Source organism: Acomys minous (genome assembly GCF_964271855.1).
Source record: "Acomys minous genome assembly, chromosome: 4".
Classification (NCBI taxonomy): domain Eukaryota; kingdom Metazoa; phylum Chordata; class Mammalia; order Rodentia; family Muridae; genus Acomys; species Acomys minous.
The window spans coordinates 99424852-99546747 of NC_140486.1; the positions used below are offsets into that span (position 1 = coordinate 99424852).

At 52.3% G+C, this 121896-nt stretch overlaps 7 protein-coding genes across 17 annotated transcripts in view; 2 read left to right on the plus strand and 5 right to left on the minus strand.

Moving 5' to 3' along the window:
- Nucleotides 1-12283, minus strand: part of SLC4A3 (solute carrier family 4 member 3) — a 13155-nt gene extending 872 nt beyond the window's left edge. Inside the window, exons 1-22 of one of the 4 annotated variants that reach the window (XM_084779672.1) lie at nucleotides 12267-12283; nucleotides 11519-11662; nucleotides 11039-11204; nucleotides 10178-10464; nucleotides 9972-10087; nucleotides 9307-9503; nucleotides 7657-7805; nucleotides 7360-7540; nucleotides 6877-7012; nucleotides 6445-6628; nucleotides 5991-6090; nucleotides 5441-5625; nucleotides 4763-4988; nucleotides 4240-4458; nucleotides 3748-3896; nucleotides 3388-3582; nucleotides 2958-3176; nucleotides 2603-2692; nucleotides 2003-2169; nucleotides 1177-1430; nucleotides 717-886; nucleotides 356-529 (exon numbers count right to left, since the gene is read on the minus strand). In XM_084779672.1, the coding sequence (XP_084635798.1) occupies nucleotides 356-529; nucleotides 717-886; nucleotides 1177-1430; nucleotides 2003-2169; nucleotides 2603-2692; nucleotides 2958-3176; nucleotides 3388-3582; nucleotides 3748-3896; nucleotides 4240-4458; nucleotides 4763-4988; nucleotides 5441-5625; nucleotides 5991-6090; nucleotides 6445-6628; nucleotides 6877-7012; nucleotides 7360-7540; nucleotides 7657-7805; nucleotides 9307-9503; nucleotides 9972-10087; nucleotides 10178-10464; nucleotides 11039-11204; nucleotides 11519-11569 (3615 nt within the window). In that variant the 5' untranslated portion in view covers nucleotides 11570-11662; nucleotides 12267-12283. Of the gene's footprint in view, nucleotides 1-355; nucleotides 530-716; nucleotides 887-1176; nucleotides 1431-2002; nucleotides 2170-2602; nucleotides 2693-2957; nucleotides 3177-3387; nucleotides 3583-3747; nucleotides 3897-4239; nucleotides 4459-4762; nucleotides 4989-5440; nucleotides 5626-5990; nucleotides 6091-6444; nucleotides 6629-6876; nucleotides 7013-7359; nucleotides 7541-7656; nucleotides 7806-8281; nucleotides 9267-9306; nucleotides 9504-9971; nucleotides 10088-10177; nucleotides 10465-11038; nucleotides 11205-11518; nucleotides 11663-11818; nucleotides 11950-12045; nucleotides 12192-12266 lie in introns of those variants that run through there. The other 3 variants (XM_084779671.1, XM_084779670.1, XM_084779673.1) reach the window with 3 other exon arrangements.
- Nucleotides 12284-21166: 8883 nt separating this feature from the next.
- STK11IP (serine/threonine kinase 11 interacting protein) lies at nucleotides 21167-39405 on the minus strand. Of its 3 annotated transcripts, none has more exons than XM_084780936.1 (24): nucleotides 38849-39405; nucleotides 36092-36297; nucleotides 35815-35889; nucleotides 35467-35562; nucleotides 35003-35110; nucleotides 34803-34874; nucleotides 33603-33729; nucleotides 33264-33367; nucleotides 33055-33150; nucleotides 32884-32925; nucleotides 32647-32793; nucleotides 32367-32451; nucleotides 31005-31355; nucleotides 30661-30866; nucleotides 30237-30353; nucleotides 29931-30114; nucleotides 27456-27686; nucleotides 27242-27345; nucleotides 26357-26454; nucleotides 26080-26258; nucleotides 25765-25846; nucleotides 25538-25608; nucleotides 24787-25034; nucleotides 21167-24091 (listed from the first exon to the last, which is right to left on the minus strand). In XM_084780936.1, the coding sequence occupies exons 1-24, from the start codon at nucleotides 38907-38909 to the stop codon at nucleotides 23942-23944; spliced, it is 3240 nt and encodes a 1079-aa protein (XP_084637062.1). In that variant the 5' UTR covers nucleotides 38910-39405; the 3' UTR covers nucleotides 21167-23941. The 3 variants fall into 3 exon arrangements, with proteins under 3 accessions (XP_084637062.1, XP_084637063.1, XP_084637064.1); XM_084780937.1 differs by having other exon boundaries at nucleotides 35756-35889; XM_084780938.1 differs by lacking the exons at nucleotides 35467-35562; nucleotides 35815-35889; nucleotides 36092-36297; nucleotides 38849-39405 and adding an exon at nucleotides 35215-35449.
- A 23168-nt stretch (nucleotides 39406-62573) lies between these two features.
- On the minus strand, nucleotides 62574-66278 carry INHA (inhibin subunit alpha; the record flags this gene model as incomplete). Of its 2 annotated transcripts, none has more annotated exons than XM_084778978.1 (3): nucleotides 62574-63593; nucleotides 65396-65615; nucleotides 66180-66278. In XM_084778978.1, 3 exons carry the CDS (start codon nucleotides 66276-66278, stop codon nucleotides 62764-62766), a joined length of 1149 nt encoding a protein of 382 aa, XP_084635104.1. In that variant the 3' UTR covers nucleotides 62574-62763. The 2 variants fall into 2 exon arrangements, with proteins under 2 accessions (XP_084635104.1, XP_084635105.1); XM_084778979.1 differs by having other exon boundaries at nucleotides 66115-66249.
- Nucleotides 66279-66680: 402 nt separating this feature from the next.
- Nucleotides 66681-93501, plus strand: OBSL1 (obscurin like cytoskeletal adaptor 1; the record flags this gene model as incomplete). Of its 5 annotated transcripts, XM_084778974.1 has the most annotated exons (21): nucleotides 66681-67692; nucleotides 69083-69352; nucleotides 69442-69693; nucleotides 69833-70135; nucleotides 70311-70607; nucleotides 72489-72761; nucleotides 74388-74660; nucleotides 75405-75677; nucleotides 78421-78693; nucleotides 79218-79493; nucleotides 79571-79858; nucleotides 80015-80290; nucleotides 80891-81160; nucleotides 81274-81546; nucleotides 82845-83111; nucleotides 83946-84058; nucleotides 84570-84726; nucleotides 84838-84999; nucleotides 85305-85409; nucleotides 85723-85992; nucleotides 93391-93501. In XM_084778974.1, 21 exons carry the CDS (start codon nucleotides 66681-66683, stop codon nucleotides 93399-93401), a joined length of 5694 nt encoding a protein of 1897 aa, XP_084635100.1. In that variant the 3' UTR covers nucleotides 93402-93501. The 5 variants fall into 5 exon arrangements, with proteins under 5 accessions (XP_084635100.1, XP_084635098.1, XP_084635101.1 ...); XM_084778972.1 differs by having other exon boundaries at nucleotides 84570-84999; XM_084778975.1 differs by lacking the exon at nucleotides 80015-80290.
- TMEM198 (transmembrane protein 198) lies at nucleotides 87170-93210 on the minus strand. The gene is made up of 5 exons (XM_084778980.1): nucleotides 92847-93210; nucleotides 92335-92539; nucleotides 89555-90130; nucleotides 88108-88310; nucleotides 87170-87810 (listed from the first exon to the last, which is right to left on the minus strand). Exons 2-5 carry the CDS (start codon nucleotides 92498-92500, stop codon nucleotides 87673-87675), a joined length of 1083 nt encoding a protein of 360 aa, XP_084635106.1. The 5' UTR covers nucleotides 92501-92539; nucleotides 92847-93210; the 3' UTR covers nucleotides 87170-87672.
- On the plus strand, nucleotides 93346-98499 carry CHPF (chondroitin polymerizing factor). Its single transcript, XM_084778977.1, has 4 exons — nucleotides 93346-93971; nucleotides 94941-95514; nucleotides 96162-96341; nucleotides 96839-98499. The coding sequence occupies exons 1-4, from the start codon at nucleotides 93658-93660 to the stop codon at nucleotides 98093-98095; spliced, it is 2325 nt and encodes a 774-aa protein (XP_084635103.1). The 5' UTR covers nucleotides 93346-93657; the 3' UTR covers nucleotides 98096-98499.
- A 592-nt stretch (nucleotides 98500-99091) lies between these two features.
- Nucleotides 99092-121141, minus strand: ASIC4 (acid sensing ion channel subunit family member 4). Its single transcript, XM_084780939.1, has 11 exons — nucleotides 120828-121141; nucleotides 119541-120435; nucleotides 103931-104075; nucleotides 103700-103827; nucleotides 103352-103514; nucleotides 102855-102911; nucleotides 100768-100921; nucleotides 100138-100229; nucleotides 99979-100058; nucleotides 99684-99788; nucleotides 99092-99523 (listed from the first exon to the last, which is right to left on the minus strand). Exons 2-11 carry the CDS (start codon nucleotides 120120-120122, stop codon nucleotides 99410-99412), a joined length of 1620 nt encoding a protein of 539 aa, XP_084637065.1. The 5' UTR covers nucleotides 120123-120435; nucleotides 120828-121141; the 3' UTR covers nucleotides 99092-99409.
- Nucleotides 121142-121896: the final 755 nt, after the last annotated feature.

A 121896-nucleotide genomic window follows, 5' to 3' on the forward strand; every position in this document is an offset into this window, starting at 1 on the left:
TCCAAGTTGGTGCTGGAGAGATGGCTCAGTGGTTAAGAGTGCTGCCTGCTATCCCAAAGGTCCTGAGTTCAATTCCCAGCAACCACATGGTGGCTCATAACCATCTGTAATGTGATAGAGCGCCCTCTTCTGGCTTGCAGTAGTACATGCAAGCACAGCAGTGTATACATAATAATAAATAAATACATCTTTAGAAGAATCTCCAAGTAAAAACAGCGCCTCAGAGCATTCATAACACTCCCCCAGTTCCCACAAGCCAACCACAGGTAGTCTAGACTTCACAAACTGGAACCCAGGTATTTCATTCCGGTGCCTACCTGCCCTCATCCTACCACCCCAAGCCATGAGCCCTTACCGCCTGCAGCTCTCTGTCCTGGAAGAGCCGGGGCAAAAGGCAACGCCTCAGAGGCACCGTGAGCAACAGCAGGAAAGGGAAGGCCAGCGAGGCCGCCGTTGACTTGACCACCCAGAGCAGCGCGATGCAGCCCAGCTGGATGCAGGTGAACAGGTGCATCCGCCAGGTCTTCACCTGGGGAACAGGCTCGGTCTCGTTACACAGTGGCCATTCTGCCCACACCCACACCTTTGGGAACACGGCTCTCCAAATCCCAGTTAGCCTTGTCTTATGCGTCCCACTCATCCCTAGTTGAGGAGCCCCTCCAGACTCCCTCCATCAACTCCCGCGTGTCCCCCAACTCCTTGCGCTCGGGCCTGACCTTGGTCACGTAGGGTTGCTCAGGATGGTGCTTTGCTGGCATGAATATGAGCAGTAGACGCTGGGACAGTTGGATACCAGACAATGATGTGACCCCCATGTACAGGAAAATCCCAAAGAGCACAGCCAGTGGGATCCGGCGCAGCACAGCTCCCATGACAATAGACAGACCTGGAGGAGGTGACACAGATCTGCCTATTGCTGCCTGCTTGTCCCATCCAGACAAAAGGGCCTGGTAATGGACCGAGATTCATCTGACCAATCTGGGCCTCCCAAATAGAGATGGAGTGGGACAAAGGGAAAACAGGGAAGAGTTTCTAGAGTGTGGACTGACAAGTTGGAGACCTAAGAGAGGGCCACACATGGTGCACCTGCAGACTCAGGAGGGTCGAGCCCAGGACGATGAGGATTTCAAGCCACTGGGCCCAAGAAAGCAGGTTATGGGGAGACTGGGTGCTCACCCACAAGGCTGGCAATGAGCACCCCGGTGACCCGCTGCTCCCGCACCTCCTGGATCTGGGGCTTGTCACCAGGTGCAATGGCAGTACGCATTACGGTCAACGCGTTGACATGAGTGACAGAGCGGACGGTGGCAGCTGTGAGCCAGGGCAATCCGAATAACCCACAGAGGCCACCCAAAGAGCCAATCAAGAGCAGGTCAAGATGGAAGCCGGAACCCTTGAGAAGCCTCCGTGCCTTCTGGCTGACAATGAGCCTGTGGTGTGGAGAAGAAGGATGTAGCTAGCAGGCAGACCTGCAATGCACACAGCATTCACTCCAGGCTTGAGGGGAGGTGGGGGGAGCACTGTAGGCAACAGCTCTCCCTGGACCTGTCAGCTTCCTCTTTCACATTCCCAAATTAAAGCTCTCACCCTGCAGTGAATCTGAGCCAGATTCTCACACTGCGAACGTTTAAAGCACCACAAAGCGCAGATGCCAGATCATACCACGTTATTTTGGTTTAACCAAAATGAGAAACATGTGAACATCGCTGCATGAGAGAACACCCTGATGGAGCTCTGAGAACTGCCAAGTGCCGCCCTGCCAGGGGTGGTAGCGAGAGGCACCAGGTCAAACCATCACTTGCCTCTTCCGGCCTGTTGCTCTAGCTCCTGCACCGCCCCCCACGCCCCCCCCACCGCCTCCCCACCTCCTCACTCCTATCAGATCCCAATAATCCCCTCACAGCCTACCCACCAGGCCATCCCTTGACAGATAAGATATCCCTGCCTTAACCCTAAGGCCAAGCCGTTCCGCCACCTCCCCTCCCGTCTCCAGCCCTCTCACGCCGTGATCTGTGTCTCCATGAATATCAGGATGAGAACCAAGAGTGCAGGGACGGCAGCAGCCACCATCATCCACGGTGGGAAGGGGCGGGCGCTGCCCAAGGGTGGGATGAACCACGTGCGCTTATGCGGTGAAGTCACCGAGAGCCCTGTCGGCACCGTTAGCTTCTGTGTGGCAAGAGAGAAGACATGGGTCGGAGCCCGAGGCCACCCACGCGAGAGGTCTGTGTTGCTGCTCTTCCTATTACAGAGTGACCACAACTCTAGGGAGCTGCTGGGAATTCATTTTCATTCTCCAAAAAACACTACGCCAGGGGCCGGCAAGGGGGCCCAGGAATACCGTCCCCTCTAGTCCACAGCTATCGAGGGGGGGGACCTGCCATTCAGGAGACCTGGCACTCTGCGCGAGCTCACATCTTCCAAATTCCTCCCACTTGAGATCATAAAGAGTTGGGTAGACCCTGGGCTGAACCTCACAGCCACCCCTGGTGCAGCCCAAACCTCTTGCCGCTTGACCAGAAGAGCTGGGCTGCAACCCTGCTCCAGACCCTGGAGCGAGTTGGGGATTTGCACTGACCACAGGGGGGTGGGGCAAGCTCACCTGTGTGTAGGTATCTGTGATAGAGTAGTCCACCAGGACCATCACCAAGATGGAGATGGGAATGCCAAAATCCCCGATGATGCGTCGGGCCTGTCAAGGGCAGCCAGGTTGGAAGCAAGAGGCTGGGGTTAGGAGACATCCTCAACCCTTTCTGGGACCAAGCTGAGGTTAGGAGTACCCTAGAATGTCCCTCTAGGCGACTCCCCTGTGTGCCAGCCACAGATGGGAGGCACTCTTGTCCTGTTGGGGTGGGGGTGGGGCTTCTGGGCCAATAGATTGGGGGGGGCGGGGGGAAGGGAGATGTCTGAGGAGGTGAGTCTGGGAGGGACAACAGGAACCAAGAGAGATAGAGTACCTTGCCCCCCAGGAAGCGGCTATTCCTGAACTTGCGCAAGAAGAAGGCAATGAGGAAAGTCCCCAGCATGAGGATGAGGGATAGCAGAGCTGTGTTGGGCTGGTTCCTTGGGCCTGGTGGTCCCTCTGTGGCGGGCAGGGCACTACTATTTAGTTCTAAGCCAGTCTCCAGGGTCCCCTCGGGTGGGTAGAATGGCAGCAAAGGATGTTCTGTGAACACCTATGGTGTGTAGAGGAGAAGATGCCTCACTCTCCACAGGCACATGACAAACCCAGCCCTGATGTTCTTTAACCTCCACCTCCTGACACTGACACGCATGCACGCATGCACTAATGAAGCCCCTCTCCCCATACCTTGCTCTCAGCACGCCCCAGACCTCCTTAGGGCACCATCTCCACCCTATCCCTACCCACTCTGGACGCTACCACACCTTATAGAGCTTGTGAAAAGTCTCATAAATGAAAATTAGCGAGATGAGGAAAGCGAAGATCTCCTGGGTAAACGGCGAGATGTAGCGGACCAGGAAGCTGCCCTCTGCAGCCACGAGGGCCAGGACGAAGACCACCAGCCAGAGGCCCACCCACACTCGACCGGTGAGGTATTCCAGGTCCTGAGCTCGGCAGAACTAGAGAGAGTACATGTGGTTACCTACAGGTGGGCCATCGGCCCTGGAAGTAGTATCCTGTGGGATGAACAGGAGCAGATTCCAAGGAAATGGAGGGTGACAGAACAGGGGCTGACAAAGGACAGGAAGAAGGGACAATGCTTGGGGTAGCGGGGCAGGCTTCACCTTGAAGAAGGCTTCTTCGAAGACCAGCAGAGGCCCAGAGAAGCCCACCACGAGGAGCGGCTGGGCCCCCAGCAGCGAGAAGAGGACCCCAAGCACAGCCGTAGACACAATCAGCTCTGACACGCCCATTAGCCCTTCGGTCTTCTCTCCTGGGATGCAAAGGGCTCAGCAGGATGGTCATAGCCTTGCTTTCCCTGTCCTCTGTCCCCTTCCTCATCTACCTCCCCAGCAAGAGCATACAACACCTCCCAAATGACAGACAGGACCCCACCTACATTCTCAAGGGGACCACAGGGATCCTGCCCTTGTACCCCTGTATAATCCTGCCACGTTATAGCCCCCCTCAAAAGAGATCACTGGGGTCCTTTGACCCCTAAGGGAGTTGCAGCTTTCTTATTCCATTTGCCCCCTGCCCATCAGCCCCTTAAGTGACGCGAACTATGGAACCCTCCAGGTGGCATCTGACCCCCACAGTGACCCCGAGAGCCTCACCTAGCAGCCCCCCAAAGGTGATAGCAGGGCTGAGGGCTGCGAAGTAGATGAAGAGTACGGCGGCCACGCACTGGGAGTGCAGTGCGTCCCGCAGGTCACTGGGGTAGTGTGGGTACCGGCGTTTCACGTCTCGCACTAGCCCCCCAAACACTGAGCCTGTTCGTTGCAGGGGATCATCTTCAGAGGGTGCCTCGGAGCCCCCCATCTCCAGAGACAGTTCTGGGGAAGGGGGCAAGATGCTGATGGAACACAGGCCACTCCGTCCCGTCTGGAAGCCCCGGCCGCATCCCCCACAGCATCGGGGACAGGTATGGTAAGAGCACATAGGGCAAGCCGGGCGTGGTGGCGCACGCCTTTAATCCCAGCACTGGGGAGGCAGGGGCAGGCGGATCGCTGTGAGTTCGAGGCCAGCCTGGTCTACAAAGCGAGTCCAGGACAGCCAAGGCTACACAGAGAAACCCTGTCTCAAAAAAAAAAAGAGCACATAGGACTCAAGCGTAGCAGCAGTGGGCTGTGGGCTGACCTTTGCCAGGGGCCGCGTAGCCCCCCCGGGTGGTCATCTCCACTTTGGTCTGTTCCCGCTCCCGTCGCTTCCTCAGCAGCTCGCGCTGGAAGGCGGCCACAGAGCGTAGTAGGTCACGGCCCTCCACCTCCGATGGGGGGATCACGATGCTCCCATCCAAGAACTCACTGATGGCACCCAAAAGGTCCTGCCGGTCATCTGCCTGGTAGGCAGCCTCGTGAAACAGCTAAGGAGGAAGGAATGGATCTCAAGAGTGGGCCAAGAGAGAGCAGGAAGGAGACTTCAGAGAGGCGGTATTGGGTAGGGTGTAGAACATAGACAGCCATGTGCCCCAGGCCAGTCTAGGAGAGGATTCCAGAACATCTCTGACTTGAGCAGTGCCCAGATCCTAGAGGCTAATGAGAATCCCAAACATCACCCAACTAGGAGACCCTCCTATCTGAGGCCAGCCATGGTCTATACCATCAACCCTTCAGTCTACATCTCCAACTACACCCAAGACATTGAGCCTGAACCTCTACTTCTATATGCTTCCGCCTGTTCCATGCACAGCCCAGGTTTCCGTTTTCTAGCCTGGGCTAACAGCTCACTAACTCCACTCCAGAGACAAACAGGTAGGGAACAAGCAGGTCCCAGTTGGACAGGCCTAAAGAACCCATCCCAGGTTATAGGACCAACCTTGTCAGACATGAGGGTGGCGATGGAGCGGCCTAGCTCATGGTAGTCCGTGCTGGTCTGGCTGGGTCCCAGCATCACAAAGAGGAAGCGAACAGGCACAGGGACCTCAAGCACAGACTCCAAGAGGACAGCCTCACTGAGCCGCACAAAAGCTGCTGCCGGCTGCTCCAAGAAAGGCACACAGCCTGGAAGAAGACAAAAGCAGCGATGGATACACGGCAACAGTTGAGGCAGGTCCCGGGGCGGGAGGGAGCAGGGGGCTGGGATCTGGGTCCTTCTGTACAGTGGAGCAGCTGGGCACTGCCAAAGCAATCTCAGATCTAAAAGTACCCTGTTCACGTACATGTTTATATTCATATAGCAATTACCAAGGGGCGGGAATTAAGGGTATCGCACAAGGATTCTTTTCCTAATTCTTACGATGGTGCTACATTAAACCAGCAGCAGCCCAAGACGGCAGGAAACTGGGAATGAGGAAGAAAGGACTCAGAGGTCCAGGGGAACTGAGCTCGGTCAGCAAGCCCCGTCTCCTGCACCCAGCCCGTCTCACCCACAAGCACAACAGTGGCCTCAGCATCTTCAGGGATCTTCTCCAGCAGTTTCAGGCTTTTCCCCCGGTGACCGTCTCCCCCAGGCATGTGGAGGGGCTTCTGAGGATGCAAAACTGGAATAGGGCTGGGACCCAGCCTGGAGACCATGGCAGGCCCTCCCACCCCCTGCCCTAGGTCTGGCCCCTATTTCCTCTCTCTCTAGCCTCTTAGGAGGGTGCTGCACTCTCCTCTATGCCCTCCTCCACCTCAGCCTTATCAGCTGAATGGCTCCCATGGGTCAGGCACATCGCCACCCCAAAACTCTATATTGCCAGCATAGGGAGCCCTCATGTGCAACCACCCCCACAGACCCACAGCATGCTCAGCACGGTGCCAGGCATCCAACCTTCCCAATTTCAACTAATCTGGGCATCTTCTAAGTTTCCAAGGCCCAGGTCAGGCAAGGTCACTGACCTCCTTGGCATCAGGGTCATGTGGCCACAACGGGGCTGGCTCCCCTAGGTCGTCAGCCATGGTGGGTACCGCACCGTCAGGGCCATGACTAGGGGTTGGGTGGTGATTCCCCAAGACGGAGTTCACACTGGAGCTTGACGGGTTTCGAGGGAAAAAGCCACTATCCTTGTCGTCATTGGGATGGCTAAAGAGGATGAGTTAAATCGTAGAGGCTAATGAGACTGAGGTCACAGGCGGTAAGAAGTGAAGGACCACAGCCTCCAGCCCTTTTCCTTAATATGAGAGCTTTCTATTGGTTAAGGCTATAGGAAGATGGAAGGGTTGGATAACCAAGGGGTCACATTCGGTTCAAGCTGGAATCCCTCAGAGGAAACAAGGCTCCTGGGCTAGTTGAAGCAGGCAGAGGCCTTTTAAAACCCCAGCCCCTCACACCTGTGCTTCAGGAGCAGAGTCCTCAGAACACTAGCCCTGTCCTCAGGCCGGATCTGGTCAGATACAATCATAGTCTCCACCACAAGGTGAGCGATGCCTGGCAGGGTGGTCTGCTCCAGGTCCAGGAGAGCCGCTCCTAGGACACAGTAAGGGGAAAAGCCGTCCTGCCAGAGGGGAGAACCACCCCCAAAGAAAGCCTCACTCCCCAAGGGCAGGCAAATGTGCCAGGTGAGCTGGGTATCAATACACTACAGAAGATGCATATTTCACGGGCAGCCGGGGCAGCACAAGAGAGGTTGAGCGAGGGGAGTCATGGCTCAAGAGCGTAGACAGCTAGAACGTCTGTCCGTCATGCTCAGGTACAGTCCATAGCCTTGCCCCTCTAAATTCCCAGGATGGTCCCAGAACACTGGGTAGCCTGACACAGCTGGAGCTAGAGTGGGGAGAAGAGCCATTGGCTCGGGCCAGCCTGAGGAGTCCTACCCTGGGCAATGGTTCTCCTGAGCTCCAGCAGGCTACGGAAAGAGAGTGAGGCGACATGGGGCTTCCCCCAGCGCTCTGTCTCCTCCTCCACATCCTCCTCAAACTTGATCCAGCGCGCTGTCTCGCGCCAGTGCGGCTCCTGGCTCCGGTCCAGCATCAGTTCATTCAGCTCCACGAACACCTGCAGTAGGTATCAAGGTGAGGAGGGCCCAGAGGCTTGCCGGGGTTGGGGCCGTGCCAAGAAAGAAAACCTGGACACCCCCACCCCAAGAAGCCAGTACCCTCAGGGTACTATACCTCATGAGGCCTTCGGTCCAGCTTCTTTTTCTTCTTCTTCCTGCGCAGGATGGGAGCCAGGCCGCTGGGGCTGCCTCTCCCACCCTGGGTCCGGGATGGTTTCTTCACCAAGTGCCGCCGCACACCAGGGTTGTCCTCCAGCCGATGACCTGTGGACAAGGTGGACTTGGGCCCCAGGGGCTCATCTCTGGGAGGGGGGGGGTGAGAGCATGGCCCACATGCTCCAGGCCCCTGTTGTACCCACCAAGTCCACCTGGTTGTTGTCAAAAACCACATAACCCAGGTGGCTATTTCACAGATGTGGAGACAGGAGTCTCAGGAAGTCGAAAGACGGGTACAGAGCTACAGTGTACAACTGGCCGAGTCACAACAAAAGGCAGATCCCAATTTAAGTCTTCATCCCAACCCATACTCCCAAGTCCCTGCCACAACCACTGGTCCTCCCTGTGGGACCATGGATACAATGCCTATCTCTAGACACCTAACTCTCAACATTGCCATATCCACAACGCTTGACTCCCGGTCCCCACTGGTGTCCCATCCGGCTTATGAAGGGCTCCATCATCCTCCCTCCTGCCCTGCCCAGATGACCAGCTGGAGAAGGGCTGGCTGCCCAGTTACTCACAAGCAGCTACCCCTGCCAGGGGGCTCGGGTGGCCCCTCATGGGCTCCCACAGGCCATAGTCTTCAAAGTCCAGTACAAACATTTCCAAATCCTCTGAAGCCAGTAAGTCACCAGTGCTAGGGGCTGGATTCCTCCCAGGGCCCTGGTCTTCAGTGTCCCTGGGCTCAGGACTCAGAGTCCCATTGGGCTCCATGACCTTGTCCAGCAGGCTTGTCATTCCTCTGGTGACCAAGGCCTCGGCCCTCGCTTTTCCCCAGAGCCGTGGCTATCCCACGAGCTGGGAGCTCCTGCAGGAGCCGCTTTTGCTCACACAGAGCTGGACGTGGGAAGGTTTCCTGCTCCCACTTCTCCTTGTCCCCCAAGTCTGCTCCTGTTGTAATCAGCTCCCACCCTGGATCTGTAAACACACCCTCTCTTTGACGGCCCCCCCCCAATCCTGCTGCCACCGTTGCCATCGGATTGTTCCTGTCCCTGTCCTCAGGCCCTGGCAACTTTCCATGACGTATTGAGCTCAAAGCCCTAACTCCCCCCACCTCTGCCCCCGCCCACACCCTGTGAATCTTAGGAGGAGGAAGGCAGGGGGGGCAGGTGGGGGACCAGTGATGCCCCTAGCCTGGGCACAGAGCCCCGTGGGTGATGACAGGTGGCACCAAAGCCAGGCACTGATAAGATAGAAGGAATGTGCCGAGATCACAGCCAGGCCAGGCCAAGGGTGGTAGAAAGGAGTGAGGGCAGCTGAGGGCCTGCTTTGGGGAGAAGTGCGGCCTGGCAGTTCAGCTCAACCCTTAGCGTCCAGGCAGGTGGGTTACAGAGCATGGAAGTCTCAGGAAGGCTTTCCTCAAAGAACACGCGTGGCAGAGGGCAGCTTTATACAATAGGTGACAAGCAGAGCCCTCATGAGTGACACAAAGGGAAACAGCTCTGGCAGAGAGGTGCCTTAGTGGCTCTCTCTGCCACAGGGACACTCCAGAAAGGACTAGGTGGGGACACCCACTTCAGGGTCCCTACCATAGGGTCTCACTCACTTTTCATGTCATCCAGGTCGGCAGAACCCAGCATTTGGGCCTCCGCCTCATCAGTGGGTACCCGCTGCTCTGGCCCAGGGTTGCCCAGAGCACTGCCTGGGCACAATCGCTCCCGCAGGTCATAGCTGGCTGATGGACTCCAGGGCCGGCTCTTCTCTGTAGAGATACGGGAAGCCCGGGTCCTGGGACTGGGAGAGCTAAGGAAGCAACGTGACCCTTAAGGTTTGATGGAGGGAGGCCAAGGAGCTGGCTAAACTACTGGGCTCCTATGGCTTCCCTAGCCTCAAGAGCTAGTCTGAATACACAGGCCCAGCTTGCCCACTTGCTGGCTCATCTCTTCTGCTTGTGTCCCACCCTCTTCACCAACACCCCAGGCCTAGAGGACTCTTGACCTTTTGGCTCTACTCTCTCTTTTCTCCCCTCTTTGCTTCCCCACTCACCCACCCCCACCCCCCACCGTGCCACTCCCACTTGTAAACCACGGAGACAGACGGGGGGGGGGGGGGGGGGGGTTCTCCTCACTTTCTTTGCTGTCCGGGTCACACCTAGGGACACTATGCAGGGTTAGGGATGAGGTCAGTGTCAGGGATTTGGACCAACTGCTGCTCTGGTCTGCTCTGGGTTCTGCTCAGTGAGGGCTGGGTCCAGGGAGCTGGGACTAGTACCTGCCAGGGCGCTGGGGGCTCTGGTCAGAGTGCAGGCCCACGGCAGGCAGGGCCTTCGTACAGGCAGCCTTGTTAGAAAGGCCTGGGCTGTCATCCTCATCGCTTCCAATGGAGAACTGTGGGCACACACGGACAGTCATCGTTTCCTGAACCTTCTCTGTGCCACCCCTTGGCCAGCCAACCTTCCTTCAGTGAGCAGGCCCTACCTTTGCTTTCTGTGGGGGCCCTGAAGATGGAGGCTCCGCGTGCTCTGCCTCAGATTCTCCTTCTTCTTCTTCCTCTTCCTCCTCCTCCTCCTCCTCCTCTTCTGCTCCAGCTCCCCCCTCCTCCTGTATGGGGGGTGTCCCTTCTGAGGGGGGAGCAGAGGTTTTCTCCTTCTTCCTCTTCCTCCTGGTGTGCCGAGAAGAGGTGGGGGGCAGTCGCCGCAGCTTGTGGGGTGGAGGCAGGCGGGCTGAGAGCGGGTGATGGGTGTGGTGGGATGTGTGCCGGTGAACTGGGGGTGCAGGAGAGTCGGTTGAGACCCCCGAAGCAGAGTGGGGCTCCCCACCCCCACGGAGTGCACACCTGATTCTAGCTCAAGGTCTGAAACAAAGGCACCCTAGTCTTTGCTCTAGGACAAGGGCACCCCTCCCAACTACCGCGTCCATGCTCCTGTCATTGGTGAGGCCAGGTAGCGTGGGGACAAGAGTGACAGAGAGGGGATAGTCGAAAAGGGGACTAGGGAGATGTGCTACAGGAGTGAAAGAGAAGCTGAGGAAAGACACAACAGGGAACGTGGAAGAGCAGAACGTGAGGGAGGGGGGCACAGCGGATGATGAAGGTCAGTGTGGGAGGCCTCAGGCCCATCTTCCCCTACATCTCCCCTGGTCTGTAGCACAGCTCCCCTGACAGGTGAAGAGGTGATGATGGTAAGGGAGGCAGGATGACTTAACACGGCATGGTGGCTCAGCACAACGTCCAGCACAGGATGGTACTGAGTGATGAAGCCGGAGGTGAGCGCAGTAATGCTGGCGATGAAGGTGATGGTGGTGAAGGCTGTCGAACTAAGGGGTCCCCAGGCTACCCACACTCAAAGTCCCGCTCGCTGTAGCTGCGGCTAGGCTTCTCGGGGTCCCAGGCTGGGGTCTTGCTGATGAGGTCCCCAAACCTGCTCACAGCCAAGGTCTTGCCCAAGTCATCATCGTCCTCTTCTACATCTGGACCCAGAGGGGGTTCCTCCAAGGGCACCCGGACCTGCAGGCCAGATAGCCTCTCCTAAGGACCCTAGTTTATGAACACTCCCCATCCACCCCCAACTCCATTACTTCAACGGCCTTCCCAACACCTTCACCTTTGCCAGCATCAACAGCCCCAAAACACCCTCTGAGGGCTTCCCCCAGGCCTTGGAAGCACCAGCCACTAACGCGTGAAATACCAAAGACCCCCTGTTCCTCCACACCACCAGTACAGACAGGTACATGTCTGGATCTGGTGGTCCCAGGGTCATCCAGAGGACACCCCACCCATCCTGCTCCTCCTCCCACACCCCACCCCCACGCATCAGTCACCTGGGGTAGGGGGGAGGCGCCCCCGGGCGGAGGGATCACCCCATTAGCCATGGTAGAGCAGAAGACTTAGAAGTCTCTCAATCACTGTGGGACCCAAACCCCGGGTGAGAAGAAGGGGGCGCTGCGGAGACCTCTTGGGGAGCCCTGGCGGATGAGAGAGGGGTCAGGAATAGCGCTGGTGGGCCCCCTCCGGGGACCTTCATCCCCGTGCCCAGCCCGGGCTCCCTTCCGAGGCCCAACACAGTCCAGGTCAGCCCGATATCCCCACCCGGCCCCGGGCCCACGCTTTGCCTTAAGTACCTCCGGGCTCCGGAACCTGCGAGACCTGGGAGAGCCGCCGCGCCCCATGTCCCTCCCCGCTTGCTCCGGGGCGCGGCTGCCGGCTCCCGTCCGGCCTCTCGCCGCGCAGAGCCCGGCCCGGCGGACGCAGGCGCTGGAGCCCGCAGCCCACGGCTCCACCTCCTAGCGCTCCGCTCTGTGGGCCCGCCGCCCGGCCGCACAATAGGAGCGGACAAGCCCTGACTTACCCCGCCCGGGCCAGCGCGGACCCCACGCTCGGATCCCCGCAGGATCCCACCTGCCCGCAAGACCCCTTTCCAGGCGCCCCACGCATTGCGGGGGGGGGGGGAGGAGGGGCGGGTGCACGGCCCTAAATTCCCACAATCCCTCAAACACACTCCTCCACCTTGCTTTTAGCCACCCCTCCCTTTTTCTCAGGAGCCCTGGAGGAGACCCCCTTCGCACATACAAGCCTCTCCAGCCTAAACACGACATCACAGACCCCTGGAAGCCACTGCCATCAACACCTCAAGTCTCAGTTCAGCTGATGCCCTTCAAAGGCCTGGTTTCTGCTGGGCACCACCCAACATTTGACCTTGGCACATTATCTACCCATCTGTAGCCAGAGGCAGCTGAAACAGGGGCATTCCAATTGTGCCAACCACTCTAAAATCCTGTGGCTAAGCTTCCACGGTTCCTCTTCCCCCGCCCCCGCCGTCCCCGTCCGCCCATCCCTCCCTTCCTCAACCACCAAGGACCTATCTCACTTTCCAAGGTCAGAGAGATCTTTGGAAGGAGCACCTGGCCCCCAGAGTGTTCTCTGAGTCTCTGAAACTGGGCACCTAGCACAACCCATGCCCATAAAAGCCCTGAATAACAGCCAGCTTAAGCCATGCCCATACACCTTAGAGCAAACAGAAGGGGAAGAAACGGGGGAGGGGGGCCACGGAGGCGGGGGGGGCGGCGGGGGGGGGGGGGCGGGCGGGCGGCAGAGGCAGTGGTCGGAGGGTCAGTAGCAGGTGGGCTGTGCACGCTCCAGCAAGAGAAACAAATATCTCCTGGCTCAGCCAGGCAAGTGCAAAGGAGGGGAGAGGTGCGAGCGTGCACTTTACCCCTCCACCCCCAGCCCTACAGGATCCCATCCCCACCCAAGGAAAGCGTTTATACACACAGAGCCTTGGGAGTTGCAGAGGAAAAGCATGTGTCTGTTGGCTTCCCTCTACGTGCTTAGAGCCCCAAGCTGGGTAGACCCCTCTATGCTCCCTCCCTCAAATCAAGGGTCCTCTCTGTTTCTTTCCTATCATTGTGATAAAATACTCCAGCACGAGCAACTTAAAAGAGAAAGGGTTTGTTTCAGCTTGCTGTTCCAGGGCGCAGTCCTTCCTGCTTGGGAAGTCAAGGAGCTTGAAGCGGAGCTGCATCTGTATCTACTGGTCTACAGTTGGAAACCGAAATGGAAATGGATGGTTCACCTTTTCCCGTTTACACAGGTCAGAATGCCCTGGCCAGAGAAATGGTCCTGCCACGATTTAGATAAGTCTTCCAAGAGCCAGGCATGGTGGTGCAGGGCTTTAATCCCAGCACTTCAGAGGCTGAGGGAGGTAAGTGAATCTCTCCATGGGTTCAAGGCCAGCCTGCTCTACACACTTGAGTTCCAGGCCAGCCAGGGATACGTAATGAAACCCTGCCTCAAGAAAACCAAACAAACAAACAAAAAGCCTGGTTTTTTCATATCAATTAAGATAACGAAGAGAATCCCCCACAGGCATGGCCGGAGGTCCACCTCTGAGGCGATTATAGATGCCGTTAAGTTGGCAATTAACATTAACCATGATGGGGAACTATTATTCTCGCCCCGCCCCCACCCTGCTCCAGACAGGGTTTCTCTGTGTAGCTCTTGTCTGTCCTGGACTCACTTTGTAGACCAGGCAAGCCTGGTACCCCATAGAGGAAGAAGATTACCCACAAATTTGGGCATCCTTGGCAGACTGAAGGTGACAGTCTGCAACCCAACCATTTACTCCAGACTTCTATCATCCAGGTTTTTTGTTGTTGGTTTTTTTTTTTTTTGAGGGGGAGGTGAGAAAGTGAAACAAGATGTCAGCTGGATTTGCCTTCCAAAAGTCAAGCAGATGAGGCCCATGTGTTGGCCTCACAAACTTATATACAAAATCCCAACTCCCATGACCTCAGGATGAGCCCTTATTTGGAAATGAAGGCATTGCCATTGTCAAGGCCGTACCTGAGTGGCATGCACTCCTCTCTTGTCCGATATGGCATGTCCATAAAAAGGGAAGACTTGGAGACAGGCACACATAGAAAGAACACTGTGTGAAGACTGTCAGTATGCTGTCACCAGCCAAGGAAATTCCAGAAACCGGGAGGCCTGGAACAGGTCCTTCCTGAGCATCTTCAGAGAGAACTTGGCTCCGTGGACACTTGCTTTCAGACTTCTGTCCTCCAACTGAGGAACAAATGCGCTGTGGAGCAGTTCGCAGTCGTGCTTCTTCACTGCAGCCCCAGTGAGGCAACCCACTGTCCCCATCCCTCGTCGTGCTGAGCCAGCTAACTTGGCTTTAAGTCTTAATAGAGCCATCCCTAGTCGGGAACATTCTAGGAGGATCCCTTTCGTCTTCATTCTATCCTCTATCGTGGTGTTGGACCCTCCCCCACAGCCTGGAAAATCATCGGTGGCTTTTCTGTCAGGATAGCCTGAGAAGTCTTTTTGTCAACCTAGGAGCCCTAGGGTGCTGGGCTCTGTAACATACAACTTGTCTCTTAGAGATCCCACTCCAGAGTGGATGTTGAACATAAGATTATTCTCTCACCAGGAGGGAACACCCAACTGGTCCCTTGGAGACCCTTACCCCAGCCAGGGTCAGGAGAGGCAGTCTCAACTCCACAAGCATCCCCGTTTATCATCTACATCTCTGGGGTGATTAAGTAAAATCTCCCCCTTAGAAGGGTCTGTACCAACTCATGCTCACCTCTCATCCTGAGGCAGGGGGCGCAGGAGATACTGACATGCCTACCCCTTGTTTCCTACCATGACATTCTATTTGACATAATGTATTCTTTCATTATGCTTGCAGCCCTGCTAGCATCCTGCCTCCAGCATACCAGTACTTGTCAGTCCCCCACTGCGAGTTCTGATGGGGTCTTCATTACTGTGACAAGAACAGCCCATGCATGCACCACGGACGGCCACTTTGGTGTGTGCCGCCTACCAGCTCAGAGCCTGTAGATGCTTAAATGTTGACAGGAAAGGTGACAGCAAAGTCAGACAAAGCCAGTGACAGGCAGGTTCAAAACAACAGCTACCCCACACACCCTCCCTCATAATGCAGTCTGATTTGAACTTCTAACCTGCGTGCTGATGGCCCAGAATGGTTTCCTTGTACACGTAACACCACCAAAACCCATGCCCTCTGTCCAGGAAAGCAAGATCCATTTTGGCATTCAGACGTGAAAATACAAGTACACTCTTTTCACAGTTCCCCACAATTGAGCCAAGAGCTCATTCAGGTACATTTCTCTTACAGCCATTCTCTGGAATGGCTTGGTCTTGGCATCCAACATGTTAGAATCTAGAACAGTATAAAACATATTTATCAGGCCCAGCACTCAGGAGGTAGAGGCAGGCAGATCACTGTGAGTTCGAGGCCAGCCTGGTCTACAAAGAGAGTAGTCCAGGACAGCCAAGGCGACACAGAGAAACCCTGTCTCAAAAAACACCAACAAAAAGTGAAACATAACAAAAAACAAGCAAACAAACAAAAAGTCATGTTTGTCATCTATGGAAACCTAACTCTTTGAAACCTCTTCTCATGTTTTGTCATTTAAGTCCTCTCTTGTCAAGGTAGAAGTTAGAAAATGCATGTGTCTTGACTCCCTTGCAGCTAGGTTAAGACACTAACCTGTGTTCCAACAGTCAAACTCACTGGTACAAGTTCTGAATTCAAAAGTGAGAGATATGATCAGAGGACACCACCTCTAAGTAAGAGATGGAATGGAGTTAAGTGGTTCTTCTCAGGGTAGCAGTGCAGAGGCTTTGGTACCCAATGATGTCATTGTTTCTGCTTCAGAAACTGTCATGGTACCTGGTCATGATTCTTAGCTCTCTATTCCTCCCCAAAATACTATAAAATATTCACCCTTTTCTTTCTCCAGCTGAAAGTCACTGTTAACTGCAACTAGGCAAGCTGGCTGATACAATCAGAAAAAGGCTCTGAAACCAAGTCAAGGGCAGAGAGAGCATCGGGCTGCAGTGGCACCGACATCAGGGAACTGGCAGAAAATGTGAAGCTGTGGCCCTCAGTGCTTTCTCCTCTCTTGTGATAATTGCCTGCCTCATCATCCCCTACCTGTACCTTTGCCCTTTTTATTATACTGTATTTATTTATTTGGAGGGTGGGGAGCAGGACATGGTGCTTGAATAGTGATGAGAAAGCAAGCTGTAGGAGTTGGCTCGCTCTGTCTCTCTGTCTCTGTCTCTCTCTGTCTCTCTCTCTCCATCTCTCTGGATCTCTTGGCTTTTCTTTTTTTCTTTTTTTAAGATTTATTTATTTATTATTTATAGTCTTCTGCCTGCTTGTACACCTGCGTGCCAGAAGAGGGCACCAGATCACAGTATAGATGGTTATAAGCCATCATGTGGTTGCTGGGGATTGAACTCAGGACCTCTGGAAGAGCAGACAGTGCTCTTAACCGCTGAGCCATCTCTCCAGGCCCCTCACTTGGCTTTTCAAGACATTGTTTCTCTATAGGTAGCCCTGGATGTCCTGAAACTCACTCTATAGGCCAAGCTGGCCTTGAACTCACAGAGATTTGCCAGTCTCTGCCTCCTAAGTGCAGCAATTAAAGGCATGTGTCACAACCATAGGCGAGAGGGAATTTAGTTCTCTTCCTCCACTGTGTGGCTCCCAGGGACCCAGCTCAGATTGTCAGGCTCAGGGGCAAGCAGCTTCATCTGCTGAGCCATCTCGCTGGCCCCTAGACCTTACTCGTAAAAAGAAAAACATTAGATTCATTTCTGTGTATAAATGTTTTCCTTGTGTGTATTCACGAATACCATGTGCTTGCCTTTGGAGGTCAGGAAAAGGCACTGGGTCGCCTGGAACTGGACTTATAGATAGCTATGAGCCTGTGGGTACTGAGGACTAAACTCTGGTCACCTGAAAGAACCTGCTCCTAACTGCGGATCCATCTCTTCAGTGCCGCCGCCCCCCCCCCCCCGCCCTTATACATACACACATTCTTTACTCTTTCTAAAAAATAGTTTTATTTTTCATTTGAACCTTTTCATGCATCTTCGCCAGAAGCTGGGTTATCTCCACCCTTTGTGTTTCTGTTGTAAATTACTTGGACTCCCCACTTGACACACATCATTTACTAAGTAGCTCTCCGGCCAAGGAACCAGAGAGAATCAGCCTCTCAGGGCCACAGCTGGAGCAATAAGCTTATAGATGGAAACTGCCTTACAGTCTGTCATTTGTAGCTTTGTCAAACAGGGCTAGGATGTTGAGTTTGTCATTAACTTTGTCTTTGTAGCACTTTTGTTTGGGGACTTGTTTACTGGGTCTTTGTGTTTCTTGGCCAACTTTCCAGCATCTTTCTTCTCCCACCTGTCCTTGGGTAGTATGGTGATCTCAGACAGCTTCAGCAACCACTGCAAATCGCTGGGCTGTCTAGACCCACCAGCTCCCAATAATAACCCAGAGAGACTAATATTATTTATTAAAGCCTAGGCCTTAGCTGGCTACTTCCCAACTAGCTCGTATAACTTAATGAACCCCATTTATTCTAGTCCACACTTGCCACGCGGTTCTCTTACCTCTCACTATGTCCAAGAAGTCCAACTTCCTCCATCATGGCTGGCTGGCAAATCTCCTGAGCCTGATTTTTTTCCCCAGAGTTCCTATCTCTGCCCACATATCCTGCCTATCCTCTCCTGGCCTGCCATGGGCTGTCAGCTCTTTATTACACCAACAAGAAGGAATGGAGAAGAGTGTTTACAAAACACTGAGACAGGTGATGCTTCATAGAAATCACAATACCAAAGTCCCAACAACACCCTCCCCTCCCACTTCCCTACCCCCACCCCATACTCAACTCTCTGCCCTTACAGTCAGCATTTGACTATTACAAAGACAACCTTACACAGTGCACAAAAAGATTATCCCAACAACTGCAGCCTCACCAGACAAAAGGCACATCCTTTACACACTCTCTCTTCTTCTTCTTCTTCTTCTTCTTCTTCTTCTTCTTCTTCTTCTTCTTCTTCTTCTTCTTCTTCTTCTTCTTCTTTTGAGACAGGGGCTGTCCTGGACTCGCTTTGTAGACCAGGCTGTCCTCGAACTCACAGCGATCTGCCTGCCTCCGGCTACATCCTTTACTCTCAATGGTAACAGCCATAACTTTTTTTGCCTGGAATTTAAGTGGGACTTTCAAACTTACAAGGCAACTGTGCTGTTCTCACGGTCCCTCACAGCAACCCTCTACTTGACTGGTGAGAAAAACAAGGCTCGTGAAGTATGAGGGGCTGGCTCAAGATTCACAGCCCAGCCAAGGGAGCTCGGGAGTTCTAGCATCCTAACAGTTACCCCTAAATGTCACAGCACGCCACCATTCCCCTACCACGTCTCGATGCTCTTATGCAGCTGTTAGTCCTTCTGAGCCGTGTGCAAAACTGAAATATATCACTCATTTCCCAGGTGCATTTTCTCAAGACTGTCTTTGCTATTAGAGGCCACAGAGGTGACAAGTTAAGCATGAGCTCTCCAGGGCCAAGTGGCCTGAGATCAGAACCCCACTTGGCCACTTGATAACTGCTTGAGCACAGTAGTCATTACTGTGCCAGCACTTGGCTTCTCCAGCAGTGACAATGGGGTTACTGAGAGGGAAAAGTGAGTCTGTCTGTGTATAGCACATAGAACAGTGACTTGGCACATGGTGGAGCTCAGGAAACGTTGGCCAGCTCCAATGTGCTGCAAACCTAGGAAATATAAGTCTTCAAATTCCTCAGAGAGGCACCTGAAAGGATTCTGTGTACACATGAAATAAGTGCATGTTAGTTATCTCATGTTTACATACAAGAACTGTGTGTTTGGGGCCACTTAGTATCTGAATGACTTTGACCTCTCACCTGATAGATTCAGACACTATTTGGCCAATAGAGCAACTTTTTTTTTATTTTTTCTTTCTTTTTCTTTTCTTTTCTTTTTTATTTATTTCCTGGGAGTCTGAACTCAGGGCTTCACACATGCTAGGACAGCACTCTACTACTGAACTGTATACAACCCAGCCCCAGTAAGCCAATCCTTGCACTGGTACTCTTAAACTGGTACAGTGGGTATGGTTTCATTGAGCCCAGACTGTCACTCAGACGCTTACCAGAATTATCTCTCTGCTATTATTAGCACTCAGGGCCAGCTGCCACTGAGCAGGTTCATGATCAGGCTCTTGCAGGTAAGGCGGCACTGAAGAAGGGCCCAGGCTCAGGAGTTTGAGATGCTGTAATGGCATACCTCTTCAGTGCTTGGCACAGGAGAAGCGTTCAGTAACTGTCACTCTTATTTACTATTCTTGTTCCTCTACCGTGCGTGGTGTATCTCATAACCCAATGTGCCTGGCCTCAACTCTGACACAAATCCAACGTCTGGACACTACAACTATCCCTGAGGGTCATCTTCCCCTGCAGAGGTCACCTTCCAGACCAGCCGTCCTGACCTGTTTGTGTTGGGGTGGCATTCTGAGACATGAGTCCTTCTGCCCTCCCTCATGCTTCTGTCACCCCTGAACTAGGGACCTGCTTGAGCTTTGTTTGGGGGAGACAGATGGGAGAGAAGGCAGACAGAGCCTACCAGCCTTTCTGCCCTTCTGTGGTTTCAGAGGAAGAGGAGGAGGGAGGGTAGCAAGAGAAAGGCACCTTTGCCAGAAGGCGGAGAGGCGGTGGATGAGTGGACGTCGGCCCTCTGCAGGGAGTCTCCCGCCCCCAGGCATAAAGGGAAGAGTCAGGTCAGGGAGCCCTGCGGAACCCATAGGATGGGAGCTCGAACTCAGAGTTCAGCTGTTTTGCAAATATAAAGCACTATTTCACTGCACCCAAGTTAATACACTGAGACCCACACATTCCCTTATATTCCATGCCAAGTGCTGTGTATGCATTTGGTTACCATCAAGAAGCAAACATCTACTTCCTTATTATGAAGCATCCATGGCAAGTACCATGAAGGAAAAACCCAGTAACATGGAGGATTCAGGTGGTGGGCCTAGGGCCATCCTCGGCAAGGAGGTGACAATGACCTGAGGATATGGAAGATTCAGATACGCAATTAAGGGTGGGCTGGAGAAGGAGGGAAGAGTCTGGGAAGGGCCCTGCAACAGGAAAGAAGGGTCTGTGTGAGCAGCTGAACGGTCTAGATGGTGTACTATTCACAGGATATGGTAACCCGGAGGTTGGTGCCAACAGGAAATATGACAGGACTGGTGCCTGAAAGGATAGGCATTCCATAAGGCCTGAGAAGCAATATGGTTTAAGGAAGACAGCACAGGTCCTGTAGGCAGAGAGAGTCCAAGTGTTAGAGCACCTTAGCAACCTAAGCCTTAGCTCCCTCACCTGTAAAACGTAGATCTTCCCAGGGCAGGGATAATAATATCAAAGGAATGACGCATGCAGACAAACACAAAGCATGTCCTTAAACAGTCATTAAGCAGTCCATGTTGGTTCAGACCTATAATCCCAGGACTCAGAAGGCTGAGACAGGAGGATCTCCAGCTCGTGACCAGCCAGAGTTCCATAACCAGACCCTGAAAGAGAATCCTATCTGACTCTTCCTGCATCCCGCCTCCCACAGAGCCGGGCACTCTCAAGTACCCAGTAAATATCTGTGGAGTTGAGAGCAAGTGCACAAGTAATTATAGTAACTAATAAACTAAAGAATGTTTTCTGTGGCGGCCAGAGAAGTCGTCAAGCCCAAAATGATCAAATGACAAAAGGATGGGCCAAGGAGGGATGGGGGGGGACCCATGCCAAAGTGACTCATGCTAGCTCCAGAGGTGTCTGAGTTTCCTCCAAGGCACACTGGGGGAAGTATCCACTCATAAACACACAGGCAATAAAAAGTAGGCATTTGCTGGGCGTGGTGGCACAGGTCTTTAATCCCAGCACTTGGGAGGCAGGCAGAGGCAGGTGGATGTCTGTGAGTTCAAGGCCAGCCTGGTCTACAGAGTGAGTCCAGGACAGCCAAGGCTACACAGAGAAATCCTGTCTTGAAAAAAAAAAAAAAAAGAGTAGGCATCCACTCTTCCAATTACAAAGAACATTCCTAGGCTCCTGAGTGACAAAGCAATGCATAGCAAGTAGCAGGCAGGTCTTACAGCAAGCATTTATTTAGCGCACTCTAGTTTGTACAGTACTTTCGTGTAACTCTACACTTGGGTGAGGTAGGTGGGTTGTTCATTTGTCTCAGTTCCACACTGCAGATAAGCAAGCAAGGGGAAGTTGTTTACTCACAGCTAAGAAGTGAATTGCAAAACTAAGACATAGTTCTAACACCTGTGTCATTGCCATACCACACTGACCCTTGTAGAAGGATGCAAAACACAGAATGCACTCATGTAGGTAAAGCCCCCACACAACTATGTGACTCAAATTCCAGCTGCCACTAGGCCACCAGGGCAGTTCTGCCAAAGCTACTGTAGAATCTTTTTTTCCTCTCTCTCTTGAGACAGGTTTTCTCTATGTAGCCCTAGCTCTTTTGGAACTCACTCTGTAGACCATGTTAGCCTCGAACCCACAGAGATCCTCCTGACTCTACCTCCTGAGTGCTGGGATTAAAGGTGTGCGCCACCACCACCCAACCTCACTGTAGAATCTGAACAAAAGAGGAAGGATGTTACTCATCTTTCCATCAAAAATGAAAGCTGGGCACAGTCCCAGCACTTGGGAGGCAGAGGCAGGTGGATCGCTGTGAGTTCGAGGCCAGCCTGGTCTACAAAGTGAGCCCAGGACAACTGAGGCTACACAGAGAAACCTTGTCTTGAAAAACAAAAAACAAAAAACAAACAAAAAATTACATCCTCAAGTCTGGCCCACACCTTTAATCTCAGCACTCTGGAGATAGAGGCAGGTAGATTTCTGTGAGTTCAAGGCCAGCCTGGTCTACAAAGCAAGTTCCAGGACAGGCAGGATCATTAAGCAGAGAAATCTTGTCTTGAAAAAAAAAAAAAAAAGTTAAACCCTCAATGCCATTCCATCTCCTTCTGCTTTGTCTCAACTTTATCTTCCACCATTTCCTGTCCATCCCTCTAGGAGCTAAACAAACACGAGCAGATAGCAACCCTTGCTCCCCTGGTGTCTATGGAAGACACAGTGCAGTGGTACTTTGAAAATCTTCTCTCCCGCTGCTTTCTAGGAGTCACAAGCCTCTGCTGAGTGAGTGCGCCTTACGCCAGCCTAAGGCCAGACAAGAACCCAGACAATCGATAAGCACCTGCTGGGCGGGTGTGGGGGGATGGGGAAAACAGACTGAATGGCTCTATTGATCTCTGGGGACAGCCAAGAGCATGTGAGGCAAGTGCCTCCTGAGACCTAAGGCTACAGTCACCTTACTCTGAGGATGACAGCTCTGGGGAGAGGCAGCTACCTGGGGCCCTGCTTTCTGGTGAGGGACAAAGCTAAATGATGAAACAGCTCCCTAAGTGGCAATGGCCTCAGGCCTGATGATTTGCCTTCTGGGTCACAAAAGAAAGAGCACCGTTTTTTTCACAATACTGCCAAGGACTGCTATTGCTAAACAAAGAAGTTTCCAGAAACTAGAAGCACAAAGAATTGACACCTCTCTGACTCCCCAGGCCCTACTTATGCTTCCTTGCAAGTCAGCCTAAGTGGCTGGAGATTCCGTCCCGTCTGTACTGTGACCCGTTTCTAGGGATGTACTTGCTAAGAGATCTGTGCAAAGAGGTGGCTTTTGGCTAGAGGCTGGTCAGGACTTCCTCAGCTTCCTGCTTCCAGACAGATGGGATGGTGACATGCACACCACTAAGAAAGTAGACTAGTATTTTTGGGAAGTTCTAATTTACTTCAATTAAGAATTCAGGGCAGCTCTGAGCAAAACAGAAGTAGGTGAGATGGCTCTGTGAGCCTCCTGCCAGGCCTGTCTGGATCTGCTGCAGACCTTACCGGAGGACAGCTATTCCAGCGGCACGTCCCACTGGCCAGTCCCCAGACACAGCATTTCCTCCTCCGCCGCCCACCAGACCAAACAGGGCTCTGCTTAGGAGAAACTAACTCTAAGAATCCATCTCCTGGTTGAACAGCTGAACTAACTAGTCATTTTTAGGGGAACTGTGTGCATACGCATGTATACTCATTGGTATTTTTGGACAGGTACAATGTTTGGCTCCAGAGGTGACTTACAGAGTCGGCAATGACAATATCTCACTTTTTATTACAGGTCTCTATTTAAAATGTAAACTTTGGGGTCGGGGAGGGTGGGGGAGGGTCACAATTCTCTCACAACTGATGGCTCATGTGTTTAATTCCAGCACTTAGAAGGCAGAAACAGACAGGTCTCTGTGAGTTCATGACCAGCCTGGTCTACATACCAAGTTCCAGGCCAGCCAAAATTTCAGAGTGAGACCCTGTCTCAAAAAGAGTGGCAAAAAATCTGAAGAGGTCCAGCTATTTGACTGGCAGTGATCTCATGCAAGGCCACATGATAGTTCACAATCCCCTTGAGGACTGGGGGCATCAGGGTCACTAGTCCTACTTTGACAGAACAGGACTAGAGACAGGTCTCATAGTGCAAACAAGGTTACCTCCAGGAAGAGATTGAGGGGTGGCAGGCTTTATGGGAGGCATTTCTATGTACCAGCCATGACACCTGACATGGAACAACTTTACTGATACCTGAGAGAAAGTGCCGGAAAGATATTTTTACTGACCACTTAGCCTGTTCTACTAGGCAGGTCACCCAAGGGCCAGCTCATGATTACGTCCTTCTCTTAAGCTCTGGGTCATCTCTTCTGGGGTCGCTCAAGGCAGTGGCCCACCGCAGCTAGGCAAGCAGACAGACCCAGAGACCAGGAGAAGGGGTTTCTGCAACTCCTGAGTCAGTGCAAGCTCAGCTCACTGTAGACGCCTCATCTGTCGAGGTCTAGAGTCTCCTGGGTTATGGTCCGGAGTCCAATGGAAAACAATTCTTCCCAGGGCTCCCGGATCCAGGCCAGCAGGGCTGTCAGCTGCTCCCCACACACGACACGGAGTGCCCAGAAACTCTCCAGTCGAGACACCTGGGAGATGGAACAGTTGGCAACAGGAGAAGTGGGAGGAGACAGGCTAAGAGGCCAAGGGAAATCTTAGGAGAGGACACACCACCCTCCTTGGCTTTTAAAGGCTCTTTCTCCCCGTCCTCCTCGCTTCCCCTCCCTAGGTCACATGACTCTGCAATAGAGGGCTGAGTGAGCCTTGAAGATAGTCCAGTCAGCACTGACTACAGGCTCCAGAGGGCTGGTGTTCACAGTGCCACCCTTCCATGCTATAGAATGTGAGTTCTATAGTCAACTCCAAGAACTGTGCAGGTTTAATTCCTGATCCTGCCCTTGTGACCTGTGCGAGTCTGATCATGTCTGAGCCTTAGGTACATCATCTATAATACAGGACCGACAACAGCACCTGCCCTCATGTTGGAGTTGTGGAGGTCAAACAGTTGGCATATGGTGGTGGGTAGGTATTTCAGGGCAGGGCTCGCTGCAGACACTCCACTGCCATCTGCGGCTTTCTACACATGCGCTATCCGGGTCCTCACACCTGGACTCTGTGCCCACTACGTCCACTATATGCTTGCCCCTCTTTCAGCCACCATCCCTATCTGATCCTCATCCTTCCTAGTGGCATCTTCACATTGTACACATGTACACACATACGCACACACATGCATACGTGCACATACGCACATGTGCACACACACAAGCACGCATGCACACACCTCGTCATAGAAGATCAGCCGCAAGTCCAAAGGGCTTGTGCGATACAGCTGCACAGAGCTCAGACTGCTGAGTGCCTGCTGTTCCCTGACGTGCATGGAAGGCCCTGGCCCCGGAGCAGGGGGCTGCTCAGAGGCTTCATCAGACACCACTGGGAGTGGGGATTGTGTCTGGGACCCTGCAGGGTCTTCATCTAACAGGTAGAGGGTGGACAACGTCATCAACAGGGACACCGGGCAGGTAGAGGAGCCTGCAGAAAGAGAGGCAAGATGATGCCTGGAGTGAAAGGCCATGTTGGGTCTAGATTCCCAGGACTAGTGTCCCAGAGCAGCCCTGGAAAGGAGGTGTGAGCCACACTAAAAAGTGGGCCACAAATTGGCACAATGCTTCCACAAAACCAGGGACCCCTAACAGCCAAAAGCCCTGACAGCCTATATTGAGGGAGCCACCACAGCAGCCACCCCAATCAAGGGCCATAGCCTCATGACAGGCGGAGTGGAACACAATCTATCCACTGAGGAAGGCGGGATGCCAAAGCTAAGGTCCCTAGCCAGCTGAAGCTCTGAGGTCCTCCCGGCCCCGCCTGCAGAAGTGGGAAACACCCGCTGGTCCTGTGGGCATTCCTGCAAGGGTGAGGAGTCTAGACTCTGGACACTGAAAATTACTACATGGGTATTATACCAGCAATAGGGGGTGAGCCAGGGACAAAATGAGGTACAGAAACCAGGGAAGCACCTGCAACATCAGCCTTACCTTCAGCCAGGAAGGCCCGAAGGTAGAAAAACTGGGGTGCCTCTGCAGAAGAATCTTTTTCCAGCAATGGCCTGTGGAGACCATGGCAGACACAGGAGGAAGATCAGCTAGGGTAGGGTGCGCTTCAAGGAATGGGAGTAGGTACGGAGGTGTGAACACGAGGATGGGACTGTGTCAAGAGAAGGCCTGGACACCACCTAACCCTTACGTCCTGTTGACTCACTCACCAGAGCCGATGCTGCGGGGTCACTTCCTCCTCTGTTGCACTGATGCAGTTCCTCTGTGTGCGAGGCTGAGACTGCAAAACACCTGGGTAGAGCCAACCAGAGACAGAAACCCTCAGAGGCCTCTGCAGTCCCTACCTCAACCTCGACCCCGCCTATGCTCCATAATTCTGGACCTCAGAAACCTCTAAGAGAGGGGGGTGGTGGTAGATGGAGCAGGAAGTTCCAGGACATCATTCTAATGGTGAGAGTCAAACTGAGGCACACGCCCTGCAAGCCTGACTTTCGTGTCCATTCCTCCCAGGCTCTCTCTCTCACCAGTGAGCTCCTCAAGGAAGGCACGGCATTGGCCAGCATCTCGGGGCAGTAGCACACAGCTTCCAGTCCCAGCCGCCCACTCCAGCCGAAGGCTCTGGCCTGCGAGGCCAAGCTCCATGCTACTCAGATCATGCAGAGGAATGGCCAGGGTGGGCTGGAGCCAGTTAGCAGGAGGCCCACTGTGGAGGGAGCAGAGTGGCCAGGATTAATAGGAGGAAGACAGGATGTGACTGGCAGGACCGTGACACTGCCCCAGCCACACACCTGAAACACCCACCTGATGGCCCCTGTCACCTTCAACAGGTAAAGCCTGAGGTCAGACACAACCACAAGGCAAAGAAACTCCCCCGGGTGGCCTGCTAACACCACTGGCACCTAAGGGAAGGGGAAGTTGATGAGAAAACAGAAAACAGAAGCAAGGAAACAGGTGCCAGACCAAAAGCCGAGCTGCCTTCCAGCCACTGTTACTACTGTGATCAACTAACTGCCTCTGCTCTACAGTCTGCCCTCTCAATACTCAGGGTCTCTTAGTGGTCCTCCACAGCATCCTCTCACCACTTCCCACCCATCCTCCACACTCAGTCAAGACTGCCTTAAATGACAGACGTGACCATCACTCCCCTGCTTCAAGTGTCTTGCCATCCAAACGCCCTGGCAAGACATAGCAGGTTGCTCCTTCAGTGCATACTCCCTGCCTCCTAGACTCCCCAGGAACAACTGCCTCTAGCCCCGCACATTGGCTGCCCTGTCTTTCCTGTGAGCTACATTCTCTTGGGCCTCTGTACATTATAGCTGCCTTCTCCTAGAGGGCGGACCCACGCAGATTGGACTAAAGAGCCCTTCTATGACCTTTACTGGATGGCTTCACACTGTTTCTCTAAGACTAAGAGCAAGACAGCCGGATGGCTGAGCCTGAGTCTCCTGGACATATGGGAATGACAGTATGTGTTTGTGTTGACAGGAGGTGCTGCCCTATGCTGAGTGACAGATGCCAGCTCTTGTCTCTGCTCTAAGTCAAGGAGCAGTATCCTACCTGGACGGGGAAAACGCTACCTCGAGTGAGAAGGAGCGTGCCTATGGTTACACAGCAAATAGCTGCTGCTGCTGAAACCCATGCATTTGACTTGATTCCCAGGGCCATGGATTAGCGGGTGGCACAGACCTTGGTACAGCACTGGAACTCCTCCTCAGAGTCACTGAACACCTCAACATCCAGAAAGAGCCGGAGTCGGTGGTCCACAGAGCGAAGACCAGAGCGTCCAGGGGCTACGAGCAGTCAATAGGCCATCAGCCTGGCTCTAGGTGGCCACCGCTCCCTTCCCCCAGTGCCCGTCCCTCCCCCAAGCACACTTCCGCCTCACTTCACCTATACTCACTTGGGCTGAGGCTCCAGCTGCTACGGCCATGGGATGTGGTTGCCTGAGGTGAAATGCCATCAGACGCACTGGGATGGCCACTGTGGTCAGCAAGGTCACAGGTGGGGTCAGGGGACCAGGAAGAATCTGGTGATTTGTCTTCCTGGCTCTGCTCTCTACTGGAGACTTCTCCAGACACAGCCAGGAGAACCACATGGTCACTCCCACAGTTCGGACATACAATAGGAGAATCTGGAGGGAGGGACAGAGACGCTGTGAGCCTCCCAAGGCCACACACCACCACACTCACAATGCTCCTGGCCACCCTCCACACTCCTCAGATCCTATCTCCAGCTCTAGTCACAGCCACCATTCCCAACACCCCCAACCCCACCTCAAAGCACAGACCCTAGCCTATCCCTCCCCCGCGCAGTAAGAGCCAAGCTATCCCATGGCCAACCCCCTCCTAAAAATATACCCCACCTTCTAATCTCCAGGTTCTGCTCTGGCCCCTCCCACAGCTTTGGGTTAAAAGCACTGTAGTGCTTTACTAGCAGTGCCTGAAAAACCAAAGTCAGGAGCTAGGAAGATGGTTCAATCCATGCAGTACCTACCACATAAGCACGAGGATATGGGTTCAAATCCCCAGGCCCCAAGTAAGAGCAGTGTGGTGCCATATACCAATGGGGAAGAGGCAGACAGATCCCTGAAGCTCACTGACCAAGCAGTCTAGACAAACTGGTGAGCACCAGGTTCAGTGAGAAATTATCCCCAAAACTAAGGTGGAGAATGACTGAGGAAGACACCTAGTGTCAGTCCCTGGCCTCCACATGCACATAGTACATGAACACATACATACAACACATACACACACAATGATGATGGTGGTGATGATGATGATTATGATAATGATGACAAAAACAACAAAAACCAAAATCAGCAGATTGGGGAAGGCAAGGAGGTCCCTCATGCCAGCTGGGTCTAAATCCCAACTTCATTAACTAATAGATTAATTGTGGACCAGCCATCTGTGCTCTGAGCCTGACTACTATCTGTAAGAGGAGAATGAAAACCATGTCTGCATCAAGGAAATGGCATGATGGATGAGTGAACACAGGTAAAGATAAAGGATATGCATAAGTAATGAGAGAGAGGCAGTGAGTGGCTAGGACTCTAGGCATGTGCTAGACCCCAAACCCATATTGTCGTGTGGCAGCCCCATCAAAACTTTTCATACCCCATTTTGCAAACAAAGAAAGAAAGAACTAAACAACTTATACACCCTGCCAACACCTATAAAGCTGGCTATAATGACAGGAGCTACTATATATGAAGGACTTTTGTTTTGTGCCAGAAGCTATGCTTGGTGCTTTATTGTCATATTACATCTCACAAAAAAGCAAGGTAGCACACACCTGTAATCCTAGCATTTAAGAGACTGAGGCAGTCAAGCTGTGGTGGCACATGCCTTTAGTCCCAGCACTAGGGGGGCAGAGGCAGGCAGATCTCTAAGTTCCAAGCCAGCCTGGTCTACAAAGAGAGTTCTAGGACAGCCAAGGATACATTGGGATACTCTATCTTGAAAAAGAAAGAAAGAAAGAAAGAAAGAAAGAAAGAAAGAAGGAAAGAAAGAAAGCGAGCGAGAGCGACCGAGGGAGAGGGCTATCACAAATAAAGGCCAGCTTTAACTACATACAAGTTTGAGGCCAGTCTAGCTATCTGAGATTTGGTCTCAAAAACATCAAAAACGTTAAAAGAGAAATTCCACCACAGGAGGAATGCAGAGGCCACAAAACCTATGGAGTACAGCCAGAATCCAGAAAGAGCTGTGATGTCCCACTGTTTATGTGGTTAGGCCTGCTGGGTCTGCTAGGGCAGGCTCACAATAGGCAATGACACAAGAGTATTTTTTCTGGAAAAAAAAAATAACTTAGCAGTGCTATATCTACAGCCAAGAAGTGGGCTGATAAAAAGGGTATTTCAAACAACTGTTATCTGGAGTTTCCCTTCTGTCTTCAACATCTTCAAAGCCCTTACAGTTTGGCTAGCCTACAGTGGAACAATCCCAAGATATACCACAGGGTGCTGCACCCTACCAAGTGCTTCCAAGGTCAGTCAAGGAAGGACAACTGTGCCAGCCCCCAGAACAGCCACTGCACAGAGGGCACATGACAACCGGGCGCTGCACTGAGGGCTCACTAGGTTTTATGCCATTCCTAAAATATTACCCCCAAACAGTCAAAAAGCCATCAAGCGATGGAAAAATAACGAGTATATTTAAACACACACATACAGAAGAGCACCTCCAACTGTGACAGGACCACTTCTGCTGTTTATGCAGCAGGCAGGCAGTCGTATTCCTCCCCATGCTAAACAGTTGCCTCTACTTCCCTAAGGCCTTCTTCCCCGGGGTTACCTCTCCACACTCCTCTCAGAGACACCTTCCCTGCAGTGCGGGAGCTATGTGGGCAGAGAGGTCGAGGGCACAGCTGGTACCTGTACTTTGAAACAGAGGCTTCCGGCTTCCAGCTTCTTCACTCTCCAGTCCCAGCCTGGGCTCCTCTGGCTTGAACTCACAGCTGCAGCGCAGACACTGGAATCTGGGTCCCTGTGGGTCCTTGACCTCCTCAGGCCGCTGCTCTTTCACAGCGGTGAGTGGGGTCAGCACAGCCAGTAGCTCCTGAAAGCAGGTGGGCGGGAAGGCAGCTCGCTGTGAGCAGGTTGACTCACCTGGCAGACCACTAACCCTCCAGCCCGGACCTGCTCCCTCCACCCTTCCCACCTGCCTCTGGACCTCATCACCTGGATGGCCTCGTGGGCCTCAGGCTCCAGGACAGCATAGCGACGTAACTGCCGGTCTGAACAAATGTAGGAAAAGCGCAGGACAAGAACCGGAGCTCCAGGGGGTGGACCCGAGCCCTGTGCAGGAAGGAGAACACAGCAATGGGTAGGAGGAAAAGGGCTCAGGACTACACAGAACTTGGAGGAAAAAAGCAACTCTGGATCCCACAAGGCTGTTGCCGATACCAAGCCCTAGCGCAGAATCCATCCTGGAGCCCACCCTCCCAAGTCACACACCTAGCACTCCTCCTTGGTTCCCAGTACTCCTGAGAGATGGTGGATAGCATGGAGCCCAGCGCCTGGCACACACGAGCCAACAAGTTGCCAGAGATGAGTGTGGGAAAAGCCAAGCACCCCATCCCAAGCCCCTGACCCCACAGCTCACCTCAGACACTGGCTCTCCTTCAGTCCCAGTCTCTGACTCTAGCTCAGCTGCCACCAGGCTCTGTAGCTCCAGCCGCTCCAGAGTCCGAGCTGCTTGGAGTTCCACTTCAAACACGTGGGCAGAAGTGACTCGGAGAAAGCACTCCTTGTCCTGCCCGCCCCCAAGCCCCTGCAAGGGACACACCAACATGGGACGACAGAGCTCGGCTGCAGAGAGATCAAGAGACAACTGGAGTGAAGAAAGCGCCCAGATCCTCTGCTATCCCATGAGTGGCCTTCTACCCAACCTGGCCTCTCCAGTCCCTCTGACTTACTCCACCGCCCCTGTGGTCATGGGCCTCTCACCTTCCACTTCCTTCTGCTCCTGCTCCTCTTCCTCCTCTAAGTCCTCTCTCGATGGCTCTTCGTCATCCCGTTCTTCCCTCTCTTCTTCATGGGGCTCTCGTTCCACCTTGCTGTCCTCTGACACCTTCCGTGGGGATTCCTTGGTGCCTTCCCCTGTGGCTGGAGGGCTGCATGCAGTCTCCAGGCTCTGGGCATCCAGAGGAAGGGTGCTGAGGGCAGGAGTCTTGGTGGTGGTAAGAGGGGGGCTCCCCAAGGTCTCCAGGTGGCTCCTATACTGTAGCCAGTCACAGCCGAACCGCTCCCGGAAGCTGGTCAGTATCTCCAGTTCACGGTGTTGCTGCACAAACCATCCTGCGATGGAGGAGGACATAGAGCTGATGCCCTACCCACACCCGGGTGACCCCGGCCTCTTTCTACGGCTACCCCTCAATAGGCCTCCCCTCCAGAGAATTTCCTCAGGCGTGGCCTGTGGCAAAACATGGCCACACGTCTCAGACCCTGAGATGACTTGAAAAGAAACCTGTTTCGCCAGGCATGGTGGTGCACGCCTTTAATCCCAGCACTTAGGAAGCAGAGGCAAGTGACTCTCTGTGAGTTCAAGGCCAGCCTGGTCTACAAAGTGAGTCCAGGACAGTCAGGGCTCTGTTACACAGAGAAATCCTATCTCTAAAAACCAAAAAGAGAGCTGGAGAGATGGCTCAGTGGGTAAGAGCACTGACTGCTGTTCCAGAGGTCCTGAGTTCAGCCGGGTGCTGGTGGCACATGCCTTTAATCCCAGCACTTGGGAGGCAGAGGCAGGCGGATCACTGTGAGTTCGAGGCCAACCTGGACTACAAAGTTAGTCTAGGACAGCTAAGGCTACACAGAGAAACCCTGTCTCGAAAAACAAAACAAAACAAAAAAACAAAGGTCCTGAGTTCAATTCCCAGCACCCAGATGGTGGCTCACAACCAACCATCTATAAATGAGATCTGGTGCCCTCTTCTGACATGCAGATATACATGCAGATAGAGAACTTATATACATAAAATAAAAATAAATAAACCTTCAAAAAACCAAAAGAAAGGAAGAAACCTGTTTCACAGCATTTCAGCTTACGTTTCCCAAATGGTTCCAGCCATAAAAATTTATTATAGAATCTTTAGCTCCCATGAAATCCATGTTCCTTGGGAGAGTGCAGCCTAGAAGCAGGTCCCTCTTTTGGGGCTAAACTAAAAAGGTAATGGACTGAGAAGCCCTCCGCAATAATACACACCATCCCAAAATCAAATTTCCCCTATGATGCCTACATTTAAGGCAACATCAAGATTAGAGAGGTCTGGAGGGAGGTGGGAAGGGAGTGAGCAAGTAGGGTCAACTTACCAGCCGGGGAGGGGTCCAGAGTTCGGACCTCCGGGTCTGTGTCACTGGGCTCAGAGATGCTAGCCCGCCTCACACGGACTCGGCTCTGGTTTGGACAGACAGGAGTTCTATGAAAGCCACAGCCTTTAGCCCGGCCACCCACGGCCACCTACCTAACGCCAAGTACTGTCAAGGATGAGGCCTTACTGCTCTGAGTCTTCTGAGTCCCCACAGGGGAGCACCAGCAAAGAGACCGCCCCAGCCCGAGCCCAGAAACACACCAGAAGAAGATGCCATTCACCTTAACCTTACGAAGTGGGGCCTGGGCCACAATGCCTCCAGAGGAGAGGCTATCGCTCAGCTCAAGGCCGCCTGAGCTTTCAGGGGTACTCCCAACTGGCCAGGATGGAGGTTGGGCCATGGGACCAAGGCCTGAAGATTCTGAAGTCTGGTGTGTGGTGACAACAGGAAGAAGGTCAGCATCCTCCCTTTGTGTCATCCCACGGGTCCTTCCTCATCCCACTCCAACCCAACTAACCTCAAGATCCTTCAGTGACAAAGCCTCGCCATCAAGCAGGAACTGTGCAAGACAAAAAGAGAGCACAGAGCTCGAGAAGGAGCCATCACCAGTGACTCAGGGCACTAACAGTACCACAGTGACTCGGCCTTTGGCCTCCCATTCAAGGACAGACACCAGATAATTACTCACACCAGGAGCAGCCTCCCTGGCCCGAGGCGACAGGTACTGAGCAGTGGTTGCTCGATGCGCAGGGTGGAACCACAAAGGGTTACCTTCCAGACAGAGCTGAGGGGCAGGAAACAAGAGAGTGAGTAGGCCACGGATGCTCCCCGTGTGAAGGTACAAGGAGAGCCAGACCCAAATGTGGCTCCCAGGCCTGTAGGGCACTCATGTCTCACCTTACGGAGCTCGGCCAGCAGACACAGTGGTGACAGCTCCGTGTGTCCTTCTAGAAGGTTATAGGCCACATCAAGGTGCCGCAGGTTCCTCAGCTGCTCAAGACCTAGGGGAGAGGGGAGAAGGGAGAGGGGAGAAGCCTCATGGAGGCGTGTTGGGGGTAAGAAAGCATGGTGGTCTGTGTGCTGAGGGCAGACGCAGAAAAAGGACGATCTCTGTGCCACAGCCATACCTCTAAGTCCTCACAGGACTCTAGACCCAGGTGGTCTACAAGCCAACCCGGGCCACGCCCATCTGCTTCCCTTCCAGACTGAACCACCCTACACACACTTCCTCCTCACCCTGAAGGCTCCGAAGCTCGTTGGCTCGCAGTATCAAAGTCCCCAAGGCAGGCCCCGAAGGTCCCATTCTCGGCACTGAGCGCAGGTGGTTATAGGAGATGTCCAAATGACACAGTTCAGATAGATCCTAGCCATGGGTGAGGAGACAAAGGCTCTCAACTTGACAAGGCTCGAGGCAGGGTCCTCTGGACCAGCTTCTCAAACCCATCTTGACCTATAAAAACTGCAGACTCCAACACAACCGACTTCCTCTACCCCACACTCAAAGACCTGAACAAAAGCTAGCCCGCCCCTAACAGTTCCAGGCTACACCCCCGAATGTGACTCTAGCCCTAAATTCCCTCCTGGAGGAAGACAAGGCTCTGAGGAACATTCAAAGCAAGTAAAGATGTCCTGTTTCAGGCACCACCTGAAGACAGGGCATGCCTCCCAGTCTCTGAGGGACACGAGGACCTGGCCAGTCAGTCCAGTCAATAAGAAACCCCAGGACCCACAGGCACTTCCCGGCTTCTCTGAATGTGCTGGTGACCTCCATGCCCTCCCTCCTCCGCTTGCCCCATTCGGTTCTTTGCATGCTATCCCCACTGTAGACTTCTCACTGAAGTATGTTCTCACTGCTTTAGTAAATCCTCAGCCCTACTATGAAGGACAGAAAGGACACAGGGAGCAGTGTGTCATCATCTTAAAACCTCCCACTTCTGAGCCACACACTAGGCTAAGTGACGTGGGTACTCTTTTTTTTTTTTTTTTTAATTTATTTATTACATATACAGTGCTCTGCCTGCATGTACACCTGCAGACCAGCAGAGGGCATCAGATCACACTATAGAAGCTTGTGAGCCACCATGTGGTTGCTGGGAATTGAACTCAGGACCTCTGGAAGAGCAGTCAGTGCTCTTAACTGCTGAGCCATCTCTCCAGCCCAAGGTGGGTACTCTTTACACGGGTACTAGGATTTCTCCTTTATAGGTGAACAAGCCAAGGAGCTAACTGATTTGCCCCAAGTCATCCAGGTATTGCAAGCTGAGATCAGAACTGCCCTGTCGTGTGCTGAGGGGACACCCACACACAGTACTGACTCTCTGGATGTCGCTCCACCTAGGCCCAAGAGCAGTGTGGAGTACAAGGCAATCTGAGGGTGAGAGAGAGCAGAGCCATCCAAGGGCCAAGTCCACCAGGACCCAGGCAGCTCACGCTTACCATAAGGAAGCCTTTGCAGTCCTGGATATGATTGTGGCTCAGGTTGAGGAAGCGTAGAGCTGACAGGAGACGCTGAGGGGGCGGGAACAGGAAGCACAGAAAGGCTCTTCACACAGGGATACCTGTCAAGCAGCTGGCATTCCTCCCAAAGGACCCATCCTCTAAGTTCCCAGAGGCGTCTTCCCTTAGGGGGCACTCACCAGGGAGCTGTCTAAGTTGCTGAGTGCATTGTAGCTGAAGTTGGCAGAAAGCAAAGCTAGCCAGGGGAGGGCAGAGCAGAGGTCACCACCGCAGGCCGACAGGAGCTCCTAGGTAGGGGACACGCATGTCTACTATTTCATTCTCAACCGTCTCCCTGCTCCTCAATCCTGCTCTACCATTCGGTCCATCATTCATATATACCAGGCTCTACCTGGAGACGCAGCTCTGGAGAAAGCTCAAGTCTTTGTCCCGAAAGAGCTGACTATGGGGCTCATATACGGACCATAGGGAGACAGACGCTAGACTATCTACAGCTTGATGTGACTGGAAACACACAGGTGGGTATAGCGTGTTGTGGGGTCACACGGGGCAGAGGGAGGGAGAACACAGGGGGAAATCACAAAGCTTGGTCTTCTGTGTTTCTCAGGACAAAGCATCAGGGTCCGCCCCGCACCCTCCTTACCTCTAGTGCCTGGATGCTCCTGCTACAAACCAGAGACTCCAGCTGTGAGTAGACACCCCGGAGGCCACGCAGGCTGTGGATGGGGATTCCTCGAAGCTAGCACAAGAGAAGAAAAGCAAAGCTTCAAAGATGACAAAGGCCTCATCTCTATCTTTTCTGATGGGGAGGAGGGAGAAGACCCCAAAGCCCAGCTACAGTTTAGGGAAGTGTTAATGGAAAAGACAGTACGGAAGAGCACTGGCACATTCAGACCTGACCTCCCACCAAAAGAGGCCATCTCTGTCCTCACCGCCGAGAGACCGCTCTGCACGAGGTTCCGCCCACCCATATGCTCCAGCACTCCCTCACCTCCAGCTGCCGAAGGGACTTGAAGGGGAAAATCTTGATGGGCCCTGGAGAGCCAACACCAGGGATGTGGACCAGCTGGAAAAGGAGCGTTCGGGTTACTGAGGCGTGGCGGGCTCCCTTTCGTCAGCACCCCTTCCTCAGCACCACCACCCATACGGCTGACGTCACCTGGATCTGTAGGCCTCAAAGCCTCCTGGCACCCTGCCCCCTCCTCCCCCTGCCTCCATCTTTCCCAAAGGCTCCGTGCGCATCCTTGTCCCTGTGCCCCTGCTAGAACCTTGAGTGACAGTGTCTTCTGCAGCACGTCGAAGAGGAACTGGAGCTGGAGGATGGCGGGCGAGTCGGCAGGGTGGGAGGGAAGAGCCACAAAGCCTGACTGGCCTGGGCCCCATGGTCCCAGGTACAGTTCCAACACTCTGTTCAGCTGCTGCAGTGTGGGTGTCAGCAGGCTCAGGGTGCTACAGCCAGAGAGGACGGCATCCCCTGCAGGAAGAAGGGCAGACAGGAAGGAGGACAAAATGAAAGGACACACCCACTGCCATCCACTGCAAGACCAACCTTTCTTCCTCCGCACCAGCTCAAAGGTCTTCCGCAGCTCCCATTTAAAAACAAAAAAACAATCAAACAAACAACGATCCTAGCTTTTCAACCTGACACCAGAAACCTGTTTTACTACAAGATTCCAAGGGACTTTTCCAAATGTTTTTGCTTTCTACTCAAAAGAGCCGTGGCTACTTAAGATGTTGGAAACATAGTCCACTTGGCTCACAGCTCTCACATTTTGATACATCTCTTTCTACAGCCAAAGTGAAGATCAATTTCACCCAGAGAGCCTTCTCAGAGTAATTAATACCTCTGGGGGCTGTGGAGATGACTCTGTCAGTAAAGTGCTTGCTGAGAAAGCATGAGAATCTAAAATTGACCGCTGCCACCCACATGATGGCACAAACTGAAGAGACAGGAATAGAAAGACCCCTGGGGCTCAATGGCTAGCCAGCTTCCCTAACCAGCAAGGCTCGGGACTCACTGACAGACCCTGTCACAAAGAACAAGGCAGACATCTTCTGAAGCACGACACTCCTGGCTGTCCTCTGGCCCTGACACAAAGGTGCCCTACACAAACAAAACAAAAACATTTAAAGAAATAACACCTCTGAACTTCCGCAGGGCAATCACCCACTTTTACACAAAGGCTGACTATCAATTGATCTTTCTTTTTCTGGTATGATGACATGCACAGCTGGATGGTGGCTCATATCTGTAACCCCAGCACTCAGAGAGCAGAGGCAGGTGGATTTCTGTGAGCTCAAGGCCAGCCTGGTCTACAGAGCAAGTCCAGGATAGCCAAAGCTACCACCCAATGAGGTATTAGTCCTGTGAGGGCATCTTTCAGACACCTTCCCACGCATCTCTTCATCTGCAGAGAACAGCTGCAATGGCTAGAGAGAAGTTTTTAAAAATATATTCTGAAACCAGGTGTGATGCTGCACACATTTAATCCCAGGACTTGGTAGACAGAGGCAGGTGGATCTCTGTGAATTCCAGACTAGAGCCACTTAGTGAGATAATGTCATAAAAAGAGAGGAGGGAAGGAGGGAGGGAGGGAGGAAAGGAGGGAGAGAAGGAAGAAGAGAAGGAGAGAAAAAAAATCAAGAAGTCAAAAAATGTTGCAGAAGTCATGTGTACTGTCACACATCTATAATTTCCATCGGGTAAGACACTGAAGCAGAAAGATTAACATTTCATGGTCAGCCTGGGACACAGAGAGATCTCCTATACCTTTCACTGAGCTTCCCCTAAATAAACTTATGGAATTATAGTACAATTATCAAAACCAGAAAACTGGTGTTGGTCTAATAGTTACAGTGCCAGTTCTATGCTGTTTGTGTAGATTGGGACAAGCACATAATCGGGACATGAAACTGTCCCATCCCCACAATCATATTCCCAGCCCAGGAGCCATGTCAGAGCTTTGCTGAATAATGAATCTTACCACCTTGAAAGGAGATTTTGTACATACTAGACAGTGAGTACACACAGGTTTGATGCAAGGAGTCTCTCAGAAGTCTAGAAAAGGCACGGCATGGGAGTAATTATTACAAATCAGTAAATGGAACTGCTATCAAGAGTTTTCAGAGCTGCCACTGTGGAGTGTAGAGAGAGAGAGGGCACTAACGTTAACGGAGGCAACTCATGCCAAATGGCTCTGCTGCCTATTCAAACTCTCCTCGTTGTCGCCCAAAGACAACTACTAACTCCACTTTACAGATAGGGAAATTGAGGCTCAAAGAAGAATCTCTCCTTTTGGAGTGGGGAGAGGGAAGGTGCTAGGGACTGAAGCCAAAGTTTTGTACATGCCAAGTACACGCCCTGGTCCTGAACTATCTCCCAAGCCCTCAAAGAACCATCTGCACTGTGATCATCTAGCTGAGAACTGATACATCTCTGATAGCAAGTCAAGGCTTCTTTCTACCAAAACTGACGCCAACCACGCAACAAACAACACTGTGATCTTCGCCATGCCTAGGCACTGAGGGATGCAATTATAGTAATACTATCTCTTGTGGACATTTAATTATGTGTGCATACACTGCACTAAATAAGCTAATTAAAATCCCGATACCCTTTGCGTTCAGTACAATCACTATGCTAGCCTATCTGCGAAGAATACTGAGGCTCTAAAAGCTTACCCAACTCTGAATGAGAGTTGGGACTAATTTATATGGGTCTCGCCCCAAATCTCAGCTGTTCACCGTGCCATACTTGGCTTTCTGTACAAGTGATTGTATTTTTGTCTGGAAGTGTTTTAATCTAGTAAAGATCCCTTCCCTCTGGAGGGTTAAGTGGCTCTAGAGATAGCTAGTCTAGACCGTCACAAGGAACACACCCAGAAGAGAAGAATGACACCTCGTGACCCCCGCTGGCAGTGACTCAGTGACTCCCAGCGTTCCTGGAAGGTATGGAACACACCCATGACGCCCAAGTCAGATAAGCCGGAAGACGCCTAAACCAGATAAGCCAGAAGCCCACTCACCCGACTCCCGCAACAGTCCGGCGAGCTTCCACACCACTGAATCCCGCGGAGCGGTCGTCATAGCCACGGGACGCTGGGGGCGGAGCCTGGGAAAAAGGGGAAGCGGAAGAGCCTCAGGTGGGCGGTGGCGACAAAAGGCCAGAGCTTTCGCGCAAATGGAGGCGTCGCGCGACGTAAAAAGTAAGGAACGTCCTCTCGGACACCCTTTCCACAAACATAGGGCCTCGGGAGCCCATGGACCCGCGCGATCGGCACTCCAACCACTTTTGCAGCCAGACTCCTTAAAGGACAGGAAATCCCGCCCCGGAATTCAAAGAACCTACCGGAAAGCCCGCCTTTGCTGACGGAAGCCACGCCCTGGACGAGCTAATGTATTGGTCGGGACTAGCCGAGCTGGAATTTAGCCCCTAACTGTGCCCCAAGTCCAGCTTGGCTCCGGGCGGCCCCTTCGGCAGAGAGGGAAACCTGACTCCTTGTTTGCAGACTGGGCGGGGAAGCAAAGATTGGAGAAATGCGGTTTTTTTCTTAGTAGGAAAAAATTTCATCCAAAATAAATACTGGTTTTCCACAGCCGCCGTCCTTGCGAAGTTCTGTATCAGCTAGCAGAGCTGAGGCCGGCAGGGATGGCACCTCTCGAATCCCCATTGCTGTCATAGTACTCAGTCTCTAGACTTTTGTTTTTCCTTAAAGTATAGCACATTCTCAAAAATAGTGCCTGGGTTTTTTGTTTTGTTTTGTTTTATCTCAGAGCTATGGAGGCGGACACAGGCAATGCTCAAAGAGTTCGAGGCCAGCCTATCTCCTGTCTCAGAAACAAAATTTAGCCACTGATAATGAACCACCCGAACCCGGGTACTTTTTTTCTTTCTTTCTTTCTTTCTTTCTTTCTTTTCTTTTCTTTTTTTCTTTTTCTTCCCCCCCCCTTAACTATTTACGGCTCAGCACACCCGAAACTAAAAGTAGTTTTCCTAGGTTTGAAAATTAGAAAATATATTCCCAGCCGGGCGTGGTGGCGCACGCCTTTAATCCCAGCACTCGGGAGGCAGAGGTAGGTGGATCGCTGTGAGTTCAAGGCCAGCCTGGTCTACAAAGTGAGTCCAGGATGGCCAAGGCTACACAGAGAGACCCTGTCTCGAAAAACCAAAAAAAAAAAAAATAAAAAAAAAAAAATATATATATATATATATATATATATATATATATATATATATATATATATATATATATATTCCCAAAGGTTAGGGTGTGTTTACCTGTAAAAGTCATTCAATGAGTAACGAAAGCAAGACTGTCACGTTTCCTAGCTTCCAAATTGCCACTGTAGCTTTTACCCTGGCTCCTTGGTCTAGCAGTTGATAACAACTGCTGGACTTCATTGTGAAACAATTCTATGGACAAAATAGCTGGGGTTGGGAGGGGAGTGTCTTTTATGAAATACCCCTTTCTGATACAAGAAAGTTAAAATGAATTGTAGCTTGTAGCGCTGAAGAGATGCCTCAGAGGTTAAGAGCAATGGCTGCTCTTCCAGACGACCCCAGTTCAATTCCCAGTGCTCACATGGCAGCCCACGGACATCCATAACTCCAGCTCCAGGGGTCCTCCATCCTCTTATGATCTCTATGGACACTGCGCATATGTGGTGTACAGACATTCAGGCAAAACACTCAAACGCACAAGTGGTTTTGTTTGTTTTTAATGAAAAGGCTAGTAGTAAAGAGTAGCATTGGGGTCAGTCATCTTTATGTCGCGTTGTCAAATTTGGGGCTAAGGTATAGTTCAGTGGTAGAGGGCTTCTCTGGCATCCTGAAACTTCCTAGATATAATCTCATGGATCCAGTACATTTTGTGCTATTAATAATCCCATAACGTGAGAACTATCAGTCCCTGTTTACGCATCACCTGAAACTGGCAGCAGGGGAGGAGCTGTAATTATCAAGTCAACTTCTCTTAGGCAAAAATGCCATCCCTTTGGTGTTCTGGTGTGGTGCCTTGAAACCTTTGTTCGTTTGTTTGTTTTTTAGCCTGGCTTCCCCAGCCCACAGTGACTGTCCGAGAACCCTCCCAGCCCACAGTGACTGTCTGAGACTCCTCCACTCCTGCGGGTAGCCCCCATAGCCAGGTCTGTTCTGCGCTGCAGTGCTTCCAGAAAAGTGAAAGACAGAGAAAAATCAAAGAAAATGCAACTATAATAGGGAGAGGAAAACTAAGCTAAAGAAGCAGCAACAGGAGAAAAAAACAGTCTGTTCCCATCCTGCCTGTGAGGCCCCGCTCCCCTCTCTGTCCTTGGCTTGCAGGCAAGGCCTTGGCTGTCTTCCAAAGAATTCTCTCTCTCTTTTTTTAAAATACCCTCTTTTGCTTAAGTTACTTAGAATGTACTTCTGTAAAAAAATTTTTAATGTTTTTTAATCAAAGGGAAAGGGAAAATCCTGTGTAACTAAAGCTACAAAAAAAAGGCACACACTTTGAGAGGCCATTGGATCCATAAGGAGAAAGCAAGAACTGGAAGGCCCTTAAGGTGACCAGGCCAAATGGAAACAAGTCATATTCCTGATGATAAAAATTAGGACTATAATGACGTCGCTTCAATACAATCCAAATCCCAGTTCCAACAGAAAGACTTTAGAAATTTACAAGTTGATTCTAAAATTTATCTAGGAGACTAAATATGTGCAGAGCCAAGAACCTTTGAAGGAATAAAATGAAAACAAAAAACAAGAAATACTGGTAGGGGCCTTGCCCTACCAGACACAAAGTGTCCTCCAAAGTCACAGTGACCAATGCAGTGATAATGACCAAGAGATAAACATTAACAGACCAGTGAAACACAGAGCACACTAATGAGTAATTCCACAGTCTTAGGAGAATGACCTCTGCATCTGGAAAAAGCTAAACGACTTTGCTTGCATCTTGCACATGAGATTCGAGAAATATAAAAACACTAAACATTTTCTAAGATAAATAAATAAATCTTGAGTGTGATGGCACATCTTTGTAATCCCAGCACTTAGGAGACTGAAAAAGGACTTAGCCTGGGCTATAATAGTGAGGTCTAGACCTAAAGGAAGGAAAGGCAGAAAATAAAAGTCAGAAGAAAAAGAGAGGAGAGGAGAAAAGAGAAAAAAAGAGACTGATTTTCAAGTTTGCCTCTTAAAATTACTTCCCAAAGAATTGTGTCAGCTGGCCCTGGTACTACAGGCCTTTAAGCTCACTTATAGAAAGGGTGAGGGAGAGCAATCACAGTTTTAGGCCAGTCTAGGCAACTTAGCAAGAGGATTTATCTCCAAAATAAGAAGTAGGGACTTGGAGAGATTTCTCAGTGGTTAGAAATAGTTGTTGCTTTCCCAGAGAATCCATGGTGGTAATTCCAGTGCCAGGGAATCTAATGCCTCCCTTATGGACCCTGCAGGTACCAAGTACACAAGCAGCACAAAGGCATACATGCAAGCAAAACACCAATATACATAAAATAAAAATAAAATGTTAAAAATGGAAAGTATGAACTGGGCAGTGATGGTGCACTCAGGAGGCAGAAGCAGGTGTATCTCTGAGTTCAAGGCCAGATTGGTCTATAGAGTGAGTTCCAAGGCAGCCAAGGCTACACAGAGAAACCCTGTCTTAGAAAACAGGGGAATAAAAGACTGGTTGGAAAGATGGCCCAGCAGGTAAAGGCCTTTTCCACAAAGCCTGACAACCTGAGTTTGACACCCCATGCCTCACAGGACAGAAGGAAAAAGCAAGTTGGCCTCTGATGGCCACAAAGCCGCATAAATAAATAAATGTAACTTTAAAAATTAAGCAAAATAAAATGTAAAGGGGGAGGGCTGGAGATGTACACACCTGTCGTGAACAAGACACTAAATTAAATTCTTATTTATTTAAAATGAAAAAAAAGAAAGAAAGAAAGAGAGGATTTTCTTGCCAGACATGGAGGATGTCAGAAGTACCTGGACTAAGGAGAGTGGGGAAGAGCCTTGAACTCATTGATACAGGAGACAGCTTCCTGAACAGGACACCAACAGCTCAGGCTCTAAGACTAGCAATCAATACATGGGACCTCATGAAACTGAAAAGCTTCTGTAGGGCAAAGGACACTGTCAACACTGTCAACAAAACGACAGCCTACAGACTGGGAAAAGATGTTCACCAACCCTACATTCAACAGAGGGCTAATATCCAAAATATGTTTTTAAAAACTCAAGAAATGGCCAGGCAGTGGTGGTGCACACCTTTAATCGCAGCATTTGGGAGGCAGAGGCAGGTGGATCCCTGTGAGTTCGAGGCCAGCCTGGTCTACAATGCAAGTCTAGAACAGCCAAGGCTACACAGAGAAACCCTGTCTTGAAAAACAAAACAAAACAAAAACAAAAACAAACAAACAACAACAACAAAAACTCAAGAAATTAAACACCAACAAACCAAATAACAAAATTTAAAAATGGGGTACAATCTGGGGGGGGTGGCACACGCCTTTAATCCCAGCACTTGGTAGGCAGAGACAAGCGGATTGCTGTGAGTTCGAGGCCAAGCTGGTCTACAAAGTTAGTCCAGGACAGCCAAGGCTAATACACAGAGAAACCCTGTCTCAAAAAATAAAACAAACAAGCAAACAAAAAAAGAGGGTACAGAGCCAAACAGAATTCTCAACAGAGGAATCGCCAATGGCTGATAAGCACTTACAGAAATGTTCAACGTCCTTAGTCATCAGGGAAATGGAATTCAAAACAACTCTGAGATTCCATCTAACAGCCATCAGAATGGCTAAGATCAAAAACTCCAGTGACAACACATGCTGACAAAGATGTGGAGCAAGAGGTACATGACCCCCATGGCTGGTAGGAGTGCAAACTTGTACAACCAGTGTGGAAATTGGGAATAAATCTACCTCAAGACCAATCTATACCTATTACTCCTGTTCATATACCCAAGAGGGACACTATCTCAACTATGTTCATAGGAGCTTTGTTCATAATGGCCAGAATCTAGAAACGACCCAAATGTCCATCAATTGAAGAGTGGATAAAGAAAATGTGGTACATTCACACAATGGAATACTACCTAGCTATTAAAAACAGTGACATCATGAAATTTGCAGGCATATGGATAGAACTAGAAAAGATCATTCTGAGTGAGGTGACCCAGACCCAGAAAGATATGCATGGTATGTACTCACTTATAAGTGGGTATAGCCATAAAGTGCAGGATACCAATACTATAATCTATAGACCCAAAGAAGCCAAAGAGGCCCCAAGGGAGGATGCTTGACTATCACTCAGTGAAGGAAATAAAACAGACATCTAAAGTAGATGGAGGGAGGGAACTAGGTGGGAGAAGGGGTTGGCAGGGTAGTAGGGGTGGAGACCAGATTCACAATTTGGCTCTGATGTTTAAGCATTGAACAGAATGTAAAAATTCCTGAAAGTTCTGGGTGATTCCTTGGGAGTGGTGTGCATTCTTGCAGATCAGACCCTGGGCCTCTCACATGATTGCCAAGTGTTCTATCTCCATTCCACAATATTTGAAGCAGACACGCATACATATGTACTTTGACATGAAAGTTTAATAAACGTTTATGTTGGCTCTGTTTTTCAACAATTAAACTTTATTATACAACCCAACTAGCTTACACAAGAAGGAAAAAAGGTTAAAGGGACAAAAGAGTGATCCTTCCGGTATCCATTCCACGGGACTGGTCCTTAGGTGTCTCTCTGACCCGCGTGCTGGTCCGGCCTGGTCACTGCTTCCCACGCGCTCTCGCCCTGGCTGAACTTGTTGTTCTCTCCTCCCCACCTCCCTCAGTCACATGGAAAGGGCGGTCTCCTCCCGTTGAGGGTCAATTAGGAAAACAATAGCCAAGGTGGGGTTCCCAGGTCTGCTTCCTGAATTCTAAGCCCAGGATGGCTCCACTCAGTTTATCACAAGGTATTCATGGGGTGCTCCAAGGGTAAAGCCCACCAAGACTGCTTCCACCTGTGACAAAGCTTAATCTTTCCCACACGTTTATTTTTCATGTTCCTTTTTTATTTAAAATCACTGAAAACTTACAGTGTATTTGAGCAGTTTCTATTAGTTGTACTAAAGATTAGCTGGGATTTACTTGTTGAAAAAAAGAAAAGAGAAAAAAAAAAAGAATAAAAAACCAGCTTTATTAAAACAATATGCACCCAGGCTGAGAAAAACAAGTACCATATGTTCTCATATGTAGATCTTATCTTCCAACAGTTACATATGTGTGTCCAGGAGGAATTACATATGGATAAGAGCCAAGAAATCTGAATGAGGCCGATGTGACTCCAGGAGAAAAAGAGGCCCAAAGGGAGGAGGAGAGTGAGGGGAAACAGGAAAGAAGTAGAAATTGTTATGAAAGGCCACAGCAGGAGAGCAGGGAAATGGGACAATGGCCCCGTATTACTTTGTAAGCTAATTTAAATTGTCTTTTTGTTTTGTTTTGTGTTTTGAGACTGGGTCTCTCTGTGTAGCCTTCGTTGTCCTGGACTCATTTTATTGACCAGGCTGGCCTCGAACTCAGGGCAATCCAGCTGCCTCTGCCTCTTGAGTGCTGGGATTAAAAGGTACGCCACCATGCCTGGCTTAAATTGTCTCTTTAAAAAAAAAAAGCTGTTGTATCCAGGCATGGTGGCGCCCGTGTGTAATCCCAGCACTGGAGATGCAGAGGCACATGGATCGATGTGAATTCAAGGTCAGCCTGCTCTACAAAGGGAGTCCAGGACAGCCAGGGTTACTCAGAGAAACCTTGTCTCAAAAGGGGGGGAAAAAAGAGAGAGAGAGAGAAGAAAAAGAGAGAAAGAGAGCTGTTTTTAAAAATACAAATATACCATGGGACAGTAGTAGTGTCACAGGAATGAAATTGGTTTCTTGAAGAATGCTATGACATCATGTTCTCGACTTATAAACCCTTCTGCCTTCCAGTCCCCAGGAGAAACACACCGTCTCAAACCAGAACTGTGTCGCTGGTCCTGCCAAGCTCATGATGGAGACTTCAGGACACAGTGGTGGAACTGGTACTCAAAAGAGACCTCGTCCCTCATGTTCCATCCCCAGGCTACAAGAGGAGAGAGCAGCTGTTGGTAGCTTCATAACTCCCCTAAAGTCGGAGTTTAATCCTCAGCATGAAAAAAAGAAAAAGAGCAGCCAGGCAGGAGGCAAAGGCAGGTGGATTGCTGTGAGTTTGAGGCCAGCCTGGTCTACAGAGCGAGTCCAGGAGAGCCAAGGCTACACAGAGAAACCCTGTCTTGAAAAACCAAAAAAAGAAAAAGAAAAAAGGAAGGAAGGAAGGAAGCAGACATAATTCCACTCTTGAGAAGCTGAGAGGAGGACAGTCAGGCACCCATGTGACACAGGTCTTTTACCTCAGGTCTTCCTGCACAAAGAACAAGAGAGGAGAGGTATGGTCCACAGCACAGGGGAGGCAGCAGGCGGACTAACAGTGAGGCATGGGCCACAGAAAGCAGCACAAAGCGAGAACACAGGGCTTAGGGGCTGGGGAAAGGAAGCAGGTAGAGGCTTCTTGGGGATCTAGCACCTCTACAGAACAGCCAAGAGGTATCTTTTGTTCTTCTGTCTGTTCAATATTTACTCCGCCCTTGACTATGGGCCAGGTCCTATGCTAGTTTCTGCGTAGACAGAGAACACAAAGGTATGACTCTTTCCCCAAGGTCAGGCCTTACAGAGAGGAGGCTCGACAGTCGCTTTACAACATTACCTCGCTTTCCCATTACTGCTGTGTCAAATGACATGAACTTTAGCACCAAATTTAAAGCAACGCAGAGGGAGTCTCAAGGTAAAAGACCCAGGCAAATCTCAGCAGGCTTAAATTAAGGAGTCAGCCAGGCTCAGCTCCTTCATGAAGCCCCCAGGGGAGAATTCTCCACCCTTGTATTTTCCACACTCAAGTGGCTGCCTGCTTCACTGGCCTACAGCCCATCCACCTTCACAGCCAACAATGGTTGCCTGGGTCTCTCGCACAACACAGCAGGACGACCTTGACTCTCTTTAACATTCCTTCTGAATACACTAGACCGGTCTGGATGAGCCAGGATGTAATCTCCCTATTTTAAGGTCAGCTGATAAGCAGCTGAATTACATCTGTAAACTTAATTTTTTCTTTGCCCTGTGACAACAATATTTACAGCAACTAAGGATCAGGATGCAGACATCACTGTCTACCGCAAATGTAAGGCACATTACAGGAGGGTTAGCATCATTTGACATGGGTCTGATCCAAGGCTGTACGCAGAGTATGTGCAGCAGCCTCCCCCCCACCCCCCACCCCCGCATCCCAAGCTAACAGAAAGAGATCTAAAAATAAACAAATAAGTTCATAATCATGCCGGACAGCACGAAGAGTCCTTGGTGCACTAAAAATTACAAAAAAATTACAAAAAAAAAACAACAACAACAAAAACAACCAACCAACCAACCAAAAAAAAAAAAAAAACCCTCTTCAGGATGGATAGCAGATAAAAAATGATCAGAGATGGAAAACTACATCTCAAGTATGCACAGCAATAGATGACCCTGAGGCCAGACATGGCGGCACACGCCTTTAATCCCAGCACTCGGGAGGCAGAGGCAGGCAGATCACTGTGAGTTCGAGAACAGCCTGGTCTACAAAGTGAGTCCAGGACAGCCAAGGCTACACAGAGAAACCCTGTCTCGAAACCCACCACCCCACCAAAAAAAAAAATAATAATAATAAAATAAATGACCCTGAGAAATGAAAACAGACTAGAGATGAAGCATTGTGGTAGTGTGTTTGCCCAGCACACACAAGGCCCTGAGTTCAAGCCTCATCATGCACATGAAAAGATAAGAGATATAAGAATAAAAACCATCCTTACACTGAGGGATGGAGGTACTAGAACAAGGGCTTCTAGCCAGGCTTGGTGGCGCACACCTTTAATCCCAGCACTCAGGAGGTAGAGGCAAGCAGATCACTGTGAGTTCGAGGCCAGCCTGGTCTACAAAGCGAGTCCAGGACAGCCAAGGCTATACAGAGAGAGCCTATCTCGAAAAACCAAACCAAACCAAACCAAACCAAAAAAAAAAAAAAAAAAAGAAAGAAAGAAAGAAATAAAGAAAGAAAAGAAAGAAAGAAAAAGAAAGAAAGAAAGAAGAGCTTCTTCTTCTACACGACCCTGATTTTTCAAGATGCTACAGCAGGTATATCAAATTCAGGCACATCACACACACTTACCTTCTCCTGAAGAGGTATTGGTCTATATGTGGGAGCTACGGCTATGAAGTCATGGATGGGAAGAAGAACTCTGCTTCTGGAAGCCAGTGATACCTCAGAGGAGAGAAGAGAAAGATAGAAGAGGGCAAAGTACCCCACCACAACCGTATCCCACCCTCACAAGACAATTACATCATACTATGACAAACACCCCAGATTGCCTCATATGCATTCTCCAAGGCACACACACAGAAGGCAAAGACACAGAGAACCTCAGATCAAAGATGTTTCCAACAGGAAGTATCGTGCATAGTTTTGTTTTTTGAGGTGGGGTCTGTTATGTATCCCTGGCTGACTGGGACTCATTATAGTCCAAGCCAGCCTTTAAGTCACGGAGATTGAGCCGGGCGTGGTGGCGCACGCCTGTAGTCCCAGCACTTGGGAGGCAGAGGCAGGCGGATCGCTGTGAGTTCAAGGCCAGCCTGGTCTACAAAGTGAGTCCAGGACAGCCAGGGTTACACAGAGAAACCCTGTCTCGGAAAAACTAAAAAAAGTCACGGAGATTGACCTGCCTCTATGTACTGAAAAACCATGTTTTTGTTTTTTGGGTTTATTTTTTGTTTGCTTGTTTGTGTGTTTGTTTTGTTTTTTGAGACAGGGTTTCTCTGTGTAGCCTTGGCTGTCCTGGACCCACTTTGTAGACCAGGCTGGCCTCGAACTCACAGCGATCTGCCTACCTCTGCCTCCCGAGTGCTGGGATTAAAGGCGTGCGCCACCACCGCCCAGCCAGGTTTATTTTTTAATAATTTTTATTTTTATTTTATGTATGTTGGTGTTTTGCCTTCATGTCTGTCTGTGTGAGGGGTGTCAGAAGGCCTGGAATTGGAGTCACTGACAGGTGGGAACTGCCGTGTGGGTGCTGGGGAGTTGAACCTGGGTCTTTTGCAAGAACAACCAGTGTTCTCTTAACCACTGAATCATCTCTCCAGACCCGCCCCCAGAGTTGGTGTTTTAAAAAGCAGATAAAAGACCCAACAAGAAACCCCTGTTTAAAACTGCTTATAGGACAAGAATAGGACTTGATCTGGATGGCGGTGGCACACATCTTTAATCTCAGCACTCAGGAGGTAGAGAAAGTTGTACCTCTATGAGTTTAAAGCCAGCCTGGCCTACAGAGCTAGTTCCAGAGCAGCCAGGGCTACACAGAGAAACTCTGTCCCAAAAAAACAAACCAAACCAAACGAAAACAGCATAGGACTTTTGAGTGTACTGTAACCATGAATAATGTCACTTATTGAGAAGCACATACGTGTGATTACTAAACAATAGGCGTTCCCTTGAATGAGTTCAAGGGCACACTGAGAATGTGTGTGACCTGGGGAAGGTGGAATGTTAATCTCACAGATTCGAGGAGAAAAACCAACAACCCCAATCATCATTAGGGCCAAATTAGAGCAATACAGAGGCTGTCTCCCCCTAAGGTGGGATTCAAGAGATCAGCCTTGGACTTGGGAAAAATAAGGTTTTGGTGTTTGTTTGTTTGTTTAGCTTGAGAGTAGGGGGTTTCCAAATGGGGAATTTGGAAGGCAGGTAGGCGGAGTTATAAAAGCAGAACATAGGCATAACAAGTTGGTCATAAAAACTTTCTAAAACAAGCCGGGCGGTGGTGGTGCACGCCTTTAATCCCAGCACTTGGGGGTGGGGGATGGGACAGAGGCAGGCAGATCTCTATGAGTTCGAGGCCAGCCTGGTCTACAAAGTGAGTCCATGACAGCCAAGGCTACACAGAGAAACCCTGTCTTGAAAAACCAAAAAAACAACAACAATAAACAAAAACAAAAACAAAAACTTCCTGAAACCAAGACGTGGTTGCACGGTGGTCATAACAACCTTTTGGAACAAGGCATGGTTACAGTTTCCTGCAACAGGCACTGCAGAATGATTTGTATTGCAGGTTACAGGTGGGCAAAGCCCAACTATGAGAAACAGAGCTTTAATTATAAACAGAAATGAACCTAGTTGACTTTCCTATAAGATGGCTTTCAAGACTAAGATGGAAGCAGGCTAGTTCATCAGAGCTCACACATCACTTTAGCACACGCACCACACAAAATACGGACAGTGTTTTAAAAGCTAAAAGACTGGGCCAACAGATGGCTCAGTGGGTCAAGGCTCTTGCTACCAAGTCTAATGATTTGAATTCCTTCTCTGGGCTCCAAATGGTAGAAACAATTGATTCCCAAAAGGTGCCTTCCACATATGTCCTCTGGGATGAACACACATATAAAAACAAATAAATTGGAACTCACTAAAGATTCTCAAGCCTCTGGCTCCCAAGTACTGGACTTAAAGGTGTACACTACCATACCCAGCCTGTATTTTTTTTTTCTTAGTTTTGAGAATCAACTAAAATTTTTGATGTCTTCTGAAAGTTCCAAAATAGAGCTGGGTGGTGGTGGCCTATGCCTTCAATCTGAGCACTTAGGGGGTAGAGGCAGGATCTCTGTGAGTTCAAGACTAGCCTGGTCTACAGAGCGAATTCCAGGACAGACAGGGCTACGCAGAAAAACCCTGCCTTGGGGGAAAAATTAAAAGTTTCAAAATAGAAAATGGAGGGGGAAGTGAGAAGACATTATATTCAAACAAATAAAAGAAGACAATATCCTGAATTTCAAGGCAAAAATGTGGAAATACAGTTTGAAAGGGCCCAGCAAAGGTGAAAGCAGGATGTGTGTAAAATTAACATATAGCTCTACTGTGAATCAGTGGCAGGCATTATAATAAGGAGGAATCCTGCCCTTTAAAAAAAAATCAAACAAGGAAAGAAAAGTTCTAAATGAAATAACAAAGGCAGGGGCTGGAGAGGTGGCTCAGCGGTTAAGAGCACTGGCTGCTCTTCCAAAGGTCCTGAGTCAATTCCTAGCAACCACATGGTGGCTCACAACTTTCTATAATGTGATCTCATCAGAGATCTTCTGGCCTGCAGGTGTACATACAAATAGAGCACTGTATACATAATAATAAATAAATCTTTAAAAAAAAGAAAGAAAGAAAGAAAGAAAGAAAGAAAGAAAGAAAGAAATAACAAAGGCAGCTGGGTGTGGTGGCACACGCCTTTAATCCCAGCACTCCGGAGGCAGAGGCAGGCAAATTGCTGTGAGTTCAAGTCTAGCCTGGTCTACACAGAGAAAGCCTGTCTCGAAAAACCAAAAAAATAAAGAAAGAAATAAAAAGAAATAACAAAGGCATGGGAATCATGGCATCAAGTCTCACTGAAAATCAGAAGGTGCAAAAAGACATGGAAGAAAAACTTGGAATGTTTAGAGGAGAGTCGGATTAACTATGAAAATAAAAGGCTTATCACCCACAGACCCACTGCGAAACGAAGACAAACATTAGCATGAAGAAATGAACCCAGGAGACGAAATGAGGAGCAAAAGTAACATGAGCAAAACTGATAATGTTGTTCAAGTTAAACATAAGAGAAGATTGGGGGAAAAAATAGGCAGAGAAGTGGCGGAGGAAAAGGAAGAAAGGGTCCATAAAATGGACAAGACGTTTTAGGTTAAAAGTGGTTGCCTGGGGCTGGAGACATGGCTCAGAGGTTAAGTGCACTGACTGGTATTCTGGAGGCCCTGAGTTCAATTCCCAGCAACCATATGGTGGCTCACAAGCATCAACAATGTGATCTGATGCTCTCTTCTGGCCTGCAGGTGTACATGCAGGGAGAGCACTGTATACATAGTAAATCTTAAAAAAAAAAAAAAAAAAGGTGGTTGTCTGGGTTCAGGATGTCTTCATCAATGGGCACAAATACTTTGGTCTCTTCAGGAGCAGAGAGGATCATGGTATAGAGGGGTACACAGACTTGTGAATGACTGGAATCTTGGCTCACATTCCAGGGACATAACCTTAGCTGTATTTCATCACTCTGTGCCTCCTCCCCGAGTGCACAATGGGTACAATACGAGGCCAGTGCCTGCTGTGTACAGCTGTTATGCCTCTTTATCTGTGTCCCGCCCAGCAGGACCAGTAATTACGGGGTCGCGAGGGGAGCCATACCTGAAAAGATGGGACGAGAAAGAAGGAGGCGAGACCAAGTAGAACTCCTATCAAGGTCTGTTTATTGAATCAAAAGCAAAAGCTTATATGGGGTGGAAGCAGGAGCCAAGCAGTAGGGGGTCTGAGAATGTCTCCAGGTGATCTCAGCAGGGGAACATCCTGTGGTTCATCTTGAAACAATTCCTATCTTACTTTAGCTAACTATCTCTTGGAAAGTCCCGAGCCAACCCGGCTAAACAACATCTGCAGAGGTCGAAAGGAGGAGGTTATGCAGAGGCTGAAATGAGGAAGTTATGCAGAGGCTGAAATAAGGAAGTTTAGCTTTGGAATGGGGCATCAGAATTTTGCCTCAGCCAGTAGATTCTTTTAGCCTTGAATGACCCTGGGCTGGCTCCGGACATCTGCCCCTTCTTTATTAAATAGAAGCAGAGAGAGAGAGGGGGGGGGGGGAGTAGAGGCCTGACCCTCCTGAAGATGGGCGTTGCGTTAAGAGGTCACTGCATGGCCATTTTTTCAGGTCACACATGTCCCCAACCTCCCAGACGCGTTTGCGGAGGACAGGAAAAGGATAGTAACATCCTTTATGCGCGTCAGCCTGTATGCAGTCAGGCGTGCTCCTCAGGAACCTACCGAGGTGTCTGGCATGGTTCCCTGCAGTGCTTAGCCTCGCACCCTCTCAAGTGAACAATCGACTCAAGCCCTTAGGTCTCAGCTTGTTGAAGTCGAGGCCACTTTTAGCCGCATTATCAAGGACGGCACAGTCTTCTGCCTCGGGGTCAGGTGGTTCGAGCCTGTGGTAATGAACTTCCACATGGGTGGGTCCCTGTATGGCAGAGTCTATTTGGCGTTTGACAAAGTCAGTAATCTTTCTGAAAGCCCACGGTCCAAAAGATATTAGTAACAAGAACCCTATAAGAGGTCCCAGCAACGAAGGGAGGAGGGTAGTCAGAAGAGGGGAAGCAGAAAACCAGTTTTTATACCAGGATTCAGCTCTATCTCGCTCCCGCTTGTGATTTTCTAGACTTTCTCTGACCTTCCTCATGCTATCTTCTACGATCCCAGTTTTATCGGTATAGAAACAGCATTCTTCTTTGAGTGCTGCGCATAATCCCCCTTGTTGTAAAAACAGCAAATCTAGCCCTCTCCTATTCTGCAGTACCACTTCTGCAAGGGAGGAAAGCGAATCCTTTAAAGCTGCCATAGCAACCTGTATTTCAGCAATATCCTTATCTATGGCTGCACTAAGCTGGTGATAGTTTTGATTGGAGATCACTAAAGATGAAATGCCCGTCCCGGCCCCGACAGCCCCGAGCCCCAGTAGAACCGCGATGGTTGCGGCTGTAATGGGCTCGCGTTTGACTCTGGATGGTGTACCCGGAGGAGTCCAGAAGTTGAGAAATTCATCTGTAGAATAAACTGTTAATCGAGGAAGTAGCTGAACAAGCACACAGTAATCATATTGTTGTAGGAAAGGCTGTACCACGATAAATGGGGTTAGAGGCCAGTGGAACATGCCAAATATGTATCATTTGGGGCTACCAGGTAGGTGGAGCCACCACTGACCTCAAGGGTCTGATTACACAGAGGAGAAATAACAGAGGGTAAACACATCCTGGGCCCCCTGATGCAGAGCCCCAGGCCTGAGACTTGGGCCAGGGTCATGCCTTCCCTGGCCTCTGGGTTCCAGCGAACCAGGGAGGAGTCGTTAGTAGCAGTAAGATTGTTAAGGATAGCAACACCCTCATAAAAGGGTGGGGAAGCATGATAACATAACCAACAATCATCTGCAAGGTTGGGACGAACAGCGTGCAGGGCAGACCAGGATTCATTAACCATGGTCAGGATAATATTAACAGAAGGTGAGGGGCCGGGAGGTACGGTGGGTTGAAACAGGGTGGTATGGGGTGTACCAGTGGCTGTTGGGTGGCGTGAATCAGACCACAGGTTCTGTAAGACCTGATTTGGACCAATGGCCACCGGTTTTGAATTGGGAATGGTCTTGAGTAGTTTAATTTTAAAAGTAAGGCCAGGATCATATCCAATTGTATATAACCTAAGTCCCCACTCTAGGCCTCGATTCTCCCATGTGGCTTTCTTTCCTTTGTCAGTGAAGGTAATCACAAGGGGGTTGCACCAATTACTACAGTCACGTGTGCCAGAGGGGTCAACTGTCTCTGGGAGATCCTTTCTTTTAACAGTTATATAATCCCAAGAAGATGAAGGTTTCCAATAGGTATCTCCCGTAGTCTCACATCCCCAAGCGGCACAGTAAAAGTCACTAGAGAAGCCGCATTTGTGACCAAGGGAGCGATCTCTGTGTCCCCCGGGACACACATAAATGGGTTTTTCTCCCCAAAAAGTACCTGGGCACTTGTCCATCACATCCTGCTTGGACACCCTCAGGCCGAAGATCCAGTGGCTTATCTTGGGGTATATAATGGGAGGGGGTTCCCCAGGCCTCGCTGGCTCCCAAGGCCAGCATACATAAGTCCACTTCCTAAGTAAGCCAGGGTGTTTGATGAGTGATAGAGGAAGGAGTTAACGATGTCCCTTTCCCCAAATAAGGATAGGGTCAGGACCTTGCCACCGGGAGGTGAATGGATCTTTCCATAAGGCTTGAGCATAAGTCTGAGAGGTTGTAGCATGCCATAAGCGATCCGCTGCTGATCTGTGATTTTTGTCTAGGGTAAGGAAATTTAAGACAAAAAGTGCATGGCACAGAAGGGTTTTGTTATTGCCCAATGTGGGGAAGAGTGTTCCCCCTGTACCTTGTAATTTCAGCAGCATATTTTTAAGCATTTGGTGAGCTCGCTTGACAATTCCCTGTCCCTGCGGGTTGTAGGGAATGCCAGTAATATGTTTGATGTTTAATTGGGCACAAAATTGTTTAAAAGTGGCGCTGGTATATCCAGGTCCATTGTCTGTTTTGATAGTTCTAGGCTGTCCCATGACGGAGAGGCAAGTTAGTACATGGTTGATGACATTTTTAGTGGCCTCTCCCATTTGAAGGGAGGCGTAAAGAAAGCCACTATACGTATCAATGGTAACATGGACATATTTTTGTTTTCTAAAAGAGGCAACATGGGTAACGTCCATTTGCCACAATTCGCCTGGGACCAGTCCTCGAGGGTTGACCCCGAAGTGGGCTTCGGGGAGAAAAGTCAAACAACTCTTGCAATTACAAACTATCTGTCTAGCCTGTTCTCTGGTAATTTTGAACCGCAACCTAAGGGTGTGGGCATTAAGATGGTGGAACTCGTGGGCCTGTTGGGCTTGGGAAATTAGATCAGAGGGATAATCTTGAACCTGAATAGACCCGACCATCTGGGTGGCGGCATCGACTAACCGGTTTCCCTCGGCAAGAGGTCCAGGGAGTCCAGAATGAGCCCTAATATGTCCAACAAAAAAGGGTTTGGTGCGCCGATGGATAAGGCTTTGTAATGCCGCAAATAATGGGGCAGCATTAGTGGTAGGTTTTATGTGAGGCACTGTTTCTAGCAAGGGGACCGAACAGGCAATGTAGGCGCTGTCGGTATATAGGTTAAAGGAATGGTCTGGGAGGGCTGTAAATACCTGTATTATAGCATATAACTCAACTAGCTGTGCCGAAAGAAAAGGGGAAAACACACGAGTGGTTACTCCATCAATGGAATAAGCTGCTATACCATTAGAAGAACCATCTGTAAAAACTAAATGAGCCTGGGAGATAGGGGACAATTTCGTCCTTTTAGGGAAAATAATAGGCATTTTGTAAAGGAATTGAAGCAACCTATCGGGGGGTAATGGTTATCGATTTTGCCTTGAAAATTTATGCAATTAATGGCCCAGATATCAGAATTGATAAATAGCCAATTAATCTGAGCTGGGGTATAGGGGAGGATCAAAATGTCGGGGTATTTTCCAAAGGTTTTTCTCGATTGTAAGCGGCCATCCTTTATGAGTTGGGCCACCAGAGATGGGTAGGTGGCAAGAACTTTAGACGATTCCGAAGGGAGGTGTACCCAGTAAAGGGGGGCGCCCTGCCAAAACACCCCCATGGGCGTAAAAGGGGTGGGAAGGACAATGAATTGTAAGAGTTTAGTAGGGTCAAAAAAGGAGATATTTTGGTTGTTAATGGCAGATTCAATGCGAGTTAGGGCAGCCTGTAATTTAGGGGGTGTCAGAGGCCACTGGTCTACCCAGACAGGGGCATCACTTCTCCAAGAGATCTTATCTGCCTGGGGTGCAGGGGATACAGTGAAAAAACAATCCTTAAGTCTAATATAAGTTTAAAAACTTACATCTTTGTAAGAAAATTAGCTTATCAGCAGATCACGCTCTGTGGAGATCAGGTTGAAATTTAAGAGTTCTGTCTCTGTTAATCTCCAAGTGTTAGGATTAAAGGTGTGCACCACCATGCCCTGTCACAGAGATCTGCTTGTCTCTGTCTCCCGAGTGCTGGGATTAAAGGCATGTGCCACCGTGACTTGTTTAATTGTTTTATTCTAATTTTAGTAAAAAAAATTTTAAACATCTCAAACAAAAACTAATCAGGAAAACAAGAAAATTCTAAGTCCTAGGTAGTTAACTACATTCCCTAGCCTAGTTTAGAACTCTATCAGCCTCCTAGTTCCGCCTCTCCAACTAGCCACATGTCTGGAGCCATCTCTGCTCTGTAGGAGTCAAGCCCACAGATAACTAGGAGCAGTGTCTGTAAAATTATCTGGCCCAAGGAAATATTAGCCCTGGACTTATTTAGTTAGTTGGATCTAAGCTGGAAACTCTCAGCTGTAAATGTTTGTTTCCAAGGACAAAACTAGTTTATATCTCTTATTTGAGCACCTAAAATTTTTTAGAAATATTTCAAGTAAACATTAAGCAAATAAACAAGAAAATTATAAACACCTTGTAGCTAAGGAATTTGGAATTAACTCTATTTGCTAGACCAATTTGAAAAACTGTTAGTCACTTACAAGCAAAAAAATTAAGCAAGAAAATTCTAAGTTTTAGGCAATAAACTCTATTTCTTAGACCCTGCTTTTTCAACTTGTCACATGTTTGCAGCCATGCCTGTTCTGTAAGAGGCAAGCCCCACAGGCAGCCACTGTGTCTGGGTCCAGGCCCTGGAAAGGGCAGGCCTGCTCCTGCCTCAGAGGCAATACTCTTACTGTCTCATAGGCTGTGTGTGCCATGTTGTGCCGCACTGTTTTAGAAAATTGGCCAGCGAGTAAAGCTTAGCCCTCTATCAAGACATAGAAAAATGAAACAGTATTTTAAAAAGTAAACAAATTTACAAACATAGACATAAAATTTGACATGACGATTATAAAGCAATACCCGAGTTCCCTGTGTCCCGAAGGACTGTTTGAATCTCTGTAAGAAAAGCCAATGCTTACAAGGGCTTTTTTAACTCTAACTCCTCTTTCCCTGAGAAAAATTTTAAGGTGGCGAATAAATTACGCCTCCTTTGAGAGACTTTAACCCATCTTATTGACAGAGATGAACACTTACCAAAGTGCGGAGAGGTCCTGTGAGCAGCAGGCCCGCACCCGAGACGATCGGAGGTACTTTTGACCTCGGCGAGATACTTGACCGCGGCGTTTCTGAACTATTTCCCAGGAAGGGTCTCTGTCGTGGTAGAGGGCTCGTACCTCGTGGCCACGTTGGGCGCCACGTGTCCCGCCCAGCAGGACCAGTAATTACGGGGTCGCGAGGGGAGCCATACCTGAAAAGATGGGACGAGAAAGAAGGAGGCGAGACCAAGTAGAACTCCTATCAAGGTCTGTTTATTGAATCAAAAGCAAAAGCTTATATGGGGTGGAAGCAGGAGCCAAGCAGTAGGGGGTCTGAGAATGTCTCCAGGTGATCTCAGCAGGGGAACATCCTGTGGTTCATCTTGAAACAATTCCTATCTTACTTTAGCTAACTATCTCTTGGAAAGTCCCGAGCCAACCCGGCTAAACAACATCTGCAGAGGTCGAAAGGAGGAGGTTATGCAGAGGTCGAAAGGAGGAGGTTATGCAGAGGCTGAAATGAGGAAGTTATGCAGAGGCTGAAATAAGAAAGTTATGCAGAGGCTGAAATAAGGAAGTTTAGCTTTGGAATGGGGCATCAGAATTTTGCCTCAGCCAGTAGATTCTTTTAGCCTTGAATGACCCTGGGCTGGCTCCGGACATATCTGTATTGTTCCTAGCATGTAGTGCTGTACATAGCTGGTGTATGGATAATAAAATTAGGAAGAGAAGTCTATTTCCTGGGGGAAGGGGCTGTGATTGCTCAAGGGGAAAAGGCTAAAAAATGAAGCTAAAGAAAACTTGAAAGAGCTGATAAGATTCAGTGGGTAAAGCTAAGCCTGCAGCTAAGCCTGATAGCCTGAGTTCAATCCTTGGGGCCCTTGGTGAGAGGAGAAAACCCCGAGTCCAAGTTGTCCTCTGACAATCACATGTGCACCGTGGCGCACACACACACACACACACACACACACACACACACCTCAAAATGAAAATTTAAACACTTGAAAAAACAAAAACAAAAAAACCCCAAACAAACAGAAACCCTAAGTGAGTTCCAGGCCAGCTCTAGCTACACAGTGAGACTTGATCTCAAAAGTAAATAAATAAGTAAAATTATAAAATAGTCACATTTCAACACATATGGACATGGAACCATTTGTAGGGAGAGACCTTTCTCTCCCTCCCTTAGCCCCCCCTCGCCCATTCCCCCCCCCCTTTCTCTCCCTCCCTGGATAATATGTGTGTTCATTCATAGAAATGTGTGTGGCAGGATTAGCTAAGCCACTTCTGTGGAAGGAACTGGTGACAACATTTCAGGTGAATTTCATCCTTGTCCTTCATACAGAATCATCACCATGAGAATATGTCAATATAATAATTTTTGAAAGCTGAATTACAGAGCAGGAAGCAACAAAAAGAGACTGAGGACCTCTGCTCTCTGGGAGTTAGGAAAGAGGCACAGAAGAGCCATGTCTTGAAATCCAGGAGGTGGGGGGGATGGGGGGGGGCTTGCGAAACTAATGTGATTGTAGAATAACTGGGATTTGTATCCACGAAGTTTAGAGGGCTGTGGCTGGGCGCTGTCTTAGTTTGCTCCTACTGCTATAACAAAATGTCTTTTTAAAATTATTTTATTTGCATTGGTATTTTGCTTCCATGATGTATGTCTGTGAGAGCGTGTCGGGTCCTCTGGGACTGGAGTTACAGTTGTGAGCTGTCTTGTGGGTGCTGGGAATTGAACTCAGGGCCTCTGGAAGAGCAGACAGTGCTCTTAACCACTGAGCCATCTCTCCAGCCCCAAAATATATTTTTTTCTTGAAAGTTTATTTATTTTATGTATGCGTGCTCTATCTGTATATACACATGCATGCCAGAATAGGGCATCAGATCCCAGTTTAGATGGTTGTGAGCCACCATGTGGTTGCTGGGAATTGAACTCAGGACCTCTGGAAGAGCAGATAGTGCTCTTAACCTCTGAGCCATCTAGCCAGCTCCAACAAGATATCTTATATAGGGGTGGATTTTGTTTGTTTGTTTGTTTGTTTTGTTGTTTTTGGTTTTTTTTTTTTTGTTTGTTTTTTGAGACTGTGTTTCTCTTTGTAGCCCTGGCTGGCCTGGAACTCACACTGTAGACCAGGCTGCCCTGGAACTCAGATAGCTGCCTGCCTCTGCCTCCCAAGTGCTGGGATTAAAGGTGTACACCACCACCAGACTTTAGGGGTCATTTTGAAATAACGGAGATTGGACTGGGCATGTTGCTGAGTGGCAATACACAATGTAACATGTGAAACAGTCCCAGCACCACATCAGATACACAATAGAGATAGTTCTTCACAGCTCTGCAGGCAGGAAGTGCCTCTCCACGGGACTGATGGATTCAGTACCCAGTGACACAGACACTCTCCTCCCCAGATGGTGCCTTGTTATGGAATCTTCGTGTGGTTGAAGGAAGTTTGTAAATGTGTTCCCTCACACACTGTCACAGGGCTACTACCCATCCCCTTCCATGGAGCCTCTGTCTTAACATACCCCAGGAGGGCTCTCTTAGAACCTGACCACCTCCAGTCTCTCTTTGTTGTTTCTTTGATTTTATCCTGAGTTTTAGGTTTTGGTGGGCAGGAGAATCTTGAGTTCAAGACCAGCATGGACTACACAGTGAGATCCTACCCAAAAAAAGAAAGGGGGGAGGGGCAGAGGAGATGGCTTAGTGGGTAAAGTGTTTGCTGTACAAACCTGAGGACCTAGCTGGGCGTGGTGGCGCATGCCTTTAATTCCCAGCACTCGGGAGGCAGAGGCAGGCGGATCTCTGTGAGTTTGAGGCCAGCCTGGTCTACAAAGTAACTCCAGGACAGCCAAGGCTACACAGAGAAATCCTGTCTCGAAAAACCAAACCAACGAAACAAACAAACCCGAGGACCTGAGTCTGAATGGCCAGCATCCATGTAAAAACCTAGTGTGGCAGCTTACAGTATAGCCTGAACATTGGAGGAGGAGGCAGGGATAGTGGATTCCGTGTGTGTGTGTGTGTGTGTGTGTGTGTGTGTGTGTGTGTGTGTGTATGTGTTGACAGAGGAAAGGGAGATGAAAGGGAAAATAACTTCAGAATGAATTAACAGCTCATTAAAATGAATGTGTTTGCCACTGCAGAAGGTCATTTGTGTATTGTGCTGTCTTTGTTTCTCTTGCTTTGTCTTAGGCATGTAACAACTTTTACTTGCAATAGACATCTGTCAGCTGACCTAGTGGAAGGGTCTTGTGGCCTTGAGTTGAATGTCCCCAGCCTTCAGAGCTCTTCTACCTCCATGTGACAGGAGCTTCCTAGAGGTACAAGAGACCTAGAGCATCTCAGCAGGAAGAATATGGAAGAATATTCCCTGTTGGGGCAGGGCAGCCTGGTCAGGAAGCTAGGCAGGGAACAAGAGAAAATAGGCAGCCTTGAGAAAAAAAACTCCCAGATCCCACTAGCTAACCCTGTGCAGCCTACTCCCCAGTCCCATGCCTAAGTAGGGAACACAGACCCCTGAGCACAAAACAGTCCTAATGCTTTGTGGAAACGAAAGCACAGGAAAAGAGCCAGGTGTGACCTCAGCCCGGTCTGCCCTATGCCTTCGAGCAGTGGTCTTGTGTGGGGAGCCTGCACTAGGACGCCTGTGCTGACAGAAACAGAAGCTCCTTCGAGTTCACTCAGGATGGAGGTAAGGGGTGTTGATAAGACCCTGACATCTGGGATTCTTTCCTGTTTACCCCCTTGGGTGGAGCGGGCACTTATCCACCCTCCACTGGGCTGCCGCCAGGAAGCCGGAAGCCGATAACAAGCCAGAGGCTCTGCTTGCACAAAACCACTCGGGAGTCCTCCAGTCAGGATCTCAAAGTGCTCTCAAGCCCCATGCTGATAGGTTGACTATCCAAGGCCACCCCTACACACATATACCATACTGCGATAGGACTCATCAGCTGGAGCCAGTACCCGGGGATAATGAAGTGTGGAAAAAATTCCAGGGAAGGAAGTTCCTAATGCCTCATTTTGGAGGCAGAATGGATTAATAGGAAATAAATGGGGGCGGGGCAGTTTAGTACTACACCCTGCTTTCCTCACACACTAAGTTATCTTTCATCTTTCTGACATTATATATTGTTAAGTGTTAAGTAGAGACACAGAGGAAGCACGGAGGGAAGCCAAGGATCTTAGGAGCCTGCGCTCCAGGTCAGTGAGGCCTCTTGGAGTCTATGTCAAGAGGCAACGATGGAAGCCAGGTGTGTTGGCTCTACCTGTCATCCCTAGAACTTGGGAAACTGAGGCAAGATGATTGCCCAAGACCTGCCCGGGCTACAGGATGAGACCTTGTCTCAGAAAAGGGTGGGAGGAGTTAGGGGGTGGAAGAAAGATCCCAGAACAGATCCTTAGCAATTCCAGGACCCTCATCCAATTGCAATCCTTGGGCCTTCATTCTGGTCATCAGACTTCAACATAGCACTGCCCCTCTCCTTGAGAGTTTCTCTCTGACACTGTCGATTCATACATTTGCCCCTTTTTCTTCCCACCCTAAAGGCATCGAGATCTGACCCCCTCTGGGCGGCTGTCTCAGTGGGCCTGCAAAGGCCACAGTCTCTGCCCAGGTTATGAATCCCCTGACCTTGAGTTATACATCATCAGTCAGCCAGAGCGGAGAACTGCTGCAGACAGGGAGGCTAAGGCAGCCTTGGATGAAGCCACTGTGAGGGTAACAGTCTCCTTTAGGCATGGCAAGACAGGCAGACTGTGTAACATATTGAGTGCAGCTTGTAAGGAGGACAGTTTTGTCCCTAGAATGGGTGTCCAAAGAGCTTTGGGACACTTAGCAACTTCCCACATCTAATTTTACCTCATAGACTATAGCGCTCCAAAGCTAAACACAGCTGAGTAACCCGAAAACCCACAATGCAATTCTCTCTGACCCCACACCTCCCCAAATGCCATTCAAAGAAGGCCGAGAATGCATGCCAAGTAACACACACACTTCCTTCTTTATTGTTCTCCAAGGGATCTGGGTGGAATAGGGTATGGAGCCCTCAGACAGGATGTGTAGGGAAGAGGAAGTGGGAACTGTCTACTTTCCACACCCCGCCTTTCTCCTAGCTGATGACAGTGGGATGGTGAGATGATGGTGGGATGAGGAGGCAAGATGCTTTTAGATACAAGCACACTGTTGCGTCATAAGGTTGGGTACCATCTCATACTTGAAAGTGTAACCTCCATCTGAGGTGGTTCGGACACGTAAGGACCTCGTACTCCCTGGTAGCGCAGCACAGCAGGGTTTGGCCCCTGGCACCAAAAACAGAGGCTGAACAGGGGTTGGGGAAACCCCAGGGACCGGGAGGGGCAGGTCAGGTGTGTGCATCCCACAGCTCCCATGGCAGTAGTGGAAGATGAAACTGGAAGGGTGTACAATCCAGCGGTCCCAGCCCAGCTCCTGGAAGGAGATGTTGAATGTAGCTCGATGGCAGTAGGCATGGGCAGAGGGCTCCTCCGAAGGCCTCTGCAGCAGGCGCAAAGCTGCAGGAGACCAAGGCCAAGGCATCGAGGCAGTTGAACGACGGGACCTCTCCCCCGTACTGGGTGGTCTAGCCCGGGTGTAGGCCACCAGGAAAGGTGTGGTCTCAGGGCGGCCTGAGCAGGAGCACAGAGGACACCGCAGCATCAACACTAGGATGGGGTGGGTCAGCAGAGGGAAAGCAGAGGCCTCCAGGTGCAGTACAGCCCAGCGTGAAGGGCCCTGTCCCAGGGACGCAGGCACAGCCATGGGCCCCCCATGTGACAACACCAGCAGGTCTAAGAGGGCCCCAGAGCTGTTAGAGGCTACTGTGCTCTTCCTGTCCAGCCCGGTGTGGAACCACAGTTCGGCAGAAGTCACCTGGTGGTTGCGTATGTGTTGGGATGGCCGGAAGACGTAAGTGAAAAGACCTTCTTCAGCCTCCTGGGCAAGCCCACCAGCAGCTGGCTGGTCCTCACAGGTGGCACCTGCGGGGTACAGAAGGGGAAAAAGAGGGCAGCCTTGATCTGTGGGACCTGAGACACCTCCATCTCCATGAGAAGGACATGAGTGCCATCCCCCAGTGTTGCCTGTGTCAAACACTGTTGAGTACTGCCTTCCCCACGCTCCCCTCCCCACCCCCACCCCCGACCCAGACACTCTCTGGAGTCTTGGGGAAACAACAGAGGCTCTCCAATAGCATATCCATCAAAACAAGACATTGGCAATTTCTCTTCTAAGTGGTTTTTCCCAGTTAATATATAACAGCACTGTGTAAGAATCTATTTCACCCCGAAGTGTACTCGTGAAGTTTATGTTGGTGTTCATCAGGTAATATGAAGCGATTGTCTTGCTCCGTGTGGGTGTGAGTGTGTGTTTGGTTGCTTTTGATACATCTCGGCATGTCAGGAACTTCATACGATACACTCCTTAAAATCATTTTTAAAGACAGCTTACAGGGTGGGGGAGACGGCTCTGTTGGTAAGATGCTTATTGCTTGAGCGTCAGAAGCCAACGAGTTCAATCCCAGCACCCACACAAAAAGCCGGCTGCTTTCCTGTAAGCTCTCTCAGTACTGAGGAGATAAGACACTTGGGGTTCGGTGGCCAGACAGGCTAAAGTAACTGGTGAGCTCCCGGTTGGGTGAGAGACTCTGTCTCAAAAACTAAGGTAGAGAGCGACAGGGGAAGATGCTCTGAGTCCACCTCCGATCTCCACATCCACACATGCTTACGCTAACGAGAAGATCAGCAACGAAAGAAGGAGGAGGGAGGAGGCAGGGGGAGGGGGAGGGGGAGGGGTGGGGAAGGAAAAGAGAAAGAATAGGACGAAGAGGAGACTAGAAAGGCGGCGGTCAGTCCTTCCCAGGGAGGTGCAGCTGGCATTCCTGTCCCAATATATACACGGACTACAGTAAATATCACGGGCCAGCTGTCGTCAAAAGACTGGCACTTGGGGCCCTGCCAGAACGCAGTCTCTCTCTATAAATTCTAACAATTGATCCTTTTTTTTTTTTCAGGCACGACACTGAAGCGGTCAGGCTGGGACTCCATTGGATTGGAAATCCATAACTTCCTCCTACTAAGCTGCCAGGGGTGCTGAGAGTGGGGTTAGGAAAGGCGCCTTTCTAAGAGAACCGTGGGCCAGAGGAGAAGAGAGTCCCGCAGGAGCCCTTTACTCACGAAGTCACTGGGACATGGGAAACACACACAGGGATGACAGAGAGACTCCTGGGAACCTAGACCGGTTTTCCAACTAAGCATTCTGCGGGGAGGGGGCCCTGAAATGCGCGCAGAGTCCCAATTGCCTAGAGCTAATGAAACGGTGTGTGTGAGGCAGAGGGCAGACAGCAGACAGGAACCTGAGCTTTGTCTCCTCCACACAGCCTTAGCTTCCCTTTCATGGCCCATTTGTGGCCGGGCGTTGGTGGCGCACACCTTTAATTAATCCCAGCACCCGGGAGGCAGAGGCAGGCAGATCGCTGTGAGTTCGAGGCCAGCCAAGGCTGCACAGAGAAACCCTGTCTCAAAAAAACAAAAACAAAAACAAAAACAAAAACACAGTCCATTTGTGCTAGGCCCACTGGCTCTCTCTAGCCTGAGCAGTAGAGGCTACCACCTATTTGGTGACAATGACGACGGGTCAGGAGGGCTTAGGGACTGGCCCATTTGCTGCAAAGCCAGCTGAATGGTGGGCTGCCATTCACACCCCAGCTCTGCCTGGCTTCCAAGCCCATTAAGTACCAGCTACTTCTCAAAGTGAACCTGCCAGCGGCCCTCAACTTCGTTACCTGTGGCTGGGAAAATGATGACCTGGGAGGCATCCTTTTCCGCTTCAGAGGTCCTGTGCTTGAAGGCCCCAAGGGCATGTCTTCGAGGCAGCCGCCTTACTCCAGGACCCGGGCCTTCCCCATCCATTGCTGGGGGCCCCAAGGCATCTAGGAAGAGAGCCTTCACCTTGGCCAGGACAAGCTCCCGGACCACTTCTGGCCCCTGGCAGCTGCCCACAGGCTGTAAGGTCAACAGCAAAAGCAACAGCAGAAACGGTTGGATCACCATAGTTCAGTTGGCCCTGACACAAGGGAGCCCACACCCTCCTGCCCTATGCGACGTCTGTGGAGGTCTACCCAGGACTTCCCCGCTCTCTCCTCCCCACCCCACTGCCTGCCTTCTTCTACCCTTCTCACCCCAGTCCTCCCCACGCCCTACAGTCCAAGTTGCCCCTGCCCATGGCATTGAGACCTCCTATCTCTGACGCAGATGTCTGTGACCCTGAGCCTTATCTCCCACTCCCGCCAAGAATGTGGGGGAAGGGGCTGTGGAGGGTGTTCACCCCAAGTGACCTGACCCATTCGTGCAAGCACACAACCCATCCCTCGCACACACACACACACACACACACACACACACACACACACACACACCAACCAACCAGGTACTACAGGTACCTGGGGTGCTAAGGTTGACCAGTCATCAAATGTCACTTGTCAGGAAGATAGAATGCACCAACCCCCTCAGACTTTCTGGGGCTCCTTTCAAGCATAGCAGCTGCTAGGCCAACGTGGGAGGGAAGACCTGGGGCTCCGAGGCTGTGGGCCGAGGGCAGGTGGTCCCTCCTGCTCTATACTTAGCCTGGAGGAGCCAGTCTGGGCTCTTGTCTTCCAGCTGTGTCATCAGAGAATATTTTTGGGATTGGCAGCTGCAGGCGCCTCTGCCACTCAGGCCCAAGCCGGGCCGACCTGGAGGCTGGAGGTGGGAGGGAGGAGGGGAAAGAGGCCCAGGCTGTGGGAGGGGGCTGGGAAGAGAAGCGCCAGAGAGCAGGAAGCCAGGCCGCAGGCAAACTAGGCTGCAGGGCCCCTCGCTGTGCAGGCAAACAGGAAGGACTGCCCCCTGAGCTCCGGGCTTCTGGCCTGGGAGTCGCCGCGCAGCAGGACTGCAGCTCGGGTCGAGGGTTAGGAGGAGAGCGGTCACCCGCAGTCACAGGAGTTCCGCGGGTCCCCGCGCCCGCTCCGCCACGCTCTGGCTTCGCTTCTGGGCCTTCCCGCGCTCCTAGGCGGGCCATCTGCAGCGGCCGCGATGAAGGCCGGCTCGGGGGATCAGGGAAGCCCCCCGTGTTTCCTGCGCTTCCCGCGGCCCGTGCGGGTGGTAAGTGGCGCGGAGGCCGAACTCAAATGCGTGGTCCTGGGAGAGCCGCCGCCCACTGTCTTGTGGGAGAAAGGCGGCCAGCAGCTGGTGGCCTCGGAGCGCCTGAGCTTCCCGGAGGACGGCGCCGAGCATAGCCTGCTGTTGAGCGGGGCGCTGCCCACCGACGCTGGGGTCTACGTGTGCCGCGCCCGTAACTCGGCTGGAGAGGCCTACGCGGCGGCCGCCGTCACTGTGCTGGAACCCCCTGCCCCAGAGCCCGAGCCCCAGTCCTCCGAGTGTTCGCTGCCGCCGCCGGGCACCGGAGAGGGCGCTCCCACGTTCCTGACGGGACCCCAATCCCAGTGGGTGCTGCGCGGGGCGGAGGTGGTGCTGACGTGCCAGGTGGGAGGCCTCCCGGAGCCCGAGTTGTACTGGGAGAAAGATGGGATGGCCTTGGACGAAGTGTGGGACAGCAGCCACTTCGCGCTCGAGCCGGGCCACGGCGCGAGTGGCCAGGGCGCAAGCCTGACGCTGCGCATCCTGGCGGCGAGGCTGCCGGATTCCGGGGTGTACGTGTGCCACGCCTGCAACGCGCACGGCCACGCGCAGGCGGGCGCGCTGCTCCAGGTGCACCAGCCCCGCGAAAACCCGCCCCAGGATCCAGATGAGGCCCCCATGCCCGTGGTGGAGCCGCTCAAGTGCGCACCCAAGACCTTCTGGGTGAACGAGGGCAAGCATGCCAAGTTCCGCTGCTACGTGATGGGCAAGCCCGAGCCCGAGATCGAATGGCACTGGGAGGGCCGCCCACTGCTCCCGGATCGCCGCCGCCTCATGTACCGCGACCGCGATGGTGGCTTTGTACTTAAGGTGCTTTACTGCCAGGCCAAGGACCGTGGGCTCTACGTGTGCGCGGCGCGCAACTCAGCGGGTCAGACTCTCAGCGCGGTCCAGCTGCACGTAAAAGGTAGAGCAGTGGGCCTCCAGTGCCCTCAGAGGCCCTCCTTGCTCATGTCCACCTCTATGTCTGGAGGAATACTGAATTTCCATTTCCAACCTGTCTCCTACCCTCAGGAATGAGGATTTAGATGTCTCCAGTACACTCGTGAATTTCTTAGCAAACTACCCAGGTGATTTTTAAGGCAGATGTTGAAAAACCACTAAACTAAGGAATAGATGACTGTGTGTAAACCTTTCAAGTCCTAGAACATTCCTGTCCTTTGCTCTTTCAGGCTTCCTTTCCCAACTAGATTCCCATGGTCGCAATGTCTGTGAGATAATAGGAGCATGTTGTGGTTGTGAGGTGTGAGTCTAGATTTATGCAAATCAGAACAAGGGGGCCGCTGTATGAAAAACACACATTTGGAGCGGAGGCTGTGTTCACAGCTTTGGGCCCTGAATCTGTTGGGAAGGCCTGTGCAAACCTCCTGGAACCACTGCTCAGTCACAGAGGAGATAGATTTGCCAGAGGATCCCTGGTCTCTCTTTGATCCACTGTTTGAGTTTGAAAGAAGATGGACGCAGAGGTTCCCCTTGGTAGGACTAGGTCACTACTTGAGAGATTACACTTTCACTAGTTGTTGCCTAATTTTCTCCTTCCAAGGAAAACGGGCTGCCTGCCTGGCACTTAACCAAGCGTGTGGGACCTGAGCTATGGCAGTGTCCTCACGGGTACATCTCAGTGTGCCCAAACTCACCAGGCCAGTGTGAAACAGGAATGTCCTCAAGAAAGTAAAGAAGCTTCTATGAGTGGCACCAAAACTTGTTTCCCCAGCAAGTTAGCTCTCTGGTGGTTTCCTAGTGCTGAAATAGGGTTTTTGAAATGCTTAGGATACTGTTAAAGTGAAATGCTGTGGAGAGCCGTACAGAAATAGGGAAATGTCGAGTAACAGAACAGTTTGAAAATCACCAATCTGGAGAGATGGCTCAGTGCTTAGGAGCACTTGGCTGCTCTTCCAGAGGTCTTGAGTTCAATTCCCAGCAACCACATGATGGCTCCCAACCATCTGTAATGAGATCTGATGCCCTCTTCTGCCTTGTAAGGTGTGCATGCAAGCAGAGAACTCATATACATAAAATAAATAAATTAATTTTAAAAAAAGAAAAGAAAGAAAAAAACCACACTGATCTGATTCAACTCCTGCCCTCCCTCTCCCCATCCAACATACAAGCAAATTGAGACACAAATGTTATAAGACGTGTTCAAGGTTATAATGGCTGGTAAGCATCAGGGTCAGGCTGGAAATTAGGCCTTCTTTGCTGGGATTGAGCTGCCGTTCCTAGCTCTGCTGAGAAGAGCAAATGATGCACGCTCATCCTCCTCTCCTGAGCCTCCTCTTACTCTCCTCTTTCTACAGAGCCCCGCCTCCGGTTTGCAAAGCCCCTGCAGGATGTGGAGGGCCGAGAGCATGGCATTGTAGTGCTGGAGTGTAAAGTGCCCAACTCTCGGATCCCCACGGCCTGGTTCCGAGAAGACCAACGCCTGTTGCCCTGCCACAAGTACGAGCAGATCGAGGAGGGCACCGTGAGACGCCTCATCATCCACAGACTGAAGGCGGATGATGATGGCGTCTATCTGTGCGAGATGCGGGGTCGAGTGCGCACTGTGGCCAACGTGACGGTCAAAGGTCAGCTGCCCAGTGGGAGGAGGAGGAGGAGGAGGAGGCTGGTGGTGGTGTCTAGCTCCTGGGCTGATGGGTTGCCATCCACGTCTCAGGACCCATCCTGAAGCGCTTACCCCGGAAGCTGGATGTCCTGGAGGGAGAAAACGCAGTGCTGCTGGTGGAGACCCAAGAAGCTGGGGTCCAGGGGAGCTGGAGCCGCGATGGGGAGGAGCTGCCAATCACCTGCCAGAGCAGTTGTGGTCACATGCATGCCCTGGTCCTTCCTGGGGTGACCCGAGAAGATGCTGGCGAGGTCACCTTCAGTCTGGGCGACTCCCGTACCACCACTCTGCTCAGAGTCAAATGTGAGAGCACGAAGGCCTGTAGACAAGAGGGGCAGGGCAGGGGCCCAGCCAGTGTTTGGGTGGGCAAAGCTGATTTAAAGCAGGAGTGTTGTCAGGGGCTTGTGCAAGGCTCGGGTGAAAAATTCCGCCTTTGTCACAGGTGTGAAGCACAGTCCTCCCGGGCCCCCTGTGTTGGTTGAGATGTTCAGAGGCCAAAAGAACACGGTCCTGTTGACCTGGAAACCTCCAGAACCACCTCCAGAAGCCTCCTTCATTTACCGCCTGGAGCGGCAGGAAGTCGGGTCTGAAGACTGGGTCCAGTGCTTCAGCATTGAGAAAGCTGGAGCTGTAGAGGTGCCAGGGGACTGTGTACCCGCAGAGGGTGACTACCGCTTCCGCATCTGCACGGTCAGCGAGCACGGCCGAAGTCCCCATGTCGTGTTCAATGGCTCTGCTCACCTTGGTGAGTTAATCCTTCTGGACTTTGTCCATCAGTGTCTGTACCCCAAGTCATGCGCTCCCATGACCCCCTCATCCTTTGTCTGACTCTTAGTCCTTTGTGGTTTTCCATCCACCAGCTTTTGCCCTCTCTTGCCCTTTCAGGGCGTCTTAACAGCCATGCCTTGTCTCTGTTCCAGTGCCCACAGCTCGCCTGGTGTCAGGCCTGGAGGATGTGCAGGTGTATGATGGGGAGGATGCCGTCTTCTCCCTTGATCTGTCCACTATCATCCAGGGTACTTGGTTCCTTAACGGAGAACAGCTCAAGAGTAATGAGCCGGAAGGCCAGGTGGAGCCTGGAGCCTTGCGTTACCGGGTGGAGCAGAAGGGCCTGCAGCACAGACTCATCCTGCAGGCTGTCAAGCGCAAAGACACGGGGGCCCTGGTAGGCTTCAGCTGCCCTGGCGTGCAAGACTCGGCCGCCCTCGCTATCCAAGGTTGGTTACTGGCGGACAAGTAGGCAGATGGGTTCAAAGCACAGGAGTGTTCGCCGAACAAAGTGAACGCTGTGCCTGTTTCTCATGGCTGGGATAGAAGATTAAGGGGCATGCATGACGGGCTCGGATTGGGAACTCAGAGGTCCCGAAGGCCACTTTCAACTCGTAGCATTTCAAGGCTTCTCTTGGGCTCACTGACGTCATCCCCCCATTCTTTGGATTTGTTTTGCTTTGAGGTGATTCTGTCATACTGGGGTCGGGTACAGCCGCGGTGGTGGAGCACTTTGCCCAGCTTGGGTTCAACTCGATACTACCAAAAGATTACATTTGTCCTCTGAATTGGTGACACACACAGGTCCTGGCCCTGCCTGCTTGCTGTCCTCTTTGTCTAGTTGCCAACACTGTCTCCAGCCAGGCACTGCCCCAACTGCTTGACTTAGGTAACTAGCGCAGTCCTGTTGGTAGCCCCGGAAAACAGGCTCTTTTATCGTTCTCCCTTCACATGTAAGAAGGCAGGCACAGGAGAGGTTGAGTGGCCTGCCCAGAGTTGCAAAGTTAAATGTGATGATGGTGCTGGGCTAGGAACCCAGGTAATTTGGCTCCAAGAGAGAGAATGTAGGATCTCTCAGGATCGGGAAGGGGGTGCTAAAACTCAAGGGCACTGGCTGTTGCTACCACTGGAGAACCGAGGGCCTGAGGTAACTTCCAACATCAGTGGTAGATAGTAAAGAGCAGTTGTTTCTAGAATGTAACCCAGGACCTCTACCACCAGAGGCTCCAGGAGAGATAGGCTTAGGTGCAGTGACACCACTGTGCTTAAACATTGGCTGAAAAGCCTGACACGGCTTTGTTTTCTGTTGGCTGTAACAGAGTAGCTGAGCCAGGCATGGTGGTGGTGGTGGTGTACTCCTTTCATCCCAGCACTCAGGAGGCAGAGGCAGGTGGATCTCTGAGTTCGAGGCCAGCCTGGCCTATGGAGTGAGTTCCAGGACAGCCAGGGGCTACACAGAGAAACCCTGTCTCCAAAAACAAAAAACCAGAATAGCTGATGTTGAGTACTTCATAAGGAACGGATTTTATTTAATTCACAGTTCTGGAAACTCAAAAGTCCAAAGCCCCATCAGTTTAGTCTCTAGTGACCCCCATTTGACTTAAGTCAGAACATGCCAAAAAAATAGAAAGACAGTCACAATCAGAAACAACCAAACACACAGCGTGAACTTGCTTTGTAGCAGCTTACTAGAACCCTTTGAGAACTGCCTCCCACTAAGCCTCACCACCACCACTGCCTCTTCCTGTTGCTCCTCCCCTAGGCTTCCCCTCTTAAAGGTTCCACACACTGCCACCCTGAGGACTACAGTTCCATCACAGGAATCTTTTAGGGATAACTCAGATCATGTCCAGACCAAACCATAGCAAAGCATAATCCTCTTGGTGGGAGTAGGGGAGCGGGGCGGGGGGAGGGGGTGGGTTGGAGAGCAGAGTTTCGAGACAGGGTTCCTCTGTGTAGTCATGGCTGTCCTGGAACTTACTCCATAGACCAGGCTGGCCTTAAACTCAGAGATCCGCCTGTCTCTGCCTCCCGACTGGTGGGATTAAAGGTGTGCACCACCACCGCCCATCCCTTTTACTTACTTACTTTCTTTCTTTCTTTCTTTTTTTTTAAGTACAAGAAATTGAACCTAGTACCTTATGTGTGTGCTAGACAGATGCCCTGCCACTGTAATCTTTCCCCTTGACCCTCAAACCTGTTTTGAAAAAACCCTGACAGCTGGGCTTTAGTCACCAGCAACAGCTGTCACATGCTGGAGAGAAGGCTGTATATCTGTATAGACTAGGCCTTTAAAGACATTGCATGTGACTAGGTTTCTCTCCATGCAGAAAGCCCAGTGCACATCCTGAGTCCCCAGGACAAAGTCTCACTGACTTTCACAACCTCTGAACGGGTGGTGCTGACCTGTGAGCTCTCCAGAGTGAACTTTCCAGCAGCCTGGTACAAGGATGGCCAGAAAGTGGAGGAGAGTGAATCACTCATAGTAAAGACAGAGAGGCGCAAACACCGCCTGATCCTGCCTGAGGCTCAAGTCCAAGACAGCGGTGAATTTGAATGCAGAACGGAAGGGGTCTCAGCCTTCTTCAGTGTCACTGTTCAAGGTCAGGAGCCATGCTGGCCTCTTCCAGCTGAGGCTCAATGTGGGAGCTTTGTAAGCCCTGCCCCTGTGGTCTCTTGGCTTGGTAGCAGGGGTGGGGGGCGGGAGGGTGTCCCCTTTTATGAAGGGCTTTTTGTTTGTTTTGTCTTGTGGTATTTGGGTGGGGCCTGGAGACTTGTGGGTTCTAGGTGAGTACTCTACTGAGATATATGCCTGGTCCTTCATTTGTGTCTTTATTTTTTATTTATTTATTTTATTTATTTATTTTTTTTACATTTGTGTCTTTAATCTCTCATGTAGCCACATTATCTAGCACACTTGCCCACCAGTGCACACACATACCCTCTGCTGGCTTGGGTGAGGGGGCTAAGTGCAATTGAGGGAAGAAAAGGATGGCGCTGGCATTTTTTTAGAATCTACCTATGCTAGGTAATTTGCACCTGTGCTATCCTGTTTACTTTTCACAGCTCAATAAAGCATAATGTCTGGTCTATAGATAAGGACATGGAGGCCCAAAGAATTATTGTGACTTCCCTGTCATCACATAGCCAGCAAAGTCGGTGGCTCGGAGTCACGCCCAGGCCTGGCTTTTTTCCTGCTACTCGTAGAGGTTGAAGTAGGTCTGGCGGCTCCCATAATGCAGGAGCACAGTAGAAGCCTGTTAAAAATGCATGTTCCCAGGTCCTCTGAGCTATCCAAAGACAAAAGCATCCAGGGCTGAGCCCAAAGGGGGAGGTCTTTTTTCACTTTTCAGAAAACGGAAGGTAACTCGGCCGGGTGACACATGGCAGATTTGAGGCCAGCCTCAGCTATGTGAGACACGGTCTCAAGCTGACTCTTAAGGAGGGCGACATAACAGCTACTGAGCCCTCTGAATAGAAATCCTGCTTCCACTCAGGAGACCCTGTGACCCCAACCTAAAGAATGTCCCATGACAGGGAACTCACTCTTCCTATTAGTTGGTTTTCTGCCGTTGTAATGAAATACCCAAGGCATTCATCAGTAAAGAGAGAGTTGTTTTGGGGATTTGAACCCAGGACCATTGCTTTGAAACTATAGTGGGGCTGCTGAATGTCAAAGGCAGGGTTGCAAGTGGCAGAACACATTGCTCATCTTCATGGCCACGAAATAAGAGGGGAAGAGACTGGGATCCCACCTCTTTGAAGACAGGCTCCGGTGACTTAAGGCTGTCTCATCAAGCTGCTCCATAGCACCAGCCCCGCCTGCAAGCCCTTAACACCAGGGCCTTTGAGATAACTGCCCACATACAGAGCACAGCACTGCCTGGGGGAGCAGTCGCTTGGTGCTGGCTGAGTCATCCTCCAGGCCTGTCCTTTTTGTGATTGAGATCTTCCTTCTTTCTGCCCATGTCGATGCTGGCTGCCGCTGTATGAGCTCGCCCTTGCCTCCTACCCTCAGCCTTTGGGCATCCCTGAGTTACTCAGTACTGTTTCATCTTCCATCATGCCTAAGCCACCATGCCAACAGGATCTCGTGTCCTTTGCCCCCAATCCCTGCACGGCATGGTTTGGATTACCCCTCTCCCTTACCGCCATTGACCTCCTGTGTAGAGACCGGTCTCCTGCCCTTGAGTTTCTGTGTTTACGATCCATCTCTGTTTCCCATCTAGACCCCCCAGTACACATCGTGGAACCCCGAGAGCATGTGTTTGTACATGCCATCACTTCTGAGTGTGTCATGCTGACCTGTCAGGTGGACCGAGAGGACGCCCCTGTGCTCTGGTACAAGGATGGGCAGGAAGTGGAGGAGAGTGACTTCATGGTCCTTGAGAATGAAGGGCCCCATCACCGCCTGGTGCTGCCTGCAGCCCAGCCCTCGGAAGGGGGCGAGTTCCAGTGTGTTGCAGGAGATGAACGTGCTTACTTCACTGTCACCATCACAGGTGGGACCAGCTGGAGCAGCTAGGACACACGTTCCTATGTCCCAGTCCCAGCCAGCTTCCCTGCATTGTCTGGTCCTAGCTGCTTGTCACCGGGGATCCCCTGCCTTTTCCGTCTCCCAGGAGTCCCCTGCTAAGAGGGTTCCTTAAGGGACAATAGTTCTCTTATAGCGCAGGTACGGAAGGAAGGAGTCAAAAACTTTCAGAGGCCCGTTAGGGACCCCAGTTCCACTTGAGTTGAAGCCCTCATCATCCAGGTTTCTTTTCCCTTTTTGAGACAGGGTTTCTCTGTGTAGCCCTTGGCTGTCCTGGACTCGCTTTGTAGACCAGGCTGACCTTGAACTCACAGCAACCTCCCTGCCTCTGCCTCCCAAGTGCTGGGATTACAAGGGTGCGCCACCGCGCTCAGCCCCCATGTTTCTTTCTTTCTTTTATTTTTTTTTAATACTGTCCTGTCTCGCCCCCAGAGGATGCGAACTGTTTTCCACAGCTAAAGTTGACACCACAGTCCCCAGTATGCTGGTCCCACACAAAGCTTGGTGTGCTTTTGGAAATTATAGCCATGTCTCTCTGGCCATGATGACTGTGTGGCCCCAGCTGTGGGAGGCTGCCTACGGAGTGACTTCTCTTTGAACACATGGCTGACTGATTTCAAAGCATAGGAGGCAGGCCTGGATCTGGAAGGGTAGCAGGGCATCCCAGGCCCACCCACCCTTGCCTAGCATCAGATGTCTCTCTGTCCTTCAGATGTCTCTTCATGGATCGTGTACCCCAGTGGCAAAGTGTATGTGGCAGCTGTCCGCCTAGAGCGTGTGGTGCTGACGTGTGAGCTGTTTCGGCCCTGGGCCGAGGTACGCTGGACCAAAGATGGGGAGGAGGTAGTGGAGAGCCCAGCCCTGCTCCTGGAGAAAGAAGACACCATCCGCCGCCTAGTGTTGCCCTCCGTCCAGCTTGAGGACTCCGGCGAGTACTTGTGTGAAATCGATGATGAATCGGCTTCCTTCACTGTCACCGTCACAGGTGTGGGCCCACCCCAGCCCCCAGAATCACCAGAGGACACCCCTGAGACTGAGGGATGTTGAGTGGATGGTTCCTCGTGTGCAGGCTTGCCTGTGTCAGGGAGGGAAGTGTGGGTTGATGGTGAATGCACCAGGACCCACTGTTGGAAAGAGCCTGGAATCCCAATGGGAAGAAAGAGATCCTTCTTGAGTGTCAACAAGGCTGGTCTAGTTGTGCTCCACCAGCTGACTGACTGACCGCCATCTAGGCCAGTCACCAGGTCAGGTGTCTGGGCTACTGGTTAGGGAGCTGCCAGTCTAGCTGGGAAGGCAGTTGTTAACCAGGGGTCTCAAATGGGGAGACCCTTGGGCTCTGTGCAGCCCACAGATATCTTTTGTTTGGCCTGCAGAGTCACACCCAAGTCAGGACAGTCCAAATAACAACCCGGAGTTATGCATCCTCTTGAAAAAGCCAAAGACCCGGAGGTTCTGGTCCCGTTTCCCCCCATGGCGACGAACGGCTGGCACTGAGTAGCAGCTGCCCCATAGTATGGGGCCCCCATTCCTCTGTTCCACCCTCCCTGCCATTCCTTCTGCCTCTCCCGAGACCTCGAGCCATTGACTTAACCTATTTAGCCTCCACACTGCGACCCCTTTGTTAAAACAATAAACACACCAATAAACATTCCAAGATACCTCGTGATAAGTGATCAGTGCGGTTAGGGCCCAGGGCTCCACAGAATAGCCAGGCAGGGAGGACCTGGGAGAAAGTCACCCAGGGCTGGCTTCCATATGTCCCGCAGCATATGAACAGGCATGTATTCCCCCACCAGAGGGTACAGACTAGTAAGAAAGCCCAACACATGTCAGAGTGTAGGCTGTTAAGGTCAGCATAGGTATCCCAGGGCTGGTGGCTGCTATCCTGGACAGGGTAATGAAGGTGTTTATCAACTGGTACTGGAGCTAAGCTGAGTTAGGGGGTGGGCAGAAAGTATTCTAGGTAGGGGAAAGTGCACGATGGCGGTTTATGCCAGAGACCTCAGGACTACAGTTTACAGCGCCGTTCCCAGTGTGCGTGGTAGTGGGGGTTTTAGGCAGTTCTGGGCATCACAGAAGAACCCCAATGTCAGCACAGGGATGACTATCCTAGTCTTCACGGTCCTTTTGCCTTCCTCCCTGACCTGCCCAAAGGGTCATGCTCAGGCTTTGCAGCTTAGGGACTTCTGCCCCAGGAAGCAGAGTCTGCAACGGCAACGAGGCTGCGTACACATTCTGTTTTAAAGCTAGCTGCTACCTTCACTCTCTTGTTCCCAGCCCTGGCCAGACGTAACAGCCGTAAACCACACACCAGGTGCCTCACAGGAAAGTTCACACAAATACCACCTTACCTCCAGGCCAGAGTGGATCAAGACCCACGCCAAATGGGTTCTGTAGTTATCCCTGCCCCAACCCCTTCTACAGCCCCAGATGCTGCCTTCTGTAGTTTCCTGGCCTTGTCACGACTGAATAAGACACTTTGAGAAAAGAATCCCACTTATGGAGGTGAGCTGCAAGAGCTCAAGGCTGCAGTGTCCTGTGTTTGGGTCCCTCCAAGAACTTCTGAAAAACCCTGGTCCCAGAACCTAGCAGTTCCCCATTCAGGCCACAAGGGGGACAGGTGTACTCTAGTCTTCCTGAAACTTGATATCCAGGGGACCAAGAGGGCGTGGTGCTGTGGGCAAGCTTGGGCTTGCTGACTGCATAATGATTTTAACTTCGTTTCTTTTCTGTGGAAGAGTGGCCTGTTCTTGAGGATGAACTCCCTATAGAAGCATGTAGCATCCCCATGGGAAACTTTTAGACGTTATTAGCAACTCTGGTATACAGGTACAAAAAGCATTCCCTAGTTGTTGCAAGTGGGAGGCTTGGGTTCCCTCCCACTGCCTGCAGCAGGAAAGCCTGCCTAGAACAGAACGCTTCATCCTCCTGCCCAGGAGCTGGAGCCATCTGTGACCTTAAGGGCAATTCATTGCTTAATCATTCTGTGCCTTAGTTCTTTCATCCGGAGACAGCTTGAGGCTAAATGAGCAAAATAGTTGGAGCTATTACTGGAGCGTTAGGAAGTATTTGTCCTTACAGATCTCTGATTCCGTCCCTGCACAATTTTGAAAGCCCCGAACCCTCAACATCAAAAGGCTTGTTAATAATAGTTCAGCAGTCATCTGGTGTGGTGGTGCACACCTTCAATCTCAGCAGTCAGGAGGCAGAGGCAGGTGGATCTCTTATGTTTTCTGGGCCATCCTGGTCTAAATAGTGAGTTTCAGACTAGCCAGGGCTATGTAGTGAAATGACCGCCCCCACCCCCCCAAAAAAAGATTAGCAGTCAAATTTATTTCAATAAAATTGAGTTTAGCTGATGCATAATGAATTATTCTTTAGTTGTCTGGTAGGGCTAGTATATCTCTGTCTTTGTGAGATGTGACTGTATCTTTTAGAATGTCTTATTGAGGGTAAGTACATTACACAGCAAAAACTGCTAATGGGGATAGTTATAAGAGGTGGAGGCGGGGCCTGAAGGTATCTAATAAATGAGAAATGCATCGTTTTTAAACTCCAAAAGATTCTAGATTCTGTAAATGTCCTAGGAATTTCAAGGACAGATCAGGGACCCTTTATTAGCTTATTACTGTGCTACTCAGTACTATTATTAATAATTGGGCACCAGGGCCCATGTGCTCTGCCAGATCATGGGAGTTAGTGACAGTTGTGTTTTCCCTACTCTGCAGAGCCCCCTGTGCGGATCATATACCCCCAGGATGAGGTGACCCTGATCGCTGTGAGTTTGGAATGTGTGGTGCTGACTTGTGAGCTGTCCCGAGAGGATGCTCCTGTGCGCTGGTACAAGGACGGGCTAGAGGTGGAGGAGGGTGAGGCCCTGGTGCTGGAGAGCGATGGACCTCGTCGCCGACTGGTGTTGCCTGCTGCCCAGCCAGAGGACGGGGGCGAGTTTGTGTGTGATGCTGGAGACGACTCGGCCTTCTTCACTGTCACTGTCACAGGTGGGTAATTTCTCTGGGCACCTCCAGAGAGGTAAACAGACAGCATACTATAGGACAGGCATCAACTCATCTTAGGATGGGGGGGTCCCCTGTTTCTCTTCCCCATGCCCCTGGGTCCCAGACTCCTCAGTCTTAGCTATATCAAGCAACTAGTATATGCTTGGCACTATCCTAGATGTTGGGGTACAAAGTGAACCAGTGAACTCCCAAGTTTCTGTGTTCATGGGACCCACATTGAAAAGGGGCAGTCAGGCAAAAAAAATAAACACAGTAAATGTTTTATCCAATAGCAATAGCTACGTATGTCAGAGTTAAAGCATAGAAGGGGAGGAAATTGGGATGGACCTAGGGATGGGTGAATTGATAGATCTGGACATGAGTGTGACTTACCTCTTATCTGTATGACCTTGGGCAAGTCCTTTTCTTCCTATGAGCCCTTAGGTTCTTAGTGGTAAGGTATATTGGAGAGGCAGGGACATGCCTTGAGTCAAAACCATGTGTCCCTTTTTCTGCTCACCCACCAGCTCCACCAGAGAGGATTGTGCGCCCAGCTGCCCGGTCCCTGGATTTACAGTTTGGGGTACCAGGACATGTGGAGCTGCGCTGTGAAGTGGCCCCGGCTGGGTCCCAGGTGCGCTGGTACAAGGATGGGCTAGAGGTAGAGGTGTCCGATGCACTGCAGCTGGGTGCCGAGGGGCCTGCCCGCACTCTCACCCTGCCCCACGCCCAGCCTGAGGATGCCGGGGAGTATGTGTGTGAGACCCGAGATGAGGCTGTCACCTTCAACGTCAGCCTGGCTGGTGGGTGTGCCGGGCTACCCTGGGGTGGGGAGGCGGGGGGAGCTGGCTTGAGCTTACAACCTCCTTTCTTTGTGCAGAGCCCCCAGTGCAGTTCCTGGCCCCAGAGGCAGCCCCAAACCTGCTCTGCGTGGCTCCTGGGGAGCCAGTGGTGCTGAGCTGTGAGCTGTCCCGAGCAAGTGCACAAGTGTTCTGGAGCCACAACGGGAGCCCTGTGCAGCAGGGCGAAGGACTAGAGCTACAAGCTGAGGGTCCTCGCCGAATCCTCTGCATCAAGGCTGCAGACCTAGCTCATGCAGGTGTCTACACCTGCCAGTCTGGGGCAGCCCCAGGGGCCCCAAGCATCAACTTCAACGTCCAGGTGGCTGGTGAGTACAGTCTGGGCAGAAAGCCTTAATAGTACCCCGTACCCAGAGCTCTCCCACTTTCCTAAGACATCACATCTTTCCCTTGCCCTGTTTCCCCAGCTTGTCTCCCTGCCCTTCTCATTGCCCTCTCAGTGACCCCTAGCTCTGACCCCACAGAGCCCCCGGTGCGGGTAGTGGCCCCCGAGGCAGCCCAGACGAGGGTTCGAAGCACACCAGGCGGGGACCTAGAGCTGGTGGTGCGCCTCTCCAGGCCAGGGGGCCCTATACGCTGGTACAAAGACGGGGAGCGCCTGGCAAGCCAGGGGCGGGTGCAGCTGGAACAAGCCGGGGCCAGGCAGGTGCTACGGGTGCGGGGGGCACGGAGAGGGGACGCTGGGGAATACCTGTGCGACGCACCCCAGGACAGTCGCATCTTCATCGTCAGTGTGGAAGGTAACAGTGTACCCCTCACACCCGCTGGTCTCTGGCACCCACAAAGACCACCTCTTGTCCTTCTGGGCCCTTTTCATCTCCTACATCTGGCCTAATTGCTCTCTATGGTTCCTACCAATGCGTACATGACTGCCACCTTAAGAAGGCAAATTCCTTTTTCTTGGACCCTAGCATGGCAGGGCCCAGTAGATAAGAACAGCGGCCTCTAGGGTCAACTTGCCCAGGGTCCAACCCAGACTCTGCTGTCCGAGAGTTGTGTGACATTAGCCAAGTTATTTTACTCCTCTGAGCTCCAGCTCTGAAATGGGGATAGCAGATAGGTTGCTATGACTCCTAAATGTTCTAACAGGGCCATAGTAAATGATGTATTGGTAGAGACTTGGGAAGAGGTGCCAGGCTGGGGTTGCAGGGAGCTTACTAAATGTGGCCAGGCATTGGCATCCTGGTCTTTGGGAGAAGCCCCGTGACCAACACACAGTAGAACCTCACTCGAACTATAGTGATTGGCGGGAGAATGAAGGCTTGAGTCCTGGGGAAGGGATGAAAAGGAGAGGGGGAGAAAGAGGCAACCGGTTCACTGCCCCTCCCCCCTCCTTCCAGAGCCCCCACCAGTGAAGCTAGTCTCCGAGCTGACACCCCTGACAGTCCACGAGGGTGACGATGCCACATTCCAGTGTGAAGTTTCACCACCAGATGCGGAGGTCACGTGGCTACGCAACGGAGCTATTGTCAGTCCAGGGCCCCAGCTGGAAACGGTCCAGAATGGTTCAAGCCGCACTTTGATCATCCGGGGCTGCCAACTCCAGGACGCAGGGACCGTGACTGCGCGAGCTGGAGCCACTGACACAAGTGCCAGGCTCCACGTTCGAGGTTTAGTGCCACTGAGCATCGAAAAGTCATGATGTAAAAGTGAGATAGCCAGGGGCAGCCTTCAACATCCAGCCTCCATAATCTCTCTCTTTTTTTTTTTTCTTCCTTTTCAGAGACAGAGCTGCTGTTCTTGCGGCGGCTGCAGGATGTGCGGGTCGAGGAAGGCCAGGATGTGTGCCTTGAGGTAGAGACAGGCCGAGTGGGTGCAGCTGGAGCTGTTCGCTGGCTACGAGGTGGGGAACCTCTTCCTCTCGACTCTCGCCTGACGACAGCCCAGGATGGCCATGTCCACCGCCTCTCCATCCACGGCGTTCTACTTACCGACCAGGGTACCTACGGCTGCGAGAGCCACCACGACCGCACCCTGGCCAGGCTCAGTGTGAGGCGTGAGTGCCCAGTCTTCTCCTAATTCGTCGCCCACCTGGCTGGCCCAGAGTCCCCGAAAGCCCCCCACCAAAGTGCCCCTTTCCGCTGAGGAAAGTCTTCCCTGGCCGTCCCAGTCTAGGGTTAGAGCTTGAAGACGCCTACTCAAAGCAAAAACCTCTTTTTTTTTCTAACATTTTCTAGTTACCTCAGAAGTCCAAACGGACTTTGCTTTCCACCCCGCTGCTTCTAAGATGGCTTTGCTAGCAACATAAATGCTATACTGCAGAAACACTGTCTGTATTTTTGTTTTGTTTTTTCGAGACAGGGTTTCTATGTGTATCTTTGGCTGTTCTGGATTCACTTTGTAGACCAGGCTGGCCTCGAACTCACAACAATCCGCCTGCCTCTGCCTCCAGAGTGCTGGGATTAAAGGCGTGCGCCACGACGCCCGCCTTGTATTTATTTTTGAAAGAATGGCTGGTAAACACTAGTTCTCACCCACCCACCTCATGCTGGTGCCCTCTGTTAGCTGGCTGTGTGCGGTTGATCCCTCTGGAGTCTTCAAGGAAGGGAGCTGAGTTATCAGACCCTTGTGACTAGTGGTCCCCAGTGATATGTGTTCATCACAGTATAATCTAGAGCGTCACTACTTTGTATCTAGTGCAGTGGTTCTCAGCCTGTGGGTTGTGACCCCTTTGGGAGTTGAACAACAGAGGTCGTGTATCAGATATCCTGCACATCAGATATTTACGTTATGATTCAATACAGTAGCAGAATTACAGTTATGAAGTAGCTATAAAAAATACTGTTATGGTTGGGGGTCACCACAGCACGAGGGACTCTATTAAAGGGCCGCAGCATCATCAGGAAGTCTAGGAACCACTGGTTTCGCACAACAGACAAAACTAGGGCTGGAAAAAGTCAGAGCAGCTTGCCGACAGTCACACAGTACATATACAAAGTATATGTCAATGCTCTGCTCCAATCCCAGTGGGTCTAGCATCAAACTTCCTGTTCCTTCCAGTGTCACAGCGCCCCATGCTGAGACTTCTCTCCCCATCCCCCAAAACTCTAACACTCGGTGTGTTTTCCTTTTCCTAACTGCAGTACACCTTTCCCCTGATCAAATCTAGCCAATTGTGTCTGTCCTTTTCCTCCCACCCATCCACTCTGAACTTAAATTGTTAAAGCCTTCAGTTGAGTGCTGGGGGGAGGGGGGTGGAGAGAGGCATGCAGAGAGTGCTAAGGGGTACGTGAGCCCCTGAACCCTACCCAGAGCTAGAGCTGGCATCCTCTCTCTCTCATCTCTCCACACCAGCTCGGCAGCTGAGGGAGCTTCGTCCCCTGGAGGAGGTGACTGTCAGTGAGGGGGGCACTGCCACTTTCCAGCTGGAGCTGTCCCAGGAGGGTGTGACTGGAGAGTGGGCCCAGGGTGGAGTCCGGCTGTACCCAGGACCCAAGTGCCACATTCATTCAGAAGGCCGCACCCACCGTTTGGTGCTTAGTGGCCTGGGTCTGGCTGACTCGGGCTGTATCTCCTTCACTGCGGATACTCTCAGATGTGCTACTCGGCTCTCAGTGAGAGGTGCGGCCTCTGGGCTCCCTGCCTGCTAATTCTGTGTGTGTGACTACTGACCTAATCATGTGACTCCTACTGACCTCCCTGCCAGAGTGAGGAATCCCTGGACCCTTTGGATCTGTGTGCACATCGCATCCCCTACCCCCTCAGTGACCACTTTGTTTGAGTACGGCTGCTCCTGTTGCCTGTAGCCCTACAAACTGGTGCTTACCTTGAAGAGTCCCATGTCTGTAAAGTCCGTCTTGTCTGTCCACCTGGACATGTCCCCCCCAGACTACTCTTATTCTGACTCTATGCCCCCCTTTGCTGCCTAAGTGTACCCCCTGTAGTTCTTCCACTGATGAGCCACTGAAGAGTGCTCCAGTACTGGTCCTAACTGAAGGTCCCATTTTTTCCAGCCCCAATGAGCTCCTCATTAACACCTCTAGGGGCCCCACCCCTCCCAGTACTCTGTGGAGCTTTCGTTCCCTCTCCCCACTGCCAGTGTCTTCAGCTGTGTGGCACTCCAGCCGTGTGGCCATTGTTGTCCATGCATCTGAGAGCGATCCCTTTGCTTCAGCCTCTGCCTGCAGCCCTCCAGTCCCAGCATGTCCCCTGCTGAGCACCCCAAATGTGACTAGTCACTCCCACCCAGTTGGCTCTCTGGCTCTGCTGTGTCTCCCACTCTCCAGCATCTCCCTTGAACTTCCTGTCCTCAAGTTTCCTCCTCTCACAAGTGGCCTCCCCTGACCACCTGCATGCGTCTGCCACTGACCTAACTGGCTGTGTGTTGTGCAAACTGGAGCCTCCTTCCTCACTTAGCCCTGCCCCTTGGCATTGTTCTTTCTCACCCACTCTCAGAGGTCCCAGTGACTATTGTGCAGGGGCCACAGGACCAAGAAGTGACTGAAGGTGACACAGCCACGTTCGAGTGCGAGCTTTCCCAGACTTTGGCTGACGTTATGTGGGAGAAGGTCAGAGCATGGCCCCAGTGCAGACCCATCGCCATAACAATCAGGCGGGCAAAAAACTAACTCACTGGGCCTTTGAGACTGGCACTAGGCTAAGACTAATGTCACATTTAATTCTTACAATGCCCTGTGAAGTCACACCTTGTTATCACCAGGTTGTCTAAGGAATATGTTCTGTGGGATGAACAGAGGTAGTTGCTCAAAGGCAGACAAAAGTGGTAGAGCCTATGTTGGAAACTAATTTTAAAATCCACACTCGGTGGGTCCGTGCAGATCTCTGGGCTTTTTGTACCACTGGTGCCAATTCTCGCCTCTAAAGTCCTCAAGGGACGTCACAGAGAAGTGACCCACCCGAAAGGAAAGATGTGGGATGGTCCAACCCTAGCTGGGGGACACAAGGAAGCCACTAGAGCTCTAGACAGCTTGGCATCCTCAGAGGACAGCGCCACCTTCCAGGCTGCAGCCTCCAGAGTCTGCTAAACTAGGTCTGACCCACTACAAATCCCGCCCTTAGGACGGGCAGCCACTTTCTCTCAGCCCGCGCCTCAGGCTCCAGGCTCTCGGCACGCGCCGCCTTCTGCTGCTTCGGGGCTGCTGCGCCTCGGACGCCGGGACCTACAGCTGCATTGTGGGGTCGGCCTGCGCTGGGCTTGCACGACTGACCGTGCGCGGTGGGTACCCAGAGATGCCTGGGCTGGAGAGGGTGTTCCCCTTACTTGTAGGGAAGGGGCGTGGCGTGTGTCTTAGCTCCGCCCTTTCTCACGCCCCGGTCTCCGCCCCAGAACGAGAGGTGTGTGTGCTCCGCGAGCTCCAGTCCGTTAGCGCCCGCGAAGGAGACGGCGCCTCGTTCGAGTGCACCGTATCGGAGACCGAAACCACCGGGCGCTGGGCGCTCGGAGGCCGCGCGCTGAGACCCGGAGGCCGCGTCCGCATCCGACAGGAAGGTCTGGCCGCCTTTCTATCCTCTGTGACCCCTTGTTACCTTGCCCAGGGTTCAGGCAGACTCCGCCCCATTCGGATAAGCTCCTCCTCTAGATCGATCAGGCCCCGCCCCACGGCCTCACTACCCGGGTCTCCTGGACTTCACATCGCCGCCTGTTCCGAGTCCTGCCTAGCTCCTTTTCGCTTCCTCTCCCCAATTCCGCGTACCGACACTTCGGAACCTCCCCGGGACCTGCTCGGGTGCCACCCTCATTCTCGAATCCTGCCGGGAAGCGGCTGAGGCCTTGCTACCTACCCCTCCCCCTAGGGAAGAAACACATTCTAGTGCTGAGCGAGCTGCGAGCGGAGGACACCGGTGAAGTCAGCTTCCAGGCCGGACCCGCCCAGTCCTTGGCTCGGCTGGAGGTGGAGGGTAAGCTTCGGAGGCGGAGGCGACTGGGAAGAGCATCATCTCCCGTCCTGGGACGGACTGACTGACTAGCCGCTGGTCGTAGAGCTGGTGCCTTCTTCATTTCTCTTCGCTGGGCTCTGGGGGCAGGTCATAGAGGGCAGCTCATTTCTTCAAGAGGAGTCGGAAAGGAAGAGACTTGGAGCTGGGCATGCAGGGAAACGGACTGGTGGCACGGAGGGCTTGTGCCAGGAGTGGAGGTCGTAGGCAGGGAAGATGCATCTCTCCTCTAGGGACCGTGCGTGCCCTTATTAAGCCTCTGTCCCCCCAACCGCAGCACTGCCTCTCCAGATGTGCCGTAGGCCACCTCGCGAGAAGACAGTTCTGGCAGGCCGCAAAGCAGTGTTGGAGGTGACTGTGTCCCGCCCTGGGGGCCACGTGTGTTGGATGCGGGAGGGGGTCGAACTGTGCCCGGGAAACAAGTATGAGATGCGCAGCCACGGTCCCACCCACAGCCTGGTCATCCATGACGTCCGACCTGAGGACCAGGGCACCTACAGCTGCCAGGCGGGCCAGGACAGTGCTGACACACAGCTGCTGGTAGAGGGTGAGTAAAGCCCATCGTGCAGAATTACACGAACAGGAGGCTGACCAGGCAGGAGGGGTTACCTGAAAGCTGCAAGGCTGAGATACACACACCTACAGGAGGTTTTCCAGGACTCAGGGAAAGGCTCTTGGCAGTGGGTTCTGGTGCATGTGGGGTGTGGGGGAGGGATGGAAGAGCTCACACCCAAGGCTGAAATGGAGAGGGTGAGAGGCTTCCCCGACCTTCCTAGGGCCCTTCCTGCCAGGGCTTCTCACTTTGCAATGCTTCTGGTGCATGCTTGTCTCCCCCAGAGCACCCCACTGCTACCAGTTGCTCTTTCCCCCACTACCCACCAGTTTCTGCGGGCCCCTGTCCTTCCCTCCTCCTGCCCTTTGTCCAGCTAGCTTCTGCTCACTTAGGTGGGTTCAGCAGCAACCCGGGCGGCTCCTTTTCTTCTTTCCCTCTTTCACATAAGGAGGTGCCCACTCCAGCCCAAATCTTTGCCTATCTTTTACACATCTTTCTGTGTGTTCCGCCTTACCTGCTCCCACCTTCTTGGCCCCACAGACATCCTTGACAAAGGCTCTGAAAGGGTGGGACCCAGCTCTTCCCTTGTGGGTATCCAGGCTCTGCCAGAGGTGGGGGAGGAGATTGGCTTAGCCCTACTTCCCCCCCCCCCCACACCCCCAGTCCCACACGCAGTTATATTCCTTTACAGGTGACTAGAGGACAGAAACAGACCAAGCGGGTGCCCTCGGACAGTTTGGAAGGAGGCGTGTCCTCTTATGCTCAGCAGGGTGGGAAGGGAGAAGCCAGGGTATCAGGAAACAATAAAAAAACAAAACAAAACAAAACAAAAAGCTACTGTTCATGCCCACGCCTGTCTGTGTGCCACGGGAGGGCAGACCATGCTTACAGTCCCTACAGTGAGTGGCACAGCTGTGCGGCTGCAGTGTTTCCAATGTACTTGATGGAAGTACCAGTTACTGAAGACTTCTGGCAGAGGCCACATAGTTTGGCACATTTATAAAAGATGTAAAACGGCGTGGGCGGAGACAGAAGCATGAGGTGTCTAGGGTGGCATGGCAGACACCAGACATGCACCGTGCACTTAAGTTCTTCTCCCTCCACCCTCCCAAACCCAAGCCAGAACAGAACCCCACCCCCACCCCCATCCCCTGCTACTGCCTTCAGGCTGGTGGCTTTGCAGAGGCCAGGCGGCCAGGGTGAGGACAATGACAAGTCCCCTTAGATGACTGGTTGGAAGGTAGAGCGATTGGGGAGCCAGGCAGGCCTCCTCCACACAGACATGCAGGAGAGTGGCCCACGGGACCCCAGCAGTCAGACAAGGGGCGGGGCTGGCCCTGAAGAAGCCCTGCCAATCAGAAATCTAAGGCAAGGGTCCTAGTGTTCCCTCCAAGCCTACCCCTTCACACACATGTATGGGTGACACACAACCCTGAGCACATCCCAGTGGGGCTCACACCCCGAGTCCCTCGGGAGCTTGGACGGGAGCTTCTCCCTCAGGCCAGGCCTACCTAGCCTGAGACACAGCCTCCCTTCTGGCGGCTGGCCGACCCTGATCTTCAAGGAGGGGTGACAGTCAAAGGCCTCGGGGCCAGGCAGCCTCAGTAGTGGCCTGGCAGGACTCTCCAAGCTGGCAGAGCTGGTGACTGCAGAGTCTAGATAGTAGAAACACGACTATACCCGTACAGGGGGTCCCGAGCAGGCTGTCAGTGGTCCCCGAGACCCATATTCATAGTCCGTGTCTGTGGGTGAGGCCATGAAAGAGCTCAGAGAGCTCCCAGTCTGCCGGTCCCGGAAGCTCTGGATGTAGCTCTGTGGGGACATAAGCACAGCTGTGAGTCCTGCTGCAGAACCAACCCTCCCTGTGCCACGCAGGCCTGACACTCTTACCGCATTCCCAAACTGAGCCCACAGCCCCCAAACCCACCATATACCATATGCGCTTAATGTCCATACTCGGGACACCTGTCTCTACCTACAAAGCTGGATCCATCAGAGCCCAGGTATAGAGGCTCTGACGGATGGACAAATACAAGTCCCCTAAGAAGACTCAGTCCTGCGTGGTCAGTCTCCTCCCACCCTGGAGCTGGAGAGGTTCCGGGGCCTCACCGGGGATAGGACGTCTCCATTGAAGCGTTTGATGGGTACTGGCCTGCGTCTATAAGCAGGGTCGGGGGGACCAGGCCTTGGAGGTGCCCGAGGACCTCTGGGAGGAGCCCGAGGGGGTCTCTTCTTCCTCCGCTTCTCTTTGCGTTCTTCCTGCTGCCGGATCCGCATCAGCTGCACCCGCCTTCGCTGCCTGCTGATGACCACTGTAGAGGGACGGGCACAGAGGAGGCTCAGGCCCTCATAGCTCTTCCCTGAGCCCTGAGTCCTCTCTCCCCGCTCCCAGGGGACTTTAGGCTTCCACAGTCCCTTGCTCATGACCCCCCTCACTTCCACCCTGTTACTTCCTTTCCTGATTTCCTGCCTCCAAGATGGGACTTCCCAGGGTTTTTTTTGTTTTTTGTTTTGTTTTGTTTTCTTGCAAAGGCCTGTATGTGCAATACCCTCTCCCCAACTGTTGTTGCTATCCGGTCCTCAGGGGCCTTGGGTGACTCCCAGGCCAGCCACCATCCCATCATCTTTTTCACTGTTTCCTTTCTCAACTTGCCTCCCTCCAGTACTGCAGTTCTCAATCTGTGGGTGGGTGGCAACCCGTTTGGGGTGGTCAAACAATCTTTTCACAGGGGTTGCCTGAGGCCACCAGGAAACAGACACTTACTTTATGACTCATAACAGTAGCAAATTACAGTTATTATGTAGCAACGAGAATAATCTTATGGTTGGGGTCAGTCACCACCACAGGAGGACTGTATTAAAGAGTCCCATCATCTGGAAGGTTGAGAACCACTGCTCTAATGCATTCTCAAACATTAACCCACCCTCTTTTCTCCCCTACTCTAGGCCCTCCATGGGCATCTCAATGTCCTTCTAACAAAATTCAGCCCCGAGGGGTCCATATGTCAGCCCATATCAGGAACCTCAGCTGCTTGGAGCAGCCTTGACCACCCTAACTACAGGGGACTCCCTAAAGTTACTGTTTGTTTGAAGCTACCTTGTATCTCTCCACACCACTCTGCACAAGGGAGAACTTGTTTGTTTGTTTGCTTGCTTGCTTGCCTGTCTATTACCTGTTTCTCAGTGCCCCTTGATGCACACCTCTCAGGGCATGGGCCTTCTCTGGTAGTGTTTATTTGTGGTCCTGGATTCAAACAAAGCCAGTGCATGTTGGGCAAGCAAGCTACCACTGAGCTGCATCCTCTGTCTTTCTTTCCTTTCTTCTCTGCTATAGTACCCCAGGTCCTGGAGTGGGCTTGACTTAGAGCCAGTGTGGCATGAATATTGTTACTTAGTCTTGTTCTCCTAGACTCTGACCAAGTCAACTTCTCTAATCCATCAGGGTCTTCTCATTTTGGTGTGTATAGTTCCGTTCCTTCTCAGCAATCCCTCAGTTGCCCCACCCATCTTTGTCCGACCCTTCTTCCCATGCCCACCCCAGCATGTGACCTCTCACCTTCTGTGTGGGAGTCCCTCTCGGTTGTCACCCTCCACTGCACCAGAACGCCCATCAGGCTAAGTAGGGGCCAGAGTGCCAGCAGGGCCCAGCTCCGCCAGCAGAGAGGAGGCACGGGCGCAGCCCGCAGTCGCTCCACCACGTAACGCCCAAGCAGTAGCAGTTCAGCAAAATAGTCTGCAGCAGTGGCGATGAGGGCAGCGCCCGTCACAGCAGTGGCAAGGGTGGTGAGTAGGCGGGGCCAGCGCAGCGTGAGCAGGGCACAGAGCAGGCCGCCTCCCAACAGCAGCCCTAGTGGACCCCACACGGAGCCGGGCTGGTAATAGGGCGCAGAGCCCAGTAGGGCGGCGGCAGCGAGCAGCAGGCCGAGCAGCAAGCCCACCAGGAAGAGGCCCACACTGCGCACCAGCATGGCTACCAGCCCGCAGAGCAGCCCAATGCCCAGCGCTATGCCTGCGCTTGCCCCAGCACTCAGCTGCGTCTCCAGAACGCGCTCTCGGTAGCACAGCAGGAAGATGACCACTGAGCCAAACAGCAACCCAGTGAGGAAGAGTACTGCCTTGAAGCAGCGGTAACCTGGAGGGGAACAGGACCGGTGAGAGGCCAGAGTGAGGTCACCTGGCTAGAAGTCAGAGGGGTTGGGGACATGGGTGCTAAAATAAGAGAATTAGAGGTCGTGAGGGCTCAATAGTGGAGCTAGAGGTCAAGAGGGATCATGTAGATACTTGCTTTGGAATCATTGGGAAGACATGTAATTATTGAGATAGTGACCTTTGAGGGTCACAGTTGAGAATCACTGGAGTTGGGTAAACCAGTCATAGGGCAGTAGGGTCTTTAGAATCATAGGGTTCCGAGAGGTCACTGGAGTCACAAGGGGGTCAGCAATTGCATTGCTAGAGCCTCTGAGGACTACTCAGAGCTGAGTCATCTGGGAGTCGGGGGGGGGGGGGGGGGAAGCATATCAATATGGGTGAGGTCACATAGACTCAGAAGGAATACCCTTGTATAGTCACAGGGCTTCAGAGATAAAGAACTGCTGGAAGGTGACAGAGAGGACAGAGCTGGGTTCAGGGGAGATGAGGTCTTTGCAGATCAAGGGAGTGAACAAAAGTAGAATCATTTAAGATTTTTATTTATTTATTTATTTATTTTGGTTTTGTTTTGTTTTTGAAGTCAGGATTTATCTGTGTAGCACTGGCTGTCCTGGACTCACTTTGTAGACCCGGCTGGCCTCGAACTCACAGAGATCTGCCTGCCTCTGTGAACTGCCATGTAGAATCAAAGAGAACCAGTGGGAGGGTGCTAGGAGCTACACGGGGTTGCAGGAAGTCCAGGAGGAGTAGGCGGAGAAGAGGGGTCATAGGGACTTTAGAGTCACTAGCAGTCCTTGAAGGACAAAGAGCGTGTAGACCCTGAGCGGCTGGGAAGGCAGAAGTAAGGCTTGGGAGTCATGGAGAGGCAGGGAGAGCCAAAGAGAAAGCTAATACGGAGAAAAGGGAGACTTGGTTCTAAGAATGGGGGTATCAGACCCAGGTGGTTCTGGAGTCAAAGAGGAGGAGAGTTTAGGAAAAGGCTCCGAATGCCATGGCAGGGGCATCCAAGATGGGTAAAATGACATGGCAGCTGAGGGTAAGGATTGAGGCTCTCCAGAGCATGAGGCAGAGGAAGTAGGTACACAAAGCAGACGGGGTGGGGATCTTTGGAGACCCGGCACATGTCCTAAGCCCTTGTGCGGAGCATTTCTCCTGCCCACTGTGCAAGATGTAAAAGAAAGAGACCATACGGTGGTCCATACCCTATATTCCCAACTATTCTAACACACTTCTGGCAAACCGTGCCAGCCTTTTTTGCCCAAACTGGTTCTGATAACTTGTAATCTTCTTAGAGGTTTCCTTTGGGTCTCTACTCATAGAAGGCAGTCTCCACTGTGAAGTTCTATAACTTTCTGAAGAAGCCACTGGGCATTTACTCTAAGCTGCCACTAGCCCATATGATACCTTTGTGAAAATGAGAAATTTTTTCTCTAGAGAAGGTAGCCTTGGGACAAGACCTTGAGAGCTGTTCAAATAGACCCATACTCACCTGTTCAACTGAACTCCTGCAGTTACTGCTCGCCCACTCCACTCCCCTACTGCACTATGTAATCCATGCTGGCCACAAGCTTCCGTTCGCTTTCCTGAGTGCTGGGATTACAGGCATACCACGCCCTCCCCCATACAACTCTTCACAATAACCATCCTTATGGGAATCTGCCTTGTAGGCGATCTCCATGTGTATGACTACCATCCAGCCCACTCTAATATGTATCACAAGTGTGAATTTTCCAGGTCTCGCCCCCACCACACAATATGCCCTGTTTAAGGGACCATGTTTAATCACCAGTGCTAAGAGACTTTTTTTTTTAGTGTCTGATTAGCCTAGTGATCCAAACATATTTTCACTACAGTAGCCACTATTCTTTGAGTATCTACTAATTTTTGTCTATATAAGACAAACATCATTGCCTTTGTCCAGGCGAGAAAGCTGAGATTCAGACAGGTTAATATGCCTATTACATCAAAGCGGCTAACATATAGAGCCAGGCTCAAACTCAGAGTCTAATTTAAAAGCTGTTGTCTGTAAAATCTAGAGCCAATTATCTACAAATATCTCTGAGATCAACAAGAGAAAGATATAGCCAGAGGGATGGGCTGGGCTGGAAATGATTTGGGAGACACCAGAAAAAGAACCTTAAGGAAACAGTGGAGGGGCACAGGTGAGGGATGAGGGGGGAATCTCACCAAAGAAGCAGTAGACGACTCCAAACAAACAGCACATGATGCAGACGAGAGCCGGCAGTGCCTGATACCTGCGTTCCAGAGGCTGTTCACAAGGTGCACCCCAGAAGGCATCATCCGGCTCCGGGGGCAACAGCTGGAACCGCAGAGTTTCCATAGTACCCGGCATAGTGCTGGGAATGGAAGAGCGTCACCCTCCCAGGTCAACCTGACAGGGAGGAAATTGGGGTCAAGAGTCAGTCGCGGGTCTCCACCAGAATAACAGTGCGTGTGGGGGAATTCAGCAAGGGCACAGTGGACAAAGGAATGATGCCCACATCTGGCAGCTCTAGAAGCGTCTCTGGAACGGGGAGCAAAGACAAAGGGAAACAAGTGCCTGGCTAGAGGCGGCTGGGATGGACTTAAAAGAGGGACTAGGTGAGGCCAGACGAGGGGAGGGAGGGTGCTGCTGGCAAAAAGAGGCAGCCCCGAGCACCATCTGTGAAAGGCTCAATTTGGAATTGTCCAAGATCTACCTGGGCTGGAGGTGACCTGAGCTTCTGAGCAAAGGAGGCTGTGCAGGGGCCGGAGGAGTCGGGCTTGTGGGACGCCAGAGGCTCCGATTGACTGGGGTCCGGGCAAAGTCCGCCGTGAGAAGGGGGCTGCTGGGCCGGAGAGACGGGTCTCTGTGCGACGGCGTTGCCGCTCCACCTCCAACACCTCCTGGCACTGCAGCCCCACAGCCCGGGAACTTGGACCCGGGCCGGGAAAGGGAAAAGAGCAGGAGCAGGAGCAGGAGCAGGAGCAGGAGCTCGGGCTGCCCTGGAGCCGCGGCCCCATGCCCCGAGCCCGCCGGCGGCCTTTGGTGCTGATGGACAGCTCCGGCCTCTGCTCCTGACGTCACTCAGGGTGCACCATCCAGGCAGGGGCGGGATGCTTCTGACGTCACCCGGGATGCACCAACCACGGCGAGGGAGGCAGGGGACTCCGCCCCCGGCGTCTGCCTCTCCGGCGCTGAGGAGGGGGCACTTCCGGGGGTCCTTCCCCTTTAACCTCCTCCCCCATCTCCTTCTCCGGTAGCTGACGGCTGAGACCCCACCTCGGGGGCGGGACCCTCGCAGTGACACGTCGGACAGCAGCTGCCTAGGAGGCCGGGCCGCGGTGTGCTGCAGGAAGGGTAGCAGAGCGGCGCGGGGATTCCGGCTTGAGCTGCTGACTCCGTTCGGCAGGGAGGGAGTGGGACCGCCTGCTGGGCCCGGGTCGTCCGGATCCGCCCCCTCCCCGGTCCCGCCCCCTCGGAGTCTCCTTGGGCTGCGCGGGGGCCGGGGGCCCCGCTGTCGGGACGCCATGCGGGCGTCGCTGCTGCTGTCGTTGCTGCGGCCCGCGGGGCCCGTGGCTGTGGGCATCTCTCTGGGCTTCACCCTGAGCCTGCTCAGCGTCACCTGGGTGGAGGAGCCTTGCGGCCCCGGGCCGCCCCAACCCGGAGACTCTGAGCTACCGCCGCGCGGTAACACCAACGCGGCGCGCCGGCCCAACTCGGTGCAGCCGGGAGCGGAGCGCGAGAGGCCCGGGGCGGGCACAGGCACCGGTGAGAGCTGGGAGCCTCGTGTCTTGCCCTATCATCCCGCACAGCCCGGCCAGGCCGCCAAGAAGGCCGTCAGGTACTGATCTGCTCCGTCTGCCCTAACCCCCACCTCCCACCCCCACCCCCAGGCCCCATCCAGGACGCGCGCGCTGGGGAGGCCGCTAGAGGCCGGGTCAGGCTCCGGAAGGAAGGGGGGCCGGCCAGCCAGGAAGTCCTTGGGCCTCGATTACTTCCTATGACCCTGCTTTCCAGGGAGACAGAGGGCCAGTTGGAAGCTTTTTCTGGATCTTGTCCGGATCTGAGCTGAACTAAACCGGCTCCACCCAATAGTTCCCCAAAGACCCCCCCCCCTCGCCCGTAGCTGGTCTGTTTAGGATTAGAGAAATTAGTGTTAAGGAGGCTAAGTGTACAAAGAGGGCGAAAGAAAAAGCAGGGAGCTGGAATTTACCTGTATTTCATTCCTAGATGGGTTTCAAGGGCCACCTTGGGATGAGATGGGAGAGGGAGGACTGTACTCAGCACATTGATGTCTGCCCACGAGTTGAAGTAATTTCTTCTAAGTAACAGTGATTTCCAGTTGTACACCTTACCTTCTACCTTAGGAAGGTGAGTCTTAGTTTGCCCCTCTCTGAAAGACATTCTCTGCACCACTATGCTATATATACCTACACATCGTAGGACATTCTGGGGAGGGGATGACAGCATATTCATATAGCAGGAAGTATATGTACGGTGTGCCAAGCATTTTACTGTTTAAATACAACCAGTCCCATTTCACAGATGGCTCAAATTAAGTAATATGTTCCAGGACACAATTCCTATGTGGCGAAATCTGGCGTTAGATCTAATGTATCTCTCTCTTATCTGCGTGGGAATTGCTATGTCCTGAATGCAAAACATTCTGTAAGACCAGTATTTCAAGTAAATTCTCATGTCTCCTGGGAGAGGTGTTATTCTTACCCTGTTCGTGGCTTCAAAGCAGGCCCAGAGAAGAGAAAACAAGCGAAGCCTGTGTGCTATCTTGTTCATAACTATCTTTTCCCAGAACTCGGTATATCAGCACGGAGCTGGGCATCAGGCAGAGGCTACTGGTGGCAGTGCTGACCTCACAGGCCACGTTGCCTACACTGGGCGTGGCTGTGAACCGAACTCTGGGACACCGATTGGAGCATGTAGTGTTCCTGACCGGTGCGAGGGGCCGCCGGACACCATCAGGCATGGCCGTGGTGACACTGGGCGAAGAGCGGCCCATCGGACACCTGCACCTGGCGCTGCGCCACCTGCTGGAACAACACGGCGATGACTTTGACTGGTTTTTCCTAGTGCCTGATGCCACCTACACTGAGGCGCATGGACTGGAACGCCTAGCTGGCCACCTCAGCCTTGCTTCAGCAACCCATCTCTATCTTGGCCGACCGCAGGACTTCATCGGTGGAGAGACCACCCCAGGCCGCTACTGCCACGGGGGCTTTGGAGTGTTACTGTCTCGTACACTACTACAGCAACTGCGCCCCCACCTGGAAAGCTGCCGCAATGACATCGTCAGTGCTCGCCCAGATGAGTGGTTGGGTCGGTGCATCCTCGATGCCACAGGCGTGGGCTGTACTGGGGACCACGAGGTAGGAAGATAAGCCTCCCCATTAGTGGCTTCTCTCAGAGCTTGCATACTTCCCAGGAGAGGTATCGGGTAGTGGAGATACAGGCCTGGGTTTCCGTGGTAATCTATCATTTTTTTAAAAATCCCAGTGGCCCTAGGTAAATTACTAGATCTGAGCTTCTATAGCCTCATGCTTACTGATGGAAACAATTATTAGGCAGGGCTGTATAGGGATTAGGGAAAATTAAGAAATCCTTGCACATAGTATGTAGTCAATGTTAGGTATTTTATTTAGCTCTATGGTCACCCCTGAGACAGCTTTGACGGATGTCCTCACAGGGACTTGACCAGGATTGCACAACATCAGCTGGTCAAATAGACTTTTTTTTTTTTTTGGTTTTTCGAGACAGGGTTTCTCTGTGTAGCCTTGGCTGTCCTGGACTCACTTTGTAGACCAGGCTGGCCTCGAACTCACAGCGATCCGCCTGCTTCTGCCTCCCGAGTGCTGGGATTAAAGGCGTGCGCCACCACGCCCGGCGTCAAATAGACTTAAAACCCACAGAACTCTGCATAACCAGTTACAGGGTTAGGAGATGAGACACTGGCTAAGAGACGGCCGAAAGACAGTCCTGTCGTTCCCGTTATGGATGCTCCCCTTCTTCTCCTCAGGGAGTACACTACAGCTATCTGGAGCTGAGCCCTGGGGAACCTGTGCAGGAGGGGGATCCCCGTTTCCGCAACACCTTGACAGCCCACCCTGTGCATGACCCTGTGCACATGTACCAGCTGCACAAAGCTTTTGCCCGAGCTGAGCTGGACCGGACGTACCAGGAGATTCAAGAATTGCAGGTACAGAGGCTGGAGAGATGGCTCAGCGGTTAAGAGCACCGTCTGCTCTTCCAGAAGTCCTGAGTTCAATTCCCAGCAACCAGATGGTGGCTCATAACCATCTATCTGTGAGATCTGGTGCCCTCTTCTGGTGTGCAAGTGTACATGCAGGCAGAGCACTGTATATGTAATAAATCTTAAAAAAAAAAAGAATTGCAGTTACAGCAAGGGATCTAGAGTTGGGGAGTCTGAGGGAGATGGGGAGCAGGTTCTGAGAGATCTCAGGGAACAAAAATTCATTGATAAAATCACAGAGCAAACCCAGTCTTTGGCCTCTGTGAAACCTCCCCCCTTTGAACTTTAAATCTGCCTCAATCTGTGGAGTGTGGGGGGCCCTTGGGTGAGTGGGGGTTTGCAGTAAACTACAGGCCCTCCCTGATTACTATGGGCTGCCCTCTAGATGCCACACTGACTACGTGGCCCCTGCTTTGCTCATGACCTTTTTTTTTCTGGCCCAGTGGGAGATCCAGAACACCAGCAGACTGGCTGCTGACGGGGACCGGGCTTCTGCCTGGCCAGTGGGCATTCCAGCACCGTCTCGCCCCGCCTCACGCTTTGAGGTTCTGCGCTGGGACTACTTCACGGAACAGTATGCATTCTCCTGTGCTGATGGCTCGCCCCGCTGCCCGCTGCGTGGGGCTGACCGGGCTGACGTGGCTGACGTCCTGGGGACAGCCTTGGAGGAGCTCAACCGCCGTTACCAGCCAGCCCTGCGTCTCCAGAAGCAGCAGCTGGTGAACGGCTACCGGCGTTTTGATCCAGCTCGCGGCATGGAGTACACGCTGGACTTGCAGCTGGAAGCACTGACGCCCCAGGGTGGCCGCTGGCCCCTTACCCGCAGGGTGCAGCTCCTCCGGCCCCTGAGCCGAGTGGAGATCTTGCCTGTGCCCTATGTCACTGAGGCTTCTAGGCTCACCGTGCTACTGCCTCTGGCTGCAGCTGAGCGTGACTTGGCTCCCGGCTTCCTGGAAGCCTTTGCCACTGCTGTGCTGGAGCCCGGTGATGCAGCAGCCTTGACCCTGCTGCTACTGTATGAGCCGCGCCAGGCCCAGCGGGCAGCCCACGCAGACGTCTTCGCACCTGTCAAGGCCCACGTGGCAGAGCTAGAGCGGCGTTTCCCTGGTGCCCGGGTACCCTGGCTCAGTGTGCAGACGGCCGCACCGTCTCCGCTGCGCCTCATGGATCTGCTCTCCAAGAAGCACCCGTTAGACACTCTGTTCCTGCTGGCCGGGCCAGACACAGTGCTCACCCCCGACTTCCTGAACCGCTGCCGCATGCATGCCATCTCTGGCTGGCAGGCCTTCTTTCCTATGCACTTCCAGGCCTTCCACCCCGCCGTGGCTCCACCCCAGGGCCCTGGACCACCGGAACTGGGCAGAGACACTGGCCACTTTGATCGCCAGGCCGCCAACGAGGCGTGCTTCTACAACTCCGACTACGTGGCGGCCCGTGGGCGGCTGGTGGCAGCCTCGGAGCAGGAGGAGGAGCTGCTGGAGAGCCTGGATGTGTACGAGTTGTTTCTGCGCTTCTCCAACCTGCATGTGCTGAGGGCGGTGGAACCGGCCCTGCTGCAGCGCTACCGGGCCCAGCCGTGTAGTGCACGGCTCAGCGAGGACCTTTACCACCGCTGCCGCCAGAGCGTACTCGAGGGCCTCGGCTCCCGCACCCAGCTAGCCATGCTGCTCTTTGAGCAGGAACAGGGCAACAGCACCTAAGCCCCTCCCCCTCCCAACCTGTTCTCACTCTTCCGTAGTGACCTGGAGCCACATGCCAGCCTCGCTGGACAGGGCTGGCTGTAGCCTCAGACCCTAGGGCAGCCCACTTGGTCCCTTGTCTTTTGCGGTGTGGGCCTGCGGGCTCAGGACAAACCCTGAGAGAGGTGCCCTAGAGCCATCCTTTCTTGTCCAGTCTCCCCGCCCCTTTGACGCTGCTGATTCAGGCTGTGGCCTCTGTGTATTTATGCCTAACGCCAGCCGTGGTTCCAGGGGGCTTGTCCTGGGGGCTGGGCTGTAGATGAGTTGCTGGAGGAAGGAGCTGAGAAAGGGCTATGGTATCGACCACCTTTTCCTTTCCGGATCCTCGGTGAAACCCTGGCTTTAATAAACTGGCTAAGTGTGGACTAATGAGTAAAGACTGGTAATTCAGAGTTTTGGCAAGACAGCCTGAGAGTAGGGAGAACCGACTCTAAGGATGGAGGAGCCCTGCGTCTGTGGGAGCCTTCCATTTTCTTTTACGGGGAACAAGTCATAGATGCCCAGCCCAGCAAGTGCATGTGGGCTGGCACTCCCCCCTGCCCTCTTCCTCCCCCCCAGCCCCCCACATACACACAGACACAGAATTCTTTGTGTCTCTTTATTCCCAGTTTTGCCAGCGCTTTATAAAACCAGCCTGTAGGGAGCAAGGCCTGAGAAGGCCGCTCCCCTCCCCCTAAGCTCAGCCAAGGGCAGAAAGGTCTTCCGCTCACTCACCATGGAGGGAAGTTGTAGTGGGGCTAGTACAGGGGGAACTGGGAGCTGGGCCAGGCCTGCTGGGCCACCCACTCCCCCTGCCAAGGGGGAGCTGGGCATGGAGAGAGGGAAGGAGAACCAGCCCAACATGCCTGGGTCTCAAGGAGTCTGCCATTAGGGCTGGGACCTTGACTATCCTGTGTCACCCTCCCTTGCAGCCCCACCCTTCTATGTTTGTGTCCCACCCCCACCCAGTCCCTAAATATATACAAATGTACAGAGGGGCTCTGCCAGGGTCCCCCCCCCCTCGCCTCCCCTCCCTCAGGAGCTTCTCTACTCTGGTGTCCAGCCCTTCCTAGACACCCTCCTGGGAGCAGGGAGTGTGGACAAGAAGGACCCTTGTGCAAGGCAGCTGAGCCTGGGTCAGGGAGAGCAGGACCCTACCAGTCCTGGCCTCTCAGTGAGCACCACTCCTTCCCTTAGCCCCTGGGCTGTTCCAGGCCCTTCCGTCCCAGGAGCTGGAGATGTGTGGGGTCTGGGTAGAATCCCAGATAAGTAGGTACTTCCCCACACAGCACCATCCTAGCAAGCAAAGTCTTCAAAGAGGCTTCCTGGGGGGCCGTGGGGGTGATGATGGTTGGGAAGCAGGCTGCCAGGCCCCCCACCCTCGGCACGGCCCCGGCTTGGACAGGGACTCTGTAAAATGAAAAGGAGATGGACAGGACAGTGGTCAAGTTGTGTACTCAAAAGTGTCAGCAATAGCTTTTTTCGTTTACCCTGTGATGTCTTGGGAACTTTCAGGAAGTGGTCCTGGGGAGAGGGTGCTCTCCAGGTCAGGAGGAGAGAGGTCACCCACCTGTTCCTTCAGCTCCTGCAGCCCCAAAGTGGAGATGCCCCCAGTGGATGGCCGCAGTGGGGTCTTGGGCCGTCGCCACACTCTCTTGAGTCTATCCCAGGAGACCTTGCAGGTCAAGGTGGGATGTTAGAATGGGCCTCAGTTTTAGGCCTTGGTGCCTAGCAACTGCTCTCAGTGGGGTTCCCCATGCCCCAACCCAGCCTCTTTAGAGCCAGACCCTCAGACACTTCTAGAACCCTTAGCTCACTGCCCACCCAGGAGCCTGCACCACGCTCTCTTTCCTATATGTCCTTACCTCATAGATGTAGTCAAGGATCTCCAGCAAGGTGAGGATGCTAGCCCCAATGAACAGGCCCATCTGTCCTCCAAGGTCCCCTGAGGAGCAAGAGGGCAGGGTCAGTGGGATCAGGCTGGGCTGATCCACACAGGAGTGAGGGTAAGGGTCCAGGCTTACCCAGCAGGGCTGACAGGCCATAGGCTGCTCGCTGTTCCATGGCTTCAGAAGTTAGGGCCTCGAAAAAGACATCCAGGACCAAGAAGTTCTCCCTGGGAGACATGAAATGACACCTGTGTGTGACTACCGGTCCTCTTGAGGCAGCTGGCAAAGTTACCCCAAAGTCTAGCTGGTCCTGATCTAAGACCCCTATGTGCTGGGGAGCTGCTGACCTCAGACTCCCAAAGGGAGCTAGGTCCAGCTGTGTTAGCTTTGTGGCTCTGCTGTGGTGGTTGTTTGGCTTGGTTTTCTCTGAGAAAGGGTTTCATATAGCCCAGGCCGGCCTTGAGCTCCCTCTGTATCTGAGGAGAAAGACATATAAATGGGTCTAAAACAATGGGATCTGTGCAACGGCAAGAGGTATGTATGTGCAAGGAAAGAAGCTGTGGCAGCTCAGACTTGGACTGGGAAGGACTTTTCCTTGAAGTGGACCAGGCCATAACTCGAGAAGAATGGCAATTAAGACTGTAAATGGCTTTCCTGGCAGGAGACCCAGTAGACACAAAGAGGGCAGCTCATCCCCAGTCTCTATGGTGCCCCAGGCCTTCAGAAGGACTCTGTCCACAAAGCTCAGCTGCGGGCAAGCCTTACCGGATGTAGGCCTCATTGCGGTTGTACTTCCTCGCCAGGTACCTGGCTGAGCCCCTGTTGGGGATCTTGACCATGGAGATCTCTTTGCCGTAGCGAGTCAAGTTGCAGGGTGTGGGACAGAAGCATGGGCCCTGGGAGCCCCCACCCAGGGAGTCTGTAACACAAAGGCACCAATTGCAGCAGGGAGGGTGGCCCACAGGCCCAATAGCTATGGGGACAGGCACAGAGACTCTTGCGCTGGCATGTCTACCCAGAAAGCCAGACCTGCCACCTCCTAGAGCATGCTGACTGGGTCCCTTCAGACCAACTTTAAACAACCCATAGCCTCAGTACTTGCATCTCTCTCTCTCTCTCTCTCTCTCTCTCTCTCTCTCTCTCTCTCTCTCTCTCTCTCTGTGTGTGTGTCTGTGTGTGTGTGTGTGTGTGTGTGTGTCCCCAGCTCCCTGAAACAAGGAGGTGTTATGGCTCAGAAGGAGATTCCAATTAGTCAAAATGGGATCTCAGACAACACAAGCAAGAAGTTAGGGACAGGATGCTGGGATGGGCGGGAGGGGGGATGGAAAGATGGATGGGTGGACAGATGGACCGAACAAATCGACAGGAATCACACACTTGATATGCTAGGATGTCTCTGCTTGCTCTTTCAGGCTTTCACTTTCTTTCTCCTTGCCTTATACCCTGGAGGCTGACCCCTGCCAATCACATCACTTTGACACCTTTGCCCTCTGGCCTTGGTCAGGCAGGTCAGAGAGAGTGTGAGGGCAGAGGGACCCGTCTACTTCTTTCCCAGTCTCTCCAGTTTCCGGGCTAAAGATAGGCAGGGGCTGTGTTTCACTGTTCCTCCTGTGCCACACTGCCATTAGCCAGTACTCTCAAATAGCCCCAGGTGTGCTTGCTCTCTCTCTCTCCTCTCTCTCCTCTCCCTCTCTCTCTCTCTCCTCTCTCTCCTTCCCTCCCTCCCTCCCCCCCCCTCCCTCTCTTCTCCATGATGCCTCCTTCAGGTCTGAGAGTAAAGGTTCCCTGATGTCACTTATTTTGCGGACTGTCCCCATACCTGTGGCTCCCTTATCCAGCTGATCCATCTGTTCCTCTGTTTAATGCTCTTCGATCACACACTTGACAGGTGCAGGTGGGGGCGGGGTATAGAGGAGCGCTTAGTGTGCCCGTCTGCTACTCCAGCATCTCGAATGCATCCCCAGAGACCTGTCAACTCTAGCTTTCTGCAGTGAAGTCTGGTGCCCTGCTGCATCTCTCTCACTCACTCACCTTTCTACCTTGCCTTAAGTCTGTGCTGGTTTCCAGGAACCTCCCTCTCCCACTGTCTGCTCCCTCCCTTGACCTTCGCTTGCATCCCTACTGACCTTTGGGTGCCCTAGACAAAGCATGCTTTCTCAAGCCACACGGTTTTTGAGACATGGGACATGCTATCCCTACTACACAGAACCCTTCAAATCTCAGCTAATATAGCTTTCCATGTATAATTCTCCCTGCCTTTTCAGACTGGGGCTACATGTCCCTCCCTAAAGAAACCCATATTCAAGAACTGTTACATTGTGTTAGCATCAGTCCTTAGTAAGTGTTCATGGGCAGGGCTCTTGGTCCCTCATTCTCCACACCCAGAACAAGTTGGATAGGTCTAGAGAATCAATCAATCAATCAATCAATAATTAGGCAGGTGGGTGGGTGGATGCATGGGTTGATGGGTGGATGGATGGATGGATGAACTGCAACTCACTGAGGCTTCTGGAAAGATGACATTCAGCAACGTATTTTTCCTAGGGCTCAGAGAGAAGTTATCTTACTTTCTCAGAGAGAGAGAGAGTGGGGAGCGAGAGAGAGTTCATTGGCAGAACTGAGATGGGCGTCACTCCCAGTCTTGGGTTCTCTGCAACATCCGCTTGGTCTGTAACCACTTACCCAAGTGTCTGAAGCCCCTAGGACCCCCCCCCCCCCACTGAGGTGTGAGGCAGAGCTCAACTTCAGCAAGACACCTCCTGGGCAGATTGGGAGAAGTGACAAGACACAGAGAAGGGTACACAGAGGGACGAAGAGTGGTGAGAGACAGGCCAGGGGAAGGCAGCACACACCCAGTGTGTGGTCAGCACATTCAATGTAGATGTTTGGCGGGCAGATGGTCTCATTGCCTGAAAGGAGAGAAGAATATTTCTGAGCTCTACAATCCTTTCCCTTCTCCCTTACCACACACCCATGGAGGCATCCACATATATGCGTGTTTGCACATATGCACAACAGATCAATGTATACACACTCATGCATAAAAACAATGAAAATGCATACATACACACACATATAGAATCATACGCTTCCTTAGACAACCACGTGTACACTCTTAAGTTCATGCACACAACCCCAAAACACATGCATACATACAAATATTTATTAGCATGCACACAGCATATGCATACATGCATTCCCAGATATATGAACACATGCTTAAGTATCCAGACATACACATGAGCACATGCTCATGAGTGTAGTTGTGTGTATCTGTTGTGCACGTTTCTGCCCCTGGAAGTTCAAGAGCCCAGAAGAGTGGCACCAAAGACTGGCTGGAGGTGCCCACCTGGCATGTGCACCATCCGGCAGTGGCAGCGCTGAAGCACGGCCTCCTTTTCACAGCGCAGTCGGCAGGCAGACACACTATAGGCTGAGTAGCCCTGAAGCTCAGGCTCCCTGAGCTCGCTTTCCGCCCGGCAGTTGCCCCAAGGCTGGGGCAGATAAGTTAGCTGCAGAGATGGGGGCATGACAAAGTCAAGGCCAAGCATCAAGGCCAGCCCTCCAGTGTCAATAGCCCCAGCAAGGGCCATGGGTGCTGGCAGACTTAGTATCTGCAAAAGGCAGATCTGGCCAGCATCCCTTTGAGCAGAGATTTGCCCTGTGCCCAGCCTAGGGCCTAGCTGGGGATGCTCACCCGCTGTTCCTGGCAGGACACAAAAGTCTGGAAGCCTGGGGACACACCGAACCCCAGCTGGTGGATGTAGGGAGGCTCCTCCTGGCTGTGGATCTGCACCCGGATACCTGCCTCGAATGACGTCTCATCTGTACAGCAGAGATGAGGGGCTTTAGAACCCCCCTCCCAAGTGGGAAGCAGAGCTCAGGCCCCGCCCCTGGGTTGGCGCTTATCCCCTTCCCGCATGCGTACTTGTCTCTCGCCATATGGGAAGGTATTCCTCCTGCTGGATGTCCAGCATGATCTCCAGGCCACTGCCCATGCCACCTGCCCTACTGGGCAGGGAACTCTGAGGATCTGCATTGAAGGTGTAGCACTTCCCATAGCGAGTATAGACCTGGAGGAAGAGAGAACACATCAGCAACAGGACTCTTAATTTTATTTTATTTTATTATTTTTACTTGTGGCAGGTTTTCCTTGTGTAGTTCAGGTTGGACCTGCTCCTCCCCAGGGCCTTGCAGCACCCTAGAAATTCCCCCTACCCACGATCGACTTGCTACACTTTGTTAACAAGAGCTCGCCTTGAATTCACAATCCTACTTTAACCACCCAAGCGCTGGGAGTGCAGGTGTGTACCACCATGCCAGGCTCAGAACTCTTGCTATCCTCCAAAGTCTTGCCCTCCCTCCTCGGCATAAAGGGGTAAAGGGTCCTCCTATTGCTACTTAGTTTTTTGGGGTTTTTTTTTTGAGTCAGGATCCCTAAACTCTGCATCTGTCCAACTCCCACAACAAGTCACAAATGGTCTCCACCTCCTGGGCCTCCCTTCATCTCTCCCTTCTCTCTAGTCTCCACAGAGCAGTCAAAACACTCAAACCAACCATGTCCCAGATTCTAGATCCTGTAGCTCACACATCATGTGGTAAACCTCAGGCACACACAGTAAAAAACTTATTTTATTCTTTGTGCATGTGTGCATATTTACAGGTGAATGGTGCGGCAGAGGCCAGAGATTAGTGTCTGGTATGGTCCTCAGTCACTCTCTACCTTACTTTTGGAGACAGGGCCTTTCTCTGAACATGGAGACCATCAATTTGGTGAGGCTGGCCAGCCAGCCGGGAGCTCCAAGGGTCCTCCTGTGTCCGCCTCCCCACCCCTGGGATTGAATGCACACACCCCAGTGCACACTTTTTACACGGGTGCTGCAGATTAGTCTCTTCCTCATGCTTGCATTGAAAGCCCTTCAACAACTGAGACACTCTGCAGCCCCAATAAAACTGATTTCTCTCCCCCGCCCCCCATACCCCCGGGACAGGGCTTTGTGTAGCCTGGGCTGTCTTGGACTCGCTTTGTAGACCAGGTCACAGAGATCCAACTGCCTCTGCCTCCCAAAGTGCTGGGATTACAGACGTGCGCCACCGCTCCCCGGTATACAACTGATTTTTTAAACAAAAACAAACAATGATAGCTTCCCATTTTCTAGAGAATGAAGTCAGACTCTTTCCCTAGCCTGTGGCCCTGGCCCGTTTCGCCCCACTCCCTCCACTCCTGAATCTGCAACGAACTCAAATATCTGGTACTCCTATTCACCTCAGGCTTCTGTTGTCACCCCCTCTCCAGGAGTGACAGAGCTATCTGTCCTGGGTCCCACTCACCTCAGACCTGAGACATTGTTTCACTGTCCGTTGCCCATATCATCCACCAGAGAGCAAGCTGTACAGGAGTCGGGAGCCTGCATGACATCCCTGCACGTGTCCCATTGTGGGGGCACATAAGGAACTTTCACAAACCTTTATTATCCAAAGCCCATCTCACATCTCCTCGGCGAGTGTTCTCCCCAAAAGACACCAGATGGCGCTAGTGACCCAAAGATGAAGGCACAGACTCAGACCGGGGATTTTAGTGGCTGCTTGGAGTCACTGAGCAGCTGGAGCGGGAGAGCTACTGAGAAAGAGGTGGATTCCAGCCCCCCCTCCCCCCCCACCAGGCTCACCCCGTAGAGACGTGCCCCTGGGTCAAACCCATCACAGGCAGCGCCTCCTCTGGGGGCAAGGGGTCAGCGTGCTCCAACACTACCCCCACCTTTTTCCTTGGGAACGTGTTCACACTGTAAAAGCCGGAAAAGGGCATAAAGTAGTGTGGAGGGAGGTCTCCCCAGGCTTGGCTGCAGCAGAGGGGGCTTGGTTGGCTGAGGGGTGGGAAGTGGAGTTCTGAAGTAATCTGGGGGGACCTCCAGAGACATCTTTTGTTGTTGTTTGTTTTGTTTTGTTTCTGAGACAAAGTTTCTCTGTGTAGCTTTGGCTGTCCTGGATCGCACTAGGCTGGCCTTGAACTCACTCACAGAGATCCACCTGTCTCTGTTTCCCGGAGCGCTGGGATTAAAAGTGTGCATCACTGCCTCTCAGCTTCCAGTGACATCTTGAGGGTAGAGTCCTGTCCTCCCTTCTCTGGGGGGGGTGGGGTGGGGGGGTGGTTAGCTACCTGCAGTTTCATCAACCCTTCTTCTCCACCCCTACCCCCCAACTTCCCACCTACCCCGCCCCCACCCCAACCCCCCTGCCCCCACTCCCCACCCCGCCCCCTACCCTCCAGTATAGCATTCTCCCAAACTGATTTCTGGAACAACAACAACAAAACATGCATAGCAGGCCCCTTGACATTTACAAAACATGAAGACATCCACTGTTACGCCATGTCATCGCACCCAGTGCCTCTGATTTCAGGTGCCTTTAGTGACCTTGGTTACAGAGAAGGAACCTGAAACTCAGAGAGGTGAAGCCACGCAGCAGCCGGTGAGCCAATAGAAGCCACGAGGATGCAGAGTTCCAGCCATTCCCATGATCCCTTGCTGGCATCCTCCCATCCCAAGCCCATCCAGCTCCCACCCCAGGATGGAAAGAGACAGGATGTGCTTCATGCTGGACCTTCTTTTCTTTTGTTCCTCTTTCCCTTCAGCTCTGGTCGGCAGCCCTTTCTTCTCAGTACTATCTGCCTTTCTATTCCTCCTCACCTGTCCCTCCCCAGCTTCAGGGTCCCAACCCTTGCCCCACTCCCCTTCCCCACTACCTATGCGCTCCATCATGGCATGTCCCTGTCGGGCAGGCGTGGGCATCACAGACACCTTAGAGCATCACAATATTCCAGGCATGTTAGGTTAGGGGCTCAGTCTAATTGAATCATCACAACTAACCCAGGGGCAGAATTTTTCTCTCTCCTCACTCTGCAAAGGAGGAGACAGAAGCTCACTCAGAGACCTGGACCAGTTTGCAGAGGTCTCCAAGATCATCGCTTCTCAAACGCCAATTTGTGCCCAGATCCCCTTTGTAAAGTGCTGGTTCCGGTTTAATACGTGGAGGTAGATGAACTCCCAGAAATGAAATTCTGCTTTTCCACAAACCTGCTGATCCGTGGACCGCACAGTAAGTAGAAAGGTCCAGATGAACAAGGCATGGTGGCACAGGCCTGTAATCCCAGCAGCTCTGGACCAGTGCAGGAGAAATGTGTGTGTGTGTGTATACATACATACATACATACATACATACATACATATTCATGGCCTGCCTGGGCTACAAACTGAGTTCAAGGCTAGCTCTAGCAACTTAGTGAGACCCTGTCTGAAAATAAAAAGTAAAGAGGGCCAGGAATCTAGCTCAGCGGGAGAGTGGTTGCCGGGGGGAGGTCCTAGGTTCCCTCTCTGGCACCGAAACGGAAGATAATAGAGATACGAGAGTCAAGCAAGACAGCCTGGGCCTAATCACGGCCTCTCAGGACATGACTGGAGAGAGAGGAACCTGAAGTGTGCAGAGTGTTGGGCTCTTGGCTCCCTGGTGACGTGGGAAAGGCAGACACAGGGAATGCAGATGTGCCCAACATCTTCCTGTTTCAGGCCAAGAAGATGCTGGAACCAGCTCCTGCCTGCCGACTCAGCGGGTTTGAGTGCACGCTTGAGTTGGGAGGATAAAGGAGGCCCAGGCTATGTGGCGGGAAAAACCCGGGTCTGTGTTGCTCACTCGTGTGCACCACGATCATCTCACCGCTTAGCCTCACTTGTGAGTTTTCCAACTCCCTGAAGCCTGGAGTCCCGCTTTGCTCTTAGCATTCCTAAAGTCCTGCAAGGTTAGCAGGAGGAAGGGCGGAGGGCACACACGATCAAACATCCTCATTTTGTCCCAGATCCAAAGTTTCTCCTTCTTTTTCTTTTTTCCTTTTAGAATTTCATACATGAGTACATGTCTCAGGTCTCTTGAGAAGTGCTTTTGATAGCTCTCTTCCTTGGAGCCTTCATGCAAGGCCCGTGAGACAATTTTGTTGTGCCCCCGTGCGCCCCCCCTCCCCCGCCATGAAGGATGAGGTAACTGAAGCTCAGAGAGAGAGAGAGAGAGAGGTTTGCTAAGCGAGCGAGCACAGCAAGCAAGGGGCAACAGAGCTTTGAACAGGATGAGGCCCTGTGTACAATACAATCAGTACTTGTGAAAGACCTGGTGTGGGCTCAGTGGGTGAAAGATGGTTCGGGGGTTCCTAGCCCTGCCTTGGTGGAGCTGTACTGCAGGTTTATATTTCAACATATGTACACAGGCACACACTACTGGACAGTGAGGGAAGTCCCCTGCAGGATGGTGCTTATCCCTGACTTGAGAAGAGTTGGTTACCTGACAAATGGGCTGGCGAAGTAGTTGTATCCTGGGGGACGGAGGCAATGAGTGACACAGAAGGTGAGGGCAAGTAGTCCAGGTCCCAAGGACCCACTACAGAGAATGGTCAGGCCAGACTGGCAGGACTGGGCCACCTGCACAGCTTGGGTCAGGCCCCACTGCTGGGAAGAGCACGTCGTTGCCCCGGAGACAGTCCCTGGCCCAGACAGTGGTGGTGGAGCCAGCCACCAGCTCCTAAGTAGTAGAAATCTGGTAGCAGCACAGCCCACAGCTTCTTCCATGGAGACGGCACGGCTGTTCAGCCACAAGGTCCCACAGGCTGTCCACTGCTCCCTCCCCACGGACTGGCCTGGAAGGAAGATGTGTATACAAGAGTTGAGCACCTAGGGGGACCCATTACAGAGAGGGTTGGTGCAGGCCCTGATGGTGGAAGGGCCATCTTCAGATAACCTCAGCTTCTAAGCTCTGCTCACGAGGCCTTGATCCTATCAGAGTCCTATAACCGCCTGTCTTGGCTTCAAATCCGATGCTACCAGTCCTAGCTGGAGTGTGTGACCTCTTAGAATTTCCCTGAGATGCAGGTGGATGGTCCACAGGCAGGACACACTAGGATCTCTCTACTGGCTTTCTCTAACCCTCTACTGGTCCCTGTCTGACTATCTCTCGCCCTGCAGAGGCCTGAATCACTGCATGATTCCATCTCTCTCTCTCTCTCTCTCTGCTTCTGTAGCTCCCTGGGTCTACCTCTTCTGGGGCACCCAACCAATCATCTCTCTGGACTCAGTTTCTCTGCTCCTCGCCCTTGGCCAGCCTGTTTATCATCCCAGCATCCCTTGCTCTCCCACAGCCCAGATGCCATCTGGCCTCTGTCCCTTGCCCTCTGTCCCTCTGTCCCATTTGCTTTTCTCTTTGTCCATTCTTGCACTTGAGTACTCAGTTTCTTGTCTTCCTCCTAGATTTTTCCTCTGTGCCTGAAGTTGCCCTAATATCCTCCCTATTCTCTCCCCCTCCCCATCAGCCTGAGACAATGATCAGGAGGAGCTGGAAGGGATCTGTCCAGAGCTTGCTTCCCTGAGCGATGACTTCTCTCTCAGCCCTCTGAGCTCCATCCATCCACAGCTCCCATTTCCCAAGATAGCTCTCCCTGCCTGGCTGCTGGCTGCCCCGTCACCAGCCCTCCCTAGCTCCTCTTCCTCCCTGTAGCAGCAGGGTTAATAGCCAATTAGTAGGGCCAGGGCTCAGCTATGTGGGAGAAGGCCCTGGGCCTCCAGGAGATAAGAAGGAGCCAGAAGCAGCAAGGACCAGGCAGCTAATCCCTCCGCTAATCTGCAGCCTGGGCTTTATCTCCACCGCCTTCTGGGCACCCAGCTTCTGCCAAGACCCCAGCACCTCCCTCCTAGCTACTTCTCTGTGGATGCTAGTCCCTCTCCTTTATCCCTTTGCCCTCCTCTGTGAGGTCCACCCCCCTATGCCTCCTTTTAAGTTCCCTGGAATGAACTCCCCTTCACCCTGCCGTACCCCAGAGTCCACTGTGAGCCAAGAGAAGGGTTTGGATGCACCTGCATCTGGCCATGACTAGCATCTCAGGTGGGAGAGCTCCTAAGCCATGACTTAGGATGACCCAGGATGCAGGCTCAGTGCTTCATTCTTCTCTCTCCTCTCCGGGGTCAAAGGGAAAAAAAACCCTCAAATTCTTGCATGTCTATGCTGGTCAGAAACTTGGGATCACTCAGACCACCTCTATCCCATTGGGCAAAGGCTAAACCGGAAGCCACGAGATGCCAGCTCCCCACCCAAGAACACGCACAAGTAATATCCTGTATAACCCAGCCAGCTTCCCCAACCAGTTCGGCATTCTTCGTTAGTTTTGTCACCTCCCGGGGAGTCAGGAGATCCTGAGTCCAACTGCCTGTAACCTGGGTTAGTAATTTTTTTCACTTTTCTAAATCTCAGTTTTCTCTTCTGTCAGATGGAACCTTCCAGAGAATTTCTGTCTGACTTGTTTCATGGGGTAGTTGTTAAGTCTCAAAGGAGAAAAAGTAGCAAGCCCAAAGGCAAGTACCTGTAATCCCAGCTACTTAGGAGTCTGAGGCAGGAGGATGGCTTCAGCCCTGGAATTTGGGGCAACATAGTGAGAATCCCCTTAAGTAAACATGTAAAGTGAAATCATATCCATGACTCCCCAGCACTGGTCTGCGGTGTTGGAGTTAGAAGCCTCAGAACATGGCAAGAGTGTGGAGCCTGACAAAGCAAGAGTTCAAATCCTGCCTCTTCCACCAACCTTTAACAAATAACTATGATCAAGACAGTGATCAAGAGCTGGGTGCCTGACAATCTCTTTAGACCTTGGTTTGCACCTCCGTAACAGGCAACCAGCAATTCCTCCCCCTCAGGTTAGGACTGCAGAGATAGGAGAGATAAACTCCTGAGTGATTCATGGCGGGGGTGGGTGGGTGATGGGGGGGGTGATCTAAGGAAGGGAGCTCTCAGCCAGACAGCACAGCAGGTCCATCTTCACAGGGTATCCTGCCGCTTGGTAAAATGACCAGCATGGAGTGTTTTCGGAGCAAAACTCACACAGGCTCTTCCATCCAGCAGATGGGAAGCTCAGCCTGCCTCACCTCCAGAACTTGTACTTATTGACGTCTGTGGAACTCAGACTCGGTCATCTAACTTTCCCGAGCCTCCATTTTCCATCTGTGAAATGGGAATAAAACCAGGTACCCTTCAAAGGTGGCACGAGGAAAGAGATAATTATATAAGACACTAGCCACAGCTAATTTTCTGAATGCCTGCTCTGAACCCAGCACAGATCTGAGGACTGTACATAAGTGAACTCTTTAATGTTCAGGGGGAAAAAAAAACGATAGAAGCTGTTCTCATCGTCCCCAGTTCACAGACAAGATGGTAGAGGCACAGAGGAGGTAAGAAACTTTGCCAGGGTCACGTGATGTAGCGGAGCAGAGAATGGTGGAACAACCCGTGCGCGTCAGGCAGTTTTCCTTAAGCCTTTACAATGTGTCAGGTGCCGTGTTTGGCTCTGGGAATACATGCCAGAACAGAGCAGTCTTCCTCAAGGAGTTTGCTGTCTGAAGTGGAGCCATGCATTCATTCAAAAACCTGATTGCCTACACCACGTGCCGTGCCACGCATATTCAAAGTGCCAGGTCTACAAGAGGAAACAGAACACACAAACCTAACAATCACACTAATAGATACTACTGGCTGTGCTCCGTGTTGTGATGGAGATCCCAGCCAAGGCTGCTGCTGATACAAGAGGAGTTTGTGTCATGTGGGAGGGTTAGGGACAGCTTCCGTTGAGCAAGCTGGCTGGCCCACACCCCAGCAAGGCCATCAGACACAGCTGCCTCCTCCCCTTCCAATAGGTCTGACAGTAGGCGTGTATCTCGGGTAGGGATACTGGTCAACACAGTTCTCAGTGCCCAATGCCAGCCACAGGCTTTTCAAAGAGCCTTCCTCCCTAGGGCCAGTCTGGGAGTGGTGGTAGTGTTTGTGAGAACGGTGGTGGCTGGGAAGGAGGACTTGGGTAGGGTCCAATGGCCAGAATATTGAATGAGGGCACAGGAAGTGTTTGGAATGGGGAGCTCAGGGCTGCTTCCCAATCGGAAGGCAGCGGCAGCGGGACTCCTGGACCCAGGTAACCAGTTAAACCTGTTCCAGGGCAGCCATTGCCTAAGCACTAAACCCCAGCAAGACAATTTTACAGGCGATAATGTTTTCAATAGGTAACTAAGACCTTCCCTGGCATTTCCACTCCTTGATGCAAACAAAGCTGTAGAAGAGTTTAGCACTCACAGTTGGTGGGCCGGAGTTTTCAATTCCAACAAGACTTGGAGGGACCTGGAGTAGGAGTGTGTGTGTGTGTGTGTGTGTGTGTGTGTGTGTGTGTGTGTGTGTGTGTGTGTGTGTTTTGTACATCCTATGGACGAGTGGGTGGGCGCCCATCAGGAACGCCCTGGACGTACTTCTGGCAGTGCAGGCCTAGCTGCTGGTGCCGCACCGCGAGGCCGCACCCACGGGCAACGCTCCACACAGGCTGCCTCTCTGGCGGGGCAGGCATCCATCACAGAGCAAACGCCCTCCCTCCCTCCCTCTCCTTCGGGCTCCTCGGCTCTCCTCCCTGGGTTCGCCTCATTTGCATTCCCTCGGCTCCCGGCTCCTCGGCAAAGTGACCTCCGTGCACACAGCAGCGCCAGAGGCTTCCACCGTGGAGGGAGACACCGTCGCCCGCCGCTCGCTGCTGCCGGGGAGGAGATCAGAGGGGCGGGAGTAAGGACAGCGCTGACCAGGGTGGACGGAGCTCTGGGCTAGATAGAGCTGGGCGTGGCCAGTGAGCCTGGAAACTACCGAGTGGCCTGGTACTGAGGTGACGCTGAAAGAACTTGAGTCAGATTTGAACCCGTGACCTCAGTACCTAGCCCCGCTGGGGTGAAATGTGGAGGTCCCTCACCCCGAGGTCCGGGCTGCTGTGCCCTAGAAATGAAACCTCCTTTTGAAACCAGAGGCTCCCAAACAACCCCATCACCATTCGCATTCCCACTAGAGAGAGGCCTGCCCCAAGGTACTGTCGCCCAGGAGGCTCCAGCCTTCCCCCATCTGCCCAGTCCCGTCCCCACTCCCCTGGCCAGCCAAGCTGCCTCCCCCCGCCCCCCTCTTGGTATTTACACCTTTCACACATTTGTAAGCTATTATCCTGTCCACGCTTAGTCACCGCTGAGCCAAGCGCCACGGATTTAGCTCCTTTAATCTTTCCTCCTAAATCAATCCTCCATTTCCCCTTAATCATCCCGTGGCTCCTCTCTGAACTCTCGCTGCTGCCTCGCCTGCCGCAGCCCATGCCTATCTCTCTGGAACTGCTCCCCCTCCAACCCAAAGCGGTGTCCCAAGGGCACTGTGAACATTTAGGGGGGGGGGAGGTGGATGGATTTTCAGCCCTGCTACCCCCTGCTTGGGAGACAAGGGAAGAAAAAACGCGGGCGTTCCTGGCCCTTTCTGGAAGATGCACAGCGCACAGCCTTAGACCTTTACTCTTCTCAGCCTCAGGCCCTTCCTGCTCACCCCCACAGCACAGGGGTGTGGGTGGAGGAGTGGGAGGGTGGTGCTCTGAAGTCCCTAAGCCTCTGTCACAGTCCACCAAATGCAAAAATGATGACAAGAAAATGCACGATTCTGCCAGATGAGGTCCTCTTTCTGCTGTCCATTGAGCTGGCTGTCCCTAAAGGAGGTGGGTACAGCAGAGGCAGGAAGAGCAGGGAAAGCCAGTATCCCCCAATCTGAGATTGCTGTCTTCCTCCTCTTCCAGGGATGCTGCTCATCTCTCCTGGACCATCTTTGGGCTCTACCCCCACTCACTCCTCTCTTTGTCCAGGATTGGGTCCAGTAGCGGAGAGCTGGACTTTCTCTGAGATCTCTAGGATTCTCTGACCCTTTCTGCCCCTCAGCCCAGACCTGGCTCAGGCAGCCCTGCTCTCCACCACAAGAGGGGGCAGGTTCCTCCTGGAAGCCCAAGGGCAGGAATGAGGGTCCATGAAGGATGCTAGAAGGGGTACGGCATGGGGGCCATTTCTTCAGATGCTAATCAGCATCTTCCAGCAGTGCGAGAAGCTGGGTTGATAATGAGCCCAGCTCGGGGCTGATTCTTGATTAATGAAGAGGCCACAGGGCTTCTTGAGTGGGGCCGGGTGGGGCATGTCTCTCACGACCCTCCCTACTGCCCTTGAAGACCAGCCTTCTGTGACACTTTTCCGTGCCCTTCCCTTCAGGTTTACTACCTTAATCTGGTCCACCAACTTCATTGCCAATGCAGCCGGACTAAAAGCGCCCCCTCCAGGACGACTCGACGAACAACAGCCAGTGCCAAGTAAAGAGGTGTGCAGTGCCTGGGTTCTGTAATCTGAGCTGTGTAGGCAGCCTACAGGGTTGTTAAAATCGGGGAACTTTTTTTTTTTTTGACATAAACTAGATTTGGAGCTGGAGCTTCTTTTGGTACCACGGAAGACCACTGACACCCTTACACGGTCAATAGTTAGTTGGAGCTGAGGCTAAGACCCCACCTTTCACCCTATGTGCTCTCACTGGCTCCTCCCTTCTAGCTCAAGGAAAGAGCAGCCCTCATACAGAAGTTCACTGAATGGGCACAAGGTTCACACTTCAGGATATAATCGGACCATAGGGACAAAGGACTGGCTTTGGGGTTCAGGCAGACTTAATAAAGTTCATCTGGTAGGTAAGAGGCCTGGACCTACATCCGGAGGAATGCTCCCCACCCCCCACCTTATAGCGCCAAGGGTTATAGGGAAGGTCTGGAGTTGGGATGTGAGCATGGAGTAGCCCCTCCCATAGACAATGGCAGAGGTAGAGCCTGTCAATATCGGCCTAACTGCAATTAGACAAGAGCAAAAGCTAAGGAGGAAACAAATGGAGGGAGGAGATTGCTAAAGAGCCCCAGATTGGGAGTCAGGGCAACCAGAGTAGTGTAAGGCTTGCATGAAGTCCTAGTTGCCTCAGAGCTGTCCTGGGTATCAGATAGGGAGGGCTGTGAGGGGTGGGGGAGGGCAGGGGGGGACTGCCCAGCTGGAAGAGGCCTTGTCTAATTGTGCCTGATTAGTAGAGAGGAAGAGAACAGGGCGAGTGATTAATAGTCACGGCAGTCACCAGCGTGTGGGGAAGGAGGGTTGGGAGGGGGAGGGAAGCTGAGAGCCAAGAGGGGATGGAGAGAGTGGGGCGCCCATGGGGCCTGAGCCTCCTATCCTTCTAGGGCATTATCTGGACCCTTGATCCTGGGGGGGGTCCTAATGCGGAGCTGAGACCTGCCCCCACCTCTTGAGGGATTCCCTCCTCCTTCCTGCCTCACTTTTCAGACAGGGGCACGGAAGGGAAGAGACCAAGGTCATACCTGCCTGTGGAGAAAGAAGTATCTGCACTCACATGGTGCTTTCAGACACCCCCAAAGCCTCCTACCCCAGGACACTGGCTCAGTTGAACCTGGGACCTCAGCTTGCCTTCCTAGCACAGCCCACAAAGCATCAGCATCATACTTATACCCTTTTGTCCCATCAGTAATTCCAGCCTTGCCTCAGCAGGGCAATCTGAACCTTACTCACCCTGTGTGTTGCCCCAAGACAACACAGGCTGGTTGCACACACCAATTCACATTTCAAACGCTTAACAGCCACATATGGCTAGTGACTAATCGGGCTAGAACGATTCCATCATGATAGAAGGTTTCTTGTCTAGCACTGACCTATAGAGTACATGCGCATAGGTACGTGTGTGTGCTCGCTTGAGAAGGCTATGGCCACATAGTGGACATCGAGGATCTGAGGGCTACTGGGGGAAGACTAGGGGATGGAGAGTGATGTTGCTCTGGAGCAGGGATCAGAAACCATCAGGCAATACTGAGAACAGTGAGGTTAAAAGATGGCCAGGAGCTGAGATGGTGGTGTTTGTGCGGAGTGTGTGCATTCCGTGTGTGCCAGGCAGGGTTGCTGTGAACTCTTTTCAGGCATCTTACCGCCACAACCACCCCATAGACCACATAACGAATACACAAATGGATGCTCAGAGAAGCGTTTTTGGATTCCTCAAGGCCGTCAACTGAATAGAACCGAGTGAGGTTCAAGTCCAAGGGATGGGACAGCCCCAGAACTCGCACATGGTGTAGTGTCCCCCTGCTGAGAGGAGGCGCTGGCTTTTGGGGCCACCTTTGTATTTGTACAGACCAAGCGGTGAAGGCTAGGGAGAGAGTGACTGCCTTCTACCAAGCTGATGGGCTGAGAGTGAGCCATGAAGGGAGAGGGAGACCCAGGGCTTGGCACACAGCTGGGGCATAGTGGAAAGGAGGGGAATGGAGCCCCCTCTACAGTGTCAGGAGAGAATTGAGTGATGGTGAAAGGATGAGGTAGATAGAAGTGCGAGTGAGCTAGTGTGAGGCTGAGTGGAGGGGAAAAGGGGAGAGAAGAGCTGGGGGCCTTCGTGGAGGGCAGTGGCGTGGAAAAGGCCACAGCGCTGCACCTTCAGCACCCTTGCCTCTCTTCTCTCTCCTCTCCAAACCTTGGGCATACTACCTCATCCTTTAAGCCTTCTCAGCCTTCTTTTAGCCCAGAGTGCTCTCTCTCTCTCTCTCTCTCTCTCTCTCTCTCTCTCTCTCTCTCTCTCTCCCTGAACTTAGGCTCTTACTGTCCATGCACCTCATCTGGCAATTAATCCTGGCACCTTATGACATCGCCTGCATGGCCGATTAACTCTTGCATGGTTGCTTAAGCTTGTGAGCATCCCTGTTCCTTTTCTACCAGGAGACTGAAGGCATCTTGAAGACAGGGCTTGAGGACCACGGCTTCCCTTCTTTGCTGTCTCCCATAGATCCTAGCAAGGAGCCCAGCGTTTTGAGTGCCTGACTAGAAGTAACACGAAGGGATATTTGGGAGCGTGGGGGTGAGAGCGATTTCAGTGGTACCAGAAGCAATAGCAGCAGCTTAGGGGACTGGGGGAGGGCACATTACCCAGAGTAAAAATAGGCTGGAAAATGTGACATTTATTAACTTGGATTCCGGAGGAAAGGTCACAGCAGAGTGGGGAGTGGGAAGGAGGAAACAGGGAAGGCAACAGAAAACACATAACAGCCCCTTACTTAAGCCTGTCTGTCACCATCACTGACCATTTCACCACCCGCTCTCTGGCAGGTGCTACCTCAACCGGCTCACATTTTCATATCCTCAGCAAATCCCACCCCCCTCCCTGAAATGCCCACTGTGTACCCTGTATCCTCACCACACAGCTGAATTGTGGACTTCATGTCCTTACCAGAGGCCTCAAATGTTGGCTTCATCTCCAGACTCCCCCAGGCAACACATCCTGTCTTCTCCATCTCCATGGGCCCCAGCCTGGTTCCTAACTGTCCCAGTACTCCAGGAGGAATTATATGATGCTGGGGGGTGGGATGGGGGGGTGGGCAGGAGGCTATGAGTCTAGGCTAGGATGGCCATGGGAGAACAGGAACCTCAAAGGGGGAATTCTGTTCCCCAGTGCTTGCTTTGCACCACATGCACTGATGTTCCAGGAACAGCCCCACAGCAGAGATCCGCAAGCTTCTACCCTCGCTGTCCAGCCCCAGGGTACCAAAGGACCAAAGGAAAGCTATGTTTGCCCCGCCCCCAGTCATCCCCAGGATTTTAGGGACTCAGCTTTGGACTGGGGAATCCTTGCCCCTGTATTCTTTGGACACCTCTTATCCTAACAGAAACCCTCTGTCACCTTCCCGTCACTTCCTAAGTGCCCTCCATCTCTCCTCCATTGATGTGTGTCATCATTACCCTTCCCTTTTCCTGCCCACCCCAACGGGAGCTAAGACACAAACTCAGGGACACAAAGACCCCATTGATTTCTGCCCAGCAGCACCTGCTGAGACTGAGATCCTCCCCACCCCCTTCACAGAGGGGTGAGGCTGCAAGACAGGCATCCCACGGATCCCAAAGGCCACACTTAGACTCTACACATCACTTCTTTTCTAGGGACTCTCCTGGCTTCTGGTTTTGGAGAATGGTATTTTATTTTCCTAGAAGACAGAGTGTTTAGCCAGACAACAGGCTGATATTCCCTAATTCCACTCCTGGTACAATCTCCTCCGCCTCACCTGCCCCTCTTTTCATGTTAATTCCTCCCACCGAACTCACCCACACAACCCAAAGCAAGAGGCCCTAGACACTGCAGGCATGGTGGAGCCAGGAACCCTGTTAATGCGTGTTTCCTGGTAACACTGAGGCAGGAGGGAGAGCTTGTGGGTGAGGAGCTAGGCTCTTAGGAGGGAAAGTACCCATTGCTGCTGGAGGCTGGGTGTGAGTGGGCACCACCATGACACCATACATTTGCTCACATACCAGGCAATAGCCAAAAGGATGAACCCCCCCCCACCCCCACCCCACCCCCGCTGCCCTACACACAGGTACATAGAGATAGGCGTCAACTGGGGACTGGGGACAGACTGAAGCACACTGTGAATAATAGCTTGTGAGAGTGGGTGAAAGGAACCCCGAGAGACCTGACAGTGTCTAAGACACACCTTCCACACTCACACCCCTTACTGTGGGAGGTGTGCAAGGGTAGCAGGCAGGAGCTGGCACTCCAGTTCTGGCAAGGGTACATGTGTTTGTGTTCACATACATGAGGGTGCCAGATGTCTTCACTTGGAGAATGGGGTGGGGGGGGGAGCAGAAGTTGGGGTAAATTGGGGTGGGTATGTATGTCAGGAGCTGGGATGACATCCTCAGCATGACCCCCATCCTTGGCAGCTATGAGCTGGGGTTCAGGCATGGAATGAGTAGCTCTCTGGCTGTGTGGGTGTGCAGGTGTGCATATGAGTGTAGTGACAGGGACACTAAATGTGCATGACAGGGAGTATGCAAGGAAACCATGTCCCTGAGCAGTAGGAGTGTGTGTGTTCATGTGCCAGCTCCGAGGGTGAGTTATGCACATAGAGGGGATGAGTGATTCCCAGTGTGAGAGCCAGAGCCAGGCAGGGGAGCAGCAGGAACAGGGGCTGGAGGGAGGGGGGGGGCACTGGCAAGCAGAGACGACCAAGGGGAGCATGAAAGAGGGATGTGTGAGGGCGGCTGTGAAAGGGTGTGTGTGTGAAAGACACAGACGAAAGAGACTGGCACCCAGTGTACACAAGAGCATCTCCATCCAGCTGGCTGGCTGGCTGGGCCAGCTCCCCAGAAGGCAACCCCTAGTCCTTCCTTAGACAGGGACACCTCTCCCCTCTAGCAACCCTCTCCCTGTCACTTTCATTTGGTGGGAAGAAGAATCCAGTAGCCCCAGAAGAAAATGGAAACAAGAGGAAAGTGGAACTCGGTCTGTCTGGCCTTGGGATGAAGACCAGCTTTCAGGACCCTGAGCCCATCCCCAGGAATGCCCCTGACTCCCACCCCTAAGCACTGCAGCAGCAGCAGCAGCAACAGCAGCAGCAGCAGCAGCAGCGGAAGAGCTGTACCACCCGGGGTAAGCCCTTCTGAGCATCCACTGCTCTGGGGCTGAGGAGCCTGAGGGAAACACCATCTGTGGGAGACACGAGGCCTGCCTCTGGTGGCAGAAGGAAGGGAAGCCCTGTTGAGGATGCCCTCACGTACCACCCTTCACTCTCACATCAGCCTCTGGCTACCCCAGGGTTAGGTAGCCCAGCTAGTAGAACTCACCACAGAGAAGTTGCTGGCGGAGCAGTGGTGCCCACTGAAGTTGCAGCTCTTGAGCATGTCAGCAAGCTGGTGGCCAGTGCGGTTGAGGATGTCTACCATGTCAGGCTCTGGGTAGCGAAGGCCAGCTGCACGGTGCCCATCCCGGTCTTTGGGGGGCAGCCCTGTCAGATTGGCCAGGTGGAAGATATCAGCATCGCTGAGTGCCGAGTGCCGGAAGCGGTTGATGTTGCAGAGGGTGACAGCCGGGAAGCCCGCCACTGGTGCTGGGGCAGCAGGGTCCACGGCTACCAGGTGAGGCCGGGTCAGGTAGCCCCTGGCCAGGCTGGCTGCCTGGTACAGGAAGGCAGCCAGTGAGGTGAGTAGGGCCAATGCCCACAGGGTTCTGCGCAGTCCATGGGGGCCTGGGCCACAGGCTCGGCCCAGCCCATGCAGAGTGCTGGTGCTGGCAAAGGTGGCCAGGTCCCTAGGGGCTGCTGGCCCCTGAGCAGCCCCCAGGAGGCTCTGCTCATCCCCTGCCTCCTTCTCCTTGGGTTTTGCATCCTCCTCAGCAAATTTGATTTTGCACACAATCTCGATCGGCATCTGTCCCCGGCTGCTGGGACTGGCCAGAGCCTTGCTGCTACTTACTGTCCCTCCCTGGACAGCAGCCTTGGTGCCCTCCGGAGTGGTGGTAGTGGCAGCGGTTGCTCTTCTAAACTCAGGACAATCAGGAAGAGGATGGGGACAGGGTGGGGGCCCGAGGTGGGGGCGTCACTCCCACTCCCAGCAGCTCCGCAGCCCCGGCGCTGCCTCTGCCGCTGCTGCCTCTGCTGCCGCTTGTCTCTCTCCTCGATCGCCGTCTCCTTGTGGCTTCCCTTATCAGCACCCGCACAGCTGTCAGCCCCTGCGTGTGTCCCTGCGAGCAAGCGAGTGAGCGAGGGAGCAAGCGCTGCTCCGCCACGCCGCGCAGCAGCCCCAGCCGCTCCGCTCAGCATGTGCTCTGGAGCCCACCCCGTGCTTAATAATTCAGGACATGTCAACAGCGTTTCACCGTCGGGCACTGGCACGGGGAGGCAGGAGCCAGGCCAGGGAGGGAAAAACCCCACCCTACCCCAGCCCAGGATGGACATCCTAGGATTAAGGGTGCTTCTGAAACTCTCGATATACCTTAGTCAATTATGGGGGGCCCAGATAGCCCAGTCTCAGGCCAACCAGGGATTGATGCTCTATGCTCAGAGTACTCAGCCCATGCCTTGTCACTTTTTTTTCTGGACCACACCCCACAGAAGAAGGGTCAAGCAACCCCACCTCCTGACTTCCTTGACGCCTCATGCCAGCCTGCAGCTGCTCTCACTGCCCTACTCACAGTAGCTTCCAGAAACTCCTTGAGAGAGCCACTTGTTTGAATGAGGGAAGGAAGGAAGTGGAGGACAGGCAGGATAGACTAGGAGACAACTGTGGCTTCGCACAGACTGCTCTTTCCTAGAGCCCTACTGCTGATCTCTGCATCCACCACACCCCCACTTGCTCTAGGAAGGGACACTGGCTCCCTTTCTCTGACTTTGGCCCCCAATCCCACTTCCAGTCAGTCTTGTGACTGAAGCAGAGGCCACCCTGGCTGACTAGCTCATCTGTAGCTGCTTTATCACTCCTAAGGTCTCCAAAGCCCTTGCGATGACCAGGCTTGGGGGAAAAGGAGGGAGCTGGATGAGCCAGGTCCAGGAAGCTAAGAGCTCAGAGGCAGGGGAGAAGGGAATGAAGAATCCAGAGGAGGTAATGGAACAGTGGGAGCTTCAATGGAAATGCTAGACTAAGGAAACCAGTGCCCAGGATGCTCTGCCCCTGGCAGAGCCAGGCGGGGGATTCCCCGCAGGCTGCTATCTTGAGGGGGACTCAGGTATGTGAACTGCTATCACAAGAGGTGAAAGCCCCACTTGGCTCACCAGGAAGGGGTAAGTTGTACCTCCCACTTGGGGATAGCAAGAATCGTCTACTTGTGCCCCTTGGGGGGGCGTGTCAAAGTGTGAGTCCTCAGGGAGGAGAGGAAGCACTTGTCCTGGGAGGAAAGGGGGGGCTGATTAATCGGGGTGCTAATGAGCAGCAGGGAGAGGAAGCTCAGAGGGGAGGGGGAGGCGGCTCCATCGATCCAAGCCGCGGAACCAGCAGCTGAAAAAAAAAAAAAAGTGAGAAGGGAATCGATCTGAGGGAAACGGCAGCTGCTGGGGATTAGAGCCCGAGGTCCGCGGCACTGCCCAGCAGCCACCCCTCCCCTGCGTCAGCCTGGCCCTGCAGTCTCAGGATGGCCCTGAGGGAGGGTCGCCAGCACAGCTCTCCTGGAGTTCAAGTTGCTGCTCAGCCCACCCTGGCTGCACGGTTA

Coding starts and splice junctions, on each gene's coding strand:
- STK11IP (XM_084780936.1), bottom strand. CDS start 38,909: ATGACGACCGCTCCGCGGGATTCAGTGGTGTGGAAGCTCGCCGGACTG. Junction 27,346..27,455: donor CAGCTGGAGCCTCAGCCCAA/GTGAGTATAGGT, acceptor GACTGCTCGTAG/CCCCTGGACGCTCTGGTCTT. Junction 26,259..26,356: donor AAGGTGACAGGGGCCATCAG/GTGGGTGTTTCA, acceptor CTCCCTCCACAG/TGGGCCTCCTGCTAACTGGC.
- TMEM198 (XM_084778980.1), bottom strand. CDS start 92,500: ATGCCGGGTACTATGGAAACTCTGCGGTTCCAGCTGTTGCCCCCGGAG. Junction 90,131..92,334: donor AGTCGTCTACTGCTTCTTTG/GTGAGATTCCCC, acceptor GTTCCCCTCCAG/GTTACCGCTGCTTCAAGGCA. Junction 87,811..88,107: donor ATGGAGACGTCCTATCCCCG/GTGAGGCCCCGG, acceptor ATGTCCCCACAG/AGCTACATCCAGAGCTTCCG.
- CHPF (XM_084778977.1), top strand. CDS start 93,658: ATGCGGGCGTCGCTGCTGCTGTCGTTGCTGCGGCCCGCGGGGCCCGTG. Junction 95,515..96,161: donor GCTGTACTGGGGACCACGAG/GTAGGAAGATAA, acceptor TCTTCTCCTCAG/GGAGTACACTACAGCTATCT. Junction 96,342..96,838: donor AGGAGATTCAAGAATTGCAG/GTACAGAGGCTG, acceptor TTTCTGGCCCAG/TGGGAGATCCAGAACACCAG.
- ASIC4 (XM_084780939.1), bottom strand. CDS start 120,122: ATGCCGATCGAGATTGTGTGCAAAATCAAATTTGCTGAGGAGGATGCA. Junction 102,912..103,351: donor CCGGATGGTGCACATGCCAG/GTGGGCACCTCC, acceptor CTCTCCTTTCAG/GCAATGAGACCATCTGCCCG. Junction 100,922..102,854: donor ATGTGCTGACCACACACTGG/GTGTGTGCTGCC, acceptor TTTGTGTTACAG/ACTCCCTGGGTGGGGGCTCC.